We start from the raw sequence: 144,179 nt of genomic DNA on the forward strand, positions 1-144,179 counted from the left end.
TTAGTCAAGAAAAAGAGGCGACAATTAAATCAGGTGTGGGAGAAAACAATCCTGTCCATAAATTAAGAAACAAGAATGTTTTTCCCAAAAAGAAAAAAGAAAAAAGAAAATAGAAGAAGCATCTGACATAAGGCCGTAACAAGCATATTATGAAGTAGCAGTGCCTTGTTACTCTCCTTGGAGACCGGTCCAGATCTGATTAAATTTAAGCCAAGAGCACAGCCCTCTAGTTTTAGTCAAGGGAAGTTCTATATCATAGACCTGTCTGAGTAAAACCCAGAAGTCATTAACACTAGGGCTGACATTATCAAGCCAAACTCTAGTGACACATAACCGGGCACATGCTATAATAATAGTAGCCAACAAGTTCACATAGCCAGCCACCTTACTTTTAATCCCCAGAAATATTTCTTTCTCAGTAAGCTGAAAATTTGGTCCAAGAAGCAAGCTAAGAATACTGGAGACCCCACTCCAAAACCTGTTCAGCCTTGGCGAATCAACAAACATGTGCCTGAGGTCTGCAGCATACAGTTGACATTTCGGACAGAATGATTTTTCAGAAGATTGAGAGGCCCACTTAGATATAATCTTTGGTGTATAGTACAGCATATATACTACCCGATGGTGTTGCAGCTTTCAATTAACCAATGTTACCCCTCGGTCTACTACGTCCATGGAATCCTGTATATCCTCTGCCAATATTTCAGCCATGAGGGCCTGACTTAAGTTAGCCACGATCTGTGAGCTTTCGTCACTAGCGTTAGCCAGAAATTTCTGATAGGCTAGACCAATAGCCCCCCGGCCAGAGCACGTATACATTCCAGACAGTATTCCTAATGGGTTTGGCATTGATATTACCTTTTTGCCTCATGTGAAAAAGTCCCTAACTTGTACATACTTGTTGGACTTGGCCCGTCTGGCAGGTTCACCCCTGAACTTTTTGCTTTTAATTGTGACCTGGTGTTAGTGATTTTTGGCTTCTGCGCACTTTACCATTGTGTACCAGTGTAAAGTGCGTGCGTGTAGTGAGGTTGGCCTACCCTCCCATAGGAATGCATGGGGAATGTATGTGTCCATGTTAGTTCCTGATGTGTGGGGAGTGCAGGCTCGAGTTTGGTATGTACGGACTCGTGAGATTGAATGCTGCGCGATGATGTGTGCGGCGTTAATGTGTCTAGTGTGGAAGTGCCACTTCTAGAAGTTGGCATGTCTGTGTAATAAAGGTGCAGTGACTGTCTGGCTTGTGATTGGCTGGAGCTGGCTCATGAGCCTGGCTCCAGGAGTCAGGTGGGTCTGCCCCGGTGGTGAATAGGCAGATTGACAGCCAAATGGGTGGGAGAAGTGCACCTGGGACCTGAATAGGGCTGGCTTTCCCCACACAATTCTGGCTCCGCCCCCACTTCTGGCCAGTGAATGGTGAGAAGGGCTGAGCACAACAGAGTGCTCCAAAACCAGCTGCAAATGGTTTTTTCCCCACCCTACAGACACAGACAAAGAGTTTCTGTGTATAAAAAGGAGCTGTTACCCCATACAAAATGTTCTCTTTCCTGATCCTAACTTGAGGGGGGGCTGCTGCTGCTGGACGCCAGGAGGAACCACCACTGAGGACTGCCTCCCTGCCTGGAGGGCCCTGTGAGCTGGCCCCTGGGCCCAGCCTTTGCCCCCCTGCCTTCTTAAGGACTTTTTGCCGGGCTTTGCCTGGAAGTGTGACTCTGTTCCTGAAGCGCCTGGGAAGCGCTTGATTTCTCCTCCAGGGGAGCGCTGTGGTTTCCAGCTGGAGCCCGGAGCTGCAACCCCCTTCTCCCGAGGGATTTCCCGGCTTGGGGAGCCCCCCTTTTTGGCTTATTTTCAAAGCAGGTGCCCACCCTACATTATGCCCCGCAAGTTGGCAGAGATTTGCGGCGCGGGTGCCTACCCCGCTTATTTGCCTACTTTGAGTGCTATTCTCGGGTGCCTAACCCGTGTGGAGCCGCCGTGGCCCGAGCCTCAAGAAGAATTACCTTCGGGCCACTACCTAGCGCGACCCGGATTTATTGTTCCCAAAACCGGAAGCTGACGGGAGCCCACCCGCGCTCCGGTGCGAGAGAGGAAGTGGCCAGTGAGAGGTAGCACGGGAGCCTACCCCACCTCCCAGGACGTCCCGAGAAGTACCGCTGCCAGTTGAGCTCGGGTGAAGGAGAGCCCCGCCTGCGGCACCAGTGAAGCTGCCAAGAGCTCCGGCAGACCGAAGAGGCAGCCAGCGTCCCCCGACGCTTCCCGAGAGCAGTCCAGTGAGTGGAGCTGCCAGGCAGGAGGGGGAGCGCGAGAGCGAGGCACAGTGTCGGAGTCCCTTTCCGGGGCGGGACTCCCACGCGCATTGGGGGCATTTGTTTAGAGCGCACGGGGCCCCTCCAACAATGGGCCCAGTTGCATTTAGAGGCACAAGAGGCTCCTGGGGGCCATTATTTTGCGAGTCTCCCGAGCGGGACTCCAACGTAAACGGAGGCATCTTTTGGTTATCTAGAGCCTGTCGAGGCTCCGACGACCCTGGGGGCATTTCTTTATTGGTAGAGCGGCCCCAGCTGACAGAGGGCCGCTCCCACAGTGTTGGCAGCATTTCTGTTTCAAGCCCACGAGGCTCCAATTCGTGGGGCATTTTATTCTTAGAGCCAGAGGGCTCCAACATGGCACAGTTATTCTCAGGGCTACTGAGGGTCCAGGCCGCATTCCTATTCCCAGCTGCCCAGCACTTAGTGGGCAGCTGCTTCATTTAGGCCCTGCGCATTCTTCCTTGGCTGCCTGCGCAGCCTGCCCTGACATTGTGGACACACGGCCTTCTAGCCCCTAAGAGGCCAAGTTGGCCTGGGGATAGTTCATGTGTTGTGCCCTTGCGTGGGGTACATGTTTTTGCCTAATGTGATTTTTGCGTAAAGGTGATTACTTGCCCAATGTGATTTCTGCACAATATGCAATGCCTTTTTGCCTACACCCCTAAATGTATTTTTATGCTTAAGAGGTTGTTTGCCCTAGTATAGCTATGCTAGTGAGTTCATGGTTCCCTGCGTGACATTTTCCTAAGGTGGTTATGATTGAGTAGGCGGTACTTACTTTTTACCAGTGGTTACTGGTTGTGTGCTACATTTGCTATTTGGTGCTACAGTTATTATATGTTCTATGTGCTAAGCGTTATTCTTACAAAGTGCTAATTCTACCAAGTGCTAGTTCTAAAAGTGCTTATTCCTGACAGTGGTCCATGTGGCCCTGTCCCATGTATATAATCCCCTGTAAGGTCTGCCCGTGCCTATGTTACATTGTAAAGTGTGTGTTTATTATCTAATGTGTTTGGTATAATACAAAGGCTATTTTTATATATAACCTTGTGTGGAGTTTCCTTTGTGGTGGGCCTTGGGTGTTGTTGCTGGGTGCGCGCGCAAACGCTTTACACATTGCTTCTGAGATAAGTCTGACTGCTCGTGCCAAGCTACTAATAGGGTGAACAGTTGTTATCTTGGTGGGTGACTTCCTTGCCCTGATGTAGAATGGTGGCTTCTGCCAACCGGAAATCGCCATTTCTAACAATACTGGAAGAACGTATATTGCAAAAGGCCAAACTCTTCTTTAAGCTCAGCAAACTAGCAGAAACCCCGTCCATCATACAGATGACCCAACTGGTTAATGCCCTTACATTTCCAGTCTTTCCCAAAAGGGTCCTGAAATATATTGGCCAGCATAGGATTACCTTATAACACTGTGTATTGATGCAGCACTGGAAGCAAATATTGCTTATGGATATCTTACCATATCCAAATAATGTCTTTAACTACCTTGAACTTCACTTGCTTGTAGTAGTTAGGACAAAATGTGTTATACGGCATAAACCTGACCAATGGGCAGCAGGCTAACTGATAACACAGCAAGGTTGGGCCAGCGTCCAACCCGCAGAGCCAACCACAAATCTGACCAACAAAGCAAGCCCAGTCATAATGCTTAAAATCAGGAAGCTTAAAACCCCCTCATACATATGGTAATTTCATAAACTTGAGAGCCTTCCTGGCATGCCTATAAGCCCAAATGAAACTGCCTATGACACTGTCTAATTTCTTTAAAAGAGACCAAGTCACCCGCAAGGGTATTGAGCAAAACAAATATGAACATTTAGGGAGGAGCTTCATTCTTATGACTTTACACCTCCGGTATATGCTTAACAGGAGCCGATGCCAGCTGTGCAGTTTGGCCAATACTGTCTTTAGAAGGGGTTTGTAAGTTCAGAGTTACAATCTCATCAACCTTGCTACTAAGACATACGCCGAGATAAATTGCTGTAAGTTGTCTGAGTTTTGTCTAAATTCAACTTTTAGCCCGAAAAGGAGCAGAATAACTCGGCCTGTTGTGTAATGTGTGTAATAGCTTCACAAAGGTTGGCAGAGAATACTGCGATATCATCAGCATATCCAGTAACCTTAAGTTTCATACCATTAATGCATTAAGGGAGATCCCTCCATTGCGCGACAAATGCCTTATATATGGCTCGATATAGAGGGCAAACAGCTGCGGGGCAATGGCCATCCCTGCTGCGTCCCCCGTTGGACGTCAAAGATGCAGATCTCATGTCATTCAATGTAATTGTGGCAATTGGCTTCTTATTCAGCTTCTGTACAGAAGAGATAAACCTGAGGCCAAGACCAAATGATGTCATGGTAAGCCACAAGGCCGCCAACGCTTTTTCTGCGTCTAGCATAACCATGTCAGTCTGTTTGTTAAATTTGCAAGAGACGTCATGGGCAGCTATAGCAGTGCCTATATGGGTCATTGTGTCTCTGCCAGTAACAAAGCCATGCTGATGTTTTGATACTAGCTTATAAATATGAGGAGCAAGATGGGAGGCCAGATTCTTATAGAATATTTTGGCAGCTGCATTAATTAAAGATATCAGACAATAGGAACTTCTGTTGTTGATCGGCTTCCCTTTTTTAGGGAATACCACAATATTGGTTACACTCCATGAGGGGGGAACATCGCCCCGATTGGTAATATCAGTACTCAATTGCATAGATACTGCTGCCAATAAATCTCTGAAAGCCTTATAGAATTCGAGTGGAATAACATCCTCGCTAGCCACCTTACCAGAAGGTAGGGACTTAATAGCCTCTTTAACTTCAGTTATCTTTCTGTAATTCTTTGGTATCCAAAGAGTCTAGATGAGGTAGGCAGCTCTCCTGCAGATACTCATAACAAGTATGCTGACAGGTGTGTTGACTAAATTGGGTGGCAGCAGAATAAAAACAATTTGAACTGCTCCACTATATCCTGTGGTTGAATCCCCCCCCCTTTAATGATTTTAATATTAGACCTGGCCTTTTGTTCGGCAATCTGAAGAACCAGCACCCTCCCCACTCTATCCCATATTCATATTGCAGATTTTTATGCTTATGATAATTAATAGCAATTTTATCCAATTGCCCTCTATTGATTTTAGACCGAGTTTTTAAAACCCAAAGATATATTGACTGAGCCCCTGGGTACCAGACTGCGATTGCCCCAGCGTGTTGGCTCTCTAAGTCTAAATTCTCATGCCGGGCCTGTTATACCTCCTTTGCTGCTCGCTGATTTTGTACTAGAATAAACTGCAGAGTCTGCTTTCTGAAAAAAACGTTCTTACAGTCCCTTACAGTTGTAATATTAGCCATGCCAAGATTGTTATTCAGGTACTCCTTCAGTGACATTCTAATATATGAGTGTTATATTATTCAGGATTGCTAAATAAGTGTCTGGGTAATGAGAAAGCCCGGGGAGCTTTTCTAACTTTAAATTGTTTCTGTAGAGTCAGCATAACTGGATTGTGGTCAGATGAGACCTTAGGGCAGTCCTCCACCCAAGCATTTTCCAGCAGCGATCGCTTAATAAAAATCATGTTGATATGGGAGTAGTGTTAATGCGGATGTGAATAAAATGTATATCCTGGCAGTGTTGGAAACAGTACCCTCCAGGCATCATTGAGCTGATGGATATGCAACAATTCCCGTAGTGCTGCTCTGGTCTTAACCATTCTCGCCCGTACCTTGCTATTAGTGGTGTCTATTTTGCTGTCCATAATGCAATTGAAATCCCCCAGGATTATCAGATCCCCGTCCCAACCCAATAATTCGGCACTGAAATTATTGAAAATGTCGGGGTCCATATATGGGACCATATAAAACACAAATCGTAGCAGTGCGACTCGCTATCAGTAACTGAGCTACTGCCCACTTTCCCTTAGTATTCGACAATGTACCCAATACAGTGGCTGTTAAGATCCTAGATTTCAATATGGCAACCCCATGTATGGAGACTGTTTGCGAAGTGCATATTAGTGTGTCATAAACAAGTTGTCTCTCCAGTGACCTATCTTTGTATGCTAGGTGAGTGTCAGTTAAGCCTAGTAGGTGTGGTTTTAAAATGTGGAGTTCCTTCCTGATTAGGCATTGTTTACGAGATTGATACATCCCAGCAATGTATATATATATAAATAATAAGTTTTAAGTCAGACTATGCGTCATTTTATTTGCTCTCCTCCCGCCGGATTCCAGCCTCTAGTGTCTTAATTTTAGCATTTACACTTCTAACTATTAAATGACTATTTGACCCCCCAACTCCTCCTCCCCCACCCATCACCCGGTGATAAACCGCTATCCGATGCATGAGCCCTTCTTCCAGTCACTTAGAGAACCTCCCCCCAAGCCGCCCCAGTGCCTATAGATAGGAATCATACCTCTCCTAGCTGTCACTGACTGAAATCTTTAGGTAGACGCCCACCAATACTCCCCAAGACCCCTGACCACCATCCTGCCCCTCACCCTACACAGAGAAAAAAGAGAGTTTTAACTGCTTCAGGCATAAGACAATATTTAGCACACATTTGAAGCCTTTCCCACCTTTTCCCCCTCCCATCCCATCCCCCACCCGTAAAGAGGTTTTGAAATTTTCCAATCTAGAATAAAAAGAAAAAAAGGGGGGTCAGAAAGAGCGTCAGCCAAGTAAGGAGAGAAAAGATACCTGTTCATTGTCCGAGCGCAAGAACATAGTGATAGTATCTAGTTTGCCTGAAGCAGAGGGACGTGCTTTAAAGTAGATTGCTTGGCGTAGCAGGAAGTTACCCAAGAATATCAGAACTGGACATGGTTGCTGTATATTGCCTTGACTACCTTGAGATATAATAAAGGGTATTCGGTGCCCATTGAACTTGTGAGGCCATGTCCCAATCTGCCAACTCTGGAAATGTTTGCTGAAACAGCTTCGTTGTACGCCCGAAGGTCTCTCCCCTCTGGTATACCAAAAACCCTTAGGTTATGCCGCCGTTGGCAGTTCTCAAATTCCTCGACCTTAAATTGCAGAAATGCCACCTGAGTTTCGCACGTTTTGGCAACACTTGTGGAGTGGGTGTTATCTTCTTCGACTACTGCAGCCTGTTCTGTAACGTATGCAGACAGAGAGGCAACTTTGCTGATGGCTTCTGTTAGAGCTTGTTTAATTTCCCAGCAGTCTGCTTTTGCTTGAATATAATATTCCTGAGCCTCAGCCCTCTGAGTAGACAGAGCCTTCAAGATTGTAGACAGAGAGGGCACACCGTGCTCAAAAGACTCAGAGTGTCCCGTTACTGGTCCTACCATGGGGCTATTACCCGTTGCTGAAATTGCAGGAGCGGATGCTGACCTGAGCACCTCAGACTCTTGGCCCATACTCCCCTCGGGACTGTCCAGTTGATTGTTGACTACTGGTGACACCGAAGAAATCATACCAGGGCGAGATAATATTAGTGAAAGGAAGATGGCAGAGTGAGTACGCTATGGTGGACTCCGCTTGCCGACCTCCCCATTTGACTCCATGGCTCCCTGGCTCTTCCCACCCTATGGTGGCCAGGAAGCAGACATCCTAAATCAGGCAGCTCACAGACTCATCGATGTGGCGGCTTGGCTCAGCTGTAACATGAAACTCTGTGTACGTGAGCAGATCGGCAGTGTGGCTTCATGTCGGCAGTGCCTCCGCTCTGCTTTTTCAACTGAATCTGCAACTGCATCTGGAACCCTAGTGGCAATCAGTGGAGGACAGAGGACGCCGGCAGTATCCAGCAAGGCGATGGTTCCTCCACGAACTACAGCCCCCAAAGGGAGGGGCATGCAGGGGATAACGGTACAGTACTAGGAGTAGCGGGAGCAACAGGAAGCAGCTCCATAACGGCCAAGAGCGGCACTGGCACAGGAAGCAGGAATGAGGGCCTGGATGCTGCAGTAAATCCGGATACCTTCTCCCAGCTCGGGCAGCCAATCCTACGGCTACTACAGTATGGCACGGCCGGAGGGCTGCTCCGGTCCTGCGGATCGGAAACCTCCAAGCAGGGTTTCGCTCGAAGGTGAGCACTGTAGACCAAATTCTCAGATATACCACAATACACTGTTAATATGCCCTACTACAACAGCAGAATCTTTATGTGGCATTCATTGATCTTATAGTCACCATACAAACTTGTGGTCTGTTTTAAACGCAATAGGAGTCCCAGGAAATTTGATCCATCTTATCTCCCAGCTATATAGTAATAACTTTGCCCAGGTGCGGTGCGGGCATACAGGAGAGTCAACCGAGCGTATCCCTATACAGTGGGGTGCACACCAGGCATGAGTTCTTGCTTCTACACTCTTTACTCTCTTTATAAATGATGTGGTAGATGTCCTAAAAAATTGTAGAAATGACTCCCCTCTGCAGAACGGTAATAAGGTACCAATTCATTTACTCACAGATGATTCCCTTCTTATCTCCAAAACCCCAATGGGGCTCCAGCTCCTTGTTAACAAAGATTTCTGTGCAGCAAGGGACCTGGAGCTCAACGCTAACAAAACTAAGTATATGATACTTGGTAAGGGAGCGGTTAAAAACCCAATCATACAGGCTGGGGTTGAGGTAGGTGAGAGGGTTAGGAGCTTTGACTACTTAGGAGTCAAGGTAATGGGGAACATGAAGTGGAATGACCAGTTAAAGAAAAGTTCACTAGTATTAGATCACAGAGCTAATGCAATTAGTAGGCTGCATAGACAAACAAGCTCTCATGCAGTATTACCTGGCTTGGAAGTCTTCCGCGGAAAAGCTCCAGGAGCAGCTCTATATGGAGCTGAGACATGGGGGTGCACTGATGTTTCTCAGCTCACTGCTGCTGAGAATAGATTTGTCAGAAAGCCAGTCTCTGTCCCCAGTAGCACACCTTTAATTCCTTTGTTTTTTGACTTTGAGACCAAAAGAATTGCTGATATGGCCGCCCTTAGACCACTTATCTACTGGATCAGATAATGGGTCACTCCTGAGCTGAAGGAATTTAGAGATTGCCTTGTAGAATTGTTGGGTATGAGGGGTGCCAAACTAATCCTTTGGGTCAAATTTGTTTCAGATCGGTTCGAGAGATTAGGATTGGTAAGACAGAAAGACTATGTAAAACTGATCTTAAATATTTCTATACTAGTTATTGGATCCATAACCAAGATATCCACTTAAATAATTACTCAATTGTCAAACTAACGAACAGATTCTTGCATATTAAGCCGTTCCCTCATTTTCACGAATTTTTAAATTTCATTCCCCACCTTTAGCCAAGAGTCTCTACATCCGTTCTCGTATTTGCCCTCTGACTCTAATATCTGCAACGAGCCAATGGTGGAAGTCTCTTGATGCTAGCACTTGTCCGGCACATGGCTTGTCAGATGAAGATGAAGCGCATATATTATTCTTCTGCCCAAGCTATCATAGCCCACACAGGAAATTGATTATTCGCATATGTAAAAATCTGAAGGTCACAAAATGTATAGTGGCCCTTAGAATCCTTAGGAGTGACACAGCACCGGTAATAGCTATTGCTACGAGCAAATTATACAGGCGGTGAGGTACAAATGTGGTAGAATATTCCATGTACCCCCAATCTATATCTATCTATCTATCTATCTATCTATCTATCTATCTATCTATCTATCTATCTATCTATCTATCTATCTATCTATCTATCTATCTATCTATCTATCTAGCTATCTATCTCTCTCTCTCTCTCTCTCTCTCTCTCTCTCTATATATATATATATATGTATGTGTAGAAAACTCTTCTTTACGAAAAAGAAAGCAGGAGCCACGAAAGGAGAACACCAAGGAAGTTGTTTAATGAAAAAATGTGGCAAATGCATTTCGGCATGTTGATGCCTTCATCAGCGCCCAAGCAGTCACGGTGTTATCCTTAGCGCAGATGCAAGTCCTGCCACTTATGAGGAAATCCAAATAAGCTTCGCCCCCAACGAAGATGTCAACACACCTGCTGCTAGTCCCGAGATCATCCATGGACTGCAGGGCCCAGGATGCACTGTGAAGCTCCCAGGTAAGATGCGAGTGGGGGAAATACTGCCAAATGGTAGCGCTGGGTGCAGGACACTGCCAGGATTGGAGAGACAAACTAAGACCCCGGAAGAAACAGCAGCAGCAAAAAAGCGCTCCAACGCCAAGCGGGGGGCCAGGAGACAGCACAACAGGCAGCGTAAACGAAAGCAAGCCTCAAAAGAAAAAAACTACGAAGGGCAGATGGAATCGCAAATAAATTTAGATAATGTTGCCAATACTGTGATTAATTTGTCTGACATTGCATTAAATAAAGCGGAGTGTCAGATACTATCCCTCGGCCTCTCTTTTAGTCCTGAGAGCAATTTTAATTATTCAGAAACACGAATGGATGTGTTCCGTTTTATTCGGAAATTAAAATTGCAAAAATTTCACAAAACAAAGGGCAATAAGGAAAGCAACAAAACTCCTCAGTATGCCACTAGTCCACCTTTAATCTCAGCTGGTGATGTGAATTTATTCTTTGACTTACAGCACCTCCAGGAAGAACAAACTGAACCCACTGATGCATTGGGGTTGGAAGGTATGGATTTTGGTTGTATTATTAAAACCCCATTCAAACCTAAATTGATTTTTTTGCCTATAATGATGCATGATAACTTAGATCGTTTTCATGAACTTGTTGCCTCGGATTTAAAGGATTTGTACAGAGTCACTAATCAATGTAGCGCCAAAATGAATTGCAAGCAAAGGTGCTACATAGAACTGATGAAAAAATTACAAGCCAAAGAGGAACTTGTTATAAAACATTCTGACAAGGGGGGCAACATTGTCCTTTGGCCTAGACTAATGTACATGGACGAGGCTTATAGCCAACTCAATGATGTTTCTTGTTACAAGCGTAGCAACCTTCAAATTATGAAGTCATCTTGGTTGGACTATTATGGCAAACTGTTAGCCTGGAAAAGTAGTGGTTTAATCAGCAATGATGAATATCTGTTTTTGCATAATGATTACCCTGCTGTACCTTCGATATATTTCCTTCCCAAGGTGCATAAGAGTATGGAAAAACCACCTGGCAGGCCCATAATATCGGGTATTGGTAGTTTAACTGAGAACACCTCCAAATACGTGGATTTTTTCTTACAAGAATGGGTGCTCAAACTTCCATCATATGTTAGGGACACCTCTGATTTCTTGAGAAAAATCTGTGATAATAATTGGTCTGATGATCTAATCTTAATAACCATGGATGTTACATCCCTCTACACTTCCATTAGTCATAAGTATGGGATCAGGGCAATTGAATACTACCTTAATCGTAGACCGTCATGCTTCTCTCTCCACAATAAGATGTTGGTAGATATGGTTAAAATATGTTTAGAACACAACTATTTTTCTTTTGACAACACCATTTTCCAGCAAATAAGGGGGGTAGCTATGGGGGCCTGCTTCTCCCCCAGCTACGCCTGCCTCCATATGGGCTGGTGGGAGGAGCAGGTCTTGAAAAGGGAGCATGAAACCATCTTGAAAGCACATGTTCCCTTATGGCTGAGGTACATTGACGACCTCTTCATTTTATGGAGAGGGTCAGAGGAAAGAGCTAGGGAGTTCATTGAAAAGCTGAATGATAATCTACTGAATTTACAGTTTACTGCTCATATGAGTAAAACTTCAGTAGTCTTCCTAGATGTGGAGGTATATGTTAACAATAACAAAATATGTACCAGACTCCATCGCAAGCCTACGGCTGGAAACTCTGTTCTCCATGCCTCAAGCCACCATCCCCAGCATTTGATCAACAGCATCCCTTATGGGGAGATGCTGCGGATCAAACGCATTTGCAGTGATAATGAGGAATGTAAACTGGCTCAGAGAAGTTGTAAAGAGCGGTTCCTCCAAAGGGGATACAAACCTGCGACTATTGACAAAGCTATCAAGAAAACTGAATCCTTGAGTCGTGAGAGTATTCTATCCCCCAAAATCCCTGCCATGGCCAGTGATGAAAACAAAAAGGTGCGAATTATTGTGACCTACAACAAACAACAGGCGGCCATTAGAAAGATACTTAGGAGGCATTGGGATTTGTTGTTGAAGGACCCTGTCATAGGCAAGGATTTGCTTAAAGACAACCCTACCCCTCAAATAACTTTTCGAAAAGCAAGATCCATGGGAAGTAGTTTGGATAAATGCAATCCCGAAATCAGACCCCCCTCTAATTGGCTTTCCAAGCAAAAAGGTTTTTTCAAATGTTTCCATTGTAAAGCCTGCAAAAATGCTAAAAATGTGAAGGAGTATAGCACTCCATTTTTGCCCCAACCAGTCAAAATCAAGCGACGTATTACGTGCAAAACTGAATACGTCGTTTACGTGTTGGAATGCCCTTGCGCATTGCATTACATTGGCAGTACCAAGCTACCCGTGCACATGAGGATCCTGCAACACCTCAGGGCCATTAATAACAAGGATCAAACATATCCGGTAGCACGGCATTTCGAAGCTAAGCATGATAGTGATAATACTCTGCTTCAGTACTTTGCCATTGACTGTATACCTCCAACTCGCAAGGGAGGCAACAGAGACAGTGCCCTGAGAGTATTAGAGACCAGGTACATCTTGGAATTTAATTCCAAGGTTCCAAACGGTCTCAATACCACAGAGGATTTATACGCCTGTATATAAACGCTGTCTCATGGTAACAACTATAAAAGCTATAACATAAATATGGCAGGCCTTACATGGTTTAAAAGATTTGATCAATGATTTGGTCAATTGGCTTTACTGTTAAGGCACATTCATGAATCTCCATTTAGTTCAGCAAATATTGCTTCCCTGTATGTCTCTCTTAACACACATCTGCGCTACAATATGATTCCAAGCATGGTCTTTTTAATTCACGTAACACACTGTTGGTTATTCTTAGTAATCGAATGGAGTATCATGGTCTTTATTTCATTTGTATTGTTTCACTGATTCACAGTTATGTTATCACACAATTTCTCGCCTATATATTTCAGGTAGCTGATAATATCGATCTTTCTATTCTAGGATCCTTTTTGCCATATTCTGTTGAAGTGTTCGCCCACTTGGGCTATATTACTGTAAACAGCATATTGTAGACTGCGTATGAATTTTGTATAGTATATGACCAGTGAGTTGGTTTTATATTGGAATTATGTGAGGAGTGCTCCCTACATTACTTTGGAGCCCAGCACTCAAAATGTCTTTATTTATTGAGAGATGTATATATATATATTTTTCTAATGAGATTTATGTATATATTTTTTTATCAATATTAAGGTGTACATTTATGAAATAACTTGTAAATACGCATGTTTTAATTGTACATCCATCGAATTTTATTACATATTCTATCGGCAGTCTGGTCTACATATACTGTGTTCATTGCATAGTCTGTTTTTCAGTTTTATCCTGCAATGTAACAGCTGTTTACAATTACTTGTTACTTGGCACTTTAAATTTGGTTTGGGTCCGTTGTAACGCGTCATGTGATCAAGGTCCAGGTCGGACCGAAACGCGTCATGGCGGCATACTGATGCGTGGCGAAATAATCTTTAATAAATAATGAAAAGCACGAAAAAATGGGTCCGCGTTTGTCTATCTGAGTCCTGGCTGGTGATCGGATTCTGAAGGATAGAGTACTGGAATATATATATATATATATATATATATATATGTATGTGTAGAAAACACTTCTTTACGAAAAAGAAAGCAGGATCCACGAAAGGAGAACACCAAGGAAGTTGTTTAATGAAAAAATGTGGCAAATGCATTTCGGCATGTTGATGCCTTCATCAGCGCCCAAGCAGTCACAGTGTTATCCTTAGCGCAGATGCAAGTCCTGCCACTTATGAGGAAATCCAAATAAGCTTCGCCCCCAACGAAGATGTCAACACACCTGCTGCTAGTCCCGAGATCATCCATGGACTGCAGAGCCCAGGATGCACTGTGAAGCTCCCAGGTAAGATGCGAGTGGGGGAAATACTGCCAAATGGTAGGGCTGGGTGCAGGACACTGCACAAAGTTCAGAAGAGTATTCCTGCTTGTGATTCAATTAGAAAACAGCCTCCTCGGGTCCCCAACCGCTCCAACCAAGAATGTTCAGGAAACGTTGCATTTGGGCCAGCCAGACAATGCTCACCGCCCAGCATGAGGTGGAATACCTCAAAACCAACTGCTTTTCCTCCCAAACACCGGGGCGAGCCCAGGCTATTCGATCCCTCAATGAGCAAAAAATCTGCCGTAGGCAGAAAGCCAGTAAAGTCCGGGCCACTTAAAGGAGCAGGAGCCTCTGGAGCACGCCTCTGGCTGACGTGGTACTCTATGTAGAAAACTCTTCTTTACGAAAAAGAAAGCAGAAGCCACGAAAGGCGAACACCAAGGAAGTTGTTTAATGAAAAAATGTGGCAAATGTATTTTGGCATGTTAATGCCTTCATCAGCGCCCAAGTAGTCACAGTGTTATCCTTAGCGCAGATGCAAGGCCTGCCACTTATGAGGAAATCCAAATAAACTCCGCCCCCAATGAAGATGTCAACACACCCGCTGCTAGTCCCGAGATCGTCCATGGACTGTAGGGCCCAGGATGCACTGTGAAGCTCCCAGGTAAGATGCGAGTGGGGGAAATACAGCCAAATGGTAGCGCTGGGTGCAGGATACTGCGCAAAGTTCAGAAGAGTATTCCTGCTTGTGATTCAATTAAAAAACAGCCTCCTTGGGTCCCCAACCGCTCCAACTAAGAATGTTTGGGAAACGTTGCATTGGGGGCAGCCAGACAATGCTCGCCGCCCAGCTTGAGGTGGAATACACAGGAAATTGATTATTCCCATATGTAAAAATCTGAAGGTCACAAAATGTATAGTGGCCCTTAAAATCCTTAGGAGTGACACAGCACCGGTAATAGCTATTACTACGAGCAAATTATACAGGCGGTGAGGTACAAATGTGGTAGATTATTGCCTGTAACCCCCAATCTATCTATCTATCTATCTTTCTATCTATCTATCTATCTATCTATCTATCTATCTATCTATCTATCTATCTATCTATCTATCTATCTATCTATCTATCTATCTATCTATCTATCTATCTATATATATATTCACTGAAAAAAACATAGGTTTGACACCAGTTATAGTTAGCTGGAAATTCTACTGACATAAAACCATTTAAATTCCCACGTTATAGTTAGTTGGACTCACTATAACTTGCGCGCCTGCAATGCACTGCGGATGACGTCACATATTACATCACTCATGACATGGTCAGTGACATCACTCATGACATCACGGATGACACCATCCAGTGAATTTGTGTCTTTCTGAAAAATAAATATGTTTTATATATGTATATGTAAAGGTCGATGGAAGAATAAATGTTTAAATAAGTGTCTTAATGGATGTTTTAAAAAAAAAATTGATTGTTTAACTGGCTTATTAAGTGTATCTTAGTGAATACATATATTAGCGAGTATTGTTTAAATATTTAAATGTTTGTATCAGTGTTTCACTTTGTGTATAAGTGGCTGCATGGGTTGGTGAGTAGCTACATGTGTGTGTATATGGGTTATTAGATTTTTTTGTAGTATCAGTATGAGTGTCTGCATGGTTTGGTGGGGGTATTAGTTAGCACATAGATGCATCAATGACTGACTCACTGTTTGTATGTGTTTTGAAGACAGCATATGTGCAGGAATGTATGGGTGGATGAGTGTGTATATGTGTGTGTTAGTGAGTGAATGACTGTCTCACTAGTATCTTTATCAGTAACTACATATGTTTTAATCTAGTATATGTGAGTATTGATGTATATAAGTGAGTATATATGAGAGTGAGAGATTGAAAGAGTTCTTGTTTAAATAAGTATGTGTTTCTATAAGTGATTGTTTAAGAGAGTACGTATGTGTAAGTTTCCTTAGAAGTAAGGTGGTAGTGTGTGCATAGCTATATATGCAAATAAATGGATGTTCAATAGTTTATTTGCATGTGTGATTATGTGTGTGAGTAACTTTTGGATGACTGTCAGTGTGTAACAGGATGTATAGGTGTTTCACTACATATGATGAGTGAATATATGTATGAGTGACTATATAGAACTGTCGGTGAATGAGTGGATGTGTATATAGATGGTGGTATTACTGAATTGGTTGTTGTAACTGGTATGGGTATCTATTTTTTTGAAAATTTTAGTTTCTATTTTTGAATATGTGTTTCAAGGGTTACATTACACTGAAAGGAGGTCTGTCACTCTGTCACAAGGATGGTGTCATCAGTGATGTCATGAGTGATGTCACTGACCATGTCATGAGTGATGTAATATGTGACGTCATCAGCAGTGCATTGCAGGCGCGCAAGTTATAGTGAGTCCAACTAACTATAACGTGGGAATTTCAATGATTTTATGTAAGTAAAATTTACCGCTAACTATAACTGGTGTCAAACCTATGTTTTTTTCAGTGAATTTAATAGGTTTTTTAAATGCTAATTCCTACCTATAACTGGTGTGAAACCTATGGTTTTTTCAGTGAATTTCATAGGTTTTTCAAATGCTAATTCCTAACTATATAAGGCATGAAACCTATGTTTTCTTCAGTGAATTTCAAAGTTTTTTTAATGCAAATTCCTAACTATATAAGACCTGAAAGCCCACCAGGAATCTCCAGTATGCGCCAGGGGACTGCATTGCAGAGAGGTGTAATGAAGCCACACCCCTTTTTACACCTCTCTGCAACGCAGCCCCCGATGCATGAGCCCTTCTTCCAGTCACTTAGAGAACCTCCCCCCAAGCTGCCCCAGTGCCTACAGAAAGGAATCATACCTCTCCTAGCTGTCACTGACTGAAATCTTTAGGTAGATGCCCACCAACACTCCCCAATACCCCTGACCACCATCCTACCCCTCACCCTACACAGAGAAAAAAGAGAGTTTTAACTGCTTCAGGCATAAAGACAATATTTAGCACACATTTGAAGCCTTTCCCACCTTTTCCCCCTCCCATCCCATCCCCCACCCGTAAAGAGGTTTTGAAATTTTCCAACCTAGAATAAAAAGAAAAAAAGGAGGGTCAGAAAGAGCGTCAGCTGAGTAAGGAGAGAAAAGATACCTGTTCATTGTGGACTTGCACAAGTCCGAGCGCAAGAACATAGTGATAGTATCTAGTTTGCCTGAAGCAGAGGGACGTGCTTTAGAGTAGATTGCTTGGCGTAGCAGGAAGTTACCCAAGAATATCAGAACTGGACATGGTTGCTGTATATTGCCTTGACTACCTTGAGATATAATAAAGGGTATTCGGTGCCCATTGAACTTGTGAGGCCATGTCCCAATCTGCCAACTCTGGATATGTTTGCTGAAACAGCTTCGTTGTACGCCCGAAGGTCTCTCCCCTCTGGTATACCAAAAACCCTTAGGTTATGCCGCCGTTGGCAGTTCTCAAATTCCTCGACCTTAAATTGCAGAAATGCCACCTGGGTTTCGCACGTTTTGGCAACACTTGTGGAGTGGGTTTTATCTTCTTCGACTACTGCAGCCTGTTCTGTAACGTATGCAGACAGAGAGGCAACTTTGCTGATGGCTTCTGTTAGAGCTTGTTTAATTTCCCAGCAGTCTGCTTTTGCTTGAATATAATATTCCTGAGCCTCAGCCCTCTGAGTAGACAGAGCCTGCAAGATTGTAGACAGAGAGGGCACACCATGCTCAAAAGACTCCGAGTGTCCCGTTACTGGTCCTACCATGGGGCTATTACCCGTTGCTGAAATTGCAGGAGCGGATGCTGACCTGAGCACCTTAGACTCTTGGCCCATACTCCCCTCGGGACTGTCCAGTTGATTGTTGACTACTGGTGACACCGAAGAAATCATACCAGGGGGAGATAATATTAGTGAAAGGAAGATGGCAGAGTGAGTACGCTATGGTGGACTCCGCTTGCCGACCTCCCCATTTGACTCCATGGCTCCCTGACTCTTCCCACCCTATGGTGGCCAGGAAGCAGACATCCTAAATCAGGCAGCTCACAGACTCATCGATGTGGCGGCTTGGCTCAGCTGTAACATGAAACTCTGTGTACGTGAGCAGATCGGCAGTGTGGCTTCATGTCGGCAGTGCCTCCGCTCTGCTTTTTCAACTGAATCTGCATCTGCATCTGGAACCCTAGTGGCAATCATTGGAGGACAGAGGACGCCGGCAGTATCCAGCAAGGCGATGGTTCCTCCACGAACTACAGCCCCCAAAGGGAAGGGCATGCTGGGGATAACGGTACAGTACTAGGAGTAGCGGGAGCAACAGGAAGCAGCTCCATAACGGCCAAGAGCGGCACTGGCACAGGAAGCAGGAATGAGGGCCTGGATGCTGCAGTAAATCCGGATACCTTCTCCCAGCTCGGGCAGCCAATCCTACGGCTACTACAGTATGGCACGGCCGGAGGGCTGCTCCGGTCCTGCGGATCGGAAACCTCCGAGCAGGGTTTCGCTCGAAGGTGAGCACCGTAGACCAAATTCTCAGATATACCACAATACACTGTTAATATGCCCTACTACAACAGCAGAATCTTTATGTGGCATTCTTTGATCTTATAGTCACCATACAAACTTGTGGTCTGTTTTAAACGCAATAGGAGTCCCAGGAAATTTGATCCATCTTATCTCCCAGCTATATAGTAATAACTTTGCCCAGGTGCGGTGCGGGCATGCAGGAGAGTCAACCGAGCGTATCCCTATACAGTGGGGTGCACACCAGGCATGAGGTCTTGCTTCTACACTCTTTACCCTCTTTATAAATGATGTGGTAGATGTCCTAAAAAATTGTAGAAATGACTCCCCTCTGCAGAACGGTAATAAGGTACCAATTCATTTACTCACAGATGATTCCCTTCTTATCTCCAAAACCCCAATGGGGCTCCAGCTCCTTGTTAACAAAGATTTCTGTGCAGCAAGGGACCTGGAGCTCAACGCTAACAAAACTAGGTATATGATACTTGGTAAGGGAGCGGTTAAAAACCCAATCATACAGGCTGGAGTTGAGGTAGGTGAGAGGGTTAGGAGCTTTGACTACTTAGGAGTCAAGGTAATGGGGAACATGAAGTGGAATGACCAGTTAAAGAAAAGTTCACTAATATTAGATCACAGAGCTAATGCAATTAGTAGGCTGCATAGACAAACAAGCTCTCATGCAGTATTGCCTGGCTTGGAAGTCTTCCGCGGAAAAGCTCCAGGAGCAGCTCTATATGGAGCTGAGACATGGGGGTGCGCTGATGTTTATCAACTCACTGCTGCTGAGAATAGATTTGTCAGAAAGCCAGTCTCTGTCCCCAGTAGCACACCTTTAATTCCTTTGTTTTTTGACTTTGGGACCAAAAGAATTGCTGACATGGCCGCCCTTAGACCACTTATCTACTGGATCAGATAATGGGTCACTCCTGAGCTGAAGGAATTTAGAGATTGCCTTGTAGAATTGTTGGGTATGAGGGGTGCCAAACTAATACTTTGGGTCAAATTTGGTTCAGATTGGTTCGAGAGATTAGGATTGGTAAAACTGTGGATCTACCCAGAAAGACTATGTAAAACTGATCTTAAATATTTCTATACTAGTTATTGGATCCATAACCAAGATATCCACTTAAATAATTACTCAATTGTCAAACTAACGAACCGATTCTTGCATGTTAAGCCGTTCCCTCATTTTGACGAATTTTTTAATTTCATTCCTCACCTTTAGCCAAGAGTCTCTACATCCGTTCTCGTATTTGCCCTCTGACTCTAATATCTGCAACGTGCCAATGGTGGAAGTCTCTTGATGCTAGCACTTGTCCGGCACGTGGCTTGTCAGATGAAGATGAAGCGCATATATTATTCTTCTGCCCAAGCTATCATAGCCCACACAGGAAATTGATTATTCGCATATGTAAAAATCTGAAGGTCACAAAATGTATAGTGGCCCTTAGAATCCTTAGGAGTGACACAGCACCGGTAATAGCTATTGCTACGAGCAAATTATACAGGCGGTGAGGTACAAATGTGGTAGATTATTCCATGTACCCCCAATCTATATCTATCTATCTATCTATCTATCTATCTATCTATCTATCTATCTATCTATCTATCTATCTATCTATCTATCTATCTATCTATCTATCTATCTATCTATCTATCTATCTATCTATCTATCTATCTATCTCTATATATATATATATAAATATATATATATATATTTATACATATATATATATTTATATATATATATATATATATATATATATAATATATATATATATATATATATATTACCTACTGGCGTTCGCCAGTAGGTATATATAGTTAGAATTTTTTCCCTATGGGACTTTTGAAAATTCTATGTCTAATAACTTTGGCGTTTGTGGATGGAATCGGCTGAAATTTTCAGGAAAATGGCACATTTTGTTTCTGAGCAGCTCCTGAAAATTTGGTGGGGTTTCGTCAAGGGGGGGCTGAGAAAAAAGGGGGGTCCCAAAACGCGTTTTTTGCATTGAGTTTTCCATAGGGCGGTTGGACTCACTTTTAGCTCGAACGGCTGAATGGATTTGCACGAAACTTGGCAAAATTGTAGGGACTGTTAGCCCGATGTGCCTTTGCTAGGTCTCAATATATGTGCTCCAGTAGTTTTTGAGAAATTAACGTTCAAACCAAGATATATATCTGTAACAGCGCTCTGGGCAGCGATCCGGTCCGCTTACTTTTCGCTTATCGGAACTTTGCGCGCAGAAAGCTGATTGGCTCTCCGGTGTCTGTCAACATTCTAAACAGTCCGGAGCGGACGCCATCTTGTCTCTCGGTAGGATCGAGAGAGAAGAAGAGGTGGAAAACGAAGGGGGAATTTAATGAAAGGGGGCAAGGTATCCCCCTCTTGACCTCCTAGGAATGTTGTTGGGGTTATTAAAGGGTCCCGTGGGGAAAATAAAAAAAAAAAGATTTTTCACGGTAGAAGCGCGGCCGCGAACTGGTAGCGAAACGGGAATTCGCCATTTTGTGCTTCGTAAATTAAATTACTAGTTATAAGTGGGTACGGGAGACGTATCCTAATCCCCTATGTTTCCTGAGGGTGGGTGAGGAGGCTGATATATGTTGATACATCTCTTCCAGCGGCTGTGCGTGAGCTTTTTTTTTTTTTTTGCTGCGTGACAGTCCGGAGCGGCCGCCATCTTGTCTCTCGGTAGGATCGAGAGAGAAGAAAAGGTGAAAAACTAAGGGGGAATTTAATGAAAGGGGGCAAGGTATCCCCCTCTTGACCCCCTAGGAATGTTGTTGGGGTTATTAAAGGGTCCCGTGGGGAAAATAAAAAAAAAATGATTTTTCACGGTAGAAGCGCTTCACGGGCCGCGAACTGGGCCGCAAACTGGTAGCGAAACGGGAATTCGCCATTTTGTGCTTCGTTAATTAAAGTACTAGGTATAAGGGGGTGCGGGAGACATATCCTAATCCCCTATGTTTCCTGAGGGTGGCTGAGGAGGCTGATATATGTTGATATATCTCTTCCAGCGGCTGCGCCATCTTGCCTTTTTTCGAATGCCACAATTTTGTCATGCACGGCAGCCATTTTAGATGCCAGGCTGGTCCCAGGCTATCACCTACCCCTGCGGATGTAGTTTATGGCCCCAGCTGTAGAGAATTCAGACATGCCAATTCTCCTGATTCAGGCGTGTGAGTACTGATTTCAGTGCTAGTCTCCCGCCTCCCGATTTCTGCAAGCAAAAACCCGGGGGCATATTACTAACAACTAGCGATAATTTTTGTCTATAACTTGTTTAGAGACAAAAATTATCGCCGCACATCGGCGATTTTTATCGCAGATAAACCTTGCTATTATCGCAGAAAAGTCAGCGATATTCATGTATTATCGACCTAATGCTCTTAGCCATGTTATCCACCTCCCATTGGATAACATGGCTAAGAACTGCTCAGGGCAGGTGTTAGCTTTTGGAGATATTCGCGCTTAGTGCGAATATCTCCAAAAGTTGGTAATAGAAGGTAGCGATGTTAGGGACTGTTTCCAGTCGCTAACATCTTGGCACGCCACTTTGCATGTCATTAGTGATAAGTATCACTGACATGCAAAGCCGGGCACAAGATGGTCGCTATCTCCTTTTAGGTGTCACTAACTGGTGTTAGCGACAGCTTGATAATAGGGAAATAATTTTATCTCCGCTTTCATGGTTTTTAAAGCCAAAAAAGCGGAGATAAACCCCCTTGATAATATGCCCCACGATTCCTTGGGGGTTTCAGCTGATAGGGCTTGGTATTGTGTTACATGGTAATTTTTCCATGAAACGTCAGAGGGTCGATGTAGGGGTTCTAGAAGAGGTGATAAACCATTTAAGCCTCATGAACAAGCGCATGGTCTTTTAAAGATTTCTGAAGTACTCGGGGCGGCGGTGTGTGTGTGCCCTCTTTCAGGAGCGGGCGGGGGGGCACTGCCAGCAACTTGCCAGGTCAGGTAGTGTTCAACACGTGCATCACCCTTTCTCTGCCTGCTATTGCGCTCCATGCTTCGGAAAGGTAAGAAAAAGAACGTGCATTTGAGTTTGAAATGTCCGATCCTGCAGCAGCACACTTCCAAAGCCCACACATGACAATAACCCGATTCAAGGCCCCATTCACCCGTTTTTCAAAAAATAGATAACACTCCAACAAAGTAAGGTTATAAAACTTTATTAACTTTTAACGATAATGAACAGAACAAAAACTAAAAACATTTAAACATTTATTAACACAAAAAGCAACAATGGTTAGAAGCTGTCTTTTGTGCGAATAGTCCCAAGGCAGCACAACGTGCAGAGTTCTGGACGGCACCCAGGTGATGTCGCCTGGGTGCCGCACTGGTTTAGGGATCCTACAATGCTGCTCCGAAAATTGGCGTGGGGCGTCCCGGGTGGGGCGGGGGGAGGCCTCGTCAGTAGCGGTCTGTTGTGCGAATAGTCCCAAGGCAGCACAACGTGCAGAGTTCTGGACGGCACCCAGGTGATGTCGCCTGGGTGCCGCACTGGTTTAGGGATCCTACAATGCAGCACAGAAAAACAGCGTGGGGCGTCCCGGGTGGTGCGGGGGGAGGCCTCGTCAGTAGCGGTCTGTGTCCAGTGTCACATGGCTGACACAACATGTACGACAGGCACCCAGGTGATGTCCAGTAAACTGCCGCACTGGTTTTGGTATCCTACAATGCTGCTCCGAAAATTGGCGTGCGGCGGCCCGGGGGGGGGGGGGGAGGCGGCGTGAACGGGCCTCCCCAGGTGGCGGCCATTCAGCTGTTTACCGCCCGCTCTTGCGACTACAGCGTCTCGCTCACCATGTAGTTGAGTTGTTCCCACTCTTGCGGTGCAGCGATAGGCGGCTGCCACATGACTCTTAAAATGGCGGACGGCTCTTCGGTTTTGGGCCTGGTCCACTGAAATGGCCCTGGGACACCTTGGAAGTCGGATGCTTGCCTGCTAGGGCTTGGGCTCCATTCTCGAAAAGCGTCCCCTCAGCCGTGAAGATTGTATAAAAGTCTTGGGGGCTCCCGACTCCCGCAGGCTTTCGGTGGGGAGCGGCTGCCATGATTGCTCGCGGAATGACCACGACGGAGCCACGAGATGGTGGTGCTCTCATGCTGACGCCAGCTTCAGTCTGAATGATCCAGAAACAAGGTGGGGCTTTCATCGTTTGGGAAAAAAAAATGTTCTAAACCAATGAAAAGTGTTATTTTTAGGTCATATGACCAAGCCTTCCATCTTTAGGAAACCAAAAGTAAAATGAACCAATGAAAAGTTTTATAAACAAGTCACATGACCTGTTATGCGACATAGGGCTACAAAAAGCGTAGAAAATCCGTTGGCACGTGAGGCGGCGTCAGTAGCGGACCGATGTGCGAATAGGCCGAAGGCAGCACAACGCGCCGAGATCCGGATGGCACCGAGGTGGTGTCCAGCAAATTGCCGCACTGGTGTGGCCATCCTACAATGCTGCGCCGAAAGACGGCGTGTCCAGCTGAATTGCGGTCACTGTTGCGGTACAGTGACTCGAACGCGCCGAGATCCGGATGGCGCCGAGGTGGTGTCCAGCAAATTGCCGTACTGGTGTGGCCATCCTACAATGCTGCGCCGAAAGACGGCGTGTTCAGCTGAGTTCCGGTCACTCTTCCGGCACAGTGACTCGAACGCGCTGAGATCCGGATGGCACCGAGGTGGTGTCCAGCAAGTGGCTGCACTGGTGTGGCCATCCTACAATGCTGCGCCGGAAGTCGGCGTGGGGTGCCCCGTTGGCTTATGAGGTGATGTCAGTAGTGGACTGATGTGTGAATAGGTCGGAACCAGCACAAGGCGCCAAGATCCGAATGGCAAGTCCTGGATGTTGAGTGCCTCAGTTGAGATTTCTGAGCAGTGCTTGTAGAACTGTCTGAAGCTTATTTGCACCTGCTGCAGCTTCACTAGGTCCGGCGGAACTTGTTGCTTTTTCCTTTCTGCTTCTTTTCCTACAATGCGTTTCTTCTGAAGACACGACCAGGTCCCTGAATGTGTGCAGGGGGACGCTATTGAATGAATGAACGCGCCGAGATCTGGATGGCACCGAGGTGGTATCCATCAAATTGCCGCACTGGTGTGTCCATCCTACAATGCTGCGCCGAAAGTCGGCGTGGGGTGCCCCGTTGGTTTATGAGGTGATGTCAGTAGCGGACTGATGTGTGAATAGGTCGGAACCAGCACAAGGCGCCCTGCACTGTTGAGCCTTTTTCAATGTCTGTTTTTTGTTCTTTCCCTTCCATCAAAAACAAAACAAAAATACAAGGCGCCAAGATCCGAATGGCAAGTCCTGGATGTTGAGTGCCTCAGTTGAGAGTTCTGAGCAGTGCTTGTAAGACTGTCTGAAGCTTATTTGCACCTGCTGCAGCTTCACTAGGTCCGGCGGAACTTTTTTCCTTTTCCTTTCTGCTTCTTTTCCTACAATGCGTTTCATCTGAAGACACGACCAGGTCCCTGAATGTGTGCAGGGGGACGCTATTGATTGAATGAAAATGGCGGCTTGACACAAAGCTGACTCAAGCGTTACTGTTGGTGCTATACAGACAAAAATTGGTTTTCAGTTTGTACATTCTTCAGGTTTTTTTTTCCATCCAAGTCTGATTGAGAGTTTGTAGAAAAATGGCTTCAGATTTTCCACATACTACTCTTCAACATTCTTCCTAAATGTAACAATGTGAAACTCACTAGGAGAACGGCTGTTTCTGTTTCCTTTCAAAATGCTGCCACCAATATTTTCTGAATGGAAGACATCATCTTGTAACATAAAGGGCCGAAAGGGGTTCTGGTCTGGCCGATGGTTGGTGGAGACATTTTGACTATATCTTGGACCTGCCCGGCCTCGCCCAAAATGGCGCCGGTATAAATGGGACTCGTAACTCTTTGCCCGCAAATGTATATCTAGAAAATGTTATTGTAAGTGGCCCTGTCGTATTTTAATTACAAAATGTACGTCCACCGATACCGCAACTGTTAGACACCTTTGTTCTTGTCACCTAATGGCCCGCTCGTTACGTTCTTCTACAGTGTAAATGTCTCCTCATCATATACGATTTGAGTTTGCTCCGTGGCCGGCCCACGTGGTTATAGGCCCGTATTTGTATACTGACATTTTCACAATAAAGGTTTTTAAAACAAAACACGGTAGTAGTATTTTCATTTGTAAAGTTTTTACTTTTAGTGACTGTTTTCGAATCAGTAAAAGGCAAGTGAAATAAAGCAGTCCAATTACATGACGGATAAAAGGTATAATATGTAGGAACGCAGTAAAGATAAATGGTCAAGGACAGTTGTGTTTTTCATGTCTGCAACATAAAGTGATCGATAAGAATCTGATAATCAGGCGTATCGGCGACTAAGACAGCAGGCCGAATCTCTTTTACTCAACGGCTCCGTCATGGAAGGAAGAAACGCCCTTTTTCTCGAAAAAGGAATATATTTTACTTGCCAGACAGTTGTAAATTTTCCGGGAAAGTACATTAGCCTGGAATATTATAACATATGTTTGAAAAAAAAATATTGTTCGAAAATAATAAAAAGCGTAATTTTTAGGTCATATGACCAAGCTTTTCATCATTAAATTAACAAAAGTAAAATGAACCAATGAAAAGTTTTATTAACAAGTCACATGACCTGTTATGCTTACGTTACGCGCTGCGCGCCGCGCCTCGGATCACTTCCGGGTGCGCTAACGCGGCGTGTCATAAAACGCATTACGCGACAACGTAGGTCAAGAATATAGTCTAAATGTCTCCACCAACCAGCGTTCAGAACACAACCCCTTTCAGCAGTCCAAAAAGTTCTGTTAAATGACAACAGAGGGGACAGGCAACAAGAACCATCAGTCAAAGAGGGGAGGGCAAGTTCTTCTCTTCCGGGTCATGTTGGGGCGCTACCGGAACTGATCGAATTGGTAGTCTACAGTGTTTCTGGATGTTTCAGACTAAAGCTGGCGTCAGCATGAGACCACTACCATCTCGTAGCTCCGTCGTGGCCATTCCACGAGCAATCATGGCAGCCGCTCCCCACCAGAAGCCTGCGGGAGTCGGAGGCCCCCAAGACTTTTGTAGAATCTTCACGGCTGAGGGGACGCTTTTCGAGAATGGGATCCAAGCCCTAGCAGACAAGCGTCCGACTTCCAAGGTGTCCCAGGGCCATTTCAGTGGACCAGGCCCAAAACCGAAGAGCCGGCCGCCATTTTGAGAGTCCTGTGGCAGCCGCCTATCGCTGCACCGCTAGAGCGGGCGCATCTCAACTACATGGTGAGCGAGACGCTGTAGTCGCAAGAGCGGGCGGAAAACAGCTGAATGGCGGAAGAGGCACAGTGTAGCAAAAGCGGGCGGAATGGCAACTAAAACGATAAAGGGGCGCCTCACTACAGCTTGTCTTCAGGTCAAACGGATTGTGGGACAAGGTCCAGAATTGAAGAGTCATCAAAAGGCAAAAAGTACCGCCGGACCCCGGGAGCCGGCCGCCTATGTCGGGGGCGATCTCAGGCTACACCAGTGCTATAAGACTTGGGGAGGGTGTCGGAGCCAAGCGTCTTCTCCGAGTCCATGGCCATCACAGCGCCCCTCAGGGGCCTCCGTCAAGCTGTTTAGGAAGGTAACATATCATATTGTTTTCTAATGCAGTCAGGTCCACAAACGACACTCACTTACTTTGAGAATAGTGAAGCTGCAGTAGGAGGAAATAAGCTTCAGACAGTGTTACAAGCGCTGCTCAGAACTCTTAACTATGGCACCCAACATCCAGAACTTATGCTATTTGAGAATGGTAGTGACATCGAAGCATCTCGGGGACCAAAACCATTAACGTACTTTCACGTATGAAAATCTTACTTGGGGAGGGGGCAGGAGCGAAGCGCCCCCTCCCAGTCAGCGCCACCACACCGTATGTTGAAAATCTGAAGCCATCGTTCTACAAAGTCAACCAAACTTGGATTGAAAAATCTAGAAAAATGTACAAACTGAAAACCAGTTTTGGTCTGCATAGCATCAGTAACAACGCTTGAGTCAGCTTTGTGTCAAGCCGCCATTTTGATTCAACAAAGCACAGGCATTGAAAAAGGCTGAAATTCAGAACTCTAAACTATGGCACCCAACATCCAGGAGCTTGCTATCCGGATCTTGGAGCCTTGTGCTGTTTTCGATCTATTCACACATCGGTCCACTACTGACATCATCTTATAAACCAACGTTATGTAAATAGTTTTTTAATAAAATGTTTTACCCTATTTCTTTGCTGGTGTGTTGTCTATATTTTTAATATTTGCATAGGGTTTGTCATTATTTTGTGCGGGATGGGTGATGGAGCCGAGCTGTCTTGCAGCCCTCATGGTGTGGAGCTCAGTTCATCTCACTATTTTCGTATTTCTCAAGAAGGGTTGTTCCTAATATTTCTATTTTAGCGAGGTCAAAAAGAGATCCAATTAGTGGCCTACTGATTTTGCTCGATTACTTTTATTTTTTTACACGATTTTTCACTATCTGCAAAGACTAAACAGAGTATTGCGACTTTGTGCTTGTTTGTAAATAGAGAATGATCCAAAGAGAACCAATTCTAAAACAGTAAATGCTTGGACAACAATCAATCAAATGGAGAGACAAGGAGGTACGACGGATTACAACGGGGGTAAAGGCCTGCGTTAACTACCCTTCTGTATCTGCAAAGAGAGAGTACTAACAAAGGCAAAAGAGGGGAGGGGGGGGGGGGCAGCGTTCAAAGCACATCAGCGTGCATAAATACGAAAATGTTTTTATCTATCACGTACTTGACATTTTAAAGCTTTTCATATTTGCTATTAAAAAAACAATGAAATTCACAGAAAAAACCATAGGTTATAGTGGATATATAGTTAGGAATTTGCATTTACAAAACCTTGAAAATTCAATGAAAAAACCATAGGTTATAGGCCATATATAGTTAGGAATTAGCATTTACAAAACCTTATTTTACTCGCATAAAACCATTGAAATTCCATATATAGTTAGCTAACTATAAGCGCTAACTATATATCGCGCACCCGCAATCCACTGCTGATGATGTCACATATTACATCATTCATGACATGGTCAGTGACATCACTGATGACATCACTGATGACATCTCAAATGACATCACTGATGACAACTCAAATGATATCAATGATGACATCTCAAATGACATCACTGATGACAACTCAAATGACATCACTGATGACATCTCATTTGTCATCACTGATCACATCACTCATGTGATAATACAATGAACCTCTTCAGACTCTAATATAACCTTACATACACTCAGTATAAACAGACACTCACAGACTGTCACTCATCCATGGACTTACTCACACACCTAGTCAGTCATGCAAAGAATCAATCACACCTCCATTTCCTCAACTATACAGTTATACACATCTTACTTATTCAAACATATAATAACACATATTTACTCTCTTATATAATCCCTGATACAAGCTCACAGTGATCGATACAGCCACTCACACATTCACTGGCTCTTATGTTCAGTTATTTATATATCTCAACTCTCACATGTATTGTGTTTTACATACGTACTTACTTGCACATGTAGCAATGAGAAATCCATTCACTCACCAACACACCCATGCACAGTCAACCGCTCATATAGCTGTTTCCACATGCACTCTTGAACTCATACTCCTAGTGAATCAACTGCTTACACATCTATGCACAGAGTCACGCACCTCCCAGCCACCCACACACACACTCAGCCTCCCATTCAAATATTTGGGCAACCAATCAATAACCCATATGGCTACTCTTATAGCTACTGATCAACACATGCAGCAGCTTACACAACAACAAACATACTGATGCACGAATTAAGACAGTTTAGTCACTAACCCATGTACTCAGTGAGACACATTTAATCACTCACTCATACAGTCAGTCATGCACCTACTAAATTCTTCATCCAGACACTTATACATCCACTCATTCTTCAATATGTGAAACATATTTTAACTTTACAGAAACATACAGTCACTGGATGTTGTAATCAGTGATGTCATCAGTGATGTCACTGACCATGTCATGAATGATGTAATATGTGACATCATCAGCAGTGGATTGCGGGTGCGCGATATATAGTTAGCGCTTATAGTTAGCTAACTATATATGGAATTTCAATGGTTTTATGCGAGTAAAATAAGGTTTTGTAAATGCTAATTCCTAACTATATATGGCCTATAACCTATGGTTTTTTCATTGAATTTTCAAGGTTTTGTAAATGCAAATTCCTAACTATATATCCACTATAACCTATGGTTTTTTCTGTGAATATATATATATATATATATATATATATATATATATATATATATATATATATATATATATATATATAGATATATATATATATATATATATATGAAGAAAGCAGTCCAGGTTCCGAAAAGATGTCAGAACCAACGGTCGGGACCTCAAAGCACCTCGTAACCAGCAGTTCACACAAGCCTCGAAAAAAGTAAATCCACCAGTGGAGAACAGGAAAGACGTTGTTTATTTAGGATGACGCGTTTCACTCTACAAGAGAGCTTGTTCACACAGCGCGCCAGAAACAAAAAAGTGTTTAAATAGTAAACAGAAACAAGGGGCTGAAATCAAAACCACCAATATTACACGCCTTCTCAAAGTAATGAACACAAAAGATGGACGAAAAAGAAACGTAGTATAGGAACAAAGTAACAGAGAATGTATCTTGTTGAATATTGAGAAACGCGCGGTCACAAATATTTACATGATGTTGAACACACTAGAATGTATCAAGTATTAATATTATATACACAGGGGTTATTTACAAAAGGGAGCAATGTATTTACAACAAACTTTGGCGGCAAGTGCCTGAATGACCCTTCTAAAGCAATGCTGTTCAAATGAACAAGAACAAGAAAATGATGAGATAGTGCCAGAATAACATTGCCAAGCTGAACTTGAAATAAGCAGCTGAGAAAAAAGTCCTGTGCAGAAAATTGCGAACATATTAAATGAATGTAAATGAGACCACAGCAAAGTAAATGCGCAGAATAAATAACAAACCAAATTCAAATAAACAGTTAATAAGAGAAAGCAAGAAAAAGTGAAAATAAAATAGAGTAATAAGAAAGTAATGGTGAAGGGAAAGGTACAGAAAAAATATATTGAGCTACAGCTTAGAAGAATATGCTTGACAGAACCAACTATAATCATATAGCATGGAACTTTGCAAATGGGTGTCAAATCCAACAAAAATAAGCACATTTCAGTATCGTTGAAAGGGAACACCTAAACAAAGTATATACAAATGAAGGCTGACCAGCCGGCCAACCACTCAGTGATAATCTATGTCACATCAGAAAACATGAATCAAATAAGAGAGAATTTACATCATAACCTATCACAATACAGTTTACAAAAAATTGCTCAAATCTTCGGTCAAGTTTAAACCATTCGGTGCCTTGGTGTCTAAGGCAAGAATTAAATGAGATTCTTTCTGCCGAAGAAGTTTCATCCTGTCACCTCCCCGTCCGGGTTGAGGTACTGAGCACAAAACTGTATATTCGAGATCCCTCAATTTTTTATCGTGTACAGCTCGAAAATGTCTAGCGACAGGATAGTTGTTGTCACTATTGACAATAGCACGGATGTGCTGCAATATCCGTTGGTGTACCGGAAGTTTAGTACTTCCGATGTACTCCAAGTTGCATGTGCATTTGAGTTTGTATACAACATATTCTGATCTACAAGTGAGGTGTTCACGAATGGGGACAGGTGTGGAGCAAAATGCAGTGAAATAATGTGTACTATTTTTGGCAAAAGTGCAGGCTCGGCACGAAGTGCACCGGAAGAACCCAGTTTTGGTAATCAAACTCTTTTTAGGTGGAACTTCGGGCATAGGTCTGTCAAGAGCGTCCCGCATGCTGGGAGACCTTCTGAATGTAATGTTAGGACTAGTAGGCAGTATAGGTCCAAGAATTACATCCGTGAGGATTATAGGCCATTCAGAAGTAATGATATCCCTGATTTTGCGCTCCTGGGTGCTGTAGTTGGTGATAAGGCGCACAGTGCTTTCAGCAGTGGAGATATTTGGAGTTTTGGGCATCAATAATGTTTTACGCTCAAAAGCACAAGCTTTGTGAAGAGCCTTATCAAGGATGGAATCAGAGTAACCCCTATGAATGAAACGTTGTCTGGATTCATTAAGACATTTCTCCAAGGAGTCATTTTCACTGCATATTCTGCAGATGCGAATGAACTCCCCATAGGGGATGCTTCGAATTGTGTGGGCAGGATGAGAACAGTGAGCATGCAAAATTGCATTGCCTGCAGTGGCTTTTCTGTGCAGGCAGGTTTCAATTTGGTTGTTCTTGATGAAAATGTTAACATCAAGAAATTCGGCTGAGTCAGTCGTGATGGTGGAGGTGAATTTGAGATTAAAGGAATTCATGTTAACCTCTTTGACAAACATTTCAGCCTCATTTGCTGATCCCTGCCAGATAATGCAGACGTCATCTATAAAATGCCAATAGTGTTTGATGTAAGGTGACCATCGGCGATGTGTGGTTTTGAGCTCGTGCTCCTCCCACCAGCCCACATGCAAGCATGAGTAGCTGGGGGAGAAACACAAGCCCATCGCCACACCGCGGAGTTGTTGGTATATCTGACCCTGGAACTTAAAAAAGTTAGTAGTTAGACAGATATTTAACATTTCCATCAACATGATGTTATGCTCACGAAAACAAATGTCTCTTCTGTCCAAATAGTGTTTACACGCTTGCACACCATGTTGATGGTGTATCGACGTGTAAAGCGATTCAATGTCCATTACCAAAAATAGTAGATTCGCATTCCATTCCACTTCCATGAGCTTCATGAGAAAGTCCGTGGTGTCCTTTACAAAGGACGGAAGGTTCTGCATGTAAGGCTGCAAAAAAAGTCTATATATTTGGAGAGGTTTTCATTACTGCTCCCAATGGCAGCTATAATTGGACGACCTGGAGTGGGTGTAACCTGTTTGTGAATTTTAGAAAGAAAATATAATACCGTGTGATGGGATGATCTTTCACCAGGAAATTACATTCGTCTTTAGTGAGTAAACCTTTCCGCTTCCATGTATGGATCTGTTTGCGTGTAGACTCATTGCATTTGTTCATCGCAAACTATATATATGTGTAGAAAACTCTTCTTTACGAAAAAGAAAGCAGAAGCCATGAAAGGGGAACACCAAGGAAGTTTTTTAATGAAAAAATGTGGCAAATGCATTTCGGCATGTTGATGCCTTCATCAGCGCCCAAGCAGTCACGGTGTTATCCTTAGCGCAGATGCAAGTCCTGCCACTTATGAGGAAATCCAAATAAGCTTCGCCCCCAACGAAGATGTCAACACACCTGCTGCTAGTCCCGAGATCGTCCATGGACTGCAGGGCCCAGGATGCACTGTGAAGCTCCCAGGTAAGATGTGAGTGGGGGAAATACTGCCAAATGGTAGCGTTGGGTGCAGAACACTGCACAAAGTTCAGAAGAGTATTCCTGCTTGTGATTCAATTAGAAAACAGCCTCCTCGGGTCCCCAACCGCTCCAACCAAGAATGTTCAGGAAACGTTGCATTTGGGCCAGCCAGACAATGCTCACCGCCCAGCATGAGGTGGAATACCTCAAAAACAACTGCTTTTCCTCCCAAACACCGGGGCGAGCCCAGGCTATTCGATCCCTCGTTGAGCAAAAAATCTGCCGTAGGCAGAAAGCCAGTAAAGTCCGGGCCACTTAAAGGAGCAGGAGCCTCTGGAGCACGCCTCTGGCTGACGTGGTACTCTATGTAGAAAACTCTTTTTTACGAAAAAGAAAGCAGAAGCCACGAAAGGGGAACACCAAGGAAGTTGTTTAATGAAAAAATGTGGCAAATGTATTTTGGCATGTTAATGCCTTCATCAGCGCCCAAGTAGTCACGGTGTTATCCTTAGCGCAGATGCAAGGCCTGCCACTTATGAGGAAATCCAAATAAACTCCGCCCCCAATGAAGATGTCAACACACCCGCTGCTAGTCCCGAGATCGTCCATGGACTGTAGGGCCCAGGATGCACTGTGAAGCTCCCAGGTAAGATGCGAGGGGTAAATACTGCCAAATGGTAGCGCTGGGTGCAGGACACTGCGCAAAGTTCAGAAGAGTATTCCTGCTTGTGATTCAATTAAAAAACAGCCTCCTTGGGTCCCCAACCGCTCCAACTAAGAATGTTTGGGAAACGTTGCATTGGGGGCAGCCAGACAATGCTCGCCGCCCAGCTTGAGGTGGAATACACAGGAAATTGATTATTCCCATATGTAAAAATCTGAAGGTCACAAAATGTATAGTGGCCCTTAGAATCCTTAGGAGTGACACAGCACCGGTAATAGCTATTACTACGAGCAAATTATACAGGCGGTGAGGTACAAATGTGGTAGATTATTGCCTGTACCCCCAATCTATCTATTCTATCTATCTATCTATCTATCTATCTATCTATCTATCTATCTATCTATCTATCTATCTATCTATCTATCTATCTATCTATCTATCTATATATTCACTGAAAAAAACATAGGTTTGACACCAGTTATAGTTAGCTGGAAATTTTAATGACATAAAACCATTTAAATTCCCACGTTATAGTTAGTTGGACTCACTATAACTTGCGCGCCTGCAATGCACTGCGGATGACGTCACATATTACATCACTCATGACATGGTCAGTGACATCACTCATGACATCACTGATGACACCATCCAGTGAATTTGTGTCTTTCTGAAAAATAAATATGTTTTATATATGTATATGTAAAGGTCGATGGAAGAATAAATGTTTAAATAAGTGTCTTAATGGATGTTTTTTAAAAAAAAAATTGATTGTTTAACTGGCTTATTAAGTGTATCTTAGTGAATACATATATTAGCGAGTATTGTTTAAATATTTAAATGTTTGTATCAGTGTTTCACTTTGTGTATAAGTGGCTGCATCGGTTGGTGAGTAGCTACATGTGTGTGTATATGGGTTATTAGATTTTTTGTAGTATCAGTATGAGTGTCTGTATGGTTTGGTTGGGGTATTAGTTAGCACATAGATGCATCAATGACTGACTCACTGTTTGTATGTGTTTTGAAGACAGCATATGTGCAGGACTGTATGGATGGATGAGTGTGTATATGTGTGTGTTAGTGAGTGAATGACTGTCTCACTAGTATCTTTATCAGTAACTACATATGTTTTAATCTAGTATATGTGAGTATTGATGTATATAAGTGAGTATATGTGAGAGTGAGAGATTGAAAGAGTTCTTGTTTAAATAAGTGTGTTTCTATAAGTGATTGTTTAAGAGAGTAAGTATGTGTAAGTTTCCTTAGAAGTAAGGTGGTAGTGTGTGCATAGCTATATATGCAAATAAATGGATGTTCAATAGTTTATTTGCATGTGTGATTATGTGTGTGAGTAACTTTTGGATGACTGTCAGTGTGTAACAGGATGTATAGGTGTTTCACTACATATGATGAGTGAATATATGTATGAGTGACTATATAGAACTGTTGGTGAATGAGTGGATGTGTATATAGATGGTGGTATTACTGAATTGGTTGTTGTAACTGGTATGGATATCTCTATTTTTTTGAAAATTTTAGTTTCTATTTTTGAATATGTGTTTCAAGGGTTACATTACACTGAAAGGAGGTCTGTCACTCTGTCACAAGGATGGTGTCATCAGTGATGTCATGAGTGATGTCACTGACCATGTCATGAGTGATGTAATATGTGACGTCATCAGCAGTGCATTGCAGGCGCGCAAGTTATGGTGAGTCCAACTAACTATAACGTGGGAACTTCAATGGTTTTATGTAAGTAAAATTTACAGCTAACTATAACTGGTGTCAAACCTATGTTTTTTTCAGTGAATTTAATAGGTTTTTTAAATGCTAATTCCTACCTATAACTGGTGTGAAACCTATGTTTTTTTCAGTGAATTTCATAGGTTTTTCAAATGCTGATTTCTAACTATATAAGGCCTGAAACCTATGTTTTTTTCAGTGAATTTGAAAGTTTTTTTAATGCTAATTCCTAACTATATAAGACCTGAAAGCCCACCAGGAATCTCCAGTATGCGCCAGGGGACTGCATTGCAGAGAGGTGTAATGAAGCCACGCCCCTTTTTACACCTCTCTGCAACGCAGCCCCCGATGCATGAGCCCTTCTTCCAGTCACTTAGAGAACCTCCCCCCAAGCCGCCCCAGTGCCTACAGAAAGGAATCATACCTCTCCTAGCTGTCACTGACTGAAATCTTTAGGTAGATGCCCACCAACACTCCCCAATACCCCTGACCACCATCCTGCCCCTCACCCTACACAGAGAAAAAAGAGAGTTTTAACTGCTTCAGGCATAAGACAATATTTAGCACACATTTGAAGCCTTTCCCACCTTTTCCCCCTCCCATCCCATCCCCCACCCGTAAAGAGGTTTTGAAATTTTCCAATCTAGAATAAAAAGAAAAAAAGGGGGGTCATAAAGAGCATCAGCCGAGTAAGGAGAGAAAAGATACCTGTTCATTGTGGACTTGCACAAGTCCGAGCGCAAGAACATAGTGATAGTATCTAGTTTGCCTGAAGCAGAGGGACGTGCTTTAGAGTAGATTGCTTGGCGTAGCAGGAAGTTACCCAAGAATATCAGAACTGGACATGGTTGCTGTATATTGCCTTGACTACCTTGAGATATAATAAAGGGTATTCGGTGCCCATTGAACTTGTGAGGCCATGTCCCAATCTGCCAACTCTTGAAATGTTTGCTGAAACAGCTTCGTTGTACGCCCGTGGGTCTCTCCCCTCTGGTATACCAAAAACCCTTAGGTTATGCCGCCGTGGCAGTTCTCAAATTCCTCGACCTTAAATTGCAGAAATGCCACCTGGGTTTTGCACGTTTTGGCAACACTTGTGGTGTGGGTGTTAGCTTCTTCGACTACTGCAGCCTGTTCTGTAACGTATGCAGACAGAGAGGCAACTTTGCTGATGGCTTCTGTTAGAGCTTGTTTAATTTCCCAGCAGTCTGATTTTGCTTGAATATATTATTCCTGAGCCTCAGCCCTCTGAGTAGACAAAGCCTGCAAGATTGTAGACAGAGAGGGCACACCCAGCTCAAAAGACTCCGAGTGTCCCGTTACTGGTCCTACCATGGGGCTATTACCCGTTGCTGAAATTGCAGGAGCGGATGCTGACCTGAGCACCTCAGACTCTTGGCCCATACTCCCCTCGGGACTGTCCAGTTGATGTTGACTACTGGTGACACCGAAGAAATCATACCAGGGGGTGATAATATTAGTGAAAGGAAGATGGCAGAGTGAGTACGCTATGGTGGACTCCGCTTGCCGACCTCCCCATTTGACTCCATGGCTCCCTGGCTCTTCCCACCCTATGGTGGCCAGGAAGCAGACATCCTAAATCAGGCAGCTCACAGACTCATCGATGTGGCGGCTTGGCTCAGCTGTAACATGAAACTCTGTGTACGTGAGCAGATCGGCAGTGTGGCTTCATGTCGGCAGTGCCTCCGCTCTGCTTTTTCAACTGAATCTGCAACTGCATCTGGAACCGTAGTGGCAATCAGTGGAGGACAGAGGACGCCGGCAGTATCCAGCAAGGCGATGGTTCCTCCACGAACTACAGCCCCCAAAGGGAGGGGCATGCAGGGGATAACGGCACAGTACTAGGAGTAGCGGGAGCAACAGGAAGCAGCTCCAAAACGGCCAAGAGCGGCACTGACACATGAAGCAGGAATGAGGGCCTGGATGCTGCAGTAAATCCGGATACCTTCTCCCAGCTCGGGCAGCCAATCCTACGGCTAATACAGTATGGCACGGCCGGAGGGCTGCTCCGGTCCTGCGGATCGGAAACTTCCAAGCAGGGTTTTGCTCGAAGGTGAGCACCGTAAACCAAATTCTCAGATATACCACAATACACTGTTAATATGCCCTACTACAACAGCAGAATATTTATGTGGCATTCATTGATCTTATAGTCACCGTACAAACTTGAGGTCTGTTTTAAACGCAATAGGAGTCCCAGGAAATTTGATCCATCTTATCTCCCAGCTATATAGTAATAACTTTGCCCAGGTGCGGTGCGGGCATGCAGGAGAGTCAACCGAGCGTATCCCTATACAGTGGGGTGCACACCAGGCATGAGTTCTTGCTTCTACACTCTTTACCCTCTTTATAAATGATGCGGTAGATGTCCTAAAAAATTGTAGAAATGACTCCCCTCTGCAGAACGGTAATAAGGTACCAATTCATTTACTCACAGATGATTCCCTTCTTATCTCCAAAACCCCAATGGGGCTCCAGCTCCTTGTTAACAAAGATTTCTGTGCAGCAAGGGACCTGGAGCTCAACGCTAACAAAACTAAGTATATGATACTTGGGAAGGGAGTGGTTAAAAACCCAATCATACAGGCTGGGGTTGAGGTAGGTGAGAGGGTTAGGAGCTTTGACTACTTAGGAGTCAAGGTAATGGGGAACATGAAGTGGAATGACCAGTTAAAGAAAAGTTCACTAGTATTAGATCACAGAGCTAATGCAATTAGTAGGATGCATAGACAAACAAGCTCTCATGCAGTATTGCCTGGCTTGGAAGTCTTCCGCGGAAAAGCTCCAGGAGCAGCTCTATATGGAGCTGAGACATGGGGGTGCACTGATGTTTCTCAACTCACTGCTGCTGAGAATAGATTTGTCAGAAAGCCAGTCTCTGTCCCCAGCAGCACACCTTTAATTCCTTTGTTTTTTACTTTGGGATCAAAAGAATTGCTGACATGGCCGCCCTTACACCACTTATCTACTGGATCAGATAATGGGTCACTCCTGAGCTGAAGGAATTTAGAGATTGCCTTGTAGAATTGTTGGGTATGAGGGGTGCCAAACTAATCCTTTGGGTCAAATTTGGTTCAGATTGGTTTGAGAGATTAGGATTGGTAAGACTGTGGATCTACCCAGAAAGACTATGTAAAACTGATCTTAAATATTTCTATACTAGTTATTGGATCCATAACCGAGATATACACTTAAATAATTACTCAATTGTTAAACCAACGAACCGATTCTTGCATATTAAGCCGTTCCCTCATTTAAGGAATTTTTAAATTTAATTCCTCACCTTTAGCCAAGAGTCTCTACATCAGTTCTCGTATTTGCACTCTGACTCTAAAATCTGCAACGGGCCAATGGTGGAAGTCTCTTGATGCTAGCACTTGTTCACACGTGGCTTGTCAGATGAAGATGAAGCGCTCTAGTGCTCGGGCGATTCCAGGCCCTCGCGCTATAAATTGCTTCGCTCATTTGGCGCTCTTCTTGACACACAAAGATCCCCTGGCTCTTACTGGGAGTTAGGCTGCATCCACATATTGCACACATTTCGCTATTGATATTAATAGAATATTACTGAAAATTACCGATTTATTTGCGTTCGTTTTTTAACTTGCTATTGTAGTCTGTGCACTATTAGTACATCTGTACATTGTTTTTTGTGTGGCTACCTGCTACCTGAGGGCCGATTTTGGGCTCCGGTTGGCTGTAGGCTTACCTCCCCAGCGCAATCTCTGTAAGCGCCATCTTGGGGGAATTCTGCCACTTAGCGCTCTAGTGCTCAGGCAATTCCAGGCCCACGCGCTTCATAAATTGCAGTCCATGTCCGTTGCGCAGCGGGCGGGTGCAGCGGGCGCGCCGATGCGCGCCAGAGGCAAGCCCGCCTGGGCCCGTCCGGGCCAGGACGGACCTAGGGCCAGGGATGCTGTCCGTGTCAGGTCACCACGGGGATAAATACTCAAAGGAGGATCTTATTCTCCTCCGACCGGTTGACTCGCGACACTGCTCACACGAAGTGAGATCAGACGACTTATTCATGCCGTGTGAATTCTGCCACAGTAGGGGCCAGGGCATTACAATAGGAGTTCACGTGGGGGTCCCGCTGGCTATGGCACTATTTAACTGCAGATCCCTGCCCAAACACTCTCTACAGATCCACCATGTAATCCAGGATAACAACTTGGACATTCTGTTTCTCACTGAAACGTGGTTATCTGTCAATTCTGATTTCGATATTGTCAACGCCCTTCCGGATGGCTATCTTATCCAATGCCTCCATAGATCTCAAGGGAAGGGGGGGTGCGGGGGGGTAGCCATAATCTACAGGGATAAATTCACGTGTAGGGCAGATAAGGGTCTCATTCTGGACGCCGAGAGTCTTCATTTTAGGATACAACTTTCCCCCAACAACTCGCTCTCAGGCATGCTTGTTTACCGCCCTCCGGGCGGAATAAAGCAATTTACTAGCTCCCTTCTCGACACCGTGTTGGCAGCCTCTTCTTCAAATTTCTTGCTGCTGGGAGACCTGAATCTCCATTTTGATAATCAAGATGATAAAGTGGCTTCAGACCTGAGATCTGAGCTCAGGGCGGGCAACCTCGTGTTGCACAACTCCGAGCCTACCCACGTAAAAGGCCATTTGCTGGATCCAGTGTTTCCTAACATCTCCCAACTTAGGTCTTTACCCGCTCTCCCCCTCCCCTGGTCGGACCATTTCCTGATCCCTTTCGAGCTTAACCACACCATAGAACCTAGACCTCCCGCCGCAACGTCCTCACGTACCCCTCAAAGGCTATGGTCTCAACTGTCAATGAAGGACCTAACCAAAGCACTTGAACATACGGTCCCCATACCTGAAGTCAATCCTCTGGAGGCCGATGTTAACCTCCATAGCTGGATATGCTCTGCCTTAGATGCCATTCTGCCCATTAAAATGGTGAACAAAAAGAACGGTGGCCTTAAGTCCTCCTGGTACACGCCTGAACTGAGGATGATGAGGAAAAAGTGCAAAAAACTCGAGCGAGAATGGCGTAAGAACTGGGCGTCTAACACCAGATCAGATTACCGCGAAGCTATGAGATCCTATAAGGCGGCTCGCAATCTGACTAAAGCTGCCTTCCTCGAGGAAAGATTAAAAACCTCTTCTAATTCTTCGAGGGAGAAGTATAAGATTGTCAAGGAGCTGCTTAAAGTCCCCACTCCACCTGTATCACAAGATGGGAGCAAAGACAAATGTAACCAACTGGCCCATTACTTTGACACCAAGATTCGTAACATTCTAGCCAGTCTTCCCCAGAGTACCCCCAGGCTGGATAAAGTTGAGCCAGACACCGCTCCAGACAGGGTACTGTTGGACAGCTTCACACCTATCTCGAGGGAGGTTTTCTGTGCCGAGCTGTCCGCCCTTAAGAGCGGCTCTACCCTTGATCCCATGCCTATCCATGTCCTCAAGCGGCTTACTGACACCATTGCCGCCCCCGCAACGGCCCTGCTAAATGCCTCTTTCAACCAGGGCGTAGTACCACCTAGCTGGAAGCAGGCGATGGTAAAGGCGCTATTAAAAAAACCAGGCCTCGATCCCGCGGACCTGTCAAACTTTCGTCCCATCTCTTTACTGCCGGGCCTCAGCAAGATCGCTCAGAAATGCGTCAACCGGCAGCTATCACTTTACCTTGAGTCCAATGACCTGCTCCGACGGTCTCAAACGGGCTTTCGTCCCAGGCGGGAACTGACTCGGCCCTAATCGCCATAGTGGAGGAGGCCAGATGCATCTTAGATTCAGGAGGATCCGCGGCTGTGGTCCTCCTGGATCTAAGCGCTGCATTCGATACTGTGGACCATCGTATCCTGATTCAACGTCTGGCCGAGATAGGAGTGAGGGACGTGGCTCTCAAGTGGCTCACCTCATATCTGAGCGGGCGGGTCTATCAGGTCGGCGAAGGCAACACTAGATCTGAGCCTATCCCCCTTCAGTGTGGAGTCCCGCAGGGCTCATCTTTGAGCCCTACGCTTTTTAACATTTACATGGTCCCACTGGAGGAGGTGGTTTCACCCTTCGGGGTGAAAATAGTGACCTACGCAGACGACACACAACTGGTCGTCTCGCTGTCTCTCTCAGAAAGTCATGGTGAAAAGTTTGCCTCCTGTTTATCAGGCATTATGTCCTGGATGTCAGGCTCCCGACTAAAACTCAATGGCACCAAGACGGAGCTGATGCTCCTGGGCAACTCGGTTACCTCTCTCCCAAAAACCATGTGCCCCCCCTGTCTGGGTGCCCTCCCCCTCCCCTAAGGATGCAATAAAAAGCCTGGGGGTCTGGTTAGAGCCGGAGCTGTCAATGGGAACAAAGGCCAAAAGGGTTGCGGGGACCTGTCATGGCCTGCTCCGATCAGTGCGGAAAATTCTTCCGCTACTCCCGCCCAACTCCAGGAAACTTCTGGTGCAGGGGCTTATTCTATCTAGGCTAGATTATAGCAACGCCCTATTCCTGGCGGCCCAAGAGTCAACCCTAAATACGCTCCAAAGAGTCCAGAATGCGGCTGCCAGGCTGCTCATCGGATCGGCAAAAAGATCTTCTGCCAAACCTGCCCTTAAGGCCCTTCACTGGCTGCCGATCCGAACAAGAGTGAAGTTCAAGTCCCTCTGCATTGTGTTCAGATCACTTCAGAGCGTCGGCCCCCCTATCATGAGGGACTTGATCCACCCTTACAAGTCGTTGCGCTCCCTTCGGTCCGACCATGGCAATCTGGTGACAATCCCGAGATCGAAGAGGGCACGGTCTGGTGGCCGCCGGTTTTCCGTTAATGCCGGTCAGCTGTGGAATGCCCTCCCAGTTGCGATTCAGAAGGAACCTAGTCTGGGGAAATTTCGGAAAGCCCTGAAAACCCACTTATTCCCTCTTGACGTCTGACTTTTTGGTGCACGCTGTTGGTAGCTTTGTGTTTCTTTTAGGACTGGGACGCTCTAGGGCAGCCATGCGCTCTACAAATCAATTTTCATCTAATTTAATTTCATATATTATTCTTCTGCCCAAGCTATCATAGCCCACACAGGAAATTGATTATTCCCATATGTAAAAATCTGAAGGTCACAAAATGTATAGTGGCCCTTATCCTTAGGAGTGACACAGCACCGGTAATAGCTATTGCTACGAGCAAATTATACAGACGGTGAGGTACAAATGTGGTAGATTATTGCCTGTACCCCCAATCTATCTGTCTATCTATCTATCTATCTATCTATCTATCTATCTATCTATCTATCTATCTATCTATCTATCTCTCTCTCTCTCTATATATATATATATATATATATATATATATATATATATATATATATATATATATATATATATATTACCTACTGGCAGTCGCCAGTAGGTACATATAGTTAGGACCTAGTTTCCATAGGAAATCCGCAACATTCTTTTGGGAGTAACTTTGGCGCCGGTTGATGAATCTCCGCGAATTTCTCAAAGAAGATGGCCCGCTGCGCTGCTTCCCTGAAAGTTTGGGGGGGATTCGTCAAGTGGGGGCAGAGAAAAAAGGGGGGTCCCAAAACGTGTCTTCCCCATGTTAATTTCCATAGGACGTTTAGTCACGGCTACAGCCCGAACCGCTGAACGGAATTACACCAAACTTGGCAAAATGGTAAGGACTGGTATGCAGTAGGGCCTTTTGTTTAAATGGTGTAAATCCCTCCAGTAGTTCCTGAGAAAATCAAAAGAGAAAAAATGTATATATCTATAGCAGCTTACTGTAAGATTACTTTAAGCTTACTGTACTCTGTACCTTTCCGAGCACGAGCTGAATGCTGATTGGCTGCCACTGTGTCAACACTCCAAACCAGGAAGTGTTGGCAGCCATCTTGTACCTCGGTAGAACCAAGGCACAAGAAAGCAGTGAAACAAAGGTGCAAAACACGCAAAGGGAGCAGGGTAGAAGCACCCTGACCCCCTAGGCCTGCTCAGGGGGTCCCACAAGGGTCCCCCCACGCCCCCAATTTATTATTATTATTTTTTTAAATCGCGGGGTACGCATACCGTACCCGTATGTACGAGCACGGTACGCATACGGTACGCGTGCGGTGCGCGTACCACGCGATTTAAAAAAATAAAAAATAAATTGGGGGCCTGGGGGGTCCTTGTGGGACCGCCTGAGCAGGCCTAGGGGGGCAGGGTGCTTCTACCCTGCTCCCTTTGCGTGTTTTGCACCTTTGTTTCACTGCTTTCTTGTGCCTTGGTTCTACCGAGGCACAAGATGGCTTCCAACACTTCCTGGTTTGGAGTGTTGACAGACAGTGGCAGCCAATCAGCATGCCTTCCAGAGAAAGCTGCATGCTCATTGGCTGTCAACACTTCCTACCAGGAAGTGTTGGCATCCATCTTGTGCTAGTGTTGACAGACAATGGCAGCCAATCAGCATGCCTTCCCGAGAAAGCTGCATGCTCATTGGCTGTCAACACTTCTAACCAGGAAGTGTTGGCATCCATCTTGTGCTCGATAGACCGAGGCACAAGAAAGAAGAAAAACAAACGAGAAGAACACAATAAGGGGGCAGGGTAGATACACCCTGACCCCCTAGGCTTGCCCAGGTGGTCCCACAAGAACAAAAAAGGCCCACATTTTTTATTTTAAAAACCTGGTCTGTTTTTAAAAAAATTACCCCCCGGGGGGACCAAATCATGGGGGCATAGTGAAAAAGAAGTGCAGGGGGTCCACAATCCCCCCCACACTTCCCCGGGGACCGCCACCCCCGGGGCAAAGCAACGCAGCCCCTTGGCGCATACTGGAGGCTCCTGGTGGGCTAGTTGGCCCCCAGGGACCCTCAGTATGCAAGGGGAATTAGTTCCTACTCTACAAAAACACGCCAGGGGTTGCGCTGCAGAGAGGTGTAAAAAAGGGTGTGGCCTCATTACACCTCTCTGCAATGCAGCCCTCTGGCTTATACTGGAGGCTCCTGGTGGGCTAGTTGCCCCCCAGGGACCCCCAGTATGCAAGGGGAATTAGTTCCTCCTCTGCAAACGCGCCAGGGGTTGCGCTGCAGAGTGTTGTAAAAAGGGGGCGTGCCCTAAAAATACCTGCCTGCAAAAATGTAGTAAATCAGTATAAAAAAAAACGTAATACATTTTAAAATTGTCATTTAAAAAACCATCAAAATTCAATGAAAAAAACATAGGCTTCAGGCCTTATATAGTTAGGAATTAGCATTTAAAAAACCTTGCAAATTCAATTAAAAAACAATAGGTTTCAGGCGTTATATAGTTAGGAATTAGCATTTAAAAAACCTTGCAAATTCACTGAAAAAACAATAGGTTTCAGGCCTTATATAGTTAGGAATTCGCATTTAAAAAACCTTGCAAATTCACTGAAAAAAACCATAGGTTACAGGCCTTATATAGTTAGGAATTAGCTTTTAAAAAACCTTGGAAATTCACTCAAAAAACTATAGGTTTTAGGGGTGTTATAGTTAGCTGGACATTTCACTCATACAAACCATTGAAATTGCTCCTATATAGTTAGTTGTACTAACTATATTTCGAGCACCCGCAATCCACTGCTGATGATGTCACATATTAGATCATTCATGACATGATCAGTGACATCACTGATGACATCTCAAATGACATCACTGATGACATCACTGATGACATCATCCACTTGACATTCACATACAACTTTTCACACATTAGTAAAATCTTTCATCACTCTTTGTAAAATGCAGAGTATCATATTTGAATCCATTGTCACAGCAATACAAGTATCTAAAAACCCACTCAGTGATTCATAGATGTATACACACATCTAATCACTTACCTGTAGATTCACTCATACATGCTTTCAATGAACAATAGAACAATATCAAAAATACTTATACACCCATATCAACATTACACACCAGAACACATCCTATTCACATATGAAGTCATCCCACTCACTTATGCAAACAATGAATCATACTTACATATTTACTTAGCTACACACTTATACAAACACCACTTCATCTATTCATTTAGATAGTAAGTCAAACCTAGTGAATTTTCAAATCATTATTACAAGTATACAGTTATCCATACAGTCACTCACACAATAATTGAGTCTTATGTATACTTATTTTTATACAACAATTGACACATACACTGCCTTTTATTTTTCTAGTTTCTTGGACATGTACCATTTAGAAATATATTTGCACATCACCACACCCATAAAGAGATTCACTCACCCAAACAACTGTTAGAACATGTAGTTTTAACTTCATATATCTACTGAATCAACTATTCACACATCTTTGGACAGTCACACACCCCTCACTGAACCACACACACTTTCACTCTCCCATACAAATACTCAGTTAACTAATCAATAACTAATATAGACTTTCACATAGCTAGTAACCAACTGTAGAACCAGTTTACACAACAACTGACAAAGTGATACAGATATTGACACAGTTTAGTCACTATCCACTATATTTAGTGAGACACTATAAATTGGTCAAGTAAACAGTCAATTACACTGCTACTAAATCCTCCATTCTAATATTTATTTATATATATCCACTCATTCTTCAATGCAAATTGCTTTATATAGAATGCATATTTAAATAACGAAGCAAACCACATTCACTGGATGTTGTCATCAGTGATGTCATCAGTGATGTCATTTGAGATGTCATCAGTGATGTCACTGACCATGTCATGAATGATCTAATATGTGACATCAACAGCAGTGGATTGCAGGTGTGCGAAATATAGTTAGTACAACTATTTATATAGGAGCAATTTCAATGGTTTTGTATGAGTGAAATGTCCAGCTAACTATAACACCCCTAAAACCTATAGTTTTATTAGTGAATTTCAAAGGTTTTTTAAAAGCTAATACCTAACTATATAAGGCCTGAAACCTATGTTTTTTTCAGTGAATATATATATATATATATATATATTGCCGAGGATAGTATTTAAGCTCTTTTTATATATCTATTTAAGTATCCATTGCTCAATTTTGCACATAGTTTTGTCTCCATCTGGCATATGAACAATGCTTAATGAAAATGGAATTCTGAATGGTGCTAACTCTTTTACAATGAACTGTGCTGTAACATCTTTTATATTGGCTTCATGAAATGTTTTTGTAATGTTTATGCACATGTGCACTTTGATGGTCCTTGGATACCCTATAAAGTTCATTTTCTACTACTACTCTTTTACATATATGGGATAAACAGCCAGCCTACACATGTTACTATTATCATCCCATATTATTTTTAGAATTGTGTTTTACATTGATCTATATTGTAACTATTCTTTTGAATTTTCACAATAAATTAGATTGATACTACATTCTCCATCAATGATAAAATACAATGGAGCCTGTAATCCTGTATAAAAACCAATTTCATTATCATTCGACAATTGTTAAGTCTCTAATCACCAGTAACAAAAAGAAATGACATAGCTTCTCAACTTTAATAAGTTATTACAGTTGCATTCTGACATCACAATGCCTGCTGCCAGAATGAGCAGCCAGGGTGAAAGGCAGGTTGAAGATCATAAGTACATCTGCAATTTCAACAAGAAAAACACATAATGACTTTTCATTCTTCTGTTTATTCTCTTTTTCTAAATAAGAAAGTATGACAGGTAAAATGACATATTTATGGCAGCAAGTTTATTTTTTTCATGCTATAGGTAATTATAGGAAAGATAGAATCGCTGCATGTTTCATTACAGTCTGAACCACAACATATGTTTAACCTAACAAAAATTAAGCGGATTCTAATATCTTTTTGTAAAAACTACTAATTGCTTTTGTTGTGTGTACATTTACTCTACAGATTGGGATTTAATTCTTCTCATCTTCAATGGACATGAAAGAGCAAGACACCAAGGGCCAGATGTACTAAGGTAAATGTTTGCGATTATCAAATAGTGAATTTTTGCGAATCGCTATTTGGGAATCACAAACAGCAATGTACAACTATGTGTTTTACAGCTTTTATGGATACTATAATGCCTTCTAATAAAGTTTTATTGAATTGAATTGAAGTGTGTGTTTTTAACACATTTTTCAATTCCCAGTGGGTCGAAAATAGACCTACCCCATTAATATTCATGCCGTAGGTCTTGGTTTGAAACCCATTGGGAATCACAAAAATCACAGGGTTGGTGGCCTTCTGGGTTCAGCAGAACCCCATGTCTGTGATTGCTTTTCAATAAAGTAACTTTTTTTAACGCAGCCGGTTTCCTTAACGGAAAACGGGATGCGTTTCAAAAAGAAACATGAAAAGTTTTCTTTTAATTTTTTAAGAGTAGGCAGTTGTTCGTGGGACCACTGCCTGCTCTCTTTAAAACATTTTTTATAAACTTTCACATAGGGCAAGGGTTCCAACAGGTTATACATTACCAAATCGCAAATTGGACCTTTGTACATTGAAAAATGCCTTTTTGGTTCATAAAGGGCCCTATTTTGCAAATCAGGCCATTTACGAACGTAAAAAAGCTTTTTACATCTGGCCACAAGTAAGTGGTTTATGGAAAGGCTGATGGTGTGCTTATCTAGTGTAAGGAAAAAATACCCTGGGTCATACATTAACAGGATATTGCTAGTCACCTGAGAGATCCATAACCTTTAAATGGAACTCAGCCTTTGGCCTTATTCCTGTAAATAGTTATGGAACTCCTCAGTGACCTTCAATAGCCCTATAATGTACAACAAGAACTACTTTCTCTTACGTATTGCTACAATGCACACAGTGGAAATGTAGCATTCTAGAACATACATTTACTCTGTCACCATTGAAGCATGCTGCACTAAATTCTGAAAATGTAAACTGCATGAAAATCAGCTATAATTCTGCCTACACTTCCGAAATTACAGAATTATAATCTAGGATTATCGCTCGATTTTCTTCACCTCCTACCACAAGCACTCCTTTTTTGATGTCCGGGTCCCTGATGTTGACTCTCTAATGCACAAGACCAAACAAAAATGAATAACGCCCTGCCCACATATAGAAGGGCAGGTGGCCTTGTCTTCTGATAGAATTCCTGTCATATTTCCTCTTACAAATCTGTGCAGCTGATACACAATCAAACTACAGGGCCATAACATTCACTGGTGCTACACTACTTTAGGGCGTTTAAACAATGCTGAAACATTAATGATACTTCAATGACAATCAGCTAAAAATATATACTTCATGAAGTCCTACAGTGGTCTACACATCCAACATATGTAAGAGATCATGCTCTAAATCTAAATCTAAAAAACTCAGCTAATAACAACGAATTTGAAAGCTTTCAATTATTCAACAGACAGCAACGTATTGTATTGTTTATTATTTATCGAGTAAACAGTATAATTGTTACTAAAAAGTCTACACTGATTCTACAGACGTAACATATCAGACAATGTCTGGAATGATTAAACAAGTTAGATGTGGTGCAATTAGTTAATGGCAATCACTTATTCCACATGTTTATTGATTTCCAAAAATCAAAAGTAACATCACAATCAGTGAGAAAGTCAGCACTACCTACGTAGATTTAGGAAGAATTAAAATGACATATCATGAATTTGGTCCCACACTATTCAACGCCAGTCACAAATGCTGCAATTGAGATGATTGCTCTCAGGCCACCTGATAGTGATTTTACTAGACTAGACTCAACAGGTTGAAAGACCTAAATCTGGATGTCATGAGGTTATGGTTGGGAGCTTGCATATTTATTAATATTACATACAACATCACCAGCTCAGCTCAGATACTCTAAACATTCATCGTCACACATTTAAAACTATTAGCTTAATCACGATGTCAGGCGGGCCACCACCGACAGGCTGTTGGAGGCGGTCTGCCAGAAATCCAGGGCATCTGTCCGACCGATGTATTTTGATGCAGCCGGTCTTACTACAGGAGTCGGGGGGAAAGACCGCTGCCTCCAACACGATCCAATTTCTAGTCGGGGCAGCAGTCAAAATCCTATCCCTACAATGGAGGCAGTGCCTGCGCAGGCACCATCATAGGAGTTATGATGTATGAGCCTTTCCAACTGCATTTTACATGACGGTCCGATTGTCATGAAAAGGCAAGTAGAAATGAACTTTGGGGTCTCCATCCCCTGTCAGCCAATCCTAGGTGGCCCTGGGGGCATCATGTGCCAGGATCATGCATCATGTGCCAGGATTCCTGGCACACTGTTCATGGATGTGTACAAAGTGCCTTTTTCTACTGCGGCTTGTGCTGCAGCCCTTTTCCTGGGCTGCAGCACAAGCTGCAGTAGAAAAAAGGCATTTTCCGACTGCCTGCAGAGTGGCCTTATTGTAATAGTCCAGGTGGGACCACCAACTCATTGTCATATGGTCACCTGCCGATTACGACGGTGGTCGGCCGTCCAACTTACCGCCATCTTAAAGAGGGCTTACATTACAAGCCAAACTGCAACCCAAAACAACCAAAATATGTAGGGGATTTCTTCTTAAAAGCCTATTTAGAAATAATGCATCACAATTAAATGGAACACACCATTCTTCTCCTGCTCAGAAAATGGAGAGTACCCTTCATGCTTTGTTACCAAATAAAAATATGTTGCTTCTTCCTCTCTCCCTTTTTTTCTTCCCATAAAGCCAATTCAAGTATCATAGTCTTGCATTATAAAGATTTTAATATAAGTAAATAATTGATGACGAAGCTAGGCAGAATGTGTAGAAAACACAACAATACCAATCCCCGACAACAAAAGGGATCACAAGCTGGAGAATCAAAATTTATAATTTTTTATAGACTTACATGTTTCTTTGTTACTGAACAAAATCCTTCACATATGCAGCTATTAATTGTTGATCTTTTCGATTATTTCACATTTTTCACTTTAAGAGCAACAAGGAACAAAATATGTGAAAAGTCCATGACTGACATCTTTGTTTGGTTGATCCTAGGGTTCAGCCGAGACTCTTTAATCACAAATCCTTGCTCATTCAAAAAAATTTTCACAAAATCATCTTCGATGCATAGGACCGGAAGCTTGAAACCACCTATGTAAGCGTATGTGCATTGAATAAATAGAAACAGTATTAAGTGACCCCCAACCTTCAACAACGATGACATATTTTTCAAAGTGCTGATAAAGCATGCCTGATCCTTGCATACCACGGCCAAAGCGTATGGGCTTAGCAGGCAATCGACCAGAGGAAATGGCTTAGGTGCAACCGGACCACTCTCAGAGAGTTCTAATTTTATGATGTTTTTGATGGTGATGGCTTTTCTCAGTTTTTCTTCATTTGCAATCCACTTTTCCCTGAAAAAGTACAAAAAGTATTAAATTGACCTCACAGCTGGGCCAAAAACGATCATATTAGCATACTCATTCGGTTTTTAATTCATTTAACAAGTGGGTTTAATGTAGTTATTTCAATTCAATGTAATTACCTGCTCACTTGGGGCCTCATTTATGAAAAGTGACGCATCGCTGCGTGAAAACAGCGATGCGTCACTTTTCACTGAGCCCTCCTTGCTACACCAATGATGCGTCATATTTACAGTATGACGCATCATGGCGCAAGGAGTTACAGATACGTCAGTATTTCTGACGTATCTGTATGGCGCAAAATTGACACATTGCTGGAGTGTGTCACAAAAGTGACGCAACTCCAGCAATGTGTCCTTTCACATGGGGCAAACATGTGTGCCTCTAGCATTGTATTTAAGGAATCGCAAAGTGCGATTCCTTAAATGCAATCGCAATTTGCGAGTTCGCAAATAATTGCAAATTCTTAAATTGCGCATAGGAAACACTTTCGTGCATCTCCAAAGGCCAATTTGCGATCACAAACGGACGATTTTTGCTAATCGCACCGTTTGAGATCGCAAAAACCTTTGATGTATGTGCCCCATAGTGACGACATTACCACATTTACCACATTTCTCTGCACATTTCTATTATCAGGCGTTGTGATATTACCAGATTTTACTAAATCTGATGTGAAAAAGAAATGTTTGCCAATACCAACACAGTACATTTATTTCTTCTGATACCACAGAACTTTAAGTAAGCGTGTGGATGTCTGGAAGTTGAAACTTTGACAAAAGCAGTTCCAAATAAGACTGGAGGGCAGATTTACTAAGTTTTTTGCAACGCAACCCAGCAAGGGAACTTGCTGTGCTGCTTTGCGTGAAACAGAGAGAGCAGAAATGCACCAAGTCTACTAAGATATGGCACACTTCTGCTTCCTACTTGTGCTGATGCACCATGTACTGCCTAGCACCAATGCAGATACCCTTGCGTCATGCTGCCTGGGTCCCTGCGTTAAGGACAGGATTGTTTTTGACAGGAAGGAACAACTTCCTGCACAAAAACAATCCTTAAGGACATGCCACATGCATACAAAGAGGAAGTAACGAGGACAAAAAAAATATTTCCCCTCGTTACGCCTAGATCGGGTAGGAGCACCATTTTGGCACAAACTCGGGTTTACAGACCCTTGTAAATCTGGGTTTGCTGTAAAAACCATGGGTGGATGCATGGGAATGCCTACACTCCACCTGTGGAATTCCTCTCTGCCAAAAGGTAACACAGGGCAGTGATACTAAAGCACACAGAGCCATTCAAAGTGGCTTTACCTGGCTCAGTAAATTGCACTTAAGGACTTGGGTTGCCTTGTAGCGACTTGCATCAGCTAGGGCAAGGCAAACCCTTAGTACGTCTGCCCCTGGATCTTATTATTTGGCAACATAAATGCAGATAGTACAAAATATGGTTGTATAATGAACAATAAAACTCTAAAAGATGTGGTGAGACACCATTGTTCGTTTTAAACCACTAAAGTTATGAAACGTAATGAAATAATATTCTACTGTAAATTGGTGGTCATATGGTGTGGGAAGACTAAGTTGTAAATTACAAACCTCTGATCCTCATCCCCTTGAACAGATTTGAAGCACTGGGTCCAGTCAAATGCTTTTGGGTGATTTTTCAGCCAATTTTCAGCATATTGCAGGCCGGTATCTAAAAAATCCATGATGGTGATCTCCTTAAAGTAGGCACATGCTGGTAAAAGCAGATGAATATTTGTGGCAAACCCATAGAGGACCAGTGTGTCCCCCTTCACAGACCCTGTAAAAGAAGCGAGCAAAATTGTAACACCTGGGTTAGTTGTAAATTCAAGATTATTCTTTAAAAAGACAATTGATGGATATAATAGTAAAAATAGTGTTTCTGATAGCTGCAGTATAAACGCATTTTAATGTCACTTCTTTGTAGTGCTAGTTGAAACATGCTCTACTCTAAACTGACAAGTTTCTAAAAACTTCACCACAATTTGTTATGATAAATGTTCCTTGTTAACTTAATCTGCAGTCATTACTATCGTGGGTATGCAAGGGTGCATGCTGCTCCTCTTTAGACATCCAATCTATATAATTAATCTGTATTAGCAAATAATACATGTATCTGCTGATATTCCTATCATTGTTGCTGGTCCTGTTTGCCTATTGGTCTATGTAGATAATGTGATGCTTATTACAAGAAGCGAGAGGTCACTCATACATCAGTGATGTCTAGTGTAGGTTCAGGTGGGGAAAATCCATGCTAGATTGCCAGAATATTCCTATGAGATACATTTACATGCAATCAAACTAAAGGATTCTCATTTATGTTGCCAGTGGTTATCTTTACATCTGGTTTTGAAATGTTAATGTTACTCCTGGATCTATATTGGATACCCTTTCGTAATTTCCTCCTTAGTGGCAGTAAAGGGCTTCCCTGGCCCCAACAGACTCACCATATACTTGGGTACTCCATCTCGCACCGAATCCTGTGCCAGGAGTCGCACCTGTACCTGCACCTGTATCTTCTTTAGGGGTTTGGCCAGTCTGACCGACACTAAAGCCCGCTCTGCCCACTTTGGAGATGTTCAATATGCAAACTTAAAATCAAAATGACGGTTGTCTTACTGCGCATGTTGCATCCATTCAACACAGCACCTAAGTGGTTCACAACATATCGAATTGAAGTCGCCCGAACTCTCACAGTGTCATTAGCCATTGGGTGATATGGAATCCTTCAGACAACCGCCATCTTGATTTAAAATTTACATATTGAACATCTTGCTCATTCAAATGAAGGTAAGTGGTATTTCCACATCAATGCTGTATATCATTCAGTTCCTCTAGAACCCGGGCAGACATTCTCAGTTTCAAAGGATATTGCATTTTATCTGCTGTGGCTTTTCCTGAAGAGGGCACTTCCGTGACGAAACACGAGTAGGATACAAACCGGAGTTACAGCCACTCAGAGAGAAAGACACCAATTTATGATTGATTTAATAGCCTGAATCCATGACTTATGTGCAAAAAAAGTTCAAATCATTAATTATCATAATGGCAATATATTTTTGAATATGAACTTGATGGACCTAATGGTATCTCTTCACTGCTTTACACCAGGTGCAATGCTTAGCTCATGAACTTCTCCCGCTGGCTCAAGATGCAAAATTAGTGCTGCAATGGGAAGAGGTTAGTGGAAAGGGGCGACCATTCGGTCCCCCCGAACGTATGGTGGAGTACCACGATCCCCCCGGGAAGCCATCTTGGGCGGGAGGCGAGCCTCGGCTGGTATGCCCGAAGCGGCGTAGCCGGGGCGCGCCTTTTTCCCGCCCTGGAGTGGGCTGGCCTAGACACTGACGCGGCCGGCCACGCCTTTTGGGGCAGGCAGGGGCGGGTGTACGCCCGCCCCGAAGACGGATAAAAGGAGCAACAAGCCAAGAAAGCATCCTCTTGTTCCTGTGCTCTGAAGCTGCACCTCCTCGCTGCACGTGAGCTCGAGACGGAACGAAGAGCCAATTTTGAGCGTTGTAATCTTTCTTGTTTGTTTTGCAGATACTCTGTTGGAGAATGCCTAAAAAGGCGGGAAAGAGAATGACTACCGAGCAGATGCTGCGTGTTCTCATGAAGGAGGTGACCGACCTAAAGAAGCGAATGGCGGATAAAGACGAGGAAGGGGGGCCGAAACGGCCTTTGGCAGGAACAGCTCCAGGTGGAAAAGGCAAGAGGCCCAGAAGGGGAGCAGCGGGGGGAGACGTCCCAGTTCCCTGTAACCCACGTGAGGCACCCATTCCTGTGCCGGAGGAAGGGAATCCGATTCCCGTAGTGGTCACCCCCGTGTCCGGAGAAGATATGCCGCCCGAGCTGGCAGCACAATTAGCAGCGTGGTTGGGTAAAGGTAGCAAGGGCGCCACGGCTGACGACGCGCGGGTGTTGATGAAGCAGCTGCGGGAAACAAGGGAAGCGACGAAGGCGCCATTGCCGGCTGCGGCAGTCGCAGATACAGCTTCCAGTTCAGGTAAGCGGCCTTTGCCGGTTGCGAGGGATGAGTCGGCACCCTCTCGAAGGGAAAAGTTGGGTCAACATGTCCCTCTAGCTATTAAAGAGAAGATATGGGCAGAGGAGTATATAAACATCTTCTCGTTGCTTACCGATCATTATGAGATGGAGCATGTTAAGAGCCAGAAGGAGCTCATGCATCCGAGTGTTTGGCGCGCAAAGATGGCCGCCTTCAAGGTAAATGAAAACATTGGCAATTGGGGCAAAGCATGGGGGGTTTTTACATCCATCTTGGGTGAACGGAGGCCCGAATTACTGCCTGAATTGCCGATCAGTCACGGATCATGGGGTATTCTGTATCACACGAGGGCAATCATTGGTTCTGTTACGATAATATTTTCAGAAAAGCGAAAGAGCATGATAGAAACTTGACTTGGGATTGTTATGATTCTGTGTCCTGGTCCAAAATGGAGGACTCCGGTATGTTGAAAGTGCCATTAGTAGGGAGTAATGTTGTTGAATCCTCCCGCCAATATGCGGGGACGCCCTTTCGATCAAGTACGAGTAACGAAAATCACTCAAGGCCAATCGGCAACACAGGAAAAAGGGGGGTATGTTGGAACTTTAACAGGGGAAAATGTACTAGGCCCCAGGGGTCATGCAAATTTAGGCACGAGTGTAGTGGGTGCGGGCAATCATCCCATCCTGAGTCCATGTGCAGAGCCAAAACTGGTGATAACGGCGGTAGAGGAGGCGCCAAACAGGTCTGACATAGTCCGAGGGGCGCCTTTACCTACTCCAATTGATACCATGGCAATGATTCCCTGGCTCAACGAATACCCGGATCACGCTTCCGCTCGGGTGTTGCGGAACGGGTTTTCATATGGTTTCCGCATCCCAGTGGGGGATTTTCAGGGTATAGCAAAATGTAAAAACCAGATATCGGTCCAGCAGCATACGACCGTGGTACAAGAAAAGATCGGGAAAGAGGTGGCTCGAGGTCGAGTCGCCGGTCCATTTAATGTACCACCAGTGGCTAACTTTGTTTGTTCCCCTTTAGGGGTGGTCCCCAAGAAGGACCCGGGTGAGTTTCGGCTGATACATAATTTATCAGCCCCACGTGGTCTTTCCGTAAACGACGCGATAGACCCGGAAGTGTGTTCGGTGCGGTACGCATCCTTCGATGAGGCCGTAGCCATATTGAATCGCCTGGGGCCCGGGGCGCTGATGGCAAAATCTGATATCGAGTCAGCGTTCCGGTTGCTCCCGGTACATCCAGACGATCAGCGTCTTCTTGGTTTCATGTTTCAGGGTCATTATTACATGGATAAGTGTATGCCGATGGGGTGCTCTATATCTTGTGCCTATTTCGAAATGTTCAGTTGCTTCCTGCAATGGGTCTTCACAAAGAAGACGGGGTTTCACCATGTTATGCATTATCTCGATGACTTTTTGTTTCTGGGGGCAGCCGGGGATCCGGAATGTGGGCAGGCTTTGTCTGCATTTTGTGTCTTGATGAATCAGTTTGGCGTGCCACTGGCACCAGGTAAGACGGTGGGTCCCTCGACTTGCCTCGAGTTTCTGGGGATCGAGCTCGATTCCAAAGAAGGTTGTTTTCGTTTACCAGGAGACAAAGTGTTCAGATTCAGGGCATCCCTGCAAATGTGTATAAGTGAGTCTAAGGTTAAGCTACATCAGTTACAGCAATTGGTGGGACAATTGAATTTTGCCCTAAGAGTTATACCGATGGCCCGCCCCTTTTCTCGCTCGATCGCTCAAGCCATGGTCGGCCTGAGGGAGGGTCATCATCACACAAGGCTCTCGGCAGAGGTTCGCCAGGACATGCGCATTTGGTTGGCATTTCTGGCGGATTTCAATGGTCGCATTGTCTGGAACAAACCAGCCGTGTCTTCTGAGGAGCTGGGGCTGTGGACAGATTCGGCTGGGAGCATTGGTTTTGGTGCCATATTCGGCACGCAGTGGTCGGCACAAAAATGGCCGTCGTGGTGGCATGATAATGGACTGACAAGTAACATTGCTTTCCTAGAACTTTTCCCATTCTGGTGGCCCTGAGAACTTGGCCTGAGGGATTCAGGGATCACTCTGTGGTATTCTGGTCTGATAACATGACCGTGGTTGAGTGTATCAATAGCCAGGCAGCACGATGCAAATGGATTCTGAGATTGCTCAAGGAAATCGTATTACTATGTATGCAATTGAATGTACTATTTAGGGCAAGACATGTCCCGGGGGTAATGAACAAGGCGGCTGATGCGCTTTCTCGTTTTCATATGCAGGCCTTCTGGGGTTTTCTGCCCACAGCGGACCCGGTGGTGGCACCCTTTCCCGAAGCTCTCTGGTCTCTCGGTGCCCCGAACTTCGTAACCTCGTGGGAGAGAGTTTAGCACCCAGGACGAAAAAGGCATATGAAGGGGCGTTCCGATCCTATTGGGCCTTTTTGGGGGCTGCTAGGGGGGAGCTTTGGGGCCAGGAAGAGTCTGTAGTAAACTTTTTGCTGTCTTTACATCAGGCAGGCAAATCAGTGGCTACGGCCCAGAGGCATCGGGCCGCCATTTCCTTTGTGGCTAGGGCTCATGGGATCCAGGACCCGACAGCGTCTTTCGTGGTGCAAAAAGCGCTACGTGGGTGGCAACGCCTTGAGGGTCGCAAAGTAGATGAAAGGCGCCCGATAGGTTTGGATAGGTTGGCCCTGTTATTATCCAGACTCCCTGCAACATGTTCATCCCAGTTTGAAACAGTGTTATTCCGAGCCGCTTTTACGCTGGCATTCCATGGGGCCATGCGGGTGAGCGAACTAGTGGCGAGGAACAAGCAGGATGTGATGGGGGGACTGTGCCGAGAGCACGTTCAGATCAGAGGGGAGACAATGACTGTCTCGTTTTTCAGGTCCAAGACCGATCAGGGTGCGATGGGTGATTGCATAATCATACAAAGGATTCCCGGGTCCTCCATGTGCCCGGTGAGTTGTGTAGAGACATATTTAACACAAAGGGTGGCATCATGGGGGGGGACCTTGTTGAGACACGCTGACGCCACCCCACTGACGAGGTTTCAGTTTCAGCGGGTGCTTGCGATGTCGATTACTGCTGCGGGCTTGAACCCGGGCGAGTTTGGGACCCATTCCTTTCGGATAGGGGCTGCTACAGAGGCTACAGCCAGGGGTCTGGATGTTGAACAAGTTAAACGTGTGGGGCGTTGGTCCTCCAATTGTTATAAAAGGTATGTGCGGTTGCACATGTTGTGAAGCTGTAATGATGTACTCACGCTTCTTGTTTTTGTTTGGTTTCAGTTGCGCGAGCCTACGAGGCGGGGCGAACTATGCAGTCGACCCAACACCGGGCCAGCGGTCAGACTTCACCGGCTGTGAAAAAGGAGGTGTGGGTCGTGGGCCACTCATACGTGAGGCGTGCCGCGGACGTATTCAAAGCAGGTGACATGATTCACGTGGCTGGGGAATACGGGTACAGGGTGTCCTTCTACGGAAGGGGCGGACTCTGTATTGACCAGTTTCAATCATTTTTTGAGGGTTTGCTAGGGCGGACGAGGTCACCGCCGTCTATAGTCATAGTACATCTTGGGGGCAATGATTTGGTCACCACTGGTAGACAACTTCTTCTTGAGGCAATGCTTTCCACTGTAAGTTGGTTGGCAAGGAGAGTTCCAGGGTGCACGATTGCATGGTCCCATTTGATACCACGGAAAGTTTGGCGGGGGGCTATTTCTGTTTCTGCTCTGAACCATTCAGTAAGGAAAATTAATAACAAAGTGAGTAGATTGTTCCGTTCCAATACACTGCATTCTATTTCGCATGGTTGTATTACTGGTGACAGTATGTATCTGGGGGATGGTGTTCATTTGTCCCGGGTGGGGAACGAGTTACTCATAGGGGACTGTATAGCTTGGCTACAGACCTTAAGACATGACCTTTAGGTAGGAGTGTTGTGGGGGGTCCGGATAGCCGGTCAACTATCCGGCCTGTGGCGGTAAGGTCATGATCGGTGAGCACTAATTGGTAGATCCCTATGAGTGGGCGTCACCCATTACGGATGGGAGCGCTCGAGGGAGGTGGCCATTGGCCCCTCAACGGGGAGGCGGTTCCTTCTAAGGATGGGCCGCCGGAAGGAAAGGAAAGGCGGTCAAGGCCCCTTCCTGGGTAGGAGGGGTTACAGCCCCCTCCTGGAGAATTTCCCGGGGCCAGGTCATCTGCGACGGCAGATGTGGTAAGTTGTGTGGGGTTTGGGAGGGGGGTCTACGCTACCTTCTAGATACCTCACACGAGTCCTCGAACGACCTTTAAGTGGCGTCGAGTTTAATGGGGCCCCCGTCAAGTCAAGGGAAATTGGTAGTGGCACTTGAGGTACGCCTCTGTGCGGTCGCCCCTCACAAGTGAGGGGGTCATTTCTGGTTTAGGGATCTTGACACCGGTTACGACCTTGCCGTTGGCCCTTAAACGTTAGGATGTACAATTTCAAATTACAAGTTAATATTTTGTAGGATGTTAGTTCGGCTAGGAGAACCTTTGTATTAGAGCATATGTTAAGGTTAGCCAAACATCGCAAATGTGGAAATGAAATTGTACATAATATGAAACTGTTATTTTCATGTTTTAATTTTTGTTTCATATTTTAATAAATACGGCCGGGAGGGTCACTCCCTCCCGTCTTCCAAAAGTTCAGAACTGTTTCCGGTTTCCCATCCTTGGGGATTGTGTTGCGAGGGGGTGGCGGGTATCTCGGCCATATGGAAAGGGGCGACCATTCGGTCCCCCCAAACGTATGGTGGAGTACCACGATCCCCCCGGGAAGCCATCTTGGGCGGGAGGCGAGCCTCGGCTGGTATGCCCGAAGCGGCGTAGCCGGGGCGCGCCTTTTTCCCGCCCTGGAGTGGGCTGGCCTAGACACTGACGCGGCCGGCCACGCCTTTTGGGGCAGGCAGGGGCGGGTGTACGCCCGCCCCGAAGACGGATAAAAGGAGCAACAAGCCAAGAAAGCATCCTCTTGTTCCTGTGCTCTGAAGCTGCACCTCCTCGCTGCACGTGAGCTCGAGACGGAACGAAGAGCCAATTTTGACCCACCCACCAGCCCCTGAGGACAGCTACTCGTTGTGAATAAAGTTTTTTGATATGGTGACTCTATTTTCTTTCAGGTTGTGACGACTGTCGTGATATTTTGAATCTGCAATAAAGATGGTCATGTATTGGATATTTTCAAATAAAGTATTTGCACTAGTGTTGATCAATAATTATGCTTATAATATATAATTCTTTAGTAATTTAGTTTTAGATAGTTTGTCGTATTTATTGTCGGGCGGTAAGGTCATGATCGGTGAGCACTAATTGGTAGATCCCTATGAGTGGGCGTCACCCATTACGGATGGGAGCGCTCGAGGGAGGTGGCCATTGGCCCCTCAACGGGGAGGCGGTTCCTTCTAAGGATGGGCCGCCGGAAGGAAAGGAAAGGCGGTCAAGGCCCCTTCCTGGGTAGGAGGGGTTACAGCCCCCTCCTGGAGAATTTCCCGGGGCCAGGTCATCTGCGACGGCAGATGTGGTAAGTTGTGTGGGGTTTGGGAGGGGGGTCTACGCTACCTTCTAGATACCTCACACGAGTCCTCGAACGACCTTTAAGTGGCGTCGAGTTTAATGGGGCCCCCGTCAAGTCAAGGGAAATTGGTAGTGGCACTTGAGGTACGCCTCTGTGCGGTCGCCCCTCACAAGTGAGGGGGTCATTTCTGGTTTAGGGATCTTGACACCGGTTACGACCTTGCCGTTGGCCCTTAAACGTTAGGATGTACAATTTCAAATTACAAGTTAATATTTTGTAGGATGTTAGTTCGGCTAGGAGAACCTTTGTATTAGAGCATATGTTAAGGTTAGCCAAACATCGCAAATGTGGAAATGAAATTGTACATAATATGAAACTGTTATTTTCATGTTTTAATTTTTGTTTCATATTTTAATAAATACGGCCGGGAGGGTCACTCCCTCCCGTCTTCCAAAAGTTCAGAACTGTTTCCGGTTTCCCATCCTTGGGGATTGTGTTGCGAGGGGGTGGCGGGTATCTCGGCCATATGATGCAATTGCATCTCTACCAGGGGGAAAGGCTCTAGGGGTGAATGGGGTCCCAGGCAACCTGTTCAAGGCATGGGTGGGCCTCTGGGCCCCTCCTAGCTATCTATCCTAATGATGCCATTAGAAGCTCAATTCCTGTGTCGTCTCAACATTCTGTCATTGATCCAGAGTACAAGAAGGGGAAATGGAGTGACCCCTTCTGTCCTATCTTAGGATCTATGTTATCATTGTTTATTATGTTTTTATGAGGTTTTAAACGTTTTAACTGAGTCTATAAAATTGGAAATATAGAGGCTGCTAGGGGCGATGGTAGATACGGTTTTATTACAGATGTATTAAGCAAAGCTGTCCGCAAAGTAACTGTGTGATTTTAAATGTTAATGTGTTTCTTCTTGTTGTTGTCTGGTATTGTATAGTTTTATGTATTTATAAGATCTTTGGAGTTTAAAGACTATGGTCTAAATAAACAGAGTTCTCTCTCTCTCTCCTGTTATAGGCCCATTAGTTTGATAGAGATTGAGGGTCAACATTATTGGAAGGGTCATTCTGAATAGACTGACCCAGTGTTCCGAGGAACAGAGTACATAGTTGAACATTCACTATGGGTTTTGTGCAGGGAGGGGTACCATGTGAGCAGAATCTCAAACTTCACCTTATAATCAGAAACTATGTTCAGGTAGAAAGGGGGCTCTCTTCATCTATCCTTTATGGATTTCAACTCTGCGTTTGATTTGGCAAACAGGGATAAACTCTGGGCAGAGCTGGGATCCATGGGGGTGGATGTGTGTTTGGTTAGCTTTCTCAGGGATCTTCACTGTGGACTGACAGCCTTAGTTCGTTTTGGCAGCAAGGGTGAATGTCCGAAGATCTTTGCACTTAGACCTGGGGTCCAACATGGCTGCATATTGTCTCCCGTTATTGTTATAATGCATGTTAATCGCTTTGAGAGGGCTCCTATTGTACAGTGTACAGTGCAGATTGCCCCAAGCACTTTTTTATGCTGATGATGCTATTTTAATTGCTTGCACTGCTAGAAGTCTACAGCAGCTTCTAAATAATTTTGTTGAGATTAGGAGCATCCTGGATTTGTGTACAAATTTTAACAAGCCACATGTAATGATCTTGGGACCAAGGAATACTAAAAGTGCAACTTTTTCAGTTCAGGATCAAACTTTGAGTATGGGTGACAATTGTGACTAGTTAGGTGTTTTAGTAGACTCAAAACTCACTTGGCAACCTTTAATCAAAAAGAACATCTGATATTTTACGAGAGTTTTTGTCTGTGAACGGCATGGGTTTGGTGTAATCACATTATTATCAGTAATTCCGAGTAAAAGAGTAACACGGAATTACCAAAATTACTCCGATCATTGTTGTAGTGGAAATTCCACCCAGTATCACATTGCCATTTTTGGTTTTGACCAGGTAGTATATCATTGCCAGTTTCATTTATGCTATATTAGCATTTGTTTTCTGTATACCTGTATAGCACATCATATACATTTGCATCGTGCTCATTCAGCACATTTTGACCTGTTACCAATTTAGTAAATTGGCATGTATGGATTAGTTTCCATTAGGCATAATGCAATGTTTCCATTGTCCAAAATTGCACAATTATGGTCAGTAGTTACGCTAGCTGAACCACCATTGCCAATTTACATTATGTCTAGTTACTATATAAAGCTCCAATATCTAACCTCTGTTACAAAATCATTGTCAATTTCTACTCTGAGGAATAAACATCTCGGTTTGTATTATGCCAAGCTAACACATAATCCATAGTTTTCACCATGCTCAATTAATATATCACTTTCATTTTCCATTAAATTGATTTACGGTAGAATTGCCAATTGTATCTATAACTAGTTGGGAGAATATAGATTGAATTACTAACACACATGTTACACATCATCACCATTTTTCAAATACTAATCAGTTCATATTTCATTGCCAGTTTTACATGTGTTCTCACATCTTCCATTAACTTTTTCTCCAAGGAATTTAGGATGTGAAGAAGCTGGTTTGTTATTGCCTGAGGTAAGATCGAGTATGCCTGCATTCTTCATCTCCTGTTTTGAGGAGCACCTCCTTAGGACTAGGAGCAGCTGCCACCCTTCATGGCCACCATCTCTTAGTCTGCATGTTTTCCTCGCAAAAAAGAAAACTAAGTCAGACTAGTGGGTGTTTATCTTTGCTACTTTGCTGAACCGCTGCTGAATACTGGTTAAGTTAGCAGTAGCAATGCTTGGTTAGTTTGTTCTCCTACATAAATATTGCATAGATGATGTTGTTACTTCCTTCCTCTCTCCCCTCTTCCCACTAGACTAATACCTGGCATAATAAACTGTACATGTGCATAGGCTGGACAGGTGTGAAGGAGGCAACCGGAATATGTTTCTTTGTTCAATATCAGCATCTTTCAGAGTAAAAAGCTGCATGGATTCTCCCCCTATAGTGGAGAGCCTTCCTGCCATCTCTTAGACTGCTAAGATGGTGCCAGATACACAAGAAGTGCTTCATTTGGAATTCCGCTCAGAATCCATCTGTTGAACTGTATATCATGGGTAAGAATTAAGTGACAGATCTCTATTCTGAGTGACACCCACTAATTGTTTGAGATGATAGGTCAAGAACATCTAATCTGTGACTGCCCCAGTCTTTGTCACAAATCCAGGTCTGTCTTAGCTCCTGGTGATTGCTCAGCATTTATGTCCAATACCTAATGAATGGTTAGAGGCCTGATTCACAAAGGTAAACTTACACTTTTGTGTAACTTAACATTTGTATACTATTCACAAAGGAGTATCTTTACAAGTGCAGAGTCTTCACACATAAAAAGACAGGTCCTACAACCATTCACACATCTGTCAACAATCTAACAATTGTTTATTATTACGAGACTATAATACTTCACTAACAGTATAAATACTCTCTAAATAGTCATACATGTTTTTAATAGTTCATGAAGGATGGTACATAAATTACAGTACTTCAGGCACAATTGTAAGTACGATTTTCAAGCACGTGGGCAGAAGGAACCCAGTGGCCACTTCTTGGAGTATCTAGCCAATGGAGACATAGAACAAATGAAAAGATGCAAATATGGAGACTCCAATTTTTCACTTGCAATGTGGGATGTGAGCCACCTTGCTCTCAGCTGATCCCAAGAGGTTTCACATCAACCATCAGAAATATTTTGAAGCTGTCATCCATTACATTTGTAGGATTTTCAATGGAACAGGAGCTTTGGCAATAACCATTTGCCTACTTCACATAATTAATCAAATTCTGTGGCTCAAGGGGAGTGATGAGGAACAATCAGACTAGATAGGACAATTACCCCTTCTGGTGTCCAACTCAGAAGCATTTATTCATGTCTTCATTCTTTTGATATAGAGATACAGAAATATTTGTTACCTCTGTTCAAGTCCTGTTGGTAAGCCGGACTTATTTTATCCCTTAGGAATAATAATCAAAACACTTAGAAGACTGTTTCAGAAGAACATTACTATACCAACAAGATGCAGTATGAGAAATGATTATATCCTTTAGAGAGTGATTTAGAAAATACTCTACATTGGATTTAACAGTAAAAAGTAAATAGTGCAGCTTTTATTAAACAATTAACAAATGTACTCCCTGAATAAATTCCTTACAGTGATGCAGCTATGCTGCAATGAGTGCTTAGTTGTTCCCAAACCTGTATCAAAAACCTCCAGCCCCCTTAACTTGTCTAAAGAAATCACCTACAATTTCCAAATGAAATGAACCACAGTCCATCATTTGGAACATTTATGGGTGAGAATTATATATAACACTGGATAGTTATATTTGAACTATATTTAGGATATATTTCTCTTGGAACCTTTCCAAAAATAGTGCTCTTTTTACCATTTGGGGTACTCAGTCGAGTGGAGGCCGAAAAAAAGGGGGCCCAAAAAAGCAATTTCCCAATGCAATTTCCATTGGGAATTTTGAAAAAGCCCTACAGGCACAACGGCTGAATAAAATGACACCACATTTGGAAGTAAGATAGATCTTGGTCCAGAAAGTTATTTTTTGTGATTTGGTGTGAAATTTGTATAACTGGAGCACCCCAACCTGGAGCTCTTTGCTCTTTAGCTGGAGTGCATAGCCCCTTGTGGTAGGTTGCATGACTACAATTTGCAGCCTGAAAAATATTATAAAAAGGACTCAAAGATATGTTGTTTTTTTTTAAAAGGAAGTTTTATTAAATCTTTTTTAAAAATCCCTTTTTTTAAACATTATATTGTGTCAATGTATAAAATATATATTCTGATTATAGTTATTGGTGATGTTATATAAAAAAACAATATGTCTACTTTATATAAGTTCATGTGAAGACCCAATAATAAAGAAAATAGGCCCGCTGACACTTTGACCAAGCCATTTCCGTGCATAAGACAGTCAGCTATACACGCCTGTGAGGTTTAGGTGCAGGACTTGGCTGCACCCAATGCAGTAATTAAGAGTAATTTGGGGGGAAATCCTACAGTGAGAGCACATCAACGGAGCAAGATCGTCTGCTTGCGCTTCTGGTTATTTTCTCTTGTATGAAGTCCTATTTTCTTGCAGTGAAATGCATGTAATGTTCAGTTTGGATGCAAAGATGCATTTGTGCTAAGAAGCCGGTACTAAATGCTGGGAGTAAGTTGGAAGAAAAGCTGATCTCAAGTGCATATTCAGTGAATGTGATCAGTTACTCGCTCTCACTATTCATGTTCTGTTGCATTTAGCGCTATTTCCTATTGCAGAATACATCCTTGTGTCCATTTTAAACATGAGGAGGCATTTGTGCTCAAAGAAAATAGCCCTAAATGCAGAATTTCTCTTCTTGTGTAATTCTGCATAATGTCATGGAATCTTTGGGTATTTCTCCATGATTATGCTACCATGATTAAGCTACAAAGAATTATCGAAGTAACACCCACACCGAATTATACTCCCAAAATGTACTGGAATCTTCCTGTGTTCTGCTAATATTAACATAACAACAACAGTCCGAGTTGATCAATTGTAATGTTAAAAATGGTCCATGATCCAATTTTCAATGGGCGAGCTAAAGACACCATATGCAAACTTAATGCTATATCAACCCATTTTTAAAAAACATAACCATTAAAAATAGATTTGAAAATATATAACAATCAAACCAGACATCAGCAAGAGTTGTGAACATTTATTAAGCAACAACCTTGTTTTTCTGAATGATGCCTATCCAGTATTACAGTTAAACAAATGTGGTATAGCGGGAGGCCAGTGTTTGAATGAGACACAAACATTTGGTTTTGAAAAGGATCATTTTGATGTATAGAAGAATACTGCCCCTAAACAACATTGAAGAAGCATTTGGAAACCCAAGGTATTAAATTATGGCTACCTGGTATAGTTTTATTTATTAAAAAAAAACTGTGCGATTACTTAAAATCTATACAGTATAAAACACAAAGAACATCACCCCCCCCCCAGTGTGCCCGTCGCCCAGTAAAACCATATGTACAACTTTAAAATAGAATAGTGACTGTTTTTGCCCCTTTTTGTCCGATCAAAGTTCTATTAAAAGAAGGAAGGTTTTTGTCTGTTCCTTAGCTTCATGCCAATTAGAGTCTTGGGAAAGTGTGGAAGTTTGACATGAGCGTTTTCACTACACAACACCAAGGATGGGTTCTTCATTGGACCCTTGTCCGACCCTGATATAGTTTTTGGGACCAGTTGTTCCAGTTACTTAACGGGAACTCCCTAAGTTAGCTGTAAACTGACAATCGTTTGGGCTCCAGATGGCGCTCCTTACACAGTGTCGAGACCCTTAGGATCTGTGGCCTTTTGGTGGAGGTCGAGTGCCATTTTAACTTGATGGGTGAACTTACCGACCCTAGCTAATAGACAGGTCGTAGTTTCTGAGAAGCACCAGTCCGAAGCCTCTCTGCATGTTCTATGGCCAAGATTCCGTAAGGCCGGGCGCAGCAAACGATGACGGTCACTGACCAACTTTGTACAGCAACACAGCAGGTGTAACCATGACTCTCTGCGGTAGTTGCATAATCGACAGGCGATGGCACCGTCCGTTCATGCCCATTTTGGGTTAAACTCCGCGATCATGAGGGCCAGGAGGCGCACATACAGGATTTTCTTTCTCGCATGAGTTGTTAGTGAGTCTCGCAGGTATGGTTGGGGTTTGCCGGGAATATAAGACTTATCCAGGGCCAATGTTAATGGGTTGTGCCGTAGCGTTAGGAGATCAAGCTCGGAAAAGATGGACTGGACTTGACGCTTTATGGCTTGTGCCCAGGCTGAGTATGGAATTTCATTGAGGGGCAAGCTCTTACCCTTGATTTTCAATAGGTCAAAGTCTTGTGCCACCTTAGAGTGCCATGGAGAACCCACTTCACCAAATACCTGGTATAGGTCAACCGGCATTGGCTGCTAATAGAAAGAGACTACATGAAAGATTCTTACCATTTCTGGAAAAGCTTTCTAAGGAAGGGGGAGGGTGTTCCACCCTCTGAGGCATACCCCTGCATGATTTCTGAGGAAATATGTTGGAAACAACTCTTATATGTACACGCCTTAAATGTTTCCTTTTTCATTTCCAAGATGGTAGTTTGTCAAAACGATGTTTAATGTTCCGAATCTAAGATGAAGCTGTTTTCTTTCTTGTCAAGTCAGTTCCTGTTTGAAAAATTGCATAAGGATGCATTTCCAAATCCACTCATTTATCATCAAGATATTTCACCCCTAATGTTTTGTCCTTGATTTTTGCGCAGTTGGAAATTCTATTATATATACATAGACACATATATATATAAATATGATTTCTGAAAAGTCTGCAAAGAAGCAACGCACTCTCAGATGCAGTATTCAGCAGTTTTTAATCCTCATTGTAACGCTTTTCGAGAGTCTCCTATTCTCTTGATCACACAATGAGTGAAAGTGACACAGTGCTTACATACACGTAATCGTAATCAGATGATTGACTGATTATGATTACGTGTATGTAAGCACTGTGTCACTTTCACTCATTGTGTGATCAAGAGAGTAGGAGACTCTCGAAACACATTATAGTGAGGATTAAAAACTGCTGTATACTGCATCTGAGAGTGCGTTGCTTCTTTGCAGACTTTTCAGAAATTATTTTTGCCGGAGGTGGCTCTACCGGCTTAACCTGTCTCCTTACTATGGGCGAGATCCCCAGGAGGAGCTGTCTCTTTGAAAGTATATGCGATGTTGGAAGACTGGGCAGATAACAGTGCACAGTCTTCCCAAAACATGTTGAATATCTTAATAAAATATGCGGCAAGTGAGAGGGAGGAATTACTAGAGCGCATCACCGAAATCCTAGAAGAACTAGAATCGCATGAGAACCAAGATGAAATTCAGAAAAACATGAAGGAAATTCAAACTCGCCTAATTAAGTATAAAGATGGTGCGGGGAATGAGATTTTGATATCTTTTCTGATTACCTAGATACCTATCTCATTCATCCAATTTTGGATCGATTATTGACTGTCATTGAGTAAAAGGCAAACCCACATAAGTTAGATCAATCCCATTAACTGACGCAACTCTGAAGAACCACTTACGACTGATAAAGTTTAAAAGTTTAATATAAAATCAATGTCAGTTGCATATACAATCCTCTCAGGATAAGATTCAACAAGTATACAGGAACTAAAAGGAACATAAATTCCCTAAAGAATCTTAGTCTACAAAAGAAAACGATTAAAACCAATTCCAGAATCAACAAATTGAATAGCATAGACACAAAGTGGATCTGTTGCGTCATCTAAAAAAAGAAAAACAAGTTAAATCTGTCCCTACTCTATGCTAAGTGACATCCCTACATCGTAAGTTCTTTACCTAAAAAGGTGTCAGCAGTTTGACTTCCAAAGAAGTTCAAACTCTCTTAGTCTCTGATGGAATTCTATGTCGAGAAACAGTACCCTCTCTGCCTACCCATCCGCTCTCTAAGGGTCCTCGGCCTACTGCTCCCTTGCGCTCTGCTCTTTCTCTCTGACTCCTCAGGCCATCTGCGCTAACTTCTCCCCGGGGTGCTGTCCCTAAATACAAAATCACAGTATGGGTGGAACGCCCCTTTGACGCCCACCACGTACACATTTCACGTGATCTCTTCTGGGTTTTTCCATAGCTTCATCTCTTCGCGTCGTCCGTTAAGTTGACCTCGCTTCTTAGGCGCCATCTTCGTCATCGTGCTGGTAACCTCATGACATTCCAGTTGACACTTTCAGAGCAAAGTCTATCACCTCAACAGAGTTCCATTCATTACCGTTGTGATCGTAACCTCTTTTGGTCCTGAGAACAGTCACTTCGTAACAAGACCCCAAATTCCAAGCGTCCCTTATCTCACTTAAGCCATAAACTTCGTCCAGCATTGTCACTTTAAATTTAACAAGACCTTTGACTCTCGTCTCGCACGTACAGATCAAGGCTATCCCCCTCTTCCTGTGAGACCACTAAATTACATGCAGCGGACTACACTCTTGCGAACCCTTGGTCCGTTAGGTTAAAATCACATATGTCCACACTATTCTAACATTCCTACAAACTCTTCTACACAGTATGACTTTTAACACTCTTATATATATAATCGAATCAGCAAACTATTGATTATACTTGAATTCATGTTACATAAAATACAATGTTATACTCTCGTTTCTTACACAGTGCTATATAGTCTGCACATTTCTTTGCTTTACATTTCACCGCTTTCTCCGTCTAATGATTACATACGTATATTCAGTTTAGCACGTTCTACTGTTCTTTTAAGCATTTACACGTTTCTATATTAGACCACTATATGTACAGTCTTTCTAATGCATATCCTAAAGTGAATACAAATACATTTCCTATTACGTAAGTTACATCGGCTAACTTTACGCTACAAGTGCTACTTCATGTTACAACTTCTAACTTTATGCGATATGCTTGTAAATATGGTACGGACATGTGTTTCATTCAAATTGCGCTCTCTCAGTTCCCCCCTTTGATGACCTCTAGGGGTCATCACTAATTTCAATTTGAATGACACTTTACACAGAACTAGTTACAAGGTTCCCTCTTTTTATCGTTTCGAGAGCTCTTAAACTTTTATACTGTTGATCTTGTAAAGCAGCTAATCTCCTTTCTTGCTCTCTCATGGACCTTTGTAACCGGTTTGACCTATACCATTTGTACAGTCTCACTAAACCCAACAATGTGATTATGCAAATTAATATTATTAAAACAGGTTTCAATATGTACCAAATAACGCTTTTACCAAGATTGGCAAACCAATTTCCAACCTTTCCCATTCCATGACCTACTTTCTCCCAAACATTTACTTTTGTTAAATCTTCGATTTCTTGATGTATCTCTGTAATGTTCCGTATGACTTTCTCAAGTGGTTTTGAATTGTCCGGAATGTAAGTACAACATTCCTGGACCTTCAAAGCCTTGCAAACTCCGCCCTCTTTCGCTAGCAGAACATCTAAAGCAAGACGGTTCTGAAGAACCATTGCCCTAATCGACTGCATCTCTCCTTCTACTAGCATCAATGACCTTGCAGTACTAGCAGACAATCTATCCACAACTGTAGCTAGTCTCCTGATCTTAACATCATTAAGTATTAAACCTAAAAGAGGAAACATTGCTCCAAATATGTCTCCAACTACTTCAGCATCTCCTACTTCCCTTTTCGCTCTTCTCGAAGTCTTTCCTTCTATGATCTCTAAATCCTTTGCATGATATATTTTGGGGAAAACAATTGCCAAATAACACGAACCATACCAATTGTCAGGCAGTTTTACATAGGCATTTCTTCCACATACAAAATATACATTAGGAATCGCTTGCATCCCTTTCATAAAATCTTTCGTATAGTACTCTAACCTAAAAGCATGTTCGCAATTTACTTCACCTACAAATACACTCTCATAATATGTCTTACTTCGAGTTAAACATAACTTCCCTTTCTGCGTTCTATCCAAAGCTATTGGACCATTGCTACCCTTCTTCTTGTGTGCTTTTTCTTCTTCGGTCCAATCAGTTTTCCACTGTCCTGACATTTTTAGAATCTTCTGCCTTCTGTACCGGTCATCTACTTGTCCAATAAATTTCTTCTCAACCTCTGACACTTTGCAAGTCAGATTATTTCTGCGTGCATATGAAGTATCTAATGTATCCCAAGGAAGAAAGAATTTTGCTAATCTATCTTCCTTTTTGTGATAGTCCCACTTATTCATTTGTTTATAATTCGGGACTTCAGGCAGTACCGAATCATAATTTGAAAAGTAGTACTCGAACCCTTCTCTACCATAAAATATACTGAGCAATAAACTACATGTTATCCCATAAGTCAGTGGGAGATGATGATATCTGATGCCTTCATCTACGGAGGCCGGCAATTGCATGCAAACATAACAATCTTTGGCCTCCATGGCATCAATATACTCATATAATAGCTTGGCATATGCATTTGATCTAAAATTTCCCTGTGACTCGTCTACGTGTAACCTACGAGCTTCATCTGCCAATAACGCCTTTTCACGAATTACATTGCTCTCCTCCTTCTTCCCAACAAGAGCAGGTTTCAAAGTCGTTACAGGCTTTACATCTGTTGTCTCCCTTACGCTTGTATGTCCTACCATGTATGATGTGGTAACTACTGTAATAATGAGAAAAATTACTACTGCTATTAGTGTACCTATTATGCATTTGGCTTTTCGGTTTGGGTTGCCATTCTCCATGTTATCAAAACAGCGTAGCTCTTTCTTTTTCGAGGAAAGGTCTTCTTTTTCAGATTTTTACTTTGCTTTATTTGATTTCTCAGTCTGTGAAGCGCTCTTAAGCAACAAAAGTCTCTTTTCACAACAATGTCTTTTTATCTTCAGCAATAGACAACCCTAACCCTTCTCCGTCCTCTAAATGTAATCCCTAATTTTATTCTTCTTTCCACTCGGCGCTAGGTTATCTTCTTCTTTATAGCTTAAAAAGTCTTTATGCATCTACAACAATTCTCGTACCTGCAGCTCTAATGACATATTCCAATAGTTCTAAACGAATGACCTTTTCTTCTTGTGCTGGTATTTGATGACCAAAAGTCGGAAACTCTAATCGATTCAGCACTAGATCTTTGATCCGACTTAGGTAAAGGGGAACAGGAAGTGTGAAAGTCAATAACCCCTCAGTCTCGATTCCGGGCGTCAACATCCATATCTCCACTGCCACAATTGGATCGAGATTGATCACTTGCACTTCTCTCACTCTCCCAGATCTCTGTCCCCAAGACATCTGCTAGATAAGTCCATTCAGGGGTGGCGTACCTCCTGCAGGGCACACGTACCCTTCTTGATCTTCTCGGACTCTCAGAGCCTGAATCCGTAGCTTCTTCGTCTAGTTCCGAATCTTCAGAAATCGGGACAAGGGTTCTCTCTGAATTTGCTCTCAAGGTTGACCTTCTCCTTCTTTCCGGCCAACTAGCTTCTCCATTCCTTGTCCTCCTGCTCCTTGTTCTTGGACTCGTCTCTTGATCACTTACAGCTTGTTCGGTATCTGACTCGAACTCCCAGCTGTTTTCTTCTTCTGAGGCAACTTCGGTCTCACTGGTGTCCTGACCGTCATCAGCCTGTTCCGACACAGGCTCAGCCTCTTCGACCACCTCTACAGCTTGACTTTCCCTCTCTGTGGCTTCTCCGCTTTCTGCTGGATTTTCATCCGAGAGAGGAGCTGTTTCTTCCAAAGGTGCTGGAACTCTTCGAGTGTGTGAGGCGTGTATCCAGTTGGGCAAGCCTCCACACTTTACTGCAGTGTTCGTAACTAGTATGACTTGGAACGGTCCTCGCCAGCGCACGTCTAGACAGTTCTTCCTGACATGCTTCTTCACCAGGACCCAGTCCCCCGGACATAGGTCATGGCACAAGTCTTGTGCTGATGGAACCTCTGCAGCCTGGACCTGGAGGGACACAGAATGAATGGCATCAGATAGTCCCTTGCAGTAGTCCAAGATCAAATCGTCTGTGATGTTCAACAATGCTGCAGTCGGAACCGATGGCAATCTCATAGCTCTCCCCATTAGCACCTCGTGTGGAGAGAGACCTGTCCTCCTATCGGGTGTGCTACGTATGCTCATAAGGACCAATGGAAGTGCATCAGGCCAACTCAGAGATGTCGATGAACAAACTTTGGCAAGTCTGGATTTTATCGTACTGTTGATTTGTTCTACAATCCCCGAAGCTTCTGGTCGATAACTACAGTGGAGCTTCTGGTCGATGCTTAAAGCTGAACATAGCATCTTCACTATTTCGCTGTTGAAATGAGTTCCTCTGTCCGATTCCAAAGAGGATGGCACCCCAAACCTCGGTATCAACTCTCTAAGCAACAATTTTGCTACTGTAAGTGTATCGCACCTACGTGTAGGGTAAGCTTCAACCCATCTGGAAAATATACAGACAATCACTAAGACGTATCTGAGTCGATTGCACTTGGGCATTTCAATAAAATCCAGCTGCATTCTATTGAAAGGCCCCCCAGACCTCCCTATGTGACTCAATGTGACTGGTGTTCTTTTTCCTACGTTTAGTTGCTGACAGATTGCACAACGCTGACATACTGCTTCTGCCGCTACTCTAAACTTCGGATTGTACCACGTTTGTCTGAATACTCTCACCATAGCATCTCTACCTATGTGTGCTGGTCCATGCAATCTCCTTGCCATTGGACTAACAAGTTTGTTTGGTAAAACTGCTCTCCCATCTGCAGAAATCCAAAAATTCATCTCACTTTTGGTACACCCAGCTGTTTCCCATGCTTTTTTCTCAACATCTGGTGCATTTTCCTGGACACACTTCAGTTCGTCCCACGTGTCTACAGTGTCTAACAACATAGTCAATTCAGTTCTTTCTTGTATTCCCCCCACTTCTACCTTGGTGTGAGAATACCCCTGTTCCGCACAATAACGTGCAACTTTGTCTGCGTATCGGTTTCCTTGTGACACAAAATCTGTATTCTTTGTGTGCGCGGCGCATTTAACAACCGCTATAGCTTCTGGACCTTGTAACGCTTCTAACAATAATCTCACGAATTCTCCATTCCTAATAGGAGAACCCGAGGAGGTCATGTAACCTCTTTGAGACCACAACTGCCCGTAGTCGTGAACTACCCCGAAACCATACTGGCTATCGGTGTATATGGTGACTCGAATTTTGTTGCCTGCTAAACAGGCACGGGTCAAAGCAACGATTTCAGCTACCTGAGCGGAATGTACTCCTTCCAGGCAGGCGGCTTCCACAACTCTGGTAATTGTACAAACTGCATAAGCTGCTCTCAGCTGACCGATATCATCTCTTACGCATGAACCATCAACAAAAAATATTTCATCGGGGTCTGTCAATGGCTCATCTACGATATCTGGTCTTGGTTTGGTGCATAGTTCAGTCACATCAAGGCAGTCATGATCTGTACAGATTTCATCATCAATATCATTAGGAAGTGGCATCAAAGTAGCAGGATTCAAGACAGAGCATCTTTTTAGGGTCACATTCTCAGCAGCCAATATGACTTGCTCATAGCGTGTGAGCCTGCTATTCGTCAAATGCTGAGTCTTGGTCCTGGTCATTAACAATTCCACAGAATGCGGTACGTACACCACTAACTGATGTCCCATTACCACATTTTCACATCTTGCAATGCTGACACCCGTTGCAGCAACGGATTTGAGACATCCGGGCAACGCTGCGGCTACTGGATCTAATGTAGCCGAAAAATACGCAAATGGTCTACGCGCATTTCCGTGTATCTGGGCCAAAACTGCTAAAGCACAACCTTCCCTTTCACAGCAGTAAAGCAAGAATGGTTTTTCGTAATCAGGCATTCCCAAAGCCGGGGCACGACACAAGTCCTCCCTCAGCTGCAAAAATGCCATCAAACAATCTTTGTCCCATGGTACCGGATCACTCACCCCCTTGTGCGTCAGTTTTTGTAAAGGTTTTGCCTTCAGTGAAAAGTTGGCTATCCACTGCCGACAATAACCAACCATGCCTAGAAACATCCTGACTTCTCTTTGTGTTTTAGGCGCGTTCATTTTCATGATCGCCTCTATTCTGTCTGGAGACACCTTCCGTTTTCCCTTTTCAATCCTATGGCCCAAGTATTGCACTTCGGTCAGACAATACTGCAATTTACTTGGAGACACCTTGTGTCCGTTCTCGGCCAAGTGATTTAGTAAGGTGATGGTGTCTACTTTGCAAGCTTCCTCAGTTTCTGACGCAACAAGCAGGTCGTCTATGTACTGGACCAGAACCGAATTCATGGGCAGTACTAGACTTTCAAGATTTTTCTTCAGCAGCTGGTTAAAAATCGATGGGCTTTCTGTATACCCCTGGGGAATACGACACCATGTTAAAACGCGATTTTCCAGCTTAAAAGCGAACAGATACTGGCTTTCCTCATCTAAAGGGATCGAAAAGAAAGCCTGGCACAAGTCTATCACTGTGAACCATTCAGCTTGGAACGGTATCTGGAACAATATCACTGATGGATTCGGTACCACTGGACAACATGAAACAAAGATATTATTAATCTTTCGAAGATCCTGCACTATTCTGTATTTCCCACTAGGCTTCTGCAAACCCATAATCGGGGAGTTACATGGACTTCCCACGATCTCCTTCAGTATTCCCTGTTTAATCATGAATTCGATCACAGGCTTTATTCCTGCAATTGTCTCCGGTGTCAACTTATATTGTGGTGTTCTTGGATACTCGGCATTGGGTTTTACCATGATCTTTACCGGTTCTACCCCTTTGATCAGTCCTATTTCCTCTCCAGTAAAATCCCACACCTCAGCTGACACTGTCTCCTTCAAGTCCTGTGGAAGCTCCTCCACCGTTAGGGTAGGATATAGTTCCACGCATTCCTGCGAGTTTACAACCTTAAAATCGGCATCATCATCGTTAGTCTGCACTTCTACTCCTTCAGGTGTGCAATATATTGTGCAATTTAATTTACACAACAGATCTCTTCCTAGCAGACACACAGGGCTAGAATCACAAATCACAAACTGATGTTCATCACTGTACTTCCCTATCTTCACTGACACTGGTTCTGTCAGAGGATTCGTCATTCTCCTATTTGCGACTCCTACCACCTGAATCGTCTCTCCCGACATTGGCAGACCTGGGACTACCGCCGATCTCAAAGTGGATCGAGTGGCCCCCGTATCCACCAAAAAGGTCGTAGGACATCCAGCCACATCAGCTTCTACGTATGGTCCTCTCTGGTCTACTTCCAGGGCTGCTCCTAGGGTACAGTCTTCTTCCCTATTCACTCGTTGCCCCGTAAGAGGATCAACGTAGTAGCATTCTTCTCCTCCTACGAACAGTGGCAGTTGTCTATAGGTTTTCCCTCCATTTGTAATCCGAGGCGGTTGAGGGAACGGGGCTCGAGGAGTCTGAGTCCCCCCTTTGATAAACTTTCCCTTCGGGACTGCTGTTCCCTTTACCATGCTGGTTTGAACCTCATCCTCCTCCTGTTCTATTTCCCCCGTCTCGACATTATAGGGACACTCGCGTCTCCAGTGTCCTACCTCGTTACACTGATGGCACCTCGTTGTCTTTTTCAGCGTCGCGATATCTACCCTAGGTCTCAGTTTTTCTTCCTCATCTCTGCTTTGATTATTCTGTTTCTTCCCTAGGGTTCCTGTTCCCTGTTGCCGCTGTCCACCCTTTCCAGCTGACTGCATCTGCACCAACATCAGCTTCTCCTTAAGTTTCTTTGCCTTTGAATCTATTTCATCGCTACAGTACCTCGCATACCTCAGAATCTCATCTAAAGGTTTGTTTTGCCAACAAATCAAATGCTGTTGAATCATTAAGCTTATGTCTGGTCGCAATCCCAGGACAAACTTTGAAACAAACTGTCCTATGTCTTTGGGATCCATCACATCCAATCCACTGTACAGTTTGAATGCTTTCAGCAATCTCTCATAGAACTCGTGAACGGTCTCTTTAGGTTCCTGAGTTGTTCGATCTATCTTAACCCAGTCTATGTCCTGCAACGGCACCTTCTCTTTTAACCATGCAATTACCCTCTCGTACTTTTCCATGACTCTCTCTGATGGACCATTCGTCCGGGCATCCCTCGTGGGTTCACAAATGGGCCATTCGACACTAAGTTTGCATGCCGTCCACAAATCTCCGGGTACTACGATATCAAACAGGGTGTTTAAATCGACCCACAGCACCTTAGAGATCTTCACGAACCTTTCTACCTGTTTGTACCACTCAACGGGGTTCTCCCTTAACTTTGGGAAAGAATTGGTAAATGCCGCTAGATCCCCCCTACTCCAGGGCACATGCACGTAGCTTCCGTTCGCGATTTCTCGCAAAGGGAAAGCTTCCATTCGCATTAGCTCTCCATCCGGGGACCTCGCAAGTGTACTCCTTCTGACGGATGCCCTCTTGGACCATCTTTCCTCCCATTTATCCAAATTCCACCACAATCTGATACTCAAGATCAGTTCCTTTATGTGTACTTTCAGCCCAATCGTCCTACGCTCATCTAGATCCTGATCCGTGCAGTTTAACCTATGGTTACCCTGTAAAGCTTTAGTTCGTGATAAGTCTATCATATTCCTGTCTGCCGACTCAGATAATTTTTCATGAACTGACCTCGCTTTCCGAGTAACGTCCTTAGATATAAACAGTATTTCATCCTGATCATACAGCTCTATCCTTTCCATTGGCAAGGTGCCGTCTATTATTTCATCCAAATCTGATTTTAAACTCATTACATCGAGCCATTTTGCTTTTATCTCAGCTCTCAGTACCTCACTCCTAGGTGGTTCGTTTACATCCCTCTCACCCCCACTACGAGTCCTACGTCTGGGCACAGGTGAGTTATGAGGCGTCCTTCTTGCTTCTCTTTGTTCCCACCTCTCTAGGTCCCAAGCTTTCCCATCTTCCCTTGGGGTATGGTGGAACAGTGTTCTATTCCCCATCACTGCATCCTGTCTTTTTAACTCGGCCTCTCTAGATGCGGGATAGGATCCTCCGTTCTGTTCTAACTCACTGCTATTCCCTTGCTGTCTGGTGTCACTCAATAAACGGAAAGGTCCTTCACGGCCCTCCATGTTCCCGCGATCCCGTCTGTGATCACCGGATGCATGGCGAGACCCTTCGCGACTCCCCATACCCTCGTGACTCCAATGTCGCACATTTTCGTCCGGGGCATGGTGAGTGCACCTGAAACTATTTCGGTACTCCTGCGTCTTTCGTTCTCCCTCACTAAGGATGAGGCGAGGCATCCCCCCACATCCTGTACTCTTGTCTTCACACAATTGTCTATTGCCACCGATGGTATGGCAAGTATCTCCTTTGCTTCCTTGACTCCCTCCCTCCCACTCCGGGCTGCTTTCGCCAGCTCCGCAGTGAGAGAGGATCCTGTTATCTTGATCTCTCCATTCTGCTTCTGTTTCTATTCTTTTATTCTGAGTCTCTTCGGCAGCATCCCATTCTTTCAAATACTCCCTTAATTCCTTAAAGGTTTTTGGTTTCGGTCCCCTCAGATCCATCTGTCCTCTCTGACCCCCCTGTTCTATCCAGGGACCCGTTACTGGATCCAATGGGGTACTCCGACTCCTTGGTCCTAACAACTGCCTTTGGGAATTGATCGTATTATTCCTACTTTCCATCTCTGCCCTTTCCCTGTCCCACCGTGCCTGTTCCTCCTGCTGGGCTCCTTCCGGGTTGTAGATTGACACTATAGGACCTATGGTAACAGGTACTTGTAGAGCATCTGGCAGCTGATACGACCTTGCACACTCCGTTTCTGGCACCTTCTGGACCACGAATCTTCCTACTACTCTCTGTACGGGACTAGATTGAGGTACTTCCTCACCTTTCTTGGGATCCCACTCTGTTACCGGGAGCGGTTTATATTCCCCCCACCTAGCCCCGTCCCCTTGCTGTAGTTCGGGACTTTCGGCTTCTCTGTTATACGGTGGTGGTCTATCTAATAATAGCCTCTCTATCAGATCCTCATCCGACTCGCTGTCCTCATCTTCTTCTAGAGGCTTCTTTCCTCCCGTAGCCTCTAGCACTGTATACAATTTATCTGCTTCTATTTTTTGCACCCTCCACTTTTTAGCTTCATCGTCCCATTTAGCATCCTGCACTGCTTTTACCGATCGTCTCGCTCTTTCCTGTCGTCTATTCGAGCTCTTATCGTGTGCCGCCCTGAACCATGCACTAAGGGCTTCGAACTGTGTTGGCCTCGGTAGAGGTCTCGTTGCTTGCATTACCGCTTTCAGTTGATTCAATGCTTCTAACCTAAACGTCCCGTATCTCGGGAACGTCAGTTCCTCATTTCCTTCTGTTAGCTTACTCCACTCAGAGATCCATAGTATTGAGTGTAACCCTACATTCACAGCCATATAATAAGCTGGTGTGCCTTCTGGTGGGGCTTCTTCCCCTGCATACGAGCTTCCTCTATCTCTCTTAAAGATCGCCCTTAAACGCTTAAAACACTTCATTTTCAAGAATCTACGATTTCCTTATTTCTCTTCCTTATTTACTTCCCGCTGACAAACAACCAATCCCTGCGCGGCTCTCGCTGACCAGCCTATCCCAGCGCGACTCTACGCTGACCGGCCAATCCTAGCGCGGCTCTACGCTGACGTCACTCGTCCCCTCTGCAGCAGTTCCCCTCCTTTCTCAACTCGTCTCACGGTCTTGCATGCGTTTTCATTCATACGCCGAAAAATGACTACTTCCGACCAAGCGATCACTTTTCTTGACTGTACGTCCACAGTCTAACTGTAATTGTCACCTCAACTGACGAGACGTCTTTCCTCTCACGTTCAGACGCTCACCTTATCTGATAGGTTACTTACACACAGTAAACGTCCGACCAGCGTCCGTTACTCATACACTCACTCAGACATTCCCCCTATCACGGTCCTGCGGGCGATCAATGGTACCTCATGACCCCCTTTACAATGGTAGACAATTACTCTGGGTGTTCGATACACCCGAACCACTTAAGCCCTTCTCTGGACTTAAGATTTTATCCGGTTGCGCGCGCTCACAACCTTCCCACAATCACACTACAGGCATTCAACTCCGCTTGACATTACAACACATGTACAACACAAAACACCGCAATCTGGCAACGCATGACCCTTATACTCACTCTCGACCGATTCTGCTGCTTTTCTCTCACGCTTCGTCAGCACCTTCTTCGGCAGGGATTCTTCTTCTGGTCGTCGATGACTAGGGACCTTGGGGTAATCTAGACCTGACCTAGGTTGCCTTCCTCAAGAAGCCAACCATCCTCTGCTACCAACTGCGGGGAATGAGATTTTGATATCTTTTCTGATTACCTAGATACCTATCTCATTCATCCAATTTTGGATCGATTATTGACTGTCATTGAGTAAAAGGCAAACCCACATAAGTTAGATCAATCCCATTAACTGACGCAACTCTGAAGAACCACTTACGACTGATAAAGTTTAAAAGTTTAATATAAAATCAATGTCAGTTGCATATACAATCCTCTCAGGATAAGATTCAACAAGTATACAGGAACTAAATGGAACATAAATTCCCTAAAGAATCTTAGTCTACAAAAGAAAACGATTAAAACCAATTCCAGAATCAACAAATTGAATAGCATAGACACAAAGTGGATCTGTTGCGTCATCTAAAAAAAGAAAAACAAGTTAAATCTGTCCCTACTCTATGCTAAGTGACATCCCTACTTCGCAAGTTCTTTACCTAAAAAGGTGTCAGCAGTTTGACTTCCAAAGAAGTTCAAACTCTCTTAGTCTCTGATGGAATTCTATGTCGAGAAACAGTACCCTCTCTGCCTACCCATCCGCTCTCTAAGGGTCCTCGGCCTACTGCTCCCTTGCGCTCTGCTCTTTCTCTCTGACTCCTCAGGCCATCTGCGCTAACTTCTCCCCGGGGTGCTGTCCCTAAATACAAAATCACAGTATGGGTGGAACGCCCCTTTGACGCCCACCACGTACACATTTCACGTGATCTCTTCTGGGTTTTTCCATAGCTTCATCTCTTCGCGTCGTCCGTTAAGTTGACCTCGCTTTTTAGGCGCCATCTTCGTCATCGTGCTGGTAACCTCATGACATTCCAGTTGACACTTTCAGAGCAAAGTCTATCACCTCAACAGAGTTCCATTCATTACCGTTGTGATCGTAACCTCTTTTGGTCCTGAGAACAGTCACTTCGTAACAAGACCCCAAATTCCAAGCGTCCCTTATCTCACTTAAGCCATAAACTTCGTCCAGCATTGTCACTTTAAATTTAACAAGACCTTTGACTCTCGTCTCGCACGTACAGATCAAGGCTATCCCCCTCTTCCTGTGAGACCACTAAATTACATGCAGCGGACTACACTCTTGCGAACCCTTGGTCCGTTAGGTTAAAATCACATATGACCACACTATTCTAACATTCCTACAAACTCTTCTACACAGTATGACTTTTAACACTCTTATATATATAATCGAATCAGCAAACTATTGATTATACTTGAATTCATGTTACATAAAATACGGTGCACAGACAAAATATCGACTCCAAAATATCGACTGGACATAATATCGAGTTTTAAATATAGACTGGACAAAATATCGACTGGACATAATATCGACTACAAAAATATTGTTTTTCAGGTAAGTGAAGTAATATCGACTGTGTAAAATATAGATAGCAAAAATATCGAATTTTTAATAATATATAATATTTTATAGTGTATTTTTATGTAATAATATGTGTGAAAAGTGTGTATTAATGTTATAAAATATTTTATTAAATGAATTTTGTTTTTTTAATAATTGCGTAATGTAATTCTGTAGCGGGTTGTGGGTTTATAGGGGAATAGGGTGGGAAGTAATTTAATAATAATTAATTAATTAATATATGTTTGTAAATATTTATAATTAATAATTAATTGATAATTAATTAATAATAATTAGTTAATTAATTAATATAATTTTGTACATATTTTGTATTAGTAATTAATTGGTAATTAATTAATTATAATTAGTTAATTACATTAATTAGAGTACATTTTAATATATATAATTTTGTGTTATTGTTAAGTAATTAATTGGGAAAAAATAATATTAATTATTAAAATAATTACAGCTAATGTGCTAATATATTTACTTTATTATTATTGTTAATTAATAATTATTTGGTAATTAAATAATATTGATACATTTTGGGTAAAGGAGTATTTTTAGGGTTCAGGGTCAGTTTTCAGTTTTTGGGTAAAGGGGCATTTTTAGGGTTCAGGGTCAGTTTTCAGTTTTTGGGTAAAGGGACATTTTTAGGGTTCAGGGTCAGTTTTCAGTTTTTGGGTAAAGGGGCATTTTTAGGGTTCAGGGTCAGTTTTCAGTTTTTGGGTAAAGGGGCATTTTTAGGGTTCAGTGTCAGTTTTTAGTTTTTGGGTAAAGGGGTATTTTTAGGGTTCAGGGTCAGTTTTGGGTTTTTGGGTAAAGGGGTATATTTTAGGGTTCAGGGTCAACAAATAAGATTATAAAAAATTATTTTTATTATTTTCATTTATTATTTAATTATTATAATTTAATTTAAGTATTTTTAAGTATATTTTAGTAATTAATATTTAATATTAATTTAATTTAACACTGTTTTTAATAAAGTCGATATTTTTTACATCTATATTATTGTTAACGATATTTTGTACTCGATATTTTTGTACTTACCTGTTTGTAGATACAAACTCGATATTTTGACTGTCGATATTTTGTCCACGATATTTTGGCAAGTCGATATTTTGTCCCTCGATATTATTTCAGTGATCCATAAAATACAATGTTATACTCTCGTTTCTTACACAGTGCTATATAGTCTGCACATTTCTTTGCTTTACATTTCACCGCTTTCTCCGTCTAATGATTACATACGTATATTCAGTTTAGCACGTTCTACTGTTCTTTTAAGCATTTACACGTTTCTATATTAGACCACTATATGTACGGTCTTTCTAATGCATATCCTAAAGTGAATACAAATACATTTCCTATTACGTAAGTTACATCGGCTAACTTTACGCTACAAGTGCTACTTCATGTTACAACTTCTAACTTTATGCGATATGCTTGTAAATATGGTACGGACATGTGTTTCATTCAAATTGCGCTCTCTCAATGGCATAAAAGAAAGAAAGACAACGAAATCTCAGAGAGACAGGAATGACTATTTGAATGGAAGGATTTATACATTCGCAAGAAAGTTCAAAAACATTAGTCATCAACAACTCTCTGAAACAGCCGGAACCACATACAAAACGGTGGGACAGAGTGAATCTGAATGGAGCTCTGAAATTGAATCAGATGTGGAAAGTAATGTGAGCGGTAACCCCAGACAGAAGGCCCCAACACCAGTGCAGGAGTTCTCTTTTTTACGGATGGAAAGAATGATGAGTCTGCGTCCAAGGCCACAACGGACAAAAGGAAAAACATAGAACCCCAATCAACAAAGAGCAGACGCAGGAAAAACAGATGCTGGGGAAAAAACGGGAGCAAAGACAACAGCCACAAAGCCACAAGACAGGAGAAACAGACACAGATAACACCATCAAAAGAGAACAATGACAACACGGTTATAAATCTTTCCAACATGGAATTAAGCCAAAGAGAGAACGACATTTTATCATTGGGACTGACCTACTGCGTTGAAACTAATTTCGATTACGCACAAACCAGAATAGATTTTTTCCACTTTGTACGTAAGCTAAAACTGCAAAAGTATTTTATCAACAACAAAAGGAAAACCACTGAATCTATCAGTGAGAGCGGAGCTGAAGTCACAATGGCAACCAATGACATAGATCTATTAAGAGACCTCATAACACTGGACTCAGATGAATTGGTGAGCCAAGTGTAACCGGATGAGGCAGGAAGCAGGTCTGGACACAATATATATGAATCAGTACACACTTCCTTTAAACACAAATCTGTTTTTATGCCGCTTCTACCTAAGGATGGCCTTGATCTATTTCTGGACAACGTGATTAGAGAACTCAAAAACCTGTCACTCACAAGCACACAGAGGTTCATCACCAAAAATCACAATCAAAGATTGGAGTATAACAACCTCATTGCCAAAATCAAAGCTCGACCTGACATTGTGGTTAGGTGGTCCGACAAAGGAGGCAACATCGTGCTGGGCCCATTATCTATGTACAATGATGAAGCACAATCGCAATTACAAGACCACAATTGCTACAGCCGGATCATCCCTACGAACATAGCAGGAATAAAAGAAAGATACCATGCGGAACTATACAGGTGGAGAGGAATAGGGTTATTAAGCAAACCAGAATTTGATTGTCTTAAAAGAGACTATCCTATCACCCCACAAATGTACCTAATCCCCAAGGTACATAAAAATGCACAACAACCTCCAGGCCGACCGATAATAGCGGCGATAGGTAGCCTGTTCGAAAACACCAGCATTTTCATTGACTCTTTTTTGCAACCATATGTTCAGTAGCTGCCGGCTTTCATCAAAGACACTGGTGATTTCCTCACCAAAATTTTATGTCTATGACTGGAATGAAAACTATGCATTTATGACACTAGACGTGCAATCTTTGTACACTAGCATAAGACATACAGATGGATTGCGTGCATTACAACATAGGACAAAGATCAATTACATTACATCAGCACACCTGTATGCTTTTGGAAATGACAGAATGGTGTCTCACTAACAACACTTTCATTTTCAATAGACTGCCTTACAAACAGATACAGGGTTCAGCCATGGGTACTTGCTTCTCCCCCAGTTATGCAAATTTGCATATGGGCTGGTGGGAGGAGCGAGTACTGGGGGTCACATATTAACAGGCCATGTCAGAGAATGTAATCGTTTATAAACGATACATAGACGACATTTTCATCTTGTGGAAGGGGTCCAGTGAGAGCGCCTTGAAGTTTGCATTAGAATTAAACACTAACAATGTGAACCTCACCAGTAACATCAGTCAAACTTCTATCCAATTTCTAGGCCTAAAACTATTTGTGACAAACAATAAAATACACACTCGTACCTACAGGAAACCGGCAGCTGGTAATGCTATATTACATGCCCGGAGTTTCCACCCTACCACACTAATACAGTCAATACCTTATGCTGAATGTCTTAGAATGACCCACAACTGTAGTAGGCAAACAGATCTGAGGGAGTCTAAAGCAGAATTGTTCAAGAGACTCAAGAGTAGAGGTTACAACCCAGCTACTCTTAAAATTGCTGAGGAAAAATCTGAATCGAAAAACAGGAAAGATCTTTTGTTTTCAAAAGAAAAAACAACACATATACCCAAGGAAGCCTCATCTCACACACCTAGATTGATCAATGGTTACAATAGCTACCATGCCAACCTACGCAAGATCCTGAACAGACATTGGCCCCTGGTACGAAATGACCCCATTATTGGTCCGTTCTGTGAGAAAAGGCCTTCGCTTACATTCAGGAAGTCAAAATCTATGCGGAACGAATTAGTATGTAATGCTCCAACGACCACAAAAAGCGCCATTTGGTTACAGGCCCAAAAGGGTTTCCACAGATGTTTTAAGTGCAAAGCCTGTAGACATAGCATTAACACACAGTCAGTCAAGCTTCCGTTCAGGCACACCCCATATAAAATCAGAGGCAGCTACTCTATATGTACTGGAATGCACAGGTAGAAGCAGATATGTAGTTAGCGCGATACACCAGGCACATGTAAGGATATTACAGCACCTTAGAACCATTACCAATAATGACCAGACATATCCTGTGGCGAGACATATAAATTCATATCACGCAGGCAATGCCAAAGAACTTACTTTCTTTGTAATAGACAGCATCCCGAAAAACATCCGGGGTGGGAATCGACTTTTGGCACTCAGAAGACTGGAGTCGAGGTATATCATTCTGCTCAACTCAAAAATCCCCAATGGACTCAATAAGGATGAGGCTCTTAATGTGCAACTCTAAGTCCTTTGCCGCTTGTCCCGCATGACCTAACGCCCCTGCAAAACATCTAAATCTCACTTATGAACATTTTTGTAAATAGAATAAGCTTGACACTAGCTAGGGACCACATTTTTTGGCACTATTTATGCACATGTGGCAGGGTGTAACAGACGGCATACTTAAACTCCATAACACAGAGAAATTACAAGAGTAAGTCATCCCACAGTACCTAGCATTATAATGTCACACCCCTACCCACTTTGGGTTGCATTGTTATCGACTAGGGGTTTGGATATAGTTGGCAGGAGCTCCATATATACATCGAGAGGGATCCTATCTGTTGCACTGTGAATCAATTGGAGCCTAGAACTGACGGCTCGTGATTAAGTGTACCGGGAATTTTTCCAGGAATAGGATGAGAGGTACCAAGCACTGGCTCGCAATACTGACGCACAAACTCAATATCGATCAGGGGGTTTACCAGCCATCTTACATCTAGAACCACAGACTGACAGAGCGAGACCTGAAAGGATGCCAGCTACGTGCGCACAAATGTTTCATAACTAGCATTGGGCTGCACTATGGGTTAACCACTGTATAGTATTTTCACCATTGCACTTACGTGTCACTGTAATGCCGTTTTTATCATGTGGTATCACCTTTATTAGTTTTTTGTAATATCTTTTCTCCCCATTAATATTGGGTAAATGTACATAAGAATTTATAACATAACGTTAGCAATCCGAGGTGAGGATTAGCATAATGTGAAAGTACAGCGCATGTCAAAAATACATGAGAGTGACAAGGCATAAACTCTTCTATGTTGTTTTAGGATGGTGTCATAGGGTTGCCATGGCGACCAAACCAGTTCTAACATGTCAAAGTTTAACGTGTATAAATAATTTACAGCAGTGAGATCGGATGTAGTGAGCAAGGTAGCTGTGTCCACCGAAACGCGTCACTAATTGGTGAATAAAACCTTTTCTACTTCGGAGTATACACGGAGTCAGCGCCTTCTTTGGGAAGTTAAAGTTGGACTGGTGTTCGATATATATATATATATATATACAACTTTAACTTCACAAAGAAGGCGCTGACTCCGTGTATACTCCAAAGTAGAAAAGGTTTTTTTTTTTTATATATATATATATATATTAGCTACTGACGGTCGTGAGTCGGTAGTTATAGTTAGAACCTATTTTCCATAGAAAAAGCATTTTTTGATTTTCTAACAACTTTGGCATCCTTTGATGAATCTTTGTGAAATTATCCCCAAAAAAGGTCTACCCTGGTCAGCTCCTATCCTGAAAGTTTGGTGGTGATTCGTCAAGCGGGGGCTGAAAAAAAAGGGGGGTCCCAAAAAGTGTTTTCTCTATGTTAATTTCCATAGGAAACTTTAGCCAAGAAATTACACCAAATTTGGCAAAAAGGTAGGGCTTGGTTCAGAAAGCGACTTTTTTTTTTAAATGGTGTAAATCCGTTCAGTAGTTGCTGATAAATTCAAAAGAATAATTTCCCATAGGAAACTTTAGGCAAGGCTACAGTCCGAACTGCTGAACGGATTTGCACCAAATGTGGTAAAAAGGTAGTTCTTGGTTCAGAAAGTGACCTTTTTTTAAAATGGTGTAAATCCGTTCAGTAGTGACTGAGAAAATCAAAAAATAAAAATATTGATATTTATGGCAGCGGTGGGTTTGTAACCCCTACTGACCACGAGCTTCATTCTAATTGGCTGCCAACGCTCCAAACCAGGAAGTGTTGACAGTCATGTTGTGACTCATTAGAACCAAGTCACAAGAAAACAGTAGAAAAAAGATTAAACAAAGAAGAAAAGAGGTTAGGGTAGAAACACCGTGACCCCCATAGTCATGGGGTCCCACAAGGACCCCCAGGGCCCAAAAATCATTTTTTCATTTTTAATTTCGGCAAAATTTGCGCTGGGGTCGCGAATCCCGCCGGTTTAAAAAAAAAAAAGTAAGGGGGGGCTCCCGCACTTCATTTTATGGAGGCCCCTGGGTGGGCCTGGTCCGGGGGCATTGGCAAAAAATATTAGCGGGAGCCTGCGGCGGCACCCGCAGCTCAAGGAACCGCCACCTCCCTGGACTTATTACAATGTATGCGGGGCATTATGGCCCCCCGCAGCCATGGGGACTGCCACCCCCCAGGGGCTCTTTTGTTTGATTTTAAAAGGTGTTTGGGGGCTCAAGACCCCCCACATGAACCAGGGACCACCACCTCCCCGGGGCACTCTATATTTAAATTTAGTGGTCTGTTATGGACAGCCTGGCCACGGGGACCACCACCTCCCCGGGGCTTTGAAATGTTGGGATGGGGGCCGCGAAACCCCTGTCCTGGAGCACTTGATGGCCCTGGGGACCGCCACCCCCCAGGGTCAGCTCCTGCAGTGTCCCGGGGCGCCACCCCGGGACACTGCTGTTTGCTACGGCAGGGCAGGAGCCGTGCGGCTTCCGCCCTGTCATATCAAACTCTGCTTTGTATTTTGGAAGCAAGAGCAGGTTTCCTGCTCTCGCTTCTAACATCCAAAGCAGATTGCTTTTCCACACAGGGAGCTTCATGTTAGCAGCTCCCTGTGTGGAAAAGCAATGCCGGCTCCTGCAGGAGTGGCACATTTTAAGTTGGGGGATTAATTCCCCTATACTCCTGAGGGCCCTTGGGGGCCAACTAGCCTACCAGGTACCTCCAGTAAATGCCACAGAACATCTGGAGAGCTACAAGCAGCCAGTCTGCCTATCACCACATGCAGCACTGCTCTACAATGTCCTTTTTTCACCCTCTGCACTCGGCACCGCATCTCATCTCATCTCCCCTGGCCCTCCTTGAACTCAGTTCTTGACTCAGTACTCAACGCTCAACATATGGTGCCAGTAGCAGTGGTAGGGCACAGGCGGGGCTCAAGCTCTCTCTGTAGCCACTACATGGCTTCACTCAGTAATTCAGCAGCTTGGCATCCAGGCGTCCCTTGAAGCTCACAAATCACTTTGCTAGTTGCCTGCTCATTGCCTCCTGCCGTCAGCTTGCAAAACGTCACTTCCATCCATCCTCCTCCTCCATTTTAATTGCACTTAGTAGTCCTGCCTTAGCTAGTCTACACTCTCCGGAAAACAAGCTAGAACATCTGCCCTGGGTTTGGCCCTTTGACCCCTCACTGGTGAAATTCTGCTTTAATCGATCTGATAGTTTGCAATGGAGACTCAAAAATTGACCACGTTTAAGCCAATTTGTTTGTATTGTCCAAGAATTTCCACATACGTTTGATAAATTTGGCTCATGAGTGTGCCATTTCTGCAAACCATAGACCATTTCACATTACTTTGATTCCTTATGCTAAAGATAGCATTTGTGAGTGCACTATGCTTCGGGTGTAAGTTAGCGTAGGGACCATGATGAATTAGGGCACTAAGCACATTGTGATTATTGGCCATTCTTAACACTATCTCAATCTCCACCTCCTAAGGCCATAGTTTAATGTTGAAGAAGATGTAATTCATGTTACTTGTATAGTGGCCTCTTTTAAAGGTGGGTTTGGAGGAGATGTCGGAGACTGTTCGACAATTCGCAGCTCTTAGCCCATGGGTAACCATGGTGTCAGTAATTTGTTTTGCCACTTTCGTTTAGTTTAAAGGAGTTTGTAAAATGCCTGGTGACGCCTCCCGGCGTGTCCCCGCGCTGTGGAGAGAGTATATTATAAGGAGAGAGAAGGACCCAATCACAAAGTAAAGAGGCAAGTTTTCAACTTCTTTCTAAAAGAGGCCTCATTAATCTCTAGCCTAGTATCCAGGGGCAGGAGGTTCCAGTGCCTAGCCGCTAAAGTGCGGAATGATCTGCCTCCCATTCTGGCTTTTTTGGGACGGGCAGTTCTGAGCAGACCTATTCCTTTGGATCTGAGGGATCTGTTGGGTTCGTACAAGGATGCCAGATCCGACATATAGGCCGGTGCTCTGTGATGGATTATCCTATGGCACCATAGCAGAGCTTTAAAAACAATCCTCTTGCTAATAGGTAACCAATGGAGAGCTGCCAGAGAGGGTCGTGAAGGGGCTCTACGGGGAAGCCTTAACACCAGGCGCGCTGCAGAATTTTGTAGAACCTGTAATTTCTTTATGTTTTTCTCCGATGTACCCAGGAGCAGTACATTCCCGTAATCAATCCGGGAAGTTATTAATGCCTGCGTCATGGTACGTCTGGAGTTGAGAGGCAGCATGTCAAGGGTGCGATTGAGCGTTTTCATCACTCCAAAGCATTTGCCTACAGTTTTCTTTATGTGGCTATCAAAGGACAGCTTGTTGTCAACCCAGACGCCTAGATTCTTCGCCTCTCGGTTAGGAGGGGGCAAAGGACCCAAGCAACTGGGCCACCATTCTTTTGTCCATTTGGCCTCATTGCCTCCAATGATAAGGACCTCCGTTTTAGTTCCGTTTAGTTTTAAACAATGCTCTGTCATCCAAGTGGCCAGCTTACTCATACAGGCATTAAAGTTATCAGCTTCCATGGAGGGGGCTTGAGTCAGAGATATAAGAAGTTGCGTATCGTCGGCGTAAGAGACAAGCTCCACGCCGAACGATTGCACCACCTCTGCCAGGGGGGCCATGTATAGATTAAACAGGGTGGGACTCAGGGCCGAGCCCTGAGGTACCCCCTGTTCAAGCAACACACTGTCTGAGAGGGAAGTCCCTCTTCGTTCACCTATCATCAACACTGGCAGATAGAGAAGTCACCCCCCCCCCACACTTCATCCTCTTTGAAAGTCAGGGAAGATGACTTTGCAATCCTCACTGTCTTATGTAATATTCCATACTGACTACTTTACCTACATATGTTTCATTGTCTCTGTATAATGTGTTTGCGATGTAAAGTGCTCTGACTACCTTTGCTGGTATGAGTAGTGCTATATAACAAATGAAATGCATGTGAGAAAGGGCTTTGGAGAGATGAGGAGCACTGTTGGAGGCTGGTAATGAGGGAATAGATGGAGAAGGAGGTGAGGAAGGGGGCGGCAAAATAGATTGTCGGACTGGCTGCCACTAACCCTAAAGCTGGCCCCGGAAACAATATAGAACGATCAATGGGAGATAAAAAAAGTTTTCACCCCCAAATTCTTGAAATTCCCTGAGGCCCAAATTACATACAGTGTAGGTACAGAACCCTTAAACATGGAAGGGCTATCATTCACAAGGCAAAGAGATGTCTTCCCAACCTATGATCTACTATGTGTATGCTTACAGCTGAATAATAAAATGCCAATGGAATTGACTAGAACTAGTTGGTCTCCAGGAAACCACTTCAGTAAAATATTAAGTAAAGTTGTGACAGTAGCAGATTGGGGATATATTTAAAAAAAACTGTAAGCAGCATGAAATACCCACACTTTTTAAGAAATGAGTATAAGAAACATGGTACGCAAAATAGGAAAGATGCCCTAACTCACATTGGGGTGGGTGTCTCTCACTAATACTCAAAAGCAATGATGGATTGAGCAATTATTGCCTTCTTTTTAATTCACAAACATTATTGCATCTCACATTGAGGGGCCGATTATGATCGCGGACGGACTTGCGTCCGTCCGCGATCATTGAGGAGGAGGGGACGTCCGCATGGGCTGCGGAGTCCCCTCCTGTGCGATTAGGATGTGACCGCCACCCTGGCGGTCACATCCTCTATTTTTAACATTGCCGCGGGTGCAGCTTCAAGCTGCACCCGCGGCAATGTTAAAAATGCACGCATTGCATTTGCATGCAGAAAGAGGCAGGCACCGCGCGGTGCCTGCCGCTTTCTGCATGCAAATGCAGGGGGGTAACATAGGTACCCCCCATGTGCACCCCCCACCCCCCCCTTCACCTAGGGGGCCCGCAACAGGCCCCCTAGGTGAAGATCCGTATGCTTTTCCACGGCGGAAAACCCGCCGCGGAAAAGCACTTTTAAAATCCCATCCTGATATGGCGGACGGTGTCTGAGAGACACCGTCACCATATCAGAGCTTTTCCGCCGCGGTTGTAATGACGTAAATAATTAATTTACTTTCTTAATTTCTATGCAGGTAAGTACTTAATCAATAATAACTCAGATCGGATGAAAAAAAGACAGAGTCCGTGGTGTTAGAGTTTCTAAGGGTTTTATTCCTCATAAAGGAATGGTCGTGACCAAGATATCGGATTCTGAACACCACAGGGGTGTCAGAAGGGATAGATGAGCGCGCTACATTTTATTGTCAATACATAGCTTATATACTTGATTCACATCATAAGCAACAGTGCAAGAGGCGTAACAGCTGAGAGAAGACAAGATAACAGTATACACGTGGTACTAGTACGTAATCAAGAGGCGTGAACTAGGCGTGAACTGGAGGTGTGTGCTAGAAACGTCACTGATAGGTGACGCAAGTGGGTGGCACCAAGGGGTGGTGCTAACAGAATTGTTGCAATGTCAGCAGAAATCGGAAGCTTGGATGCGCGCGCAGCTGCATGACGTGTGATTGAAGGGGTGCAGGGGACTTGACATTTACACTGACGGAAAGAGACAGAAGTCTGGCATGTCAGATCAACTTGTACTTCTATCATATCTGATATCTGATGTTTAGGAACCATACTATCTGGGCGGAAAGGTCTCTAGGGCAGAAGCTATTCTATGCTAACTGTGGATGCGTGTATAAGCGCCTAAGTGTCTGCATGAGAAGCGTGGGGGCATGAGGCCTTCCATGGGAGCATGGTAACAGAGGCTATGAATTACTTGCACTGAGACAGGTCGGCCCTTTGGCTCTGCAGCTGGGGAGGATGTTTACTGAAGCTAGTAGGCAGGAATGCATTCTCGAGGAGCGGAACAGATAACTCGAAGGTTATAGTCAGTCTTAGCAGAAAACAGGCTGAGCTGAGCGCGAGGGGCCGCGCTGGAAGTAAGTCAGAGTTCACGGGTACAGAGGTAGCCTGGGCAGAGGCTGTCAGAGTCAGGAGCCAAAAGAGGCTCGATGGCAGAAATTCAGGGCCTACTCTGCCAGAGCAGGAAAACATGTAAAGTACACTACAAAAAGACGGTGGCATAGCATACTTAGGAACGGACTATATAATCCATTCAGGGTGGATCTAAAAGAGGACAAGTTAACGTTGGACGCAAATGTATTTGCGTCTTCATAGCTGACACAGGAGGGAAGTTACATGCACTTTAAGCTGGTACATGGAGTCGGTGGGGTACGCGCTAGGGAACATAACATGACCAAAAATTTATATTTCCTCATTCCCTCCTTGTTCCCTACGGACCCTTCATGAAATATCGATCCTCATGAATCGATCAGTTTGTTCTTGCAACATCATTTGCTCTTCTTTCTTTCGTTTGCGTTTTGAGAGAAAACTGGAATGTTCAATACAAGAGGTGGCACATAGTCCACAAATCGCTGGCCCACACTGTAGGCACAGGCAGCAACTAAATACTAGGACTAGGCCAATGCCTAGGAAGGATAGGATCTTCCATCCCCAAGCTGTTAACGTTGTCCAGAACCAACCGGACCAAGTTCAGGTGCCTGGATTCTGATGTATCTGATTTGCAATTTAATGGAGACGGGTGATAGCTTGATATACAGATGGTGCGTTTTGTGGTATGAAAACACAGCAACTTGACCCGATGACCTTACAGGCTCCACCTCTATCTGCCAAGATGACGTCAATAACAAGACGGTTCTGAAGGACAACAACCCGCATGGCGGACTGCTCTTCTGTTAAGTTACCTAAGGCGGAGGCAGTTTCATTCACTACTGCTTCAAGCGTTCTAGTTAATCTGCGTATTAATTTACTATTCTGAACAGGTCCTAAAAAGAAAAAGAATCCTTTATTAAAATCGGTGTACTGTTCCCATGCCGTTTCTGTGTAGTCGACAAGTGGGATATCTCTTCTGGGTCTATTCTTTACTAGATTGGTATTTCTATGGTAATCAGGGGGAGCTAGGAAGACAGGTGGCAGAAGGAATGCAATGTAACAAGTACCATCCCAATCTGGAGGTAGACGTATGTATGCGGTATGACCACAAACAAAGTAAGAATGACTAATAGCTTTAAAGGACGATTTTCCATGATCACTGAATTCGACCACAGTAGTGCATTTACTATGGCCTAAGTGTACTGAACCTTTCTTCCTGATACATAATTCACCAGTGACTGGCAATACTGACATAATGGGTAGAACTGGTGCAGCTTCGGACTCGACAGTAAGAATCATAAGGCTAATTGTATAATTACCTAATCCATATACTTCATTTTCTAGATCAGTTCCTATTCTAGTGGGGAGTCCCTCCTTATCAGGGTAACAGACGTCTAGCAGGACTAAGTTCAGGTTTCCCCAAACCCAACCCCCATCGAAAACAGCAATATCAGGATCTAAGGAATTAATTATTTTAAACCATGCACCGCAGGAGCCATTGTGGGTGAACGGGTACGGAAAGAGGGGCAGAGCTCCCTTGTAATTCTGGTAGGGAGGGAGTCGGCCACATATCCAGCAATTTGTAGCATTGTTAGTTTGATGAGAATGGTGTAGCATACTAATGAATGTGTTGTTGCGCAGCGCAAGTCTGTAGGAAAGTTCATGTGGAGGTAACTCACTAAAAGTGTGTTCAGCAGATATATTGTAAGCAGATTGTTCACGCTTGAAAATAGGGTAGTAGATAGGCAAAAGGATGCTAGTAATAATAATTAAAATACTCAGAATAAACATGATTAATAGGGTCACTATACAGTGACTACGAAGTGATTTACAATATGTACGTTTCTTGGCTTCTCTCTCTCTCTCTCTATCTCGATCTAGGGGATACATGTCAGAAACTATTTAACCGATTCACCTAGGGGAGGACTTAAACAATTAAACTGTCTGACTTGCTAGATCGGAGTTTCATGCGATACTCTTCTTGGGGAGTTTTTTCTCGTTCAGATTCTGTAAAGTCTTTTGGCTCGACACAGTCTTTGGTGGGGGTGGACGAGTCTCGATCAGGTTTCAGTCCAAAATTTTTTTTCACATGACTCGTATGAACCCACCCCTTTCTCCCCTCGATCTTCACGGCGGTCCTCGTGGTGAGAAGGACGGTCTTCGGCGATTTCCAGCGGGGCTCCAACGGACTCTTTCTATCAAAATTGCGCACCAGGACTAGGTCGCCAGGACGGACGTCGTGCGGCTTTACATCAGTGTTGTCAGGGAAGGCTGCGGCAACCTGTGAACGACATGATTGGAGTGCAGACATCAAGGAGGCAAGGTAATCTGTCAACATATTACAATCAACATCAGTAATCTTTTTCGGAATGGGCGTCCCCCACATATTCGGTGGTCTGCCAAAGACCACCTCGTACGGGGATAGCCCTGATCTCGAATGGGCGACCATTCTCATGTAGAATAGTGCCACTGGCAGGGCGACTATCCAGTCGACCCCTTTCTCCTGACATATTTTGGCAAGGCGGATCTTTAGTGTCTGGTTATGCCTTTCTACAAGGCCTGCGGCTTCGGGATGTCGGACATAATGGAACTTCCACTGGTATCCCAATAATAAAGAAACTTCTTTCATTAATGCAGATGAGAATGGCTGACCGTTATCTGAGTACACGACACGAGGCAGGCCGTATCGTGGGAAGAATTCACGAACCAGCTGCTTGGCAGTGGTCGGAGCAGTGTAATCTGGGACTGGGTATGCTTCGGTCCAGCGGGACAGAGCACAGACAACTACGAGAACATATTTAAATCCTCGACAACGGTCCATCTGGATATAATCCATCTGGAGGACTTCAAAAGGGTGATCGGGAGGATGAAATCCACCTTGCTCTACAGGGACGCTTTTACCTGGATTGAACTGACAACAGATCATGCAAGTACGCACTTTCTGTTTTGCGGCTGCTCGTAAGTGTTTATTGTTCCAAAGATTTTGTAAACTGTCTAACATCGCTTTCTCTCCTAGGTGTGCTGGGCTATGTGCTGTATTTATCATGACTTGAACCATAGAGTCAGGGAGAAACCATGTAGATTTTCCCTTCGTCACCCAACCTTGATCTGTTTGGATCCCTCCTTGTTCAATCCATTTCTTTATTTCTTCTGGAGTAGCATGTGTCTGAATGTCGATAACATCTAGTGTGGGATCCCTGACTGTCATACAGTTTGTCGGTTCTGTTGTCTTTGTCGTATCAGTTGTCTGAGTGTGAGTCAGTGCTGTATGTTTTGCTGTCTGGTCTGCCAGGTCGTTACCCTGGGAAACAGAATCTGTGACTTTAGTATGTGCTTTACACTTCATGACGGATATGGCTGAAGGCAGATGTATTGCTTCTAACAATGCTTGAATGAGGGGACCATGTTGGATCTTGGCACCATGAGAGGTCAGGAAACCTCGTTCTTGCCATAACATGCCGAAGTCGTGTACAACTCCGAACGCATAACGGGAATCAGTGTATATGTTGACATTTCTGTTCTTGGCTAGAATACAGGCTCGGGTCAGAGCGATGAGCTCTGCCGCTTGTGCAGATAATGTATCAATACGATGTGTTTCTTTAACTTCAGTTTCAGTGGTCACGGCATATGCGGCCACTAATTCTCCTGTACTTGTTCTCATACATGAACCATCCACATAAAGTGTCAGGTCTGGATTTGTCAATGGAACATCTGTTAAGTCTCGTCGGGGCTTTGTTACTGCATTAATGACCTCTATGCAATCATGCGGAGCTGGATCTGTCATAATTGTAGGTAACAGTGTTGCTGGGTTCAGGATACTGCAACGTCTGATTTCTATGTGTGGCTGGAATAGTGTCAATTCGTAACCTGTCAGTCGTGCTATAGTCAAGTGTTGAGTTTGGGTTCTGTTTAAAAGAACCTCTACGGAATGTGGAACTTGTACTGTTAACTGATGACCTAGAACAATTGAGTCGCTCTGTCTGATTGCTAGCGCTGTTGCTGCTACTGACTTTAAGCACGCAGGGAGTGCCTGGGCTACTGAGTCCAATGTACTTGAAAAATAAGCACAAGGCTTATGTGAACCTGCTTGGTCTTGAGTGAGGACAGACAATGCTGTACCGTTACGTTCTGTAACAAAAAGTGTGAACGGTTTGCTGTAACATGGTGTCGCTAAAACTGGTGCTTGGCATAATGCTTTCTTTAATTCCTCAAAGGCTTGTGTATGTTCCTGAGTCCAAGGGAGGGCAATCGAAGTTGCTGCCTCCTGCGTCGTTAACTGGATGAGTGGTTTAGCTAGAAATGCATATTGAGGAATCCATTGTCTGCAGTACGAGGTGAGGCCTATAAAGGCCCGCACTTCCTTTTGTGTCTGGGGTCGTGGCATGTTTACAATTAACTGAATGCGATCGGGAGTGAGCTGTCTCCCCACTTTGGACAGCAAGTGACGCAAGTATACCACTTGCTGAACACAGAATTGTAGCTTCGAAGGAGACACCTTGTGTCCCTTGTCGGCCAGGAAATGTAAAACTGTCAATGATGCTTGTTCACATTCGGGCTCACTTCGTGCGGTGATCAGTAGATCATCGACGTATTGCAGTAAAGCGGTGTTAACTGGCATTTGAATACAATCTAGTTGTCTTTTCAGTGCTTGACTATAGATGCTGGGGCTTTCTGTGAATCCTTGAGGTGCGCGGGAAAATTTGAAACTTCGTCCATTTAAACTGAATCCGAAGAGATATTGGCTCTCCGGATCAATAGGTACACTGAAGAAAGCGTTCTTGAGATCAATTACAGTAAAGAACGTTGCTTCTGAATCAATAGCAGTCAATAGGGAAGAGATATCGGGGACCACAGGGTACTGCGGTACAATGCATTTGTTCAGTTCTCGAAGATCAATCACCAGCCGATATACTGGCGGTGCATTGGGGTCGGTACGTTTAAGAATTGGAATGATAGGTGAATTACAGATATTGGAGTCAGTCTCTACGACCACTCCCTGGGCAATAAGCTCTTCAATGATTTTCAGTAAAGCCACTACAGCATCGGGTGGTAACTTGTATTGTCTGATTCTGGGTAGAACAACTCCTGTCTTGAGTGTAACACGATATGGAGTGATATGCATACAACCTACGTCAGCTGGGCCCTTTGCCCATAGGTGATTTGGTACATTTTTCAATCTGACATCAAATTCTCGTAAAACATAATGACCCTTGAAATCCCGTAGAAAGAGTCTAACTCCCTCCGGGGAACAGCATATTATAGCTCCTAGAGCCTTCAGTGTTTTAATTCCTAACAGATTTTCTGGGCATGAGTTCGTAAGTAACAAATCTGTAACTCGTGATAATGGACCCACAGCCAACGGTACTGGTTCCGATACTTCATTTACAATAGGCTGTCCTGAAAAACCAAGGGAAACATTCTGTGAGCCTGAGAGGGGTGCCCCTGGGACTTCATTATGACTGATTGTAGTGCGGCTTGCCCCTGTGTCAATTAAAAACTTTCTGTCTTTTCCCAATACGTGACTGTGTACATAAGGACCTTCTTGATCTACAGGAATTTCAATAAGAAGCAAACCACCTTCCCTCTCTAGGCTATTTCATGTATATCGGGGGTAATCTGGATATGCAGATTGGGCATACTGGTACATCTGTTGTGAAACTTGCTGAGTCGCGGCAATGGGCTGTGGCTGTGGTACTGCTACTGTCTGCGCTGTGTGGGATGGAGCATGCATAGGCTGTGTACTCTGCATTGGCTGTACATTTTGTGAGGTCTGTTGCTGGACCTGATCGTGTCTAGGCGGATGCGGTCTTTCTTTAGTTTTACCTGTTGAAATGTTATGTTTCAGGACTGGGCATTCATGTACATAATGACCTGGCTGTTTACAATAATTACATGTCCCTTTAACGGGAGCTGTAGTGTGATTTGTCTGGGTCCCACCTTTTCTTTGATCGTCGGCTGGGACCGTCTGAGCTACTAACATTTTCATTTTCGTGTCTTTCATACGTTTCTGTTCCTGATCTTGTTCTTCTCTAATTCTGTTCTGATGATATTGTAACATTTGTAACATCTGGGATGGCGTATTTGCCTGCCAGGTACTTTCAACTTTGTACACTCTATTTTTAACTAATGGTAGGGAATTCTCGACTAATTTTGATACGAAAAGGTGTGGATATGACTCGCTGCTTGGTTGTAGGCCACTATTTATAATGAAACATTTCTCGAATCTTGAATAGAAGTCACTAGTATCCTCATCATGTTTCTGTTTACAGGACGAGATGGCGTCCCAATCTTCCTTTCTAGTTGTCAATAATCTTGGCAAAACCTGTACTATTAATCCGGGCAATGCTTTAGTCTTATCCCCAAGGCCTAACCCTGGGACCCGTTTACTTTCTTCGTCTTCTATCTCTGCCCATGCAATCTTTGTGTCCCCCACCTCCCATTCTTTTTCTTTTAATTTCTCGTAAATGCCCGTGGGCAACAGTACCTTCAACATTTTCATGATATCATCATACGTGTAATCCCCCATCAGTAACATGTCTTTAAGCTCTCTGTGAAAGCCTGCAGGGTCTTTATCATGACACGGGACTAGTTTCTTCATTTCTAATAGTTCTAACTTAGTCAATGGCGTGTGTACATATACACGTTCCAAGGTGTGATCCGTACCCATAACTGGGTGTACTTCTCGTAAGGGGTTCTGACTTTCAATGCCACTACCGCATTGCATGTGGTACATTTTTCTTTCTGGAGGCGGGGCGGGAACATATTCAGAGCTTATGAAGGTGTTATATTTATGTCGTTGTTCTAGAATTATTTGTATTAACTTGGTACTGAAACCTCTCCATCTATCCATGAGTAGTGCTTCTAATGTTTCGTGTAAGGGACCTGGATCGGAATGGTTGTTTCTGTACTTGATGAGGAGGTGCTGAATCATGTATACACCTGCTAATTTCTGCTCGTCTGGGGAAAGGTTCAAGAATGTCTGCGCTAACGTATCATCATTATATATGTCTGGGTTTTCGGCCCATAACACGGCTGACCGGGCTAGTTCCTGTTCATCCATAGAATTGAGTACATGGTACCCCATTCGGTCTCGAAGCCTTTTATCAGTTTCCTGGAACTGATGTTCAGAAGAATTCGGGTTTGTTAAAGCAGAGAGAAAAACTCTCTTGTTTTCCGGACGGATGCCTTTCCTAAGGTAGTTTCCCTTACCTACATACGCTATAGTATCTGTAGTCCTTCCTGGTTCTGCAAGTTCTTCTTCCTCCTCGGAGGAAACTCCGTGGGCCAGAGGGAGATGCAGGAAATCCTGCCAGTACGCGTAGGTTCCGTCTAACTGATGGCAGGGGACAGAGCTTGCAATGCGCCAACCGGCGCGTGAGGTGGGGGAGGGGTCCCTATTCGGGCGCCAAAATGACGTAAATAATTAATTTACTTTCTTAATTTCTATGCAGGTAAGTACTTAATCAATAATAACTCAGATCGGATGAAAAAAAGACAGAGTCCGTGGTGTTAGAGTTTCTAAGGGTTTTATTCCTCATAAAGGAATGGTCGTGACCAAGATATCGGATTCTGAACACCACAGGGGTGTCAGAAGGGATAGATGAGCGCGCTACATTTTATTGTCAATACATAGCTTATATACTTGATTCACATCATAAGCAACAGTGCAAGAGGCGTAACAGCTGAGAGAAGACAAGATAACAGTATACACGTGGTACTAGTACGTAATCAAGAGGCGTGAACTAGGCGTGAACTGGAGGTGTGTGCTAGAAACGTCACTGATAGGTGACGCAAGTGGGTGGCACCAAGGGGTGGTGCTAACAGAATTGTTGCAATGTCAGCAGAAATCGGAAGCTTGGATGCGCGCGCAGCTGCATGACGTGTGATTGAAGGGGTGCAGGGGACTTGACATTTACACTGACGGAAAGAGACAGAAGTCTGGCATGTCAGATCAACTTGTACTTCTATCATATCTGATATCTGATGTTTAGGAACCATACTATCTGGGCGGAAAGGTCTCTAGGGCAGAAGCTATTCTATGCTAACTGTGGATGCGTGTATAAGCGCCTAAGTGTCTGCATGAGAAGCGTGGGGGCATGAGGCCTTCCATGGGAGCATGGTAACAGAGGCTATGAATTACTTGCACTGAGACAGGTCGGCCCTTTGGCTCTGCAGCTGGGGAGGATGTTTACTGAAGCTAGTAGGCAGGAATGCATTCTCGAGGAGCGGAACAGATAACTCGAAGGTTATAGTCAGTCTTAGCAGAAAACAGGCTGAGCTGAGCGCGAGGGGCCGCGCTGGAAGTAAGTCAGAGTTCACGGGTACAGAGGTAGCCTGGGCAGAGGCTGTCAGAGTCAGGAGCCAAAAGAGGCTCGATGGCAGAAATTCAGGGCCTACTCTGCCAGAGCAGGAAAACATGTAAAGTACACTACAAAAAGACGGTGGCATAGCATACTTAGGAACGGACTATATAATCCATTCAGGGTGGATCTAAAAGAGGACAAGTTAACGTTGGACGCAAATGTATTTGCGTCTTCATAGCTGACACAGGAGGGAAGTTACATGCACTTTAAGCTGGTACATGGAGTCGGTGGGGTACGCGCTAGGGAACATAACATGACCAAAAATTTATATTTCCTCATTCCCTCCTTGTTCCCTACGGACCCTTCATGAAATATCGATCCTCATGAATCGATCAGTTTGTTCTTGCAACATCATTTGCTCTTCTTTCTTTCGTTTGCGTTTTGAGAGAAAACTGGAATGTTCAATACAAGAGGTGGCACATAGTCCACAAATCGCTGGCCCACACTGTAGGCACAGGCAGCAACTAAATACTAGGACTAGGCCAATGCCTAGGAAGGATAGGATCTTCCATCCCCAAGCTGTTAACGTTGTCCAGAACCAACCGGACCAAGTCCAGGTGCCTGGATTCTGATGTATCTGATTTGCAATTTTATGGAGACGGGTGATAGCTTGATATACAGATGGTGCGTTTTGTGGTATGAAAACACAGCAACTTGACCCGATGACCTTACAGGCTCCACCTCTATCTGCCAAGATGACGTCAATAACAAGACGGTTCTGAAGGACAACAACCCGCATGGCGGACTGCTCTTCTGTTAAGTTACCTAAGGCGGAGGCAGTTTCATTCACTACTGCTTCAAGCGTTCTAGTTAATCTGCGTATTAATTTACTATTCTGAACAGGTCCTAAAAAGAAAAAGAATCCTTTATTAAAATCGGTGTACTGTTCCCATGCCGTTTCTGTGTAGTCGACAAGTGGGATATCTCTTCTGGGTCTATTCTTTACTAGATTGGTATTTCTATGGTAATCAGGGGGAGCTAGGAAGACAGGTGGCAGAAGGAATGCAATGTAACAAGTACCATCCCAATCTGGAGATAGACGTATGTATGCGGTATGACCACAAACAAAGTAAGAATGACTAATAGCTTTAAAGGACGATTTTCCATGATCACTGAACTCGACCACAGTAGTGCATTTACTATGGCCTAAGTGTACTGAACCTTTCTTCCTGATACATAATTCACCAGTGACTGGCAATACTGACATAATGGGTAGAACTGGTGCAGCTTCGGACTCGACAGTAAGAATCATAAGGCTAATTGTATAATTACCTAATCCATATACTTCATTTTCTAGATCAGTTCCTATTCTAGTGGGGAGTCCCTCCTTATCAGGGTAACAGACGTCTAGCAGGACTAAGTTCAGGTTTCCCCAAACCCAACCCCCATCGAAAACAGCAATATCAGGATCTAAGGAATTAATTATTTTAAACCATGCACCGCAGGAGCCATTGTGGGTGAACGGGTACGGAAAGAGGGGCAGAGCTCCCTTGTAATTCTGGTAGGGAGGGAGTCGGCCACATATCCAGCAATTTGTAGCATTGTTAGTTTGATGAGAATGGTGTAGCATACTAATGAATGTGTTGTTGCGCAGCGCAAGTCTGTAGGAAAGTTCATGTGGAGGTAACTCACTAAAAGTGTGTTCAGCAGATATATTGTAAGCAGATTGTTCACGCTTGAAAATAGGGTAGTATATAGGCAAAAGGATGCTAGTAATAATAATTAAAATACTCAGAATAAACATGATTAATAGGGTCACTATACAGTGACTACGAAGTGATTTACAATATGTACGTTTCTTGGCTTCTCTCTCTCTCTCTCTATCTCGATCTAGGGGATACATGTCAGAAACTATTTAACCGATTCACCTAGGGGAGGACTTAAACAATTAAACTGTCTGACTTGCTAGATCGGAGTTTCATGCGATACTCTTCTTGGGGAGTTTTTTCTCGTTCAGATTCTGTAAAGTCTTTTGGCTCGACACAGTCTTTGGTGGGGGTGGACGAGTCTCGATCAGGTTTCAGTCCAAAAATTTTTTTCACATGACTCGTATGAACCCACCCCTTTCTCCCCTCGATCTTCACGGCGGTCCTCGTGGTGAGAAGGACGGTCTTCGGCGATTTCCAGCGGGGCTCCAACGGACTCTTTCTATCAAAATTGCGCACCAGGACTAGGTCGCCAGGACGGACGTCGTGCGGCTTTACATCAGTGTTGTCAGGGAAGGCTGCGGCAACCTGTGAACGACATGATTGGAGTGCAGACATCAAGGAGGCAAGGTAATCTGTCAACATATTACAATCAACATCAGTAATCTTTTTCGGAATGGGCGTCCCCCACATATTCGGTGGTCTGCCAAAGACCACCTCGTACGGGGATAGCCCTGATCTCGAATGGGCGACCATTCTCATGTAGAATAGTGCCACTGGCAGGGCGACTATCCAGTCGACCCCTTTCTCCTGACATATTTTGGCAAGGCGGATCTTTAGTGTCTGGTTATGCCTTTCTACAAGGCCTGCGGCTTCGGGATGTCGGACACAATGGAACTTCCACTGGTATCCCAATAATAAAGAAACTTCTTTCATTAATGCAGATGAGAATGGCTGACCGTTATCTGAGTACACGACACGAGGCAGGCCGTATCGTGGGAAGAATTCACGAACCAGCTGCTTGGCAGTGGTCGGAGCAGTGTAATCTGGGACTGGGTATGCTTCGGTCCAGCGGGACAGAGCACAGACAACTACGAGAACATATTTAAATCCTCGACAACGGTCCATCTGGATATAATCCATCTGGAGGACTTCAAAAGGGTGATCGGGAGGATGAAATCCACCTTGCTCTACAGGGACGCTTTTACCTGGATTGAACTGACAACAGATCATGCAAGTACGCACTTTCTGTTTTGCGGCTGCTCGTAAGTGTTTATTGTTCCAAAGATTTTGTAAACTGTCTAACATCGCTTTCTCTCCTAGGTGTGCTGGGCTATGTGCTGTATTTATCATGACTTGAACCATAGAGTCAGGGAGAAACCATGTAGATTTTCCCTTCGTCACCCAACCTTGATCTGTTTGGATCCCTCCTTGTTCAATCCATTTCTTTATTTCTTCTGGAGTAGCATGTGTCTGAATGTCGATAACATCTAGTGTGGGATCCCTGACTGTCATACAGTTTGTCGGTTCTGTTGTCTTTGTCGTATCAGTTGTCTGAGTGTGAGTCAGTGCTGTATGTTTTGCTGTCTGGTCTGCCAGGTCGTTACCCTGGGAAACAGAATCTGTGACTTTAGTATGTGCTTTACACTTCATGACGGATATGGCTGAAGGCAGATGTATTGCTTCTAACAATGCTTGAATAAGGGGACCATGTTGGATCTTGGCACCATGAGAGGTCAGGAAACCTCGTTCTTGCCATAACATGCCGAAGTCGTGTACAACTCCGAACGCATAACGGGAATCAGTGTATATGTTGACATTTCTGTTCTTGGCTAGAATACAGGCTCGGGTCAGAGCGATGAGCTCTGCCGCTTGTGCAGATAATGTATCAATACGATGTGTTTCTTTAACTTCAGTTTCAGTGGTCACGGCATATGCGGCCACTAATTCTCCTGTACTTGTTCTCATACATGAACCATCCACATAAAGTGTCAGGTCTGGATTTGTCAATGGAACATCTGTTAAGTCTCGTCGGGGCTTTGTTACTGCATTAATGACCTCTATGCAATCATGCGGAGCTGGATCTGTCATAATTGTAGGTAACAGTGTTGCTGGGTTCAGGATACTGCAACGTCTGATTTCTATGTGTGGCTGGAATAGTGTCAATTCGTAACCTGTCAGTCGTGCTATAGTCAAGTGTTGAGTTTGGGTTCTGTTTAAAAGAACCTCTACGGAATGTGGAACTTGTACTGTTAACTGATGACCTAGAACAATTGAGTCGCTCTGTCTGATTGCTAGCGCTGTTGCTGCTACTGACTTTAAGCACGCAGGGAGTGCCTGGGCTACTGAGTCCAATGTACTTGAAAAATAAGCACAAGGCTTATGTGAACCTGCTTGGTCTTGAGTGAGGACAGACAATGCTGTACCGTTACGTTCTGTAACAAAAAGTGTGAACGGTTTGCTGTAACATGGTGTCGCTAAAACTGGTGCTTGGCATAATGCTTTCTTTAATTCCTCAAAGGCTTGTGTATGTTCCTGAGTCCAAGGGAGGGCAATCGAAGTTGCTGCCTCCTGCGTCGTTAACTGGATGAGTGGTTTAGCTAGAAATGCATATTGAGGAATCCATTGTCTGCAGTACGAGGTGAGGCCTATAAAGGCCCGCACTTCCTTTTGTGTCTGGGGTCGTGGCATGTTTACAATTAACTGAATGCGATCGGGAGTGAGCTGTCTCCCCACTTTGGACAGCAAGTGACCCAAGTATACCACTTGCTGAACACAGAATTGTAGCTTCGAAGGAGACACCTTGTGTCCCTTGTCGGCCAGGAAATGTAAAACTGTCAATGATGCTTGTTCACATTCGGGCTCACTTCGTGCGGTGATCAGTAGATCATCGACGTATTGCAGTAAAGCGGTGTTAACTGGCATTTGAATACAATCTAGTTGTCTTTTCAGTGCTTGACTATAGATGCTGGGGCTTTCTGTGAATCCTTGAGGTGCGCGGGAAAATTTGAAACTTCGTCCATTTAAACTGAATCCGAAGAGATATTGGCTCTCCGGATCAATAGGTACACTGAAGAAAGCGTTCTTGAGATCAATTACAGTAAAGAACGTTGCTTCTGAATCAATAGCAGTCAATAGGGAAGAGATATCGGGGACCACAGGGTACTGCGGTACAATGCATTTGTTCAGTTCTCGAAGATCAATCACCAGCCGATATACTGGCGGTGCATTGGGGTCGGTACGTTTAAGAATTGGAATGATAGGTGAATTACAGATATTGGAGTCAGTCTCTACGACCACTCCCTGGGCAATAAGCTCTTCAATGATTTTCAGTAAAGCCACTACAGCATCGGGTGGTAACTTGTATTGTCTGATTCTGGGTAGAACAACTCCTGTCTTGAGTGTAACACGATATGGAGTGATATGCATACAACCTACGTCAGCTGGGCCCTTTGCCCATAGGTGATTTGGTACATTTTTCAATCTGACATCAAATTCTCGTAAAACATAATGACCCTTGAAATCCCGTAGAAAGAGTCTAACTCCCTCCGGGGAACAGCATATTATAGCTCCTAGAGCCTTCAGTGTTTTAATTCCTAACAGATTTTCTGGGCATGAGTTCGTAAGTAACAAATCTGTAACTCGTGATAATGGACCCACAGCCAACGGTACTGGTTCCGATACTTCATTTACAATAGGCTGTCCTGAAAAACCAAGGGAAACATTCTGTGAGCCTGAGAGGGGTGCCCCTGGGACTTCATTATGACTGATTGTAGTGCGGCTTGCCCCTGTGTCAATTAAAAACTTTCTGTCTTTTCCCAATACGTGACTGTGTACATAAGGACCTTCTTGATCTACAGGAATTTCAATAAGAGGCAAACCACCTTCCCTCTCTAGGCTATTTCATGTATATCGGGGGTAATCTGGATATGCAGATTGGGCATACTGGTACATCTGTTGTGAAACTTGCTGAGTCGCGGCAATGGGCTGTGGCTGTGGTACTGCTACTGTCTGCGCTGTGTGGGATGGAGCATGCATAGGCTGTGTACTCTGCATTGGCTGTACATTTTGTGAGGTCTGTTGCTGGACCTGATCGTGTCTAGGCGGATGCGGTCTTTCTTTAGTTTTACCTGTTGAAATGTTATGTTTCAGGACTGGGCATTCATGTACATAATGACCTGGCTGTTTACAATAATTACATGTCCCTTTAACGGGAGCTGTAGTGTGATTTGTCTGGGTCCCACCTTTTCTTTGACCGTCGGCTGGGACCGTCTGAGCTACTAACATTTTCATTTTCGTGTCTTTCATACGTTTCTGTTCCTGATCTTGTTCTTCTCTAATTCTGTTCTGATGATATTGTAACATTTGTAACATCTGGGATGGCGTATTTGCCTGCCAGGTACTTTCAACTTTGTACACTCTATTTTTAACTAATGGTAGGGAATTCTCGACTAATTTTGATACGAAAAGGTGTGGATATGACTCGCTGCTTGGTTGTAGGCCACTATTTATAATGAAACATTTCTCGAATCTTGAATAGAAGTCACTAGTATCCTCATCATGTTTCTGTTTACAGGACGAGATGGCGTCCCAATCTTCCTTTCTAGTTGTCAATAATCTTGGCAAAACCTGTACTATTAATCCGGGCAATGCTTTAGTCTTATCCCCAAGGCCTAACCCTGGGACCCGTTTACTTTCTTCGTCTTCTATCTCTGCCCATGCAATCTTTGTGTCCCCCACCTCCCATTCTTTTTCTTTTAATTTCTCGTAAATGCCCGTGGGCAACAGTACCTTCAACATTTTCATGATATCATCATACGTGTAATCCCCCATCAGTAACATGTCTTTAAGCTCTCTGTGAAAGCCTGCAGGGTCTTTATCATGACACGGGACTAGTTTCTTCATTTCTAATAGTTCTAACTTAGTCAATGGCGTGTGTACATATACACGTTCCAAGGTGTGATCCGTACCCATAACTGGGTGTACTTCTCGTAAGGGGTTCTGACTTTCAATGCCACTACCGCATTGCATGTGGTACATTTTTCTTTCTGGAGGCGGGGCGGGAACATATTCAGAGCTTATGAAGGTGTTATATTTATGTCGTTGTTCTAGAATTATTTGTATTAACTTGGTACTGAAACCTCTCCATCTATCCATGAGTAGTGCTTCTAATGTTTCGTGTAAGGGACCTGGATCGGAATGGTTGTTTCTGTACTTGATGAGGAGGTGCTGAATCATGTATACACCTGCTAATTTCTGCTCGTCTGGGGAAAGGTTCAAGAATGTCTGCGCTAACGTATCATCATTATATATGTCTGGGTTTTCGGCCCATAACACGGCTGACCGGGCTAGTTCCTGTTCATCCATAGAATTGAGTACATGGTACCCCATTCGGTCTCGAAGCCTTTTATCAGTTTCCTGGAACTGATGTTCAGAAGAATTCGGGTTTGTTAAAGCAGAGAGAAAAACTCTCTTGTTTTCCGGACGGATGCCTTTCCTAAGGTAGTTTCCCTTACCTACATACGCTATAGTATCTGTAGTCCTTCCTGGTTCTGCAAGTTCTTCTTCCTCCTCGGAGGAAACTCCGTGGGCCAGAGGGAGATGCAGGAAATCCTGCCAGTACGCGTAGGTTCCGTCTAACTGATGGCAGGGGACAGAGCTTGCAATGCGCCAACCGGCGCGTGAGGTGGGGGAGGGGTCCCTATTCGGGCGCCAAAATGACGTAAATAATTAATTTACTTTCTTAATTTCTATGCAGGTAAGTACTTAATCAATAATAACTCAGATCGGATGAAAAAAAGACAGAGTCCGTGGTGTTAGAGTTTCTAAGGGTTTTATTCCTCATAAAGGAATGGTCGTGACCAAGATATCGGATTCTGAACACCACAGGGGTGTCAGAAGGGATAGATGAGCGCGCTACATTTTATTGTCAATACATAGCTTATATACTTGATTCACATCATAAGCAACAGTGCAAGAGGCGTAACAGCTGAGAGAAGACAAGATAACAGTATACACGTGGTACTAGTACGTAATCAAGAGGCGTGAACTAGGCGTGAACTGGAGGTGTGTGCTAGAAACGTCACTGATAGGTGACGCAAGTGGGTGGCACCAAGGGGTGGTGCTAACAGAATTGTTGCAATGTCAGCAGAAATCGGAAGCTTGGATGCGCGCGCAGCTGCATGACGTGTGATTGAAGGGGTGCAGGGGACTTGACATTTACACTGACGGAAAGAGACAGAAGTCTGGCATGTCAGATCAACTTGTACTTCTATCATATCTGATATCTGATGTTTAGGAACCATACTATCTGGGCGGAAAGGTCTCTAGGGCAGAAGCTATTCTATGCTAACTGTGGATGCGTGTATAAGTGCCTAAGTGTCTGCATGAGAAGCGTGGGGGCATGAGGCCTTCCATGGGAGCATGGTAACAGAGGCTATGAATTACTTGCACTGAGACAGGTCGGCCCTTTGGCTCTGCAGCTGGGGAGGATGTTTACTGAAGCTAGTAGGCAGGAATGCATTCTCGAGGAGCGGAACAGATAACTCGAAGGTTATAGTCAGTCTTAGCAGAAAACAGGCTGAGCTGAGCGCGAGGGGCCGCGCTGGAAGTAAGTCAGAGTTCACGGGTACAGAGGTAGCCTGGGCAGAGGCTGTCAGAGTCAGGAGCCAAAAGAGGCTCGATGGCAGAAATTCAGGGCCTACTCTGCCAGAGCAGGAAAACATGTAAAGTACACTACAAAAAGACGGTGGCATAGCATACTTAGGAACGGACTATATAATCCATTCAGGGTGGATCTAAAAGAGGACAAGTTAACGTTGGACGCAAATGTATTTGCGTCTTCATAGCTGACACAGGAGGGAAGTTACATGCACTTTAAGCTGGTACATGGAGTCGGTGGGGTACGCGCTAGGGAACATAACATGACCAAAAATTTATATTTCCTCAGTAAGCCAGCCGCGGCGGAAAAGCTGCGGACGGAAACCAGGACCCACCAGCCATCCTAATGTGGCGGTGGGTCCTTGGTCAGTCCGCTGCGGTTTTTCCGCATCCTCGGGGCCGGCGGTGGCTTCCGCCGGCCCCGAGGATGCGGAAAAACCGCAATCCTAATGACCCCCTAAGTTTGGGAGTAAATTTGAGATCTGTCTAATTAATCTGTACATTCCCCCCATGCTGATAAAAAAAGAGTTACATTGCAAATTAAAACTGTGGTTGAATCCATTAAAATCTTGCCTATATTAATAACTCATGCACAATGAGACAAAAAAATGAAGCTGGTGATGCTGTTTGCGCTAAAAACAACACAAGCATCATGTTGTGCTGCACCTCCTCCTACCTAGTCATCCTCTGGTGTTTCCGGATCCCTAGGCCTCATCTAACCTTATCAACCCCATTGTGCTCCATTTGGGACCCTTTTTTAAATATATTTTCACTTTTTATTAGTTTTATATTCTTCTGTTGCATTTACTTTGCATTTTTTCTCTTGTTAGTACATTTTTGTGTTTTGTACACATCTCACCCAACTCCACCCTAACTTTGGCAGAGGCAGACAATGCCAATAAGTCACACACACCCTGTAGCCAACTGCAGCGTGAGGGAGTGATGGCTGTGGGAGAGTAGGGTCTGCTTCCTATGGTCACCCCCACTTTTTGCTGTGATTCTCTGTTTCTTCGACTTTAATGTGGCTGTGGGCCTGCTAAAAAGACCCACAGCCAAGCTGTCCTCTCTCTAAATTGATACCATGTACTTTAGGTACATACCTAATTGGGAATTGGCTCACCTTTGTGAGCCCCTGTATAGTGCACCATAGGTACCCAGGGCATAGGTGCATCCAAGGTGTACCAGGGGCTGCAGCATGTATTATGCCACCCCTGGCTGGTCATCTAAACTGACACCACAGGCTGATCACTCAGCTTGGGCAAGGTGGTGTAATCACCCTTTGCTTAGAAATAGTATACCTATATCTACCCTTATATATAGACACATATATACCTATAAGTCACTCCTATGGCAGGCCTTGACAATCCTGAAGGCAGAGTGCTTGGTTTTGTGTGAGAGGGTGCCCTAGCATGACCTGAGCCCCTCTGCAGCTTTCAGAACCATCTCCTTATAGCTGTTCTATGATTTAGCCATACCATATACTCTTAAGTGCATTATAATCCTCACGGTTAATGCTAACTTTGGTTTGGCTTTATCAAAACATGTTGTGTAAGGTGTCAAACACTTTGGAATACTACCCCCCACCAGTTCTGGCGGCGGGGGTAGCATTCCACCCTTCTAGAGGGAGAAGACATGTAGTTACTGCTTTACCCGGTTAAGCCTCAGCATCACAAAATGGATGCTGCTGCCACAGACACGAGTCTGACCTCCTGCTGCTGGATGAAACTCTGGCTAGGGAGGCCTGGACAATAGGTTTCCTGTCAAGGGAGGTGCTAGCACCTCCTAAGGCAGCCTATAGTGTATTGGGGCAGGGTGGGTTGAATGGAAAGATGCTTTTCCAGACACTGCCTGGGGCACACAAGGTGCTCTATGCATAGCCTGGTTCAAACCAGTTGCTGGGGCACTCCAGCCCCGCTCTGGCGTGAAACTGGACAAAGGAAAAGGGTTGAATGGAAAGATGCTTTTCCAGACACTGCCTGGGGCACACAAGGTACTCTATGCATAGCCTGGTTCAAACCAGTTGCTGGGGCACTCCAGCCCCGCTCTGGCGTGAAACTGGACAAAGGAAAAGGGGTGTAACCACCCCCTTCTCAGGGTCCACCCATAGGAGGGACCTAGCTGGTAATCCAGCCCCTAAAATCAGTATAAAGATAGGAGCTGTGTCTGGAGACTTTAGATTAATCCTGGAAGAAACTTTGATATTAACTCTTGGACCTTTGATGTTCTGTATTGACTAGAAGACTGAAGACATCTACCTTGTGGTCAAGGAGTGACCACCCTGTGCAAACAGGCACCACCAGTAACTTACGGGTCTGCTTTGTCGATGCTCCTGACAGATCCCGAAGACTCAGTGACTCAGGAACTGGACTCTCAGACTTCTCTGACTCCGACCCACATCCACAGCAAAGCTGAGACCCGTGGCAGACACGAGAGATATGGGATCAGACACCCTGGACATCCTGCATTTTGCTAACAGTGCAACTAGCGAGGCACCCTCACAGTTGTGCATTGGGGTTTGAGAAGCCCCAGACCCGAGCACCATTTGCACCAAAGCTCAGCCCTCCACACTCCACAAGTGCCATGTGGGGCCTGCTCCTGAATTTCAGCTTGATGCGTCCTCCCGGTTGCTAGCCTGTTGGCTAGTTAGCCCCCTGAAGACTTTTTATTTCATATACACTGCTAGCCTGGTTGCTCCAGGCTTGCTCCAGCTTCCCTTTAAAGGAGAAGCTCCCCAGACCTTGCTGGTCTGACTCGAAGCCCATCTTCACTTCCTGCATGGATTGCGGTTACCAAGGTTTGTTGAATCCAGTCTGAATACCGACACCGCAGTCAACTAGATCCTTTGTGGGACAGCTCGAATCCAGCTCCGGGTCATCATCGACACCTCCTGGTCCTCGTGGCTGCAGAGAAAAGCTTCACCTCTTCACCTGAATCAACTCAACATCGCCTTGTTGCTTCCTGGTTCCTTCCTGGTCACTGGCTAGTGACCCAGACTCTGTCCCCTCTGCTTTCAGGCCCTTCTCATCTCCAATCCACCCTTGGATCCACCAGGACACTTTTCCTTTGGTCACCTCCAGCACTTCTTTGCAGATCTCCATAGAAAACATCGACTAAACCCGACACGAAAAGACACCTAGGCACCCGGCTTCCCTGGGTGAGGTAACTCGATTACTCTGGTGCTCCAGTGGGTGTTGACTCTCGAAGTGTCCTAGTTTAAAGGGGTTTTACCGTAGTCCATCCGGAAGTGTATTAAAACTGTAACTTTGTAACTTCTACGTTCTCCATTGTAAGTCAATGGTAACTGGCGACTGTGTTTAGACACTGCACGCGTCTCCCGTGGGTCTCCTAATTCCTAACCTTTGGTTGTTTAGTGTAGCCCCAGCGATTCCCTAGGCCCTAGGCCTATTCACTATTCCTGAAGTGGTTCTTATACCACGTACTTAGTATATGGTTTGTGAGGCCCCTAGAGCAGAACTGTATTTGTGCAACTAATAGTTCGCTGAATGAGTAACTTGTGATGTATTTCGATCTCTGACCTCATAAAGAGTTCAGAGGGGTTGTGTTAGAAAAAAAATACTTCAAAAACTTTTATTTCGGTCACCAGGACCATAAAAAGAAAGCACAGCCCACAGAATAACACACATTTTTGAGTACTGTATATCAAGATTAAAAAAGGAACACTCCATAAATAATACAATTCCCAATTTTGAAGCAGGTACGGTAATTTTACCAAATAGCCAAGGGAGAGGGAGGGGAGGCAATAGATTGACACTGCGGGAAAAATTTATATCAATTGATGTGATACAATCGACAGTCAACTAAAAGAAAATAGCAGCAATAGTTGAATAAATAATTTAAAATGACGAAATATAAGAAATTAATGCTATTTACAATTCTATATACAGGATAATCTAATGCTAAAATCAGTATCTAACAGAGACTGTACACATAGTAGTCACATTCATAAGTATGCTGCTGATACACATTTTATAAATATTTACCCTTCTGAATAAAAGCCCACCTCCTACAGCACATTGTGTTTAAATATCTTGAAACAGCGAACACAATAGGTTTGGATGTATCATATTTTAAAACCCGAAGAGCCTCCCTACAGTGCTCAAAGCCCAAATTCCGACAGAGCTGCACAAGCCAGTACGCCTTGCTTTTTGATAGCCAGAACAGAGAAATAAATACATATATATTTGATATATACCTTGTGTGGTGTCCTTTCATTTGGTACTCAAGAGATTATAATTGGTAAAACAACTTGCTTTACATGCTCTCTGAAGTTTTAGCCTAAGACTGCTGGTCCATGCTACCACTAGGATAGATTGTTTATAAGGTTGGCTTTACAACCACCATCAATAAGGGTCGTTTAGACCGGTGCAAGGTGCCCACTAGAATAGTGGACATCCTATGCCCGGCTAACTTCTCACAATGGCCTCCCACATTTTTAGTGAGGCAGATGTGGCAGCGCTAGTTTTTTAAACTCAACTCCACTTCTCCCTTATGCTGGCAGCAGGTGGTGGGCCATGCCAGGCTACAGCCTAGTGGAGCGTTTGCTGGGGTGTGGCAGATTGCAGCCTTAACACGGCACAAGAATAGGGTCTCCCACACCCAGCAGCCAGAGACGCGTCACTGGCACAACATAATAAACCAGGAGCAGGACCTGCTGGACCAGCTAGGAGTTATAGTGCCAGGGCTAAGTAAGCGATGTTGTGTCATAATTTGCATTAATACTATAATGATTACTTTTCAGGTAGCATTACCTCACAGGTAGGTTTATGTGCGTGTACGTATGTATATATTTATATTCACACACACGTATATATATATTCACTGTAAAAATAAATGTTAAATTGACTATACAGTTAGGTGAGTAAACGAAAACAAAACACAGAAATTCACCAGTTATATTTAGCAGGTATAGTGATAGTTAGCAGAGCATAGTCTATCTTGCACCCCCGCCATGCACTACTTATGACAAGGCACAATAGGTTAGGCAGATCATGCAGTGGATAGGCTATTAACTATAAAACTAAGTATACATACCTCATAGAACCTCTTTAGAGCTCAACCCTGCGTGAAGCAATACATTTCACTATAAAAATATTGCCCACCTGTTTATTTTCAGGGATTCACGAGTATATACCCAGTGGACCTAGGTCTTCATTTATATTAGAACCTGCACAGTTAACAGAACCTTACCTTGAGAAAGACAATATCACGCTCCTTGGTGGTTTGAACTTCCATTTGGAAGATAATATGTGTAACAATTCCAGAAGACTAAGGGATAAGATGATGTGTTGTGGGTTGTCGCAGCTGGTTAATGCACCTAAATAATACATTTGTAAATTTATATACCGTGGCTTATCTCCCGTGGGGGTATCCAGGTGCTGTCCATGGGCAAGGGGAGATTGAGTGATTCACCCAGAATCACAGGATGTTGAGCCAAAGCCGAGACTCAAACCCAGCTCACCAGCTACGGAGTCGACTGCTCAAGCCACTGCGCCACATCCTCTCCCTGTTGCAGTGGGACACACAGTAGATTGTATCTTTTCTGGTGATGCTTATCTTAGGTTCACTGAAACAGTGCCATCATTATGCTGTGGTCTTTTCTCCTCTTGGCACCTTATATTCAGGTAGATTTTAATGCTTATTGCTGGAAGTCACATAAAAGGAATTAGATGGGACTTTCTGAAGAAAATTTATCACAGGCCCTCAGAAACAGCAATTAGATGAACCATTAGAATGCCAAATTGACAGGAGCAGAGTTCTCCTCTTGGCTCACCAAGCAGATGAAGAAGTCTACTTCTAGGAGCCAATCAAAATACACGTGCAACAGCTAATAAGAAACCTAATTAAAGAGCATGTGACCTTAAATGTAAGGGGCTGTGCAGGAGTCAGGGGATGGTTGAGGCCTGTGTAGGTGCCCTTTGGGTCAGTCAGTAAGGTAGAAACTGGTGTGCAGAGGGGCTGGGAGCAGCTCCTCAGTACACAATCTCTGTGGATGCAGACAGGTCCAATACACACCTTGTAGGATGTTTCTAACCATGCAAGTAAGGCCCAAATGGAAAACTACTAAATACTGCTTTTCAGGCACTTAAAACCTTATTTTTCTAGTAAAAAACGAGGGCTACAAATATCTGACAAACACAATTTCCACTGAAAACGTTCCTTTTTTCAATGTGCCTAGCTGTGGATTCTGGTCCCTAGCTCAGCCGGCATCTAGGGAAACCTAGCAAACCTGTATATTTTTGTAAACTAGGCACCTAGGGGAATCCAGGACAGGCTGCGCTGTGTGGCTCTCTCCATGCTTTTGTACACAGAATCCCCTGCAAACCTCAACATATGTCTAGAAAATACATTTTCCTCACATTTCTGTGAAGGAAAGTTCTAGAATGTGTGGAGAGCCACAAATTTCCTTACACCAAGCATTTCCCCAAGTCCCTCCATAAAAATGGTACCTCATTTGTGTGGGCAGGCTGATTTCCTATGACAGAAAATGGCCCAAAATGCAATGTGGACACATCGCATTTTTCCACTAAAAACTAGACACACAGGGTAATCCATAATGGGGTAACTTGTGTGGCTCTCACCAGGCTCTGTTGCCCAGAATTCTCTGAAATCCTCACATTTAGCTAAAATAATCTAATTTTCCTCACATTTCCGTGCGGGAAAGCTGTGGGATCACTGGGGCTGCACACATTTCATACCACCAAGCATGTGCCCAAGTCTCCCGATAAAAATGCTATATCACTTGTTGCGAGTGAAGTCTACTTTCCCGTGGTTCACAGAATGACTTAGATTATTTAAGACAGGCCTCCCAATATCATGAAAGTTCCCAGTGGTATAATTTGCAGGAAATACACCTATATAAGACCTTTATTCGGGATTATAAAACTGCCATTAAGGAAGATAAATCTCTATTTTGTACTAACAAGCCTGCCAGCTTGGGAAAACTCTTCAAAATAGTTAATCAGCTTTCCTTACATTGTGGGTTACTGGTATAGAGGGACCTCAGGATTTTTGAAAACGATGAGCAATTTTTTTCAATCCAGAATCCCAAATATCTATGAAGAAATTGAGTCTCTGAACACAGGGCCTCATAGTATGTCCCCTGTGGATGTTCAGACCGAGGTCATTTGGCCAGAACTTGTGGGTACTACTTAGAATCAGACAGCAGCACTTGCCTGCTTTACTCATCTTATACCCGAGCAAACAGAGCTTTTCCTCCTCATCATGAAGTTAGGTTTTCCTTTTGAATCTTGCCCTCCGAAGATTCTTCTGGTGCCTGCCAAGACTATTGCTCTACCTCTTACAACTACCATTCATACTGTTATCAGTGCATGTTTCTACCCTCCCCTTTGTAAAATGATGGTGGTAAATCTGCAGCTAAAAAAACAACAATTTGGATCCTAAACTTAAAAAAAATACTCTCCCATTTCTCTTCTGACTACCCCAGCCAAAATCTTAGAAAAGCACCTCACAGTTGACAACAAATCTCATACAACACGATTTGTTGGATGACAAACAATTTGGGTTCAGAAGTAATCATGGTATGGAAACTGCATTGAACTCTGCAGTTGATAACATTCGAACCATGGTTGATGTAGCGCAGGCTGCAGCGCTTCTCCTTTTGGATTTGTCAACGACCTTTGATACCATCTTTCCATCCCTGCTGGCCTGTAAGCTGCAGAATTTGGGGATTACAGGTTCAGCATTAACATTTCTAACTTCTTTTCTAAGTGACAGATCTCAGACAGTAATCATTCATCAATGCAGCTAGAGTCCATCATTCTGCTCTATGGGACTGCTCGGGGTTCTTCCCTGAGCCCTACACTTTTTAACCTATATGTTTCCCCACTATCAAAGTTGATAAGGTCCTTTGGCCAACAGAACATATTGTATGCCGATGACATACAAATTAGTGTGCCAATTGCTAAAGATACACAGGCTATTTTGTCTAACTTCAAGGCACTACCCCGAAACTTGTGGACGTATTACGAAATATATAAGTCTAGCAGTTATGCCATGGGAATGCTAAACCTTGGAATACTCTGAGTAGTAAATTAGTTCCTTGGTTATCATTTTGTCTGTCTAGTATTTAAAAAAAGAAACTTTTTTATTATGTATTGCACAAGGTTTAAAAAAACATTCATAATAAAGATGTTTCCATTTCATTTTCATTTGACTTTCCCTGTTCTCCATCTCATATTACCGGTCCTCTCTCCTTGCACATGTCTTTCTTACTTACTGTATCTTGCAGCACTTATGCATCCTCTCCCAGATTTTAACCCACACTACCCGTTCCTCTCATTCCCACCCAGTCCTCTAGGATTTTGCTCTTTCCTTAAAACAGCATACATCTTTCTCAATTTAGTTTAATTGCAAATAGCTTCTCTTGGACATCGGGCTCACAACACAGAATCCATGTTAGGTAAATCCTATAGCAATACGTGCAGTACCTACCAGAAGCAAAGAATTGCTCGAGTTGTCTCATTGGCTGTATCACTGAATCATCCGTGAATTCAGACTCTGCTGTATGGTATTCTGTCACGCCCTTCTCTGAATCAAAATATTTCTGGTATGTAGATGTCCATGTTAGAGACGACTCCATGGTCTGACTGGGGAATTGTTGGTAGGCTGTGACTCTGAATGACCCTCTGCCAGTTCTGTGTATTCTGAGCATTTTTGCCCCTTATATTCCACAGGAGCAATTTGAGATGGTTGCGTTTTCAGTTTACTGTCTCGATTGTCATGTCGTATGACTTTCCTGTGCTACTCTGAGCGTAAATATTAGCTTTGGCACCTGCATAATGCTGTTTTACACCCTTGGGCACTTTACTGTGGTAAACATACTGCTGGGTGCTGTGCTGGGCCAGTGGAGTATATAATTATGGTAATATAATACAATTTCATTTTTTATGTAAAAGAAATGAGAATTTTTATTAGATTTGGTAGCAGGAAGAGGATTGTTTGGTTGTATGTTTTTGGTAAAAAGTGGAGGAGGATCTTGTTGGTAGATAATATGAGTGAAGGGTTGGTGGTGATGGAAAAGGGTCTGTTATGAGTAAGTAGAGGGTAGGGCTGGTGTTTTGTCTGAGCAGGAATCATGTGTTTGAAGGGATTAGGTTTATGTATAATTTGGTTTGTGTTGTTTTGGGGATGTCTGGAATGGATAGTGGTATGTGAACAGACTGGTGTTTTTTGCGAGTGTGAAGGTGTCTTTGTGTAGCGGTGAGGTAGAAGGGTGTATAGATTTGGCTTGAGAAGTTTTGTATTTGCTGCTGAGATATTGAAATATAGTTAGAGTTTGGTTGTTGTAAATGAGCAGTGTGTGTTTGCTGAGATTGTGTTTGTATGTTTGAGGATGTGGATGGCTTAAGGTGGTTGCTGGTGAATGGAAAAAAGGCATAATCTCTGGCCCTAGGCCTGGCCTGGGCCGAACAGGCCCAAACAGGCTGCTGCCTGTGTCCTCTCCACCCTGAGCCTTGACGCCCGAGCACTAAAAAAAGCCATTGTGATCAGGTGACCTTTGGCCAATGGAAACCGTAGCCTGAACCCTAGAGCCAGTGGGAGCCCTTGCCCTATCAACCAATCACAGCCCTAGCCCTAGTAGCCAATCAAAACTGAACCACTAACCCTTGGAGCCAATCAGAAGCCTACCCATATCAGCCAATCAGAACTCAAATCCTAAACCCTAGGTCTAAAACAAACACTAGCCCAGGGAACCAATCAGAACATTAATCCTATCAGCCAATAAGAAATCAAACCCTATGCCTCGGGTCAAATAGAAAACCTAGCCCTAGAAACCAACCAGAACCCTAACCCTATAAGCTAATCAGTACTCAAACCCTGAGTCTTAGGTCAAATACAAACCCTAGCCCTAGGAGCCAATCAAAATACAAGTGCAACAGCCAATAAGAAACCTACTAAAAGAGCATGTGACCTTAAATGTAAGTTGCTGTGCAGGAGTTAGAGGAGGGTAGAGGCCTGTGTAGGTGCCCTGTGAGTCAGTCAGTAAGGCAGAAACTAGTATGCAGAGGAGCAGGGAGCAGCTCCTGAGTACACAATGTTTGTGGATACAGAGAGGTCCAATACACAACTTGTAGGATGTTCCTAAACATGCAAGTAAGGCCCAAATGGAAAACTACTAAATACTGCTTTTTAGGCTCTTAAAAACCTTCTTTTCCTAGTAAAAAAAGAGGGCTACAAATACCTTACTAACACAATTTCCACTGAAAATGTACCTTTTATCAATGTGCCTAGCTGTGGATTCTGGGCCCTAGCTCAGCCGGCATCTAGGGAAACCTAGCAAACCTGTATATTTTTATTAAACTAACACCAGGCTGAGCTGTGTGGGTCTCTCCATGTTTCTGTACACAGAATCCCCTGCAAACTTCAACATATGTCTAGAAAACACATTTTCCTCACATTTCTGTGAAGGAAAGTTCTAGAATGTGTGGAGAGCCGCAAACGTCCTTCCACCAAGCATTTCCCTAAGTCCCTCAATAAAAATGGTACCTCACTTGTGTGGGTAGGCTGATTTCCTAGGACAGAAAATGCCCCAAAATGCAATGTGGACACAGCACATTTTTCCACTGAAAACTAGACACACAGGGGAATCCAGGATGGGGTAACTTGTGTGGCTCTCACCAGGCTCTTTTACCCAGAATTCCCTGCAATCCTCACATTTAGCTAAAATAATCTAATTTTCCCCACTGTTCCGTGTGGGAAAGCTGTGGGATCACTGGGGCTGCACACATTTCATACCACCAAGCGTGTGCCCATGTCTCCTGATAAAAATGCTACCTCACTTGTGCGGGTGGGTCAAGCCTGTGACAGGGAAGGGCCAAATATGTGGAGAGATTGAGGGTATAGAACATGGTTGGAACAATTCTCGACTTGTTTGGATGCAATCCTTGCCTAAGGGGTCACTTCCATCATCAAAAAACAAATCTCTGGAGCCAATGGTAGCATTCCTGCTGCACAATTGCAACCCCATGCACGATCATACAGCAGGAATGCCCTGCAAAGAGACATCAAGGGAGAGGAAAAACTATTTTATCTCCCCTGCCGTGCACGCTGATGTCATTGGATCACCAAGGGGGGGGGGGGGGTCAGGGGTTCCACTGCCATCCCTGTTTGGCATGGTTACATGGGCGTCCCAAGGTGGGAGCTCCAGTGCTTCTCCCGTGGGCCAGTGCGAGGATGGAATGGTTCCACCCTCAGCACACACCCATCGGTGTTCATGACGGAATTGTTCTGTCATTAACAGTGAAGGGGGTTAATATATTTATGTATAACAATTGTATAAAATTTTGTATGAAATATTTTTTTTACGTTATATAGATCATGAACATTTAAAATCATGATGTTTTATTTAATTTGGAATAAATATGTTTTTATTAGATGTAAACATAGATGTTTGTTCACTTTGTCGATATTGTGGTGTTGAGGGTAAATACTATTTTTAGTGTGCTATATTTTTGGGTTCTTCTTTTATTGTAGTGGGGGTATTGTAATTTTAGCTTATGGGGGTCCAACACCTTCATTGTTTCAAGTTATATTGGAGTGGGAATTGTGAATAATGCCTCTTTAGTATCCAAAATTTTCTCGGAGTTGAGTTATATTGGATTGGGAATAATAAATGTCCCCCTTTAGTGTCCAACACATTCCCTGATTTATTTTATCTTGTAGTGGGAATAGTACATTTCATCCCTTTCAGTTTCCAAAATATTCCCTCCGATGAGATTTATTGCAGTTGGAATGGTCAGTGTTACCTCTTTAGTATCCAGCATTTTCACTGAGTTAAGTTAGATTTGAGTAGGAATAGTAAATGTTGTGCTCAAACCCTTTCCGCATTTATTTTATTTTGGAGTGGGAATAGTATATTTAACACTTTTTGTGTCCATTACCTTCCCTGACATAAAGATTATTGCTTTGTGAATGGAAATAGTTCCTCATAAGTATCCAGCACCTTCCCTGAGGTAAGTTAGATTAGAGTGGGAATAATAAATGTTGCCCCTTTAGTGACCAACACCTTCCCTGATGTATATTATCTCGGAGTAGGAATAGTATATGTAAGCCTTTTTGTGTCCAACTCCTACCTAAGATACGTTTTATTGCAGTTGGAACGGTCAATGTTGCCTCTTTAGTATCCAGCACCATCCCTGAGTTATGTTAGATTGGAGTGGGAATAGTAAATTGTGGTGATGTGATGATGCTGGTAGAGAACCCTGTACAGAATGTGATGTCATCTGGAGTGTTTAGAATGCAGGATTCTCTGTTTATCAGTTGGGACCTGTGCTGTGTCTTTGCCAGCTGGGACGGCTCTCTTTTCCTGATAATAAATACTGTTACTATACTCCCCTCACCTGCCTTCTTATGTACCGCCCTCCTCAACCGTCGCCTACCTTCCTGGACGGATTTCAAGAACTGTTGGCCTCCCTAGCAGTAAACAATTCATCCGTCCTGGTCCTGGGTGATTTTAATTTCTGGCCTTCCGACCCAACTGAATGCTCCACTTCCAAGGAATTTTCAGAAACCTTACGCTCTCTTAATTTCATCTCGCATATCAATACCCCGACCCATATTCATGGGCACACGCTCGACCAAATCTGGTCTCTGAACTGCCCTATTTCTTCTCTGTCCATCTCTCCCTGCCCCTGGTCTGATCACTCATTGATCTCCTTCTCCTCTCAACTCGGACCACCTATTAAGCCCTCGCACCCCAAAAACATCTGGGCCCGTTCCTGGGGGCGGGTAGACTTGGCTGTCTTAGCCTCCTCTCTCTCCTCCTCCTGCCCCGACCTGTCCGGCCTGCCCTCAGCGGATCAAGCTAATTCCATCAACTCGTGGCTACTCTTAGCCTGCGACTCCATCGCTCCCCTGAGGCGTATCTCCTCCAAACGGACTAATGATTCCAACCTGTGGTTCAATAACGATCTGAAGGCACAAAAACTAGCGGTCCGCCACGCAGAACGAGCATGGAGAAGACAGTACTGCCCTCAGCTTAAATCACACTACACTTCCCTCTTGCAGCAATATAAGAAATCCATATTGTCCACCAAAAAAGAGTACTTTTCCTCCAAAATCCTAGTTGCGGAGAACAAATCCAGAGAAATTTTTGCCATCATTAAGAAACTCGCATACTCTGATCGAACCACCCTTACACCCTCCCCCTCTCAACCTCTTTGTGATACCCTGAACTCCTACTTTCTGGATAAAATCACGACAATCAGGGCCAATATTCCTCCCCCTTCCCCCTCTTTCCGCGTCCCTCCTTGTCCCCCGACAGACGCCCGCCTACACTCATTCCCTCCTTTAACAGAAGATTCTTTCCTTTCCCTCCTCCCTCTGGTCAAATCTGGCTCCCCTAACAAACCTTGTCCTGCTCATATTCTTGCTCATGTCTTCACCAACTGTCCGCTACCCCCCCTCACCTTTCTTAACAGTTCCCTGGCCCAAGGCGTGGTCACTCCCGCTCTCAAATCTGCCATAATCCTGCCCATTCTAAAAAAACCTGGATCAGATCTTTCCGTCCCTGCTAACTACCGCCCCATCTCCCTTCTCCCCTTCCTAGGGAAAGTCCTGGAGCGGCATGTCACCAAAGCACTATCTTCCTACGTGGAAGCAAACCGAATCCTGGCGCCCCGTCAGGCCGGCTTTCGACCGGCTCACTCCACCGAGTCGGTCGTGCTTTCAGTACTGGACAACCTTAGAGAGGGAATGGACACTAGCATCCCCCAGGCCCTGGTGCTACTCGATCTCTCGGCCGCATTCGACACGGTAGATCACTCCATCTTACTCTCCCGTGTCGGAGCGGCGGGGATCGGAGGCACCGCCCTGGTCTGGCTGTCCTCCTTTCTAAGCGGACGCACCCAGGCAGTTCGCCTGGGGGACTTCTGGGCTGAACCACGGAAGGTAGTGTGCGGGGTTCCCCAGGGCTCCTCCCTTTCCCCCCTACTGTTTAATTTGTATATAGCCCCCCTCATCTTTGCTCTTCAACAGATGGAGGTCTCCGTATACAATTATGCGGATGACCTCCAGCTCATTTTTTCCCTGTCTCACTCCCCTGACTCCAAATCCAAATTCCAATCCACCATGCTCTTCATCCGGGACTGGATGAATCACAACCACCTGAAACTAAATCCAGATAAGACAGAGCTTGTTCTGACAGGTGGTTGCTCCAGTCCCTGGTCCCCCCTCTTCTGGCCCTCCTCACTTGGTCCCCCCCCACCCCCTACCTCCTCCGTCAAAACCCTGGGCATAAAAATCAATGATCAACTCACTATGCACTCCCAGGTGAGCTCGGTGGTTTCCTCCTCTTTTCTATCCCTCCGCACTATCCGTAAAGTCTCCCGCTTCTTTTCCTTCACAGCCCTGAAACTTATTGTACTGGCCATGGTCATCTCCCGCTTGGATTATGCCAACGCTCGTTACCATGGCATGCCAGCCTACAGCGTACGTCGTCTCCAGCTGGTCCAGAACCAAGCGGCCCGCTTGGTATACAACCTCACGAAATCCCATCACGCCACTCCCCTTTTGAAATCCCTGCACTGGCTCCCTGTGCGCGAACGCTCCCTTTTTAAGGTGGGCTGTCTCGCCTTTCAGGCCCAGCTAGGCAGGTCCCCTGCTTTTATCTCCTCGGAGATCATACCTTATGTCCCCCCCAGGGAACTTTGCTCCTCTTCTCTTCACCTACTCACAGTTCCTCGCTTCCGTCGTAAAAAATGGGGAGGGTCTAAATTCTCCACCCTCGCCCCTGTGTTCTGGAACTCCCTTCCGATGCAACTCAGAACTTCCACTCAATACCAGCCCTTTCGAAAGGCCTTAAAAACCTTTCTTTTCTCCAAAGCATTCCCCTCATAAATTCTCCTCATTCCCTCTCCCCGCTCCATGACCTCAGAGACTTTGCTTACTGTAGCGCCATGAAACCTTTGGGTGTACGTGCGCTGTACAAATATTTTAAAATTCAAATTCAAAATTCAAATTTAAAATTCAAATTCAACTTGGAGAAACTACAGCTTTGTCAGCCATCCGTCTTTACAGTGGCGACGAGGACAGGATACATTGTTATCTACAAGCTACAAATCATTGACCAGCACAATCTGTCTGCCAGATTTTTGACCAGCACAATCTGTCTGCCAGCAACTTCCGATTTCTACTCAACCGTGAGTAAAAAGTATTTTTTTTTGCCCACACAGAGAGCTGTGCCCATTTCTCATCTCGCCAATTTCTCATCTCCCTTTCTAGCAGTAATCTGTCCGGGAGATTTAAATTCTATATCGAGACATCCAGAACTGGTTGCCGGATCTTAATTCTCAATCCATGAGTTTTAAGTTGAGGCCGACCTATCTCATCTTAAAGAGAAGAAAATAGACTTGAAAAGCTATCCTACCGTAGTTCGATGTTTTATTTACACTGCTGAAATCCTTTGGCTCAAAGGTGTTTACTCATTCGCTCCTGCCTCATTAATGATGACACAGTAGAACTTCCATCCAGCGAAAGAAGTCACGTCATTTAGAACGAAGTGTACGCAACACATTTTCAATAAAGCTTCGCCAGCTTTCAGATCTTCGCACTGACATCAGCGCATACTATTGTGTTTCCAGTGGCCATCTTTGTTCGGGTATATTCATCGCGCAATAAGGACAATCCAGACTTGACATTGTAGCAAAAAAGGTCACATATTTATTTAAGACAGTCGAAACAGATCAACCTAATTAAGCACTCTAAATAAATAAATAACCATAACACAATATTTCCCCCCAAAAATGTCCTTACTCGATGTCTATAACCAAAAACATTTCCCAACATTTGTAATCACCAATTCCCCCAAATTGTACCAAAACCAGCATTGAGTTATTTCATCATTTACCACCATCTTCAAATTTTCCTCCCCTCCCCCCACCACCAAGGAAAAGGATAAGCCCGCTCTAGACTATCCCAGACCCCAAACAGCGCCACCCAGGAAAACCAAAGAGTTTTCCAGGACCCACCCCAAAAGAAAGAAACTGAAATAGACCACCCTATTTGACATTACTGTCGCACCATAGATTCTCCCCCCAAAAACTCGCCAACATGTCCCTCAACTCCATTAAGTAGTAAGCTTGACCCATTCTTGACAAATGTACCCCGTCATCACAAAATAAGTGCTTCTCAACACTAGTAATGAGTCCATGTGACAGAACCTTAATGCCCATAGCAGGACACCAAAGCTTCATTGCTCTATTTAATTTGCGACGCACCTTCTCAACAGCAGTGTGGCTTCTAGCTCCTCTCCATCGTTGACGAAAAATAAATTCCGTCCACACCACCGATGTACCTGACCAATTATCCTTCAGCACGACTAAGTCCAACTTCATATTTTTGATAAGGGTTAGACCAGAGAGGTCAACTAAATCATTCTCACCCAGATGAACAATTAATAAATCTGGAAACCCCCTGTCCTTGGATAATTTAGAAAACACCAGAAACAAAGCACCCCATTTCATCCCTCCCAAACCATACCAAAATACCTCATGACATTTCCCTTGTAAACCCAAAGATCTACCACAAAGCTGTTGTTCCGCAAAGTTGGCCGACCACTTAACAAATGAATGTCCTACAATCCAAGTCCTCATTTTTCGTGGCAGAGGATTAGTACATCCTGTGAGGACAAAAAGGTAAAATTAGACTATCAGAATGACAAATAAAAGAAACATTCATGACCGATATCTAGCACAGCAATCAGATTTCCACCTGCCTATACGTTGTATTTCATCCTTGCCCAAACCCAACCTTGAGGCTTCAGTTGCAGCCCCAATTCTGAAGGAATGCGTTCCAAATAATAAAGGGTTTTGACCTGCCATGACTAAAACTTTCCTCAAAACGGCAAGTTACTGAAAAGATGTAATATTGCTGCCATCCTGGTGACAAAAAATTATCCCTTGACAGAGATTTAGAAAAAGAAAGCCATTCATCTAAAGGACAACACCCTACCACCCTACTCCCTCGTAAATGAATCCATGCCCCTTTCCTCATTTGATCTGTTTTCGACTGTCTCAGACATATTCTCAATTCACCTTCCAACACCTGGTCATCCCCTGTTTGCATCCCCAACCTACCCCTCAACTCCAACAACTCAGACACACGAAATGCCCCAAAAAACAACCAAATCATAACCAACCGAAAACGAGACACTTCCCACTCATTGACAAAACATTGTGGCAAAAAGAATAACAACTGCTGTAACAAAGAGAAAGTAATAGGTTCTCTCAAATGTAAAGAACGTGCATTCAATTTATGAAAACCTTTCAACATTCTACGCAACAAAACGCCACCCCCAACCTCTTTCCCAAAGAACAAATCACCATAAAAAGAAATGCCTGACAGTTTACCCGCAATCGTGGTATGGGACAGACCTTTATCCATCAAATATAATACATACTGCAAAATGAATTCCTGGTTACCAACTGCCATACAGGGCTGATTTTGAGACTCAGCATAAGTGACAAACTCCGACCAGGCTTTCTGATAGCAGCGTTTGGTAGACCGTGCAATTGAGTGCTCTACCAACTCGATGATCCTTACTCTCCCATTGCCCAAACGTCTGTAGGAACCTCTGTTTTGTAGGTGTCCACCCTCAGTGCCAGTGAACGAAAAGCCTGCCAATTAAAACGGGATAGTGCATCTGTTATTGAATTATTCACACCTGGAAGATGTCTTGCCCGGAACACTATATTCAGTTGTAAACTAAACAGCATAAATTGACGCAACAGGTGTAACACAAGCACATCTCTTGCTCTTTGACGATTTACCAGTTCCACCACAGACATGTTATCTATGTGGAACAAAACACATCTGTCCTTAAATTCTTCACCCCAAACTCGTAAAGCTACCAAAAGCGGGAAAAACTCAAGTAAAGCAATACTTCTGCCATGTTGCACCCAAGTCTCTGGCCATCTCTCAGCGCACCAATGTCCATCCCAAAATAGACCAAATCCATGTGCCCCTGCCGCATCAGAAAATAGCTGAATCTGCCACAAGGTGTTATCTTCCAGAAAAAAGATCGATACACCATTAAAATTCTCTAAAAATTGTAGCCAGATCCGAAGATCCTCCTTGACCGCATTAGTCAATCTTATCCTATGATGCGGCAGGTAAGTACCAGACATGGCAAAACCCAAATTTCTACAAAAAGTTCTACCCACTCTCACCACTCGACAAGCAAAATTCAAATAGCCTAGTAGACGCTGCACCTGTTTGAGTTCAATCTTACGTCTTGCCAACATGTTCAATAAGAAAGCTCTAATCTCCTGAACCTTATTAGCCGGTAATCGAGCCATCATCAAATCTGTGTCGATCTCAATCCCTAAAAAGGTGAGCTTTGTTGAGGGGCCCTCAGTTTTTTCCGGAGCCAAAGGCACTCCAAACTCTTTTGCCATATCCTGAAAACACTTCAAAGAGGCGCTACACTGCCCTAGAGCTGCTCTTCCAATACACAAAAAGTCGTCCAAATAGTGACAAACCGATGCCGACTCACATCTCTGTACCAGACACCACTGCAAAAATGTACTAAATGTCTCAAATAAGGTACAAGATATAGAACACCCCATTGGTAAAGCCCTATCAACATACAAGGCTCCGTCAAAATACATACCCAGCAGTTCAAAATCCATTGGATGAATTGGTAACAAACGAAAAGCTTATTGTATGTCGCATTTCGATAATTCAGCACCTGTCCCAGCTGAACGCACTAGCTTCAACGCATCGTCCACTGACGTATAGGTAACATTAGCATCGTCTTGTGATATAAAATCATTTACTGATTGGCCCTCCGGCCATGATAAGTGATGTATCAGCCGAAACTCACCTGACACTTTTTTAGGTATCACACTCAACGGGGATACAATCAGATTACCCAAAGGACATTCCTGAAAAGGGCCCACAATCCTCCCAGCCTGTATATCCTTGTCAAGTTTCCTACCCACAATATCAGACAGCTCCCTGACCGACTTTAAGTTGTCAGCCCAACGATGATTTCTAGGCCCCTGATAACCCAAATGGAAACCTACAGCAAAACCCCAAAATAGCTTAGATGCCGCTTCTGTATCTGGATAAGCATCTAGCCATACTAACAATGCTTGCAAATCAACCGGGGTAGGAGCCTTTTGGAACAACTGCTTGAACGACTCCTCTACCCCTCTGCCCCCTCCCCACCTCTGCAAAATTTGGGACAGGAAAACACTGTGTAATTGGATGTCTTCCCCCACACTGTGAGCACTCATGTTTGAACTTACAAAATTGCCTGATGCAGGCGCCTCGGTTATAATTCCAACATGCACCTGCTGCAGGCAATTGTAGAAAGGGCCGGTAAGATATTGGTAATCCACTTGCGGTATGTATGGTGGTCTGCGACTGATTGGTAGACATCCATTGCAACCAGAGTTCGGGATCCACCTCTCCCCAGGGTTTTTCGTGAAAAATGCTTATTCTGGCCCGAAATTCTTCATCATAATTTAACCATGGAAAACCACCCCCCTGTAAGTGCGCCCTGCGAATTATATCAATATATTTAAACATGGCCAAAGCTCTATCAGGATACCTCTCACAATACACGCTAGCGTAAATGAGAAAGGCAGCCGTCCAATTTTCAATGGACTTAGGGACTCTGGGGCGACGGGACAGTTCCCATTTTTCTTCTTTGGAACCTTCCTTTGATTGAATATCCCTACGTAGTAAACGGAAAACATCAACAAATTCGTGGTTCCAGATTTTTCGCTTAGTCTTGTCCGATAAATGAATACCAAGTGGCATAGCCAATCCCATATAAGGAAGATTTGTATGCCTCCCACTACCACCTAACACCAAAACAATTGAATCAGATGGAACAGCCGAAGAGCCTGTCGTATCAATAACCTGGACGTGTGACCCAGGCCGCGACTTAGGTAAAAAAAGCATGAACATAACTCTTATCTCCAGAAGGTTTCGCAATCACCACCTCAGCCGCACCAGCATCCAAAACCTTACCACCAGCTAAAGGTCTGGACCAAGCAGTCCACCATTGAAGCTTACCTGATGGGAGCTGCGTAGCCCTCTTCTGAAACTCCTGAGGATCTTCTTTATTCTTCCGACGCCGATCTTGATCCGTCGAGAAGTCCGCTCGAGACCTCTGTAAAATACTAGGAGAAGTAAATGCACCCCTAACCCCCCCCACTGGACTCCTTAGAGTAAACCACAGGAGCCATCTTACTCATCACATTCTCAACCATAACATCCTCATAAACATTATCATTATCATAAGCTGTAGTATCAAGTGGCTCAGAGCCACAAACGTAGGCAGTACTAGTGCTTGGCATCTGACCATCACCAATACCCCCATCAAAAACTTTCCATGAGGTCCCGGGCCTCCGCTGAGAGAGCCCGGCCAAAAAATTAGATTCTGCTCCAGAACCGCTGATGCTAGAAAAAACATCTGGGATAGCCGCACCTATCTTCGCATAAGGGACATAAGGAACACTAGAACCTGACCCAGGAGTGAGGTCCGCCGACAACTTCTTACCGCCCTTGTATGAAGTCACCGTTGACTTACCCAAAAAGGATTCCCTATTAGAACTGGACGCTGCAACGGAAGACATGTCTGAATGTTCAACCCACACCCATTGCCCATTCTGTGGCCCAAACTCGGAGTCAAAACCCACCTGAGAAGCACAAGGTGGGGGCGTGATTCTGGAAATAAAGACACAGATTCAGCATGAGAAACATTTTCCACTGCGCACTCTGGGTCCTGGTCACCCAAATGCCAGAAGTCTAAATCCCAGTTTGCAGCAAAAGCACTGTCATGAAAATTATCTTGCAACATGTTTCTCTCCTGCAAAAACACTTTTTTGCCTACTTGTGCAGACTTGGAACCTGGGGGGCCTCTAGGCGTTGGCTTGTGAGAAAACAAACTGTTGCCCTTTCCATTTGGAGCCCTATGTTCAATATCCTGGCAATTATCATCTGTAGGCTGAGGTAAATTATCTGCCTCCTCCACCTGACCTTCGTCCTCCTCTTCACTATCCTATGTGTAATCAACCAGCATGGCCGCACACATTTCCTCTCTGACAGGGGGGGGCAATGCCTATCATTACTGCTGCGCGCTGAACTGTAACACCAGCTTGAGTGACTGTCTGTTTAACTATTGAACCTAGTGTATGGTGTACCTCCTCTGGCGCAGGAAAAAACGTAACAGCTCCTGTCTGTTGAGGCACTTCAACAACCCCAAGCCTTAATAAATGGGGTGGTGCACTATTAGAGCCCCCAGAGCCCCTCCTGGTTCCTTTCAGGGCAGCCCTCCCCATGCGCTGTGATGACACAAAGCTTACATGACTCTGAAGGGGTGCAGGCACTGAAACAGCTCGAGCCCTCTTCGCGCGAGCACTTCTCCCCGCAGGGCGCCCTTTGCGCTGTGAACCTGGCTTGTCTGAGGGGATATTGTCTAAAAAAGTAAAGCGGTGCGCGGCTGGCATACAAGCTGCCACCGCCTGACTCACCCACATTGCAGCCGAGCGACGCGGTCTTTTTGTGGCAGAATCAACGATTAGCGCCGCTCCAGGCCTCGGCAAGTCACCTCGCCCCGCCTCCAATAATGCTCGCACGGCGTCCTTGACGACGCTTCCTTCCTCCATGGCAATCAAGAACCACTCGCTTCAGGGCAAGAACTTCTCCCCAAACGGTGAAAAAACTCCTCCTCACAGGCGAAGACGCACCACACACGGAGCTCCAAAAAGCTCCGACGCCACCTCCTGCCGCGACTACGTCATTCCCGCCCTCCTCCCTCACTTCTAATACCCACGCACTAGTCCCGCCCCTCTAAACATTATGGCCCAATAGCACGGAGGATTGCTCCCACCGCCCGAATCATCCCAGGGGGACACCGGCTCGCGCCCCGGTCCCCCTGGGTCCCATTCAAGTGTCTGATTCAAGATTCATTTTATCCACATGTGTAATTGCGCTGACATATACAGCTTTAACCATCGTGTGTCATTAAAAAAAAAGCGGCAGAGACACACGAGCTGTCACCAGTAAGAGGTGTATAATTACTGTCAGTGCGAGCAGTCTTCGGGCGTAGTACACGCTATACTTCACACAGTTGCCACGCGGATACACACAGTTTTATCTGTTTGGGTGTAAGTGACCATTGAAATTCAAGGCAAGGATACAAATAAAAAGCTGACACTCAAAGTTTCATTTTGATCTATTCACGCTGATACACTCAGCATTTGTGTATCAGTCGACAATTTTATGGAATGAATTAACGCTGATACACACAGCATTTATGTTTCACGCTGATACACTCAGCATTTGTGTATTAGTTGGCAATTTCATGGATTCTTGTATATTATTGCTGATGGTGGTCCGAATGTGTGGTCCTCGGCATGGTGGCCAGCATGCCTGGGTCCCACTCCAGTGCCTTGTCAACAGGCCAAAAATCTTGGGGTGATGTTTGACTCCGACCTGTCATTTGCTCCCCAGATTAATCGGGTTGTCGGAATGTGCTTCGGTATACTCAAGAGTCTAAGAAGATCCTGGACCTACTTCCAGTTAGTGCCAGGCAGACTCTGGTGCATACCTTGGTCACATCTAGACTCGATTACTCTAACCTCCTCTATCTGGGAATAACAGCTAGAAGCCTCAATCGTCTCCGGGTACTTCAAAATGCCACAGCCCGGCTGGTGCTGAGGCTTCCTAGGAGAACGGCCTCTAAAGCTGCTTTGAAGTCCCTACACTGACTTCCGATACGAGAAAGGATTACCTTCAAAGCACTATGCATGTGTCACCGCATTATCGGGGGCAGGGCGCCCGTTCCCCTACACAGCATCATCACCCCCTACAGACTGGAGCGGATGATCAGATCCTCTGGCACCGGACTGGTAGTCGTCCCCAAAGTTCATAAAGCTTGAATGGGGGGCAGATCTTTCAGGCTTCTTGCAGCCAAGAGCTGGAATATGCTTCCGATGGAGCTGCGCCTCGAACCTTCTGAGGCCAAGTTCCGCAGAGCTCTAAAAACTCACCTCTTTCGCTCAGTACTGATGTAACCTCCCTGTTCTGGCCACTTCATACTTCTCACTCAGCGCGGGGACACGCCGGGGTGCGTAACCATGCGCTTTACAAAATTCCATAATAATAATAATAATAATAATAATAATAATAATAATAATAATAGACACAGTTCTTGTGTATCAATTTTGCTAGTACTAACGTTCTTCTATACAACACTGCCACCTTATGACTTGTTTTCATATTGCACTTCATTCAATTTCTTCATATAAACATGTTTTAGACATTTGCTGATGTGCACAGGACTTTATTAACATTTATTTCCACTTTTATTTATTTATATCTGCACACAGTATTTTTGTCAATTTTTCATTGAAGATTCAATAATTAATAATTTATTTACTCTTCAAGTCAGTTTTTTTTTCTTCTTCATCAATATGCAGAGTGTTACTGCACCAGCACCTTTTTTACAGGAAACTGGAGAACCACCTTTGGAATGGAAACTATGTTTTAGGTCCTTCAAAGCGATGGAATGGATGGCCAGAGATATAGGCCTGAAAGGAAAAATAATTTATTGTACTACCATCTAGGAGTGGAAGGACAAATCGTATTTGATCATTTACCTGCCTATGATCCACCCGAAGGTGAAGACCCTGATGAATTTGAAATGGCAGTAGCGCAATTGGATAAAGATTTTACTAAAACAAAGAATATTGTAGTGCACAGATATACATTTTTTACGAGGATGCCAAAACCTGATGAAAGCATAGACAGTATTATCACAGCTCTAAAAGTTTTAGCTTCCAAATGTGAATTTGAAAATGTCACTTCCCAGCTAATAAGAGATCAATTAGTTGCACGATGTTATTGCAAAAAAACACAAGAACAACTACTCACATGTAAAGATCCTACTCTAGACAAAGCAGTCGACATTGCTAAAAGCACTGAAAGCTCTATGGAAGATGCAAAACAACTTGAACTGCTTTATCTTTCTTTCTTTCTTTCAAAATCTTTATTGTGTTTTTCAAGCAGAAAAAACCATAAAAGCACATTGTCCAATAATCAATATTACATAGTAAAAACATGGTATACAAGCATAAAATACCCAGATAATATAATATATATTAATAGCAACAATCACAGTTAAGCAGGTATGAAAATAAAAATAGCAGCAGTACTTAAACAGTTAACTTTCCTTACTGTTTCTAAGTCTTAGGGCAGATTTAAAAAAACAGTCAGGAATAAAGTGCTTTTAGGGTTTAACAATTGCAAATAGTAAAGGGCTGGTCTGACCTGAGTAAAGTTCAGTTTTTTTAGCAGGGGCTTTAAATAGAACCTCCGGGGTGAATCATAGAATGGGCAGAAAAATAAAAAGTGCACCAAATCCTGCGGAGACTCATTGTCGCAGCCGCAGGATAGTAGCACTTGGCCTCGGGGGGGAACCCCTTGGAACAGTTAGCAGAAGGTGATAATAATTCAGACGAAACCTGATAAACAAATGCCGCTCAAAACCCGACATGGGCCAGGATAGATAAGGCTCCATTGAGGGTGTAGTTTTCAACATAGCATGGTTTCGGACACTGGGTTTATTTAGTTCCACCTCTTCCCAATTAATTTGTTGTAACAGAGAGAAAGTTTTCCTCACAGACTCTACATCAGCGAGTCTATTTGAGTCAGGATTTGAGAAGAGTTCTGGACGCCCCACGGAAAAAAAACAATCTTTTAAATGTTTTAGCCACGGAATTTTGAGCATGTTGTCTAGAGATAGTGCTTCCCTTAGGAGTAGATGGTTTAAGATCAAATCTTTGTTTAGCCAACATTTTAGCCAAAAGATTAGTGGCCGTAGTGCTAAAGTATCACTAATGAATGGTGTGCCAGTTTCATCATGCACTATTAGGTTGGAAGTCCCCTTTGGAACCCCCAACAGTTGCTTCAAAAAGTTGTTCTCTGCCACCCCGATATCGTTAGCTGCCACGTACCCTCAGAGTTCGCTACCATAACTCCCTATAACCACGCTCTTTGCCTGGTAAAGCTTTAAAAGTGCTGCAATAGGTCGTTTACCCATTTTCCTGGCAAACTTAAATATAGCAGCGTTTGCCCGGGTTATCTCACCCCTTTTCCTTTGAATTAATGATCCCCATTTTAACTGGACATCAAACAGAACTCCCAAGTAAGAGAACGTTCTGGTTGTGGGAACCCTCTCCTTGTTAACCCTGAATGGGTATGGCTTATTATTGCGCTGCCCCACCTGCATTATGTAAGATTTGGTGTTGTTGATAGAGAAGTCGCGGGCATCCATAAAATTATAAAAAGCATTTAATAGGGTTTGAAGGCCTCTTGCGGTCCTAGCCAGGAGGACGGCGTCGTCCGCATACAATAAAACAGGCAAACCCTTTCGACCAACATAGGGATAATCAGCACCAGAATTTAATAAAAACTCCTCCAGGTTATTAATATATAAATTAAAAAGAAAGGGGGCTAAGATACAGCCCTGCCTAACACCCCCGTGGACACTAAAATCCCTGGACACCCTTAGATCCTGCGAGTACCTCACGTTGGCCTTAGTATCCTGATGCAGGTCCCTCAGGAGGTTGACCAGATTAGGCTCCATCCCCATGGCGCCCATGGCCTCCCAAAGTTTCCCCCGGTTGACACAGTCAAACGTGGAGGAAAGGTCCATGAATGCCATGTGGATGGTACCCTGCTTAGCCAAAGTATACTTCCCTAGGACCATGTACAGGTTGAGGCACTGCGCCACTGTGGAGTGGCCAGGCCTGAACCCATATTGTATTTTAGAGATGACCCCATGATCATTGGCCCAGGCTGTCAGTCTGTTTAGGATTACCCCTCCCACTACTTTGACCACAGAGTCAATGAGTGAGATTGGCCTGTAATAAGTAGTGCTATTACGGTCTACTTTCCTAAATACTGGCACTATCGTGGATGTACCCCAGGACCTAGGGCAGCCATGCTCAGCGGCTGCGTTAAGCACAGCTGTAAGGACTGGCACCCAGAGAGATTCGTTTGATTTGAATAGATCCGGGGGCATACCATCTGGACCTTGTGCTTTGTTACTAGATATCCCCAAGATGCCTTTCTTAACCTCACTAATTGTAAAAAGTGGGAGAGTTACACTTTGTTCCCCACTAACCAATTCTGGCTGCAGAATATTGCTGTTAAAAATAAGACTAAAATGGGATACCTATTACCCACTCATCTTCGGGGATGTTGGTGCCGATTGAGTTGGCCCCACCACATCAAACAGAGGTTTATAAATAATATCCCAGAATCGTTCACTGTTACCGAGGGTATAAGGGTCTAACAAATCTTGCTAAATTTTGTCCTTTATTTCTGCCTTGCGCTTAACCAATGCCTTTTTATAGGATAGCCGTAGAGACCTGATTATTATGGGGTCTCTAGGAATAGTTTTCAAAGCCACCTTTAGCTCACGGCCTACTTTTGAACAGGAATGGTGAAACCATTTGGGGTCCCTACAACAAGGGCCCGAAGATGGTACAGTTAACATATTGCTTACTTTTGAAACAATCCCGTCAAATGCTGAAAGAATAACTGGTGGGAGGGACACAGGAGATACACATAATGATAACTCTGAGGCACAAGTTTTAGAGATATTGTCATAAATTGTGTCCGAGTTCACCTTAGACCATTTTAAACGCTGTCTACCGTCTGAGCATTTCAGGACACTTCAATTTGGAATCTTTTCACGTAGATTTAAAAGATTGCCAACCCATGAGATACAGACAGGATTGTTGTCGCTATATATGGTTTCCTGGATTTTAAAACCAGATATAATTGATTGTAGGCCATTGGAGAGAAGAATGTGGTCGATGAAGAACCCCCTGAATACCCTTTAAATGTAGGAACGGGTTGGCAACTACAAGCATCAACCAATGACATAGCAGAAATTAAGTTGAATTCATTTAATAGCTGATTCAGCATATCTCCCCGGCCAGAATGTTCAAAGTGAAGGCCTCCCATTTTGCGAAAACCCAATATTCCCAGTGCGGTATTCATGGGGTCCCCACATGGGTGCACGTTAAAGTCCCCCATGATAAGGATCCAATGGGAGAAGCTCTCACAATGGTGCCTAATGAAATCGCCCAATTCAACAATCCTGCATTCCCTTCTAACATTTACAGCATTATAAAAGTTAATAAGGGACACCATTGCTTTATCTAACTCTTCCATTTCAGGTGCTGTTTCCACCAAGTATCCTGGTGCTACTTCTACTAAATCTCCTAATACCTTACAGGAAAATGTTCCTAGAGGTATTGCTTTTCGTGATAACATTAGAAGACCTAGTATTTTTAGAGGTGGAAGAGGTTTTATGCAAAGTAGACAATCCAATCCTAGAATGTATTGTTACAGATGTGGTTTATCTTTACATGTTTCATCTTTTAAAAATTGTCCAGCAATCAATCAACAGTGTGGGCAATGTGGTAAAATGGATCACTTTTCTAAAGTCTGTATGAGTAGCAGAAGAAGGAACGTCAGATGTGTAATTAATGAAAGTGACAATGTTTATGATGAAGATGTTACCAATAAGGAATATGTTGCTGTTGTTAAAAACTGCAATGAGAAGGAACTACTACATATTCCTGATCCCGAAGTTCATGTCACAATTGAAATGAGTTAAATCCAACTTCTAGTGGACACTGGAGCGCGTATTACTATTGTTTCACAAGAGAAATATAAAAAATTCTGGTCTCAAAAAAGTTTATTACCACCTGATATTCTCACAGTTGCTTTCGAAGGTAGCAGAATTGAGTTGTTAGGATATTTTTGGGCCACTATTTGTGTTTTAGGTGAGACCATCAAAGGCAAAGTATATGTGGCAAAGAGAGGAATTAATGTCCTTGGTCTTATTCATCATGCAGAATTTGGTTTAACCATCAAACCTGGGTTTTAAAATCCTGTTTTCATAGACAAACAAATCAATCAAAGTCATTCTTCTTCAAAAGACATCTGCTCTCTTTCTAGCACTCAGTTATTCAATGATTGGGAACACAAGTTCAGTAGAGTTTTTGAAAACCGCCTTGGCAGAATTACTGATTTTCAATACTTTGTTAAACTTAAAGAAAATGCTAATCCTGTTAAGCACAAATTATGCAATGTTCCATTGAGCATAAGAGAAGATCTTTCTAAACACCTACAAACATTGTGTGAGCAAGGCATAATTGAAAAAGTTGAGTCTACCCTATGGCTTTCTCCTATTGTTTTGTCAAGGAAAAGATCTGGAGAACTGAGGATGTGTGTTGACTTAAGAAGTCCTAATGAGGCCATCTGGGTTGATGGGTATCCTCTTCCAGGCATTGAAGATCTTATTGCAAAAGTTGGGTCCTCTTTATGGCTTACCAACTTAGACCTCGAAGCTGCGTATCATCAGGTCGAACTTCATCCTCATTCTCGTCACCTCACGGCATTTGTTACTCCTGATGGTGTTTTCCAATTCTGACGACTCCCATTTGGTCTAGCCTCTGCGGCTACGGTCTTTCAGAGACTTAAGACAGATATGATTATACACAATCCAAATGTTGTAGAGTTCCAAGATGATATTCTTATTTTTACTAAAAGTGAAGCTGAACACGATGTAGTCCTTAATGAAGTTTTCACTGTATTAGAAAGCAGAGGTGTGACTTTACAAAAAAGTAAATGTTATTTCAAAACGAAAGAAATTGAATATTTAGGTCACATAATCTCTGAACAAGGTATTAAGCCTAGACCTGGTTTAATCAAAAGCATCTTAGAGGCACCCGCTCCTCAGAATAAAGAACAACTCATGTCTTTTCTTAAATTTTGCGAGTTTTATGCAAAATTCATGAAAGGTTTTGCTAAAACCACAGAGTGTTTCAGAACTCTACTCAAAAAAGGAACAACATTTATCTGGTCAGATGAATGTGAAAAAGGCTTTCAATCTATCAAACATCATATTGTCAAAGCACCAGCCTTACAAGCTTTTGTAGAAGGTAGACACACTGTAGTTACGGTCGATGCATTTGAGTACGGATTAGGTGCTGTTTTATCACAATGTGCTGAGGGTAAAGAATGCACAGTTGGTTTTGCTTCAAGGACGCTTCGTCCTACTGAATGAAAGTATTCAGTAATCGAAAAAGAGTTACTAGCTTGTGTCTGGAGTGTTGAGAAATTTAAATCATATTTATGGGGTAGATCTTTTACCCTCAAAGCTGATCATCGACCTTTAGTTGACATTTTGTCTGGAAAAAATGTTAAAAGTACCACTGCTCGGTTGGCCAGACTATCAACAAAATTGGTAGAGTTTACATTTAATGTGGAGTACATTCCTGGAGGAAGGAACAGCAGAGCTGACTGTTTATCTAGACTCCCTATCCACGATATAGATGAACAAGATTGGGAAAGTGATGTGGAAGAATGTTTTGTAGCTTGTGTTAATCATGACATTCTTTCCTTTGCTGAAGAGGACTGAGTCATTGAAACTGATAAGGATGTTATTCTCAAAGAGGTTGCTTTGTCGATCAAAAAAGGTTCAACCAAAGAGAAATGTCTTTCTCCAGATCTTCAAATGTTTTGGAAAGTCAACAGTGAACTTTCTCTTGAAGGTGGAAAAGTGGTTAGAGGTGACAAACTTGTACCTCCCACGTGTTACAGAGGGAAAATCATTTTGGCTGCTCATTCTGGTCATCTAGGCGCCACTATTACCATAAGAAAAGTCAGATCTGACTTTTGGTGGCCCAGAATGGACATCCAAGTTGATGAGTTAGTTAAACAGTGTGCACAATGTAGTACCAGTGACAAAGTTCTTGTTTTGTAGGGTTCTGTTGAACTCCCTGTATCTCCTCCTGACAGAGCATGGTAAAAGTTGGGCATGATTTTCTTGGACCATTTCACGTTCTTCCTACTAACTCTAAGTATTTTTTGGCTCTTGTTGTCCATTTATCTAGATGGGTTGAAGTCGAGCCAATCAGTGTTCCTAATACAAAAAGTGTTATCACTTATCTTAACAAGATTTTTCTTAGAGAAGGTTACCCAGAGAAAATTCTTACAGAAAATGGTGTCCAATTTATTTCACAAGAAATTAAAGTTTTTTTGCATTCTTGTGGTATCAAACACACCAGAACTCCTCTTTATCATCCGCAAAGGCCTCTGACGAGATCAGGGCGATCATGGATCAGGGAGGGGCGGCTGTCCTGATCCTTCTGGATCTATCGGCAGCCTTTGACACGGTCGACCATAACATTCTGGTCGACCGTGTCACTGCCCTGGGGATAAACGGGTTAGCCAGGGATCTTATTTCATCTTTCCTGGAAAACCCTACCCAGACAGTGAGGCTGGGAGATTTTTACTCTCCTATCTCTGCACTCCCCTGTGGAGTCCCACAGGGCTCCTCGCTAAGTCCCCTGCTATTTAACATCTACGTAGCAGACTTGGCAAGGGTAATCAAGGCCCATGGGGTACGACTCACATCTTACGCAGATGATACCCAGCTGGTTCTGGCTATCCACAGAGATGGCCCTACTGTGGCAGCTAATTTCCAAAGAACCATGCTCAAGGTCAGCTCCTGGATGGCCTCGAATTGTCTGAGGCTCAACTCGGACAAGACCGAGATCATGACCTTCGGCAGGCTCTCCCCTGAATGGTCCTCCATCTGGTGGCCTGAAAAGCTGGGCCCCCCACCTGTCCCAGTGGAAAAGGCCAGAAACCTGGGAGTGATCTTTGACAGCAAACTGTCCTTTGACCTCCATACTAATAAGGTTGTCTCCTCATCTTTCTTTATTTTGAAAAAAATTAAGAAATTACTGCCTTACCTCCCTACCTCAGCCGGGAAAACTCTGGTTTCCACCTTAGTTTTCTCAAAAATTGACTATGGGAACGCTCTCTTTCTACATACTCAGAAGCGTGTCCTAACAAAGTTGCAGTCTATCCAGAACGCGGCTGCAAGGATCCTCCTAAATATCCCCCGCCGCAAGCCCACCACCCCAGCCATTCGCCACCTCCACTGGCTGAGAGTCGAGAGCCGCATTAAATTTAAGGCCCTCTGCATTGCCTATAAAGCAGTGCATGGCATAGGACCCAGGTTCCTCACCGAATCTTTTCAGCCCTACACTCCCAAGAGGCAATTAAGATCGGCCTCCTCCCTGTACCGCGTACTAGAACTGTCACATGGGGAGACAGGCGATTTCTGGTGGTCACTCCAAAACTCTGGAATCTCTTGCCACTGGCCATTAAGACCGCCACTAACCTGATGAGCTTCCGCAGGCTCTTAAAAACTTGGTTGTTTAACCAGTAAGACGATGGTTGATTCCAGTGGCTCCACAGCGCCGAGACACCCCAGGGTATTTGTTGCGCTATAAAAATCTCAAAAATAAATAAATAAACAAAGCAATGGCAAAACTGAAAGATTTAATTGAGTTGTAGTAGAATGTGTACAAGCAGCTTTTAGTTCAAGGACTGGTATTTTCCAAGCAGTAAAAGATCTTGTTAGGTCATATCGCACTTCTCCTCATGTAGCAACCAATTTTAGAAAAGCTCCTTCACAAGTCTATCCTTTTTGGGTGGTGTAATCTTTTCACCATGGTTGTGACATGGAGAGCATGTGGAATTCTGCCAACAAAAGATCTTCTGAGTTTAGTACTAAAAAAGTCGATTTAAACATTGAAAAAGAAAGTCATAAGATTACAATTGGAGATTGGGTTAGAGTAAAAAATCTGGTCTCTGTTAGAAAAGGATTTTCTAAATTCTTAGACTGTCAGCAGGTTGTAGAAATTCGGAGAAATGCTGTTAAATTGGCCAAATGGCAATGGGTGGAATATCTCTCATGTAGCAAAAGATCCTTGCTCTTTTCATAGAAATGTGAAAAATTACAAAAATATTTCAGTAAGAGATAGTGGTGTCAGAAAGAGCACAAGAATTCATACTAGGCCTATCAGACTACGAGACTATGTTTAAGTAAAAATGTATTTCTTTATCATTGACTTATCATTCCATTTTCTTTTGTTCTGTTGATAAAAAGGGGGGGGGGTGGTGATGTGATGATGCTGGTAGAGAACCTTGTACAGAATGTGATGTCATCTGGAGTGTTTAGATTGCAGTATTCTCCTGTTTATCAGTTGGGACCTGTGCTGTGTCTGTTCCAGCTGGGACGGCTCTTTGCTCCTGATAATAAATACAACTTGGAGAAACTACAGATATTTCAGCCATCCGTCTTTACATAAATGTTACCTCTTTAGTGTCCAGCACCTTCCCTGAGTCATGTTAGATTGGAGTGAGAATAGTAAATGTTACCTCTTTAGAGTGCAACTGCTTCTCTGATTTTATTTTTTGTTTGAGTGGGAGTAGTATATTTAACCCTTTTTGTGTCCAAAACCTTCCTTGAGATACGTTTATTTCAATGGCATTTCAAACGCATTGAGAGCAACTAATATTATTAGTATTGTATAATTTCGATTTTGTTACATGTACATTATTTCATCCAAGCAAAAGCTTTCTAATTTAGCTGACTGAACACAGGTGAGCCACTCAGACGTAGCTGGAGCGCTACAGTAGCTCATGAGATACTGGTTGGAGGTCCCTGCCCTAGAGGACAATTTCTTTTCCTCACCACCAGCAGCATCATGGAGAAGAACGTCCATGAGACCCCTGGCAGTGAGGAAAGTTGAAATACGCTTAGTGGTGCCACAGAACACCATCAAGCATATTTTGCCCTCAAAGCACAGCGCCACCACCAGGAATCCCTTGAGGTTGCGGTGCAATGGCGGTTCGATCGCCCAAGTTGTAATCAGTCAGTCGGATCACTAGTGCAACGGTAGCCAGACCACTACGGCTGTGCCACTGTGAGCTTTGAGGTTCTCGTACTGTCAAACTCATAATTAGCCCTTAGTGTAATAGAAAGGTGTTAACTTTGTTTGTAGTGAAGTGAGGCTAGAATTTGTTTTGATTGTAGCATTACATTCTTTGTAAAAGTAGTAATTGCATTGGTGTGGTAAAAAAGCACACCATTTGTAAATCATCATTATGTTTATATTAAAAAGTATTAGAATAACACAATTGATTTTTGAAGATTATACAAGTCAAGTCAAATTAACTTTATTCGGCTTCAAAGACCGTAATGTTTGAACAAACATATATTGCAATCTAAATAATTTCCTCAAGGCATACTTGAATAATAAGAGACATAAAATCAATACAATCATTTCCAAGAATTCGGACAGTTAAAAAAGGAATATAGATATTGTTTGTATCAAATACTCGATACAACACACTACGACATCGAGCCTAAAATGTAATTAATACTCAGATAAAATTTAGTAAGTTGCCTCATTCACGATCAGCTATTGTGATTCATAATGTTTTCTAATGATCATTGCAGCTTTTATAAACGTTGTCACAGCAGTGTAAATATCAAGTGTAGCCAAGGAGTGCAAAACATTAAAGTCTTCGATGTAAGTACATGGTCGAATGGGGCCAACAATGTTCCACTTGGCTCTACATAAAGAGGGCAAAACAAAATAAAGTGCAGGATGCTCTGAGCTGCCATATTATCACAGGGGCAAGGTATGAGTTTATGAACCCATCCTAAATTGTTTTGGAAATGCCACTAGAAAGTGCAATGTGCATAAGCAAAATCTAGTAAGGAGATATTGAATCCGGGCATTGGTAGTAAAAGTAAGATCCAATTGCTGTTGGGCAGCAAACAGATGCGAAGGTCCAGACACCTCTCCATATGAGCGAAGTTCATTTGCCTTAGAATAAAATGCCTCTTTTATTGTTATTTTTGAATTTGAATTAATACTAGCAGGATTGTCATAGTAGTGCCCCAAATCTATCTCATGGAGGCAATCTCCCTCAAAATGGATCCAGGGGATTGACAAAGCACTATCTAGAGGGATACAATACTTGATAAAGTACCTTGTAAACGTTAGATCCTCTGACAGCCAAATTTTGTCCCATAAAAGAAGAGGGTCCATATATATTCGATCCTGTAAAAATTCTAGCTTCAACTCATGATGACAAAAGAGTGTAGGGTCACTATTAGTTTAATAAATTTGTTTTATTAAACTAAATTTGTTTTTCATAACCTGTAGGTGGCGTTTTTTGTGGTAACCCCAAACTCCTGCCCCATAGGATGCAAAAGATAGACATTTAGCTTTATATAAGGTAACCAGCTATGTCACCAGTTTGCGACCTAGTTTGCAGGCAAAACAAAATAGCCCACCCACCACCCTGCTAGTGTGTTGCACCCTGGCAGTAAGAGGGGAGCCCATTTCATAGTATTACTAAAATGATTTCCCAGATGAGTAAAGTTAGTCAACTTGCCGATAGTCTTTCCCCTTACAGTGAACTTTCTTGTTTTAGTAGATTTGGGGCCACACACCATAATATAAGATTTAACAAAATGTACCTTTAAG

At 43.8% G+C, this 144,179-nt stretch overlaps 1 protein-coding gene across 1 annotated transcript; it reads right to left on the minus strand.

The window, feature by feature from the left end:
• Positions 1 to 50,488: 50,488 nt before the first annotated feature.
• Positions 50,489 to 118,463, minus strand: LOC147732897 (nicotinamide N-methyltransferase-like). Its single transcript, XM_086958876.1, has 3 exons — positions 118,216 to 118,463; positions 52,627 to 52,834; positions 50,489 to 51,019 (listed from the first exon to the last, which is right to left on the minus strand). The coding sequence occupies exons 1-3, from the start codon at positions 118,433 to 118,435 to the stop codon at positions 50,575 to 50,577; spliced, it is 873 nt and encodes a 290-aa protein (XP_086815002.1). The 5' UTR covers positions 118,436 to 118,463; the 3' UTR covers positions 50,489 to 50,574.
• Between the last annotated feature and the right edge of the window lie 25,716 nt (positions 118,464 to 144,179).

This window comes from Lissotriton vulgaris, chromosome 2_1, assembly GCF_964263255.1.
Source record: "Lissotriton vulgaris chromosome 2_1, aLisVul1.2, whole genome shotgun sequence".
Taxonomy (NCBI): domain Eukaryota; kingdom Metazoa; phylum Chordata; class Amphibia; order Caudata; family Salamandridae; genus Lissotriton; species Lissotriton vulgaris.

Excerpts from the sequence above, each read along its gene's own strand:
- LOC147732897 (XM_086958876.1), bottom strand. The coding sequence starts at position 118,435 with ATGCTCAGAATACACAGAACTGGCAGAGGGTCATTCAGAGTCACAGCC. Across the intron at positions 52,835-118,215 it reads CGAGCAATTCTTTGCTTCTG|GGTCTGTGAAGGGGGACACA; the intron begins GTAGGTACTGCA and ends CTTCTTTTACAG. Across the intron at positions 51,020-52,626 it reads CAAGGGGATGAGGATCAGAG|GGAAAAGTGGATTGCAAATG; the intron begins GTTTGTAATTTA and ends GTACTTTTTCAG.